The 137,300-nt window shown below is 43.3% G+C and overlaps 2 long non-coding RNA genes across 2 annotated transcripts; one reads left to right on the forward strand and one right to left on the reverse strand.

Moving 5' to 3' along the window:
- Positions 1 to 979: 979 nt before the first annotated feature.
- Positions 980 to 4,092, reverse strand: LOC116530792. The gene is made up of 3 exons (XR_004260130.1): positions 3,806 to 4,092; positions 2,990 to 3,105; positions 980 to 1,342 (listed from the first exon to the last, which is right to left on the reverse strand). It is a non-coding gene; the product is annotated as an uncharacterized LOC116530792 (long non-coding RNA).
- Positions 4,093 to 41,567: 37,475 nt separating this feature from the next.
- Positions 41,568 to 121,218, forward strand: LOC116530794. The gene is made up of 5 exons (XR_004260131.1): positions 41,568 to 41,792; positions 53,836 to 53,955; positions 99,853 to 101,109; positions 118,574 to 118,653; positions 119,595 to 121,218. It is a non-coding gene; the product is annotated as an uncharacterized LOC116530794 (long non-coding RNA).
- Positions 121,219 to 137,300: the final 16,082 nt, after the last annotated feature.

A 137,300-nucleotide genomic window follows, 5' to 3' on the forward strand; every position in this document is an offset into this window, starting at 1 on the left:
TATAATAAAAATGTACTTTTTAATAACTAGTTATGTCACTTTGCAAATAGCTTTGATGTAGCATTCCTGCCTGCATAAAGTTGAAGCTACATCTGTGTCAGCCATACCTGCGTTTATGATACCTTCCCTGAGAGAGCAATTAGGGGCTGGTGAGGGCTGGAGTTCTAGCTAATATTTGAAACTACATGTGCGTCTGCAAGCTAAAGGGGAAAAAAGGGCTGTGATCATCTGTGAATAGAGAAAAGGATTCTAACAGCTCCTACCTTTTAGACACTTGATAAAAAAATGCGGCAGGGGGTGCCTGGAGAGTCTCAAGGGAGTGGCTTTTCCGCTGAGAAATGAAGACTGCCACATAGCCGCCAGCCGGGCTTGCTGTAGGAAGCTTACAATTCGACTCTCTATGGTGGAGTTTGAAGTTAAATGGTCCTGTCTGCTTCTTCTCTTGTTTGTGTCACTTGTTAAAGATCTCTTGAAATGCACCATTACAGTTTCCTTTTAGTTGATTACAACAGAATTACACTAGTCATCTTGCATTTTGGCTACCCCTAATTTCCTATAAGAGCCCACGGAATAGATCTTTTCTGTTTTTTTTTTTTAATTACCCAGATATAAAAACATTTGACTTGCTATTACTCTTAATGTAACTGTAGATCTTGTAATAAAAGGTGAAGTGAAATTGAGCATCCATAAATCAAGCAAATGAATGCACAGAAAAGAACCAACGATACGTATAGTCAAAAATATGTGTAGCCTTAAAGGAGGTCCTTGGCATGGTGTGTGTGTGTTTTAACATTATGCTTTTCATTAGGCTGGACTCTGTTTTGCAGGGAAGACAAATATTTCCGCATTAGAATTTTTCTTTCTCTCTTCCAATCCAAAAGAGAATTTCTTTTGTTGTTGTTAGTTTCTTTCTAAAAGGGAAGTAAATTAACATTGCTTTTCCCCCCATGAATATATGTGGTGAAAAGCTTGCAGAGTGTTTTGACTAAGCATGCAAAATGTTTTATTAATCAGAGGAACAGAGTAGAAATGAAGGCAGTACGTCTTTAAAAGTGCCTGGGTGTCCAGGTACACGGGGAGTTCCGTAAAACCGTTGACCAAGCACAATGTACGTAGACAAATGTCTTCTCATTGTGTGATGCGTGAAGGCCATGATAGATGGCTTCTAACAACAAAGCGTGGCCACAGAGACAAAATTAGTGTTGTTTTAATTACCAGTGTCTGTAATGTTATCTATCCATAACTGCCTGAAATAGACCGTCACAGAGGGTCAGAAGGCGACCTGACCTCATACTTCCACACACAGCTCTCTTATCGGTTCCGGAGTCGTTACAGCAGTGTGCTTAAAAAAAAAAAAAAAAAAAAAAAAAGAAAAGGAAAGAAAAAGTTTAATGCTTCACTTGAAACATTTATTTATAACAAAAAAAATTGTTTCTTGTTTAAGGGAAGTGCCTTTATCTTTTTCTTTCAAAGCAGATCTTATTAAATGCTATTTGGAGATCAGAGTAATGGGTAGAAAATGGGACCGGCCTTGACATTCTTCAACAAAAGTTTACACTCTCGGAGTGGTGTTTTTTGTCAGTCACAAATAGCATGATGACACTAATGGGAAAGAAGGTTCTTTATTTTTGAAACCTCCTTGAGCTGAGATGGGCTGCTCTTCAGACATTAGTAAGTGTGTATATTGTGAAGATGAAGTATCCCTTACTTTCTGAGCTTGCGGGAGATGAAAGATAGCCCAGTTTTTGAAAATGGCCTGCGTGGCACATGCTATAAATGAGCACGGAAAGCAATCGAGCTAATAGATTACAGTAATTATCCAATCTTTGGCTAGTTTGTATTGGCAAACTATAAATACAGTACACATTAGAACAAGGTGCTTACAGAATGTACATGAAAGGTCATTGTAATTTGCAAGTCGCTAGTCATTAGAATATGCTAAAAACCATTGCTTCAGGGCTCAGATTTTAATGATGAATACATTGATTATTAAGTAGCAGAGGAAAAATGTACAAGAGCGGCTGTGGTGTAATGATAGGTCGCTTTATTTTGGGAAGGAAATCAACTCAGCTTCAGAATGCAGGCATTGAGGAATATAATTGCAGTGAGGAAAATTCCTCAGAGGAGCTTGGCACATATTAAAAGCAAAAACTTGAGACATGTTTGTGATAAGATTACTAATAAATCTCTGGTAAGTCTTAGACTCCTGACAATAATACAGCAACAGAGTACTTCATCTTCTCCAAGCTTTAGAATTTAAGATCAGTCACAAACAATCTAAATTACGACTGATACTAGGCAGATGCAGTACTGGACGATGTTGCTTGTCATAAATCTCTCGTTCCTTATATGCAAATTAAGCTCCATTTTAAAAGATAATTTTTCACATGGTGATCGCCTTTATTTGCGAAACGCTGGTGATTTTTAATGGGGAGAGAGAAAAAGCCAGGCTCTACATCCGGGAATGATTTCATGCAAGATGGGAGGCAGGAGCCTGTCATCTTGATGCTTTAGGTGGGGCACCTTGACGGGTTTTAGAAAGAAGTTAGGGACCAAGTTGGGCTTAGACACAGCCACGCTGTGCCTAGAAACTGTCTTGGCTGCTGGCTGTAAGGAAGTCCCTGGGTTGCATGTATGTTTCAAGGCTTTCTGACTTTTAGATTTCACAGTGGTGTGCCTGATTCTGCTTGTTCTGGGACGGAAGCATTTTCTCTGACAGTCACCTGCCTCCTGCTCTCCTCCTGCCCCACTCAGTCTTTGCTGGGGAGCTTGCCCTCTGCCTCTTGGACCTCAGTTCTCCTACCTGGCTAGGGGGCTGAAACCCACTCCTCACATAGCTGTCCTAGGTATCTTTTCCAAAAAGAACTCAACATAGAAATGACCTGTAGTCCCGAGTCAACCGTGTGCCAACCGTTATCACTTTTTTCTTTCTTTCTTTCTTTCTTTATTTTTTTTGTATGTGTGTTTTAAGAGCAAAGCAGCAGCTTACCTCTGGGTCCTGATAGATAGAGAGGGAATGGCTTGTTTTTCCTCATCACAGTCTGTTCTCATGAAATGTTTGTCTCTGAAGCCCTGAATTTTTACTGCAGGGCTGCTGATGGGAAACTTGGAAAGAATTAAAAAAAATTTAAAGAGTGGGAAGCATCTGCCTTTTCTGAAATCCATCATTCCTCTACGTCATCCCTGGACCTCGAGGTTTATAGGAGATGCTTGGCCTCTTTGTTGAAGCCACAGGGCAGTGAGGCCAGGTGTGTTGAAGGCCTCTCCAGGGCCCCAGAGACAGGGATCCTGGCTGGCATTTATCTGACGAAAGAGTAAATTAAGGGGGTTTTCACACCATACTGGGTTCACCAGGGTAGCTTGGCAGCAGGGTGCTTAGAATAGTTTTATTCTATATACACCTCCAAAGAAATATCAGGACCAAGGGGCAGGTAGCCAAGTGTTTTTTAATGGGTAGCAGCATCACCCAGGAAATCACCCTGGGTCCAACCAGAGATTGGGCAAATTCTTCTTTTCCCCTGGTGCTATCAAGATGGAACTCCTCCTATTTTTCCACTGTTTTCTTGGGAATACATTGGCAGGTCCCAGGGAAGTGTTGAGAAGTCTGCATTTGTACTTCTCTTTGTCTTTCTGTCATTCTAACCCCACACCCTGCACATGCACAGCCACACACACACAGATACACACACGCACACACACACTCGCTCTCTTTCTCTCTCCCCCTCTCTCCCTGTTTCGCTGTGCCCTCTCCAAATTAACGAACTTAAAACAAAAACCAAGCGCTTGTTGATCAGTGCTGACAAACCTGTTCCAGGAGGAAGGGACTAGTGGCTCCTCGGGGGCAGATGCGCAGGGACCAGGTGGAACGGCACATCCCTCTGGGTCCCCTGTAGCTAGTCATTTTATCAGCCTGTGCATTAAGGGGCAACACCACGCAAGGGTAAGAGTATAAACATGCTTTACAATTCTCAGCTCCCTAGCGTAAGAATACTTCCCGCGTGGATGTAAATTTACAACACGTGCTTATCAAATGTGAAAATGCTTGCAAATCAGAAACAAACTTAAGGGTGAGCATATTTCAGTGATGGCTTTTGCAAGGGCTGTGCTTGATGTTGGGCTATAATCTTGTTCCTCTTTAGTTTCTACATGAAGTGTCTTTCCACGGTTTGCCACAGGGAGAATTACGATGGCTGAGCCTCAGACACTGGTGTGAAGATGCAGATTTGTTTAATGAAATCCGTATTTACCATTGGGTTGCAAACACAGCTAATACGCCCTACATTCAAAAAAGAGATCTGCACTCTCAGAACTAATATTTTCATTAATTGTGTATTTCTACCAGAAGGCAGACATCATCTAACCATCTTTGCAGCGTAACTGCACCTGTGATAGAAACGTTTTTCAACCGTCCCGTTCTCGATGAGTAGAATGTGTTGTATTTGTAACATAAGGCAATAACTTCCTTTCCTGGATTTGCCTGTCCTAAGTGGTGAATTCTCCAGTATAATCGGGCTGTGTGTGTTCTTTTCTGATTTGCACTTTTTGTTTTGCAGTTTTAAAACCGTCCCCACCCCTTTGTCCCCCAAATCTTTAAGATTTGCTTGTAAGATATACTTGTGCAGGAAGTAATTAGCCTGTTACAGAGATATTAATTAACATGTTGAAAATGCTTTCTTTATTAATGAGAAATTCACACATTCTATTGAAATTAATTTGTAGAGTTTAAAATTAATTTATCGCGGCCTTTGATGACCTCAGATCTACGAAGACAAAACTGGAGTATTGTACTAACTGTTAAACCATTCATTAAACATTTTATGCAAATAGTGTTTGTTTATAAACAAATTAACTGCAAGGATTTTCAAAACAGGTGCTGTGTTGTGAATGCGTACTAAATGATGTGGTACTGAAAGAATTAATTAGACCTTCAAATGTAATTAGTTGCAATAATTTGCGTGATTAGCGGCTTGGTTAAGAAGTAAGACACACACATTGTAATGCATGGGAGAGTCACTGCAGTAGCTTTGTTTTTCATATGGTGAGGATGAGTCTTCTCCATGTTTCGGAAATTTTTCAAAAAATTGCTGACATAGCTGCAGTTAATTGCCAAGTATCCTGTGGGGGGTAATGTTGTTGTTGTCGTCTTTTTTCCCTCTTTCTCCGTTGGCTTCTTGCAATGCGGAGCCACTGGATGCAATGCTGTTTATTTGCACCTTTATGAATTTTTAAAAGAGAAAGTTGTTAACCCCAGATCTTTTCCTCCCCAGAGGATATGACAATACTTAACACTTTGAGGGTTAAAAGACAGTACACAATTATTATAAGCCAAATGAAACATGTCCTGTATTTCAAGAGCGGCTGTGATCGCTCAGGGAATAACGGCAGTCATTTTTTTCTTGACATTGCAGTGGAAGTGTCTCTTCTGTTCTTTGGGAAGATGGGCCGCCGCTCTGCAGTTTAGTCTGATGGGCCACAGAAACTGGTACTTGTCACTGCTGATGGTTTGTTGACATGAGGCCTGTGTTCTAGAGGCAAGACCATTGAGATCCCTGGGACCGCAGCATTCAGCTGGATTTATTCTCTAGGGCCATGTTGCTGTGAGATGGCATTCAATGTTTTAGGGACCCTCGGACCTCTAAGCTCTGTGCTGAGACCTTACATAGTACAGCCCTGCTTTGAAGGATCCTGGTGAAAACTAGACCAGAGTGATTTCATTTCTTCATTTGTTCAGATGCATCTAAGTACGCATGAGAATCAAAAGACTGTAAGGAGCTTCTCCTGTTTGCTGATGTTGTAATTTCTCTTTCTCTGGTTGATGAAATGCTAGGGAAAAGGGATAGCCAGTTGGACTAGAGTGAAGTTATTGGGACTAGTGCTGCTCTAATTATTGGACTGGAGTACAAGTGCTGCTCCAGCAAAGGTCCTCTGCATCACCACCATGCATCCGCTCGGGGATGAGTAAAGGCAGACTGATGAGCCAGCTCTCCGAAGTGCCCGACTTCACTGCATCCTGTTAACTTTCCAAGAACACTAAGTTCTCTCATGAGAGACATGAGGTGAACTTCGCCTTGGGAGATGGAGGCTGTATGGCCCTCGGGAGCTGACCTGCAGGGTGTTGAACCTCAGGAAATACCAGCAAAAGAACTTGGCACAATTCATTATTCCAGGCATTGGAATCCTGAGAAAGAGCTACGATGCATTCCATGTCCTCTTGATTTGGGGACTATCCAAGTGGAAAGGGGACACTCTGGGCTTCTGGCCTACGGTGTGCACAAGCATAACAGTGGCATTTATTTAAGGTGCAAACAGAGTATTTAATCCATTCTAACCAGGAGGCACCAAGGCCCTGTCGTAGGCTCCAGGGGAATGCAGTAGTGACTTGTACAGATGATGTCCTTTGCTCATGGAGCTTCATTGAATGCAAAGGCAAACAAGCAGATGCCAAATCTCAGACAATTTCAGCTATGGAGAAATATGAACTTGGCTGATTTCTCCTTATTCAAGTGCACAATTCCTGTTGAAGTGCCTCTGAACAACTGTTGCTCTTCAGCCCTCACTGGGCCATGGCGACATTTTATACTGGAGGAGACAGGATAGAGGGAGTGGTAGTTGGTTAAGAGGTGAGCCAGGATTCTAAAATAAGCCTATTGTGGGCCTGTGTGTGTGTGTGATGCATGTTCCCGAAACCTACTAAATGACAGAAAGGCTTGAAACGCATGGCTTCACATTTTATGAAGGCTCCTTTGCTCAGGGAGAGTTGAATTATTTCATCTCTTTCCTACCACACTGAATGACCTTGGGCAGGGCTGGGGTGAAATCTGATTTCCCTTCCAGCTATAGACATCAAGGACTCTACTGTTGGCCTGGGAGAGGTTGAGGATCTAGAGACGAAAACTTGTGAGTTTCCGTAAGACCACAGCTTTCCCTCCTTTGAATTTCTTGGCGGTGTTTGATTCGATTCATCCTCATTTTCAGCTGGTGTTTGCAAAGCAGTCTTTAAAATAGGGCCTTTTGCGATGATGTTTGAACTTGAACAAAATTAACATTTGCGTGTCATCAGTAGCTGCAGTGCATCCTTCTGGGCAGTGAAGGATGAAAAGTCAAGAATGTGGGCCGCTTGATTAAAATGAACAATCCAGGAAAGTTCAGAAAGATGGATACGTAGAGCTGGCCTGCTAATTTATGTGACTCGATTCCAATTGCAAAGGAACATTTTTTTTTCCCCTCTGAAACTTTTAAGAAATTAGGTTTTAAAGCTGAACGGGTGCACCACTCAACTTAAAATAGAAGAGAATTTGATTTTATGTGGTGCCTTTCACATTCCTGCACGCTATATAATACCACACATCAAAGCTCCTGGCTGCAGGGCGGCTGGGAGGCAGGGCTGGGTTGAATGATTCCTAAGAAGGGGATGAACAACCATCCCCTTTGCAAAACACTTGGAAGGAGCTTCCCGTGGGGTTTTAAAGCCTCTCTCTTCGAGGCCTTTGCACATTTTCTCCCTCCTTGGACTGTGAACATGAAGCAAATATTTACTGGGGTCTCAGGAGCTCTGCACACAAATTGTCCTCTGTGTGCAAATACCATCCTAAATATTTACTGGGACCTTAGCACCTCTGCCCACAAATTGTCCTCTGCATGCAAATACCATCCCGTCCTAGAAGATTCAACTAGAATGTTGTCTCCTGCTCCCCAAGGTAACATTCATAGTTTTTTCCTCTGCAGTAACCTCTGCGGTAGTATTATCAATTCTTGGGCTATGTGGTGTGTGTCCTTGGGAAAAGAACTGCCCTAGACGGAGCTTCACCTGCACATTGGAGCCACACATAGGATTGCCTGAAGGTAGGGGCAGAGAGCTCAAACTAAATGCCCAGCATGCAGGCCCTTGATAAAAGTCAACATGCCCTCTTGCTTCCTCTACCCTTGCATGGGGAGGAGTGCTGACGAGCAGACAACAGGCAAATGAAACCTATCTCCCTCCCCACAGGCTAGAAGACGACTAACAAGAAGTCACGGATGGTCCCACATGTCAGGTATTCTTGAATCCCCACCTGATGGCAATCAGTTGGAACTGATTTGAGAACAGACACATCGTTCACATGCTACCGTGCAAGTCCCAAAGACAGACCTAGCTGTTTTCCTTCCTGGTGTATGTATGACATACAGAATGCTATTTAAATATGTGTTCCGGTGATTTCTGCTTAAGCATGCATTGGGTAAAAAAGTTAAAAATGGGGAGATTCCCCTAGACTGAGGGAGCTGGAGCTGGAGCTAAGTTGCAAAAAAGGAGGAAGTGACTATCCAGAGGAATCTAGGGGATTTCTTAGGGTCTCACTGCCCGGGACACAGAATTGGGGGCTCTGTGGTAGGAGGGCTTGGGCAATGTTAAAAAATGAGGAAATAATCTGAAGAACCACAATGATTAATACTAACACTCGTCTTCAAAGAGCCATGAGATCTTTAGTATCTGCAAAATATATGAGGCTTCAGTTGAAGTTTTTATCAGAGAGATGCAGCTGGGGTTTTATTTCATCTTCACTCAGCTGAAGGCAACCTTGAGGGCTGGATGGAAGGGGATTGAGGTGGGTGGAGCAAGGTCTGAGGATAGAGAAGCAATATCCCAGCGTGGGCACCTTGGGAAGCTTGGCATTCTGCGTTGGTGTACAGAAAAGTACAACAGGGGGCTTGTTTGGTATCAGATACTGCTGGCTTGAATAAGAGCAGCCTTGGGTGTGACTTACTCGACTAGGTGACTTCTCCCGGCCTCAGTTTCCTCCTTTTTCCTTTTTTGAGATACAGTCTCCCTCTGTCACACAGGCTGGAATGTAGTGGCATGATCTTGGCTCACTGCAACCTCCGCCTCCTGGGTTCAAGCAATTCTCCTGCCTCAGCCTCCCAAGTAGCTGGAATTACAGGCACGTGCCACAAAGCCCGACTAATTTTTGCATTTTTAGTAAAGATGGGGTTTCACCATGTAGGTCAGGCTGGTCTCGAACTCCTGACCTCAGGTGATCTGTCTACCTTGGCCTCCAAAAGTGTTGGGATAACAGGCATGAGCCACTGCACCTGGCCAATTTCCTCTTTTGCATACCGGTAATGTATGAGCTCTACTATGCAGGGTTTTTCTAAGGACTAAAGAGAACCTAAGATAGGGTCCTATGTGTAAGCAGAAATCACCTGAACACATATTTGAACAGCATTCTGTCCTGATAGCATTCTGCCCTAGATAGTGCTTGCAGAGAACACTCAACAAGTACATGTGAATATGCATAGTAATGTTATTTCCTCTGATTTTCAAGTGCAGATTTCAGTTTGGGGCCTGTCCCTTCCCCACTTCCTCTCTCCACTCTGTTTTGAAGAGCTAGTTGCTTTTCAAGGGAGCTGTTGATGGACTGTGTTATGTTGTAGGTTCTAGCCTGGACATCTCCAAGGATCAATTTTGGAAGCACACACATACACAAAGAAGTTTGAGGTGTGAGAGCACTAACACTGGGGAGAGGCTCAAAGAAGAGGCGACGTCATCTGATTCGAGTAGGAATCCATTGATCTTGGCTCCAGGAGGGACTCATCGTCAGCATTCGTTGGTTTGGTCAGTTTCCCTGGAAGGTAAGGGGTGAACCCATCCAGGCCAGTGGCATTGCCAAGCAGAGTGTTTTTACTTGGAAATTCCTTTCCACATTTGAGGCATAGCAATGACTCGTCTGACTCTCACTTTTCATCTCGTTTCCTCTGGGGCAATTCCCTCTGGAGCCAGTGCCCAGATGTGTGTGTGTGTGTGTGTGTGTGTGTGTGTGTTTTCCATTGGCAAGATGGAAGAGATGTTGCAGAAAAAGTTTCTCTGCTTCCCAAGCATCAGCAAATTCAAGTGAGCGTCCAAAGGTAATTGTATTAGGCAACATGCTAGTCTTACTCTAATGGCCTTACAAGCTCCAATGATAAAGTGTGTATGTTCCAATGATTATAGGAATTTTATTTTCATCTGGTTTTTATATTGCTATAAATATTTTGCATTTACCAAATAAAGTGGTTGCTATGTAGAGATCATAACTTCTGGGACCTAAATTTGCTTCAGATGATAGGCAAATTATAGAGTACAATATGTGATCAAACAGCAGTATGGAAAACTTAAATAGAGTGAGCCCTGAGGACGAAGCCTGCTTAAAACTATGGGGGATGGAATAAATGGGAGTTTTAGCAAAGCTATCGCTGATTCCAGCAGATAAATTATGCTCTGCCTTTTTGTATCTCTTTGGGACTGTACTACATAAATTATGACCAAATATAATTTAGGCTATCAGCCTATATTTCTGAACATCCATCTTGTACATTTTAAGTACAAAATTACCATTTTGCAGAAGTATAAAATTGAGACAAATTTTTTTCCATCTGTGCATTTAACTTCTGCATACTTTATAGCAGCTAACGGGTTCGAGAGGACCTCATTACCATCCGGAGGGGACGTTAGCCCCGCGACTATATAACTGTATTAAGATCTACATAAACGGGAATAAAGTTCGAGGGACAGTGGAATGTGGAATTATATATTCTTTCTTAAATGGAGATGTAACTTTTATATAAAACTGCTCATCGCTGCTTTTCTGAATAAGAGTCACTGTTTATACAGTGAAACTTGCTGATGGAGGAGGCTGTGTTTAGGAAAACTCCTTTCAAAACATGAGGAAAAAGGCAGGCTCTTGGTGACAAAGGGGACCTTCCAGAGATCCCTTGGCCATGGGAGCTAAAGTCCGGTCTTGAACTCCGGTGTGGCTCACAGAGATGACAGTGGTTTCTAGGAGCCTCATTCTATTGCCCCCCAAGCACCGCCTCCTCAGATTTCTGAGTGATGTGAGTGGGAAAGTCAGACAGTCCCTGTGTTCACCCGTCAGGGATGAGGCTCCCTCACTGGCTTCTTGGGAGGCCTGGGTCTGGGTGGGGGACTGCACTGGACTATGGAGTAATGAGAACAGGCAGGGATTTTTTCGGGGAAGAACCAAGTCCACTTCCCCTGACAATTGCAGGTCTTCTGAGGGCAAATCTCTGGCCAGGGACCAGGGCAGCCCTGGTTTCTTCCATACAGACCTGGATTTCTTCACAATTTAGGGTAGCATTGCTCTGACAGCTGTGGTTGCATCTTAGGACAAGTTTCCCTGTCCTCAGGGGGAACCCAAGACAGTGACAAGCCTTAGAGCTCACTGTAGGCTTGATGCTGTCTTGGATTCCCCAAATTCAGGGAAAATGCATCCAGCAGGGGAACTTCGGCTCTTTGCATCACTGAGGAAGTGGCTGGTAAAGGAGGTGACAAGAGGCAGAACCCACTGAGACCTGGGAACCAGGATCTATCAAGCCTGGGTGTCCCAGCCTGGGGCAGGGGATGTCACTCAATCATCCTCTCATTAACTATTCAGCTAATGCTTATTGAGGACCTACTATGGGGCAGGCAGGTTCCACTTCAGTGACGAAGATACTTTTGGGCTTGCCGGGTTGTCTGAGCCTCCTGCAGTTCACAGCAGGGCTCAGTGGCAGGTGCGGGGTGATGTTGAGACTTTGGACTCTTCGTGCCAAGTGGACAGCACCGTATAATCTTCACCTCATGTCCTGTCCTTCCTTTATAGACACTCGTTAGTGTTTTCTGAAAGATCTTAGAGAATTTCTCCCCTTAATCTTCCTTTGCTTCTGTATATGATTTCATTTCCCCTCTCCCTTAAACGAGCTTTTCGTTTTTCTTTTTCCCATGTCTTTTCTCTGCTCCTGGGTGTGTGTCTTTTCTTTTTCATTTCATCTGTGTTTTGGCCTCTGTTCTTTGGCCTTCCCCCCACCCCCGTGACCGAATTGCAGAATGAGCATATATTTCAGCCAAACAAGGTGGCTCGTTGGTCTGCTTGAGGTGAGGTGTCGCAAGCTTAGTCCCTTGAGGGGCTGTAGTCCAAGTGGAGAGAGGCTGACCAGGTGCACAGGGAATGGACAGTCAGGGCTCCTGTCCAGCTGGAGGTCTGGGCATCAGTCCTTGCTGTGGAACATTCAGAGATGGGAACAATGATACCAGACACGGAGAGGAGTCATCGCATAGGTCAAATAACACACCAGATCCCTGGTTCCTCCCCATGTTAGGGAAAATCAAATGAGACTGCAGAGAAAAAAGAGCTTATGAAGAGACGGATGCCTATCTCTGCTCTATAGGAGTGGCATTGGAAGGACAGAAGTCCCAGCTCTGTTTGGTTGTTGAGCACACTGCTGTAAGAAAGCATCAATAGAAACTTCTTTCATGGATAAGCTCTGGTCATGTTTACAATGCAAGATTTCTTTCTTTCTTTCTTTCTTTTTTTTTAGACAGAGTTTTGCTCTGTCACCCAGGCTGGAGTGTAGTGGCTGCAGAGGTGCGATTTCAGCTCACTGCAACTTCTGCCTCCCGAGTTCAAGCAATTCTTACGTCTCCACCTCCTGACTAGCTGGGATTATAGGCATGTGCCACCATGTCCGGCGAATTCTTGTATTTTTAGTACAGACGCGGTTTTGCCATCTTGGCCAGGCTAATCTTAAGCTCCTGGCCTCAAGTGATCCACCCACCTCAGCCTCTAAAAGTGCTTGGATTACAGATATAAGCCACTGCACCTGGCTACAGATTTTTCATTTTTCAGAGGGGAACAACTCACAGGGGTGCCTGGGGGGCTGTAACCAGGGTTGGCTCTCCTGAAGGGGCTCAGAGCTCGCTATAGGCTTGACACTGTCTTGGGTTCCCCAAATTTGGGGAAAATGCATCCAGCAGGGAAAACTCGGCTCTTTCCATCATTGAGGAAGTGGCTGGCAAAGGAGGCACTACGAGGCAGAACCCACTGAGACCTGGAAACCAGGATCTACCAAACCTTGGTGTCACAGCCTTGGACAGGGGATGTTCACTCAATCATCCCCTCATTAGCTAGTCAGCTAATGTTTACTGAGGACGTACTATGAGCTCCGCAGGTTCTACTTCAGTGATGAAGATACACCTATATCTTGCAGACCACCAGATAATAAGCAAGTGATGTAACGCATAAATTTTAAAAATTCCAGTTTGTGATAACTGCTGTTGAGACTTTCTTCAAAAGAAGATCGGACGTATCATTTAGAAAGTGCCTCTAGTTGGTGGTTACACTGGGGTGAGTGGTGGGAAGTCCACTCTGAGGTGGTGACTCCTGGGCTGAAGCCTGTTGGATGAGAAGGAGCCGGCCGTGGATGGCGGAGCAGTAGAGGGGACCACATGGGGATGGCTGACTAAGACAGCACCTCTGTTGGCTCCGTCATCCTCTGTCCCTGGGCTTACTCATGACAGCTCTGAGGGTAACCACAGGAGATCCTGGAATCAACCTGGCGAGGAGGCAGGGTAGGATTGTGGTAGGTTCAGAGGAGTTGGTCACTGTCCCAAGGTCACACAGTGAGTGAGTGACAGAGGGGGCATCTGAATGGTGGCTTCCTGGTTAGACTTCCTCCCACTGTTCCTTCTGTGTTTTCAGGTTCAGATGGAGATGCAAACCATGGAGGCTGCCATGAGAGGCACGGGCTGTGTGTCATTTCCTGTTCATGACCTTATAAGCCATGGGCAGCAGTTTTGAGAGTTGTAGCAACATCAGACCCTCTTGAGGAGGGTGCTTTTTCCCAGGGGCTGCCTACTGACACTCCCCCAGGCTGTGACATTGTGCACCATAAAGGCTGCCTCATTTCTAGCGGGGTGAATGTGGATGGGGACCCTGCCCTGTTCACTGGAGTGCAACCACCCTGTGGCTCAAGCATGGCCATAAGTCCCCTGCAAATAGTGAGCCCAGAAGAGCTGGGGGCTGTCTCTGTCCATTAACACTCAACTTCTCTCTTAATCCAGAGCTTGGGTGCAGAACAGGTGCAGGCAGGGATCAGCTTTGAGCAAGGACAGATGGATACCACCACACAGCATCAATGACTCTATTTTTTTCCCCCAAAGCCCAAGGTCGGATCTTTGGCAGAACCTGGGTTATTAGAGCTGAGACCAGCTCTCACCACCTGCAGGTGCTGGGGAAACTACTCATTCATTTGCCAAGAGAAACACAACCCCCCTGACCTGGAAATGCACCCATTGGCTTTATCAGCACTCTTTCTTCTTGTGATGGATCACGCCAGGAAGCCAGGCTGTAATCCGAAACCACCCTATCAAATCCCCTTGGGAAACAAGACAGTGGGTCCTTGTCATGAGCATATTCTTTTGCTGAAGGAGATGTCCAGCCAGTTTGGAGTGAAACCTGAGATGTGTGTGAAGAGCTTGAACTGGTACCTGGGATGGCAGGGGGAAACGGGGCAGGTTGTCAGTGGAAGCCTGGGACCACCACCATCCAGGGACAGGTCAAGAACGAGGAAGCCATGGGTGGAACTGAGCTGGAGTGGTCACAGAAGAAGGAAGAAAACCCGAGGCCAAGGGGGTAGACAGTTTTAAGATGGCAGGAGTGGTCAGTGGTGATGAACACAGCAGAGATGTCCAACTACATAAGCACTGCGGAGTGGGTGCCCATGAGATCTGCCTATGGGAAGGTCACTGATGACTGGACCTAGTGAGGGGGAGGAGGTCATCATGTTAAGGGTGGTTAGTTTGTTGGTTTAGGGTAGGAGTGCTTTAGCCAGCGGTGATGGAGAGAATAGAGTGGTGTAGACAGAGGACCATGGGTGACAGGGAAGAGCAGAGAGGTTGGTCTTCAGTGGTGGGCGAGACTGGCAGGAAGGTGTCACCATGAATGTTGCTAAGTTTGAAGGTGGAAGGATGAAGTCACAAGAGCCATTGGGAGGAATGAAATAGGAAGCTGAAAACAGGCAGAAAGCCCTAATGGAGGGACCCAGGGCTCCGTGGAGATGGGGGCCCACGTGTAGTGCTACCCAGTGGTGAGATTCTTACCATTAGCACCCAGCCATGTGGGTGCAGAGTGAGAGGAGGAGGGTTGAGCAGGGTGCAATCTCAGCAGGTGTAAGGACAAAAAAGAGATGCAGGAGAACTGAGTGCTCAGCTGAGAGCAATGCAGTCAGATGAACCAGTGTGGGTTCTGGGCTGTGCGGCAGGAAGAAGGACTGATGCAAGGGGCAGGGGGCTGGCATCACTTCCCTGCAGGTCTCTGGGAAGAAAACCAGGTGTCTGAAGCCTGGGAGGAAAGGCGGCTGTGGTCAAGGGGTGGACATGGGGATGTTGGAGTTCACTACTCCCTCCACCCTGTGGTGATGACACTATTCTGGGACAATGCTCAGTGAAGGTGGCTGAAGTGGAAGAGCTCACAGGTTGGAATCCTCGCTTTCTTGCTTGAGATTGAGAAAGATACTCCACCTCTCTGGGCTTCCTCTTCAAATGGCAGTAACGATGATGCTTCCACGATAGAGTTGTGTTACCGTATGGCAAAGCCGAAGCAAGTCGGAGCCTGGATGAAATGACCCATATGGGACCTTAGAACAGGGCAATGCTTAATAAATGATCAGCGCTATCATCATCATCATCATGATGTCATGGAACCAGGGCTCTAGAAGGCTCTGTGGCAGGGAGTGGGAGGGTGACTGACAGGGGAAGAACCAGGAAAGAGGACACAGTAAGAGATGGAAACAGGAGCAGGTTTAAGGGCCAGGTGTGAGGAGGAAGCATTGCAGGTCCCCCTGACTGCGTGTGTTACCGAGATGGGAGCTTGTCTGGCTCTGGGTTTCTGATCTAGGCCCAGCCGAGGGTCTGTGGTAGAGCCTGGCCAGCTGTGAGGAAGACGGTGAGTGCCCCTGCAGGTGGGACCTGCCCTTGCATGTCTGGGGCATGGGTGGACTGCATGCCTCGATGTGCTGCAAGGCAGGGCCGTGGGAGTTTACGATGTGTAAACCCAAGTGCTGCTTTCTTCGTTGCCCTGTGCCTCAGTTTCCCCACATGTGCCATTAAAAAATTGGAGAAGGTCACGTTTTAGTTCCTTTCTGTACTGCCATCCTCTGATTCCAAGTCTTCCTTTGCTGATGTTTTTTTTCTGAAATGCCGCTCCACCCAGGCCCCCTCCGTGTGGTGAGAAGCTCAGGTGGATGAAGTCACATGGCTCTATGGGCATCAGGTGGTTCCCTTAACAAAAGGATGGTGATTCATACACGGCCGTGAGCAAACCATCTGCGTAGCTCAGGGCTGCTGGAATACAGAGTGGAAACATATTGGGGCAAAATAAGCCCAGTCCTCAAAGAGAGAAGGCTCCAAGATGAATTGTACCCGTAGGACAGTGGGGAATGTCCCATAGGTTTTCTGTGACCTCCTTGAGCACTGTCTGTGGGTGGTCTTACCTGACAGAACCAAGGGGTGAATAAAAATGGATGTGGGTCTGGGGAGGGAAGGAGAGGAAGTCCAAGGCATGGCCTCACTGTTCCAGCTTTCTGTATCGGTGCTGAAGACCTTGACCTCTGCTTCAGATGGCAAGTTCAATCTTGCAAATTGGTTAGCAAGTGGGATTTGTTGTCCTCTCCAGTAGGTTTGGGGGCAATGGGAAGCATGTCTCATATCATCGACTTATTTGTGGAGTCCCAGGAGGTCTTGGCAACTGGCTCTAACATCACTGAGAGGAAGCGAAACCCTTCTAGCTGCCCCCCATCATGTACACCCATGCGTGGGCGTGCGCAGCCCGGATGCTGAGGACATGAACTTGGAGACACAAGGAGGCCTGTTTTGGAACAGCAGGACAAGGAGCAGGGAAGTGAAATGCAAATTGGAAATACCAGTGGCCTCAGTGAGATATCTGACACCAGTCAGAATGCCTATCACTAAGAAGTAAAAACACAACAGATGTTGGCATGGATGCGGGGAAAAGGGAATGCCTGTATGTTGTTCATGGGAATGTAAATTAGTTCAGCCTCTATGGAAACAGTATGGAGATTTCTCAAAGAAATAATAGCAGAACTACCATTTAATCTGCAGTCTCACTACTGGATATCTACCCCCCCCAAAAGAAATCATTATATTATTCCTCAAGTATATATTAATCATTATAATGTATATTCATATTCATTACAGCACTGTATATATTATTATATAATATATTCACTGCAGCACCATTTACAATAGCAAAGTCATGGAACCAGCCTTAATGCCCATCAACAGTTGACTGGATAAGGAAAATGTGGGACATACACACCACGGAATATTACACAGCCACGAAAAAGAATAAGGTTGTCCTTTGCAGCAACATGGGTGCTGCTGGAGGCCATTATCCTATGTGAATTAACGTAGGAACAGAGAACCAAAAACCATGTGTTCTCACTTATAAGTGGGAGCTAATCGGTGGGAACACGCGGACATAAAATGGGGATAACAGACACGGGGGACTTCAAAAGGGAGGAGAGTGTGCGTAAGGAAGGGATTGAAAATTTCCCATCAGGGATCATGTTCACTATTCGGGTAATGGATACACTAGAAGCCCAATTCTCATCAGTATGCAATATACTCATGTAACAAGCACAGGCACCCCCCGAATCTAAAATTAAAAAATAAATCTCGCACACACACACACACACACACACACACACACACACACACACAAGATAATACCAATTTCCAAAGCCAAATTCTTCCAGAGCAGCATTGCCTGTCCCCGAGTCCCATCTCTGCCTAGTACAAAGGCCCCACGGATGCATGGAGGGTCAGCACATCCTGCTGCTTCCAGAAACCAAAGCCTTTGGATGACAATGGGGAGCCCCTGCCTCTTCCTTGAGCCACATGACTTCCTATTTTTCTTTCCCATCCTTTGCTTTGCTCCAGGAGCAGGGCTTACTGACAAGGAACGGGGACCCATAGAGAAATGCAATTGCGCCCTTGTTTGCCTGGCGCCCTGTTTGTTCCCCGTGCAGAACAATGACCTCTTGTAAGCCAGGGCTTTCCAACCTCACCGAGTGTTACTGTGCAGCCACGATTCCTCCCCTGATTATCTTGACGCCTGTCAGGCTGTGAGGTTCTCCCTCCCCTCTCTGCTCTTTCTTCCTAATAGACATGAAACAGTCCAGTCAATAATATTTTACTTGTCTTCCCACTGCGTGTCTCTTCTTCTGATCAGTTTAGGCGGGTTTGACTGCAGAAAGTCAGAAGGGAGGTTAAGATCTGAAAAGTTCAGCCAAATGTTATCAGCCTCAGAGATGTTGCTAAGGGAAAGGCCCCCGAGCCCTTGGTGACCGGAGCCAATAATAGCTGCGATTCACTGATAGCATCAACGCCTGTCAAAGATCCAGGCGTTTGTGGTTGGTCTGTAAACGCAAACACCTGTATCCAGTCAAGCTATGATGGTTATCCTCTCTTTCCCTGTCATTCTGATCCGTTCCTTGAAGGGGCTGCCAGGATGTTCTAAGCTGTGAGTTGATTTATAAAGTGAAGGGTCTCTCCAAAACTTTGGCACGATGGGGAAATTGACGAAGGGGGTGCCTCTCTTTTAGGGGATGATGTGGCGTTTTGACAATGATGAAGTTGACCGTTTTCTTTTAATTACATTTTTGAACGCATTTCACCCGTGGCCCGAGCCGTGGGAAACATGGGCTTAGGCAGACTTTAACTACCTTCACACGTCTCCCTGAAAGGACGCTTGGTGCTTGAGATTTTTGCATGTGATGAATTAGATCAAAGTGACTAATAAATAGTGTCCGGTAAGCTCTTCAGAACACAGTATATGCATAGTTGCGATATTTTCAAGATTCAACAGGCAAAGTCCAAACTGTTAAATAAACTTCAATCGCCTGAACCCAGGAGGCAGAGGTTGCGGTGAGCCGAGATCACGCCATTGCACTCCAGCCTGGGTAACAAGAGTGAAACTCTGTCTCAAAAAAAAAAATAAAAATGAAAAAAAAAAAACTTCAATCAGTGCAAGAAGACAAAGCCTATGCCGACTCTCCTGGTTGGGCGAGATTGGGCGGGGCATCACTGAAAGTCTCTCTCACTGAAAGACTTATTGACTTGGATGCTTGGGTGGTCAGCTATGGTGGCCTGGAAAACAGAGAGGGAATGCGGTCACATGGCATCCTTCCCAGGCTGCATCCTCAGCCCCTCCACGTGGGTGCTTGCGTGAGGGCTCCCACATGGGTGCTTTCGTGATTCCCTGGAAGCTCTGCCCTCCTCTGCTGGGAATGTCCACATGTACTTGCATTCAATAAGCTCCAGCTTCCCATCCCAGCAGTGTGAAGGTACAACTGTCCTGGCCCCTCAACCCACGCCGTCCCCTTGCCCACGTGACTCTGCCTTTGGTACCATCTTGTCCATCTTGTTTGTTTGTCCTCTGTCATCAGCAGCGTGCAGCTCAGAGTGGAGGCTGGGGAAGAAGGGAAAAGAAAAAAATACTGGAACACTGGGTTAGGGCGGGGCACTCAAGGATATCAGCTGACAGCAGGGTCTCTGGAGTCAGAGCTGGGACAAGCTGGACTCAACCGTATGCTTGGACCATACTCTTCTCTAGCTTCAGTGTACTCATGTGTAAAAAGAGGGTGATGACACTGTTGGTTCAATTGCTGTGAGGATGATAGGGGACAACCTAGTGGGTCAAACAATATAAAAATGGGACCCAGGAAAATGGCAGTTTCACAGGGTACCATGTAACACAGGAAGCACTCAGCAAAATCCCAGGCACTTAGCAAAACCACGCAGTATCAGCAATTTCTCTTCTTCTTTCTTATACTTGTTATTTTTATTTTCCATCTTCCCAACACTTCTGGATGAGAAAAGTCTACTATAGACCTGAGATTAGTGAAAAAAAAAAAAAAACAAACCCTCAGGTATTCAGCTAATATCAATTTAAAGCATAGAGTAAAAAAAAAAAAAATCACAGTGATTTAATCAAGAGCAACTCAGTGTAATTCGCACGTAGGATTCATAGGCTCCCTTTGAAAGCCTAGGAGGAGGCAAGGGAGATGTGGGCCCACCCTGTGGCCAGTCTCCATGAGTGAAGCTCACTGGATCTGGCTGGAGATGTTCATTATACGCTGGGTATTTGAAAGCTCACTAGCCAGATGATTCTCAGTGCTGTCAGGATAACAAGCGCCTAATTTGGATTTTTTTTGCCTATAAAGAGAATGTCTAGATGCATTGGTTCCACCCTCCTTAATTGTTCCTGTATATTTTACTCAAAATAAAAGGACTACAGTGAGATGATGCTCTGGCCACCTGTGCCAGGGAGAAGGTGGCATCCCGTGTTGGATCCTCAGGTGAAATATTGCTTTTGATGGGGCCTGGGGATAACTGGCGAAGACTGTAAAAATGACTGGATTGGATCAATTTGCAAGGCCTCCCTGGAGAAGGGTCTGCCCACCCTGCCTCTTGTTTTCCATTCCCCTCACTCAGGCTCTTATTGTTTTGTGTTTTGAATGGTGCAATCGCCTCTGAAAGCCTTCAGTCTTCTTCCTGCTGTATGAGGTGGAAATCACTCCAGCAATGATTGTCATGGTCTCACCTCTGCTCAGAAAGCCAATAGGGCCAGTCTCCCACAGCCTGGTGAATGTAATTTTGTATCTGCCACCACAAAACTGTGAAACTGTGTGATATGGCTTGGTTCTTTGTCCCCACCCAAATCTCATCTCAAATTATAATCCCATGTCGAGGGAGGGACCCATTGGAAGGTGGTTGGATCATGGGAGGGTTTCCTCCATGCTGTTCTCGTGATACTGAGTGAGTTCTCATGAGAGCTGATGGCTGTAAAGTGTGGCACTTCCTCATTCTCATTCTTTCTCCCTCCTGCTGCCTTGTAGGATGCGCCAGCTTCCCCTTCGCCTCCCACCATCATTGTAAGTTTCCTGAGGTCTCTCCAGTCATGTGGAACTGTGAGTCACCTCTTTTGTTTATGTCACCCAGTCTCGGGCAGTATCTTTATAGCAGTGTGAGAAAGGACTAAGATACTGTGTTTCATTGATCGTGATCATTGATCATGGTTTGGTAGGCCCAAGCTAAGATTTACATGTTTACTTAAAGAAGGCAAATGACTCTATGGTTTGCCTGGGACTGGTTTTAGCACTGAAAGTCCCATGTCCTGGGAAACCCCTCAGTCCCAGGAAAACCAGGATGGCTGGTCACTCTAGGTTAAAGAGAAAAGCGTCTAGCTGGGCATGGTGACTCACACCAGTAATATCAGCACTTTGGGAGACTGAAGTGGGCAGCTCGCCTGAGGTCAGTTTGAGACCAGCATGGCCAACAAGGTAAAACCCCATCTCTACTAAAAATACAAAAATCAGCTAGGCATGGTGGCACACGCCTGTAATCCGCTACTTGGGAGGCTGTGGCAGGAAGATCACTTGAACCCAGGCGATGGAGGTTGCAGTGAGCTGAGGGGGTGCCACTGCACTCTAGCCTGGGTGATAGGGTGAGACTCCATCTCAAAAAACAACAACAACAAAAGAATATTACACCTTTAAATTTGAAGTGGGAGAAAAAACAGTAAAAAAAAGTGAGATTTAAAAAACATGGTCAGGTGCAGAGCATTCTACAGAATCAGGTACAACTGATTATTTTTGGACAGTCTTTACAGGATATATCAAAATTCCAACAGCAAGTGAATTGTTCTAGTGTGAACTAGAATGAAATTTCGTTTTGATTGTGAAATAAGTGATAAGAGAAATTGTGTTGTCTCTCCTCCCTGTCACTCCCTCTAACTAGATTTTCTTTCTTTTTTTAAGAAACTGGGTCTTGCTCTGTTGCCCAGGCGGGAGTGCAGTGTCATGACTACAGCTCCTTGAAGTCTCCAACTCCTGGGTTCAAGTGATCCTCCCGCCTCAGCATCTCGAATACCTGGAACCACAGGTGTGCACTACCATACCGGCTAATTTTTTTCCTTTTTTCTTTTTTTTTATTTGGAGAGACAGGGTCTTACTATGTTGTTCAGGCTGGTCTGGAACTCCTCAGCTCAAGCAATCTTTCCACCTCAGCCTCCCAAGGTGTTAGGATTACAGGCGTGAGCCACTATTCTTTCTTTTTCTTTTTTTGTAAAGCTGTGGGCTTGCCCTGCAAGGTGCATTCCCTTTGATAGCAGCTCTGAAAGTCAGGTCTTAGGGATGGGCAGAGGAGTCTTTTGACCAAGGTTGGTGTCCCCACTTGGGCACCCAAAGCAAGCCAGTTTCTGGATGAGCGGCTGCATCTACATGGCAGGTTCCCCCTCGTCATCCCCTGAGGGCATCTCAGCCTTGGGTCATCTAACTGGGGGCAACTGAATACAGAGAGAAACAGCTCAGTTCATGCCTAGGCTTTTCCTTTTCAGATCTTTCAATTAATACTGTCTTCTAAAGTTAACATGTAGATATAAGTCATTCATGCATCATGAATATGTATTCCATTGTTGATAAAGCATTCTATCTTTCTCTCTCTTTGTGGAAACTGAATCTTTGGGGAATTTGAGCCCATGAAGATTTGCAGTGCAGGTGAGGGAGTGTGCAGCGGTGGCCGTCTCCAGCTTCAAGCCCCATGGCTGCCACGGCTGCTGCTCCCAGGGGCTCGTCCGGAAGATGCAATCTTTCACATCAAAGTAGAATTCACAGTCGCTGCACACCAGCCCCTCGTTCTAACAGTGAAACTCCAGCCACCTCAAGAGTTCCTCCAAAGCTGTAGAAAGTGTGCGTCTTCCCTCCCCAGCACTGGCCTCCTTAAGAACTGACCTTTGAGACTGCGTGTTCAGTAATGTCTCCAGTTTTGCTTGGTTAAACATGGAAAAATGTTCCTCTAGATAGAAGCAGCTCCCCATTTATTTCAGAGCACCCTGTCTCTGACGTAATGCCGCCTGGTTATGGCCTCGCTGCTCTGCGTTTCGAGTTGAGTAATGCCTGCTGGTGCAGGAGGCACCACCTACGTAACCACAGGAAGGGGCATCATCCAGGCAAGGCTTCCAGGCATCTGTTGGGAAATCGCTTCCTTTGTGCCAGACAAATGAATGTTTTTCATATTTCTCACAAAAGGAAAAGGGTTGTATGGCGGAGGTTAACATAACAATCTTCTCTTATTACAGTGATTTATGTGTGCATAACTTCAGCAGCAGAATGTCATCGAGGAGGTCTTTAATTGGCAGACTTCAGGGACCACAGAGGGAGATGACAGAGTGAGCTCTGGAGAAATGGGAGTGTCGGCTGCCATTCCCAGCTCATCCCCGCAGAGGAGGTCTAAATAAATCTCCGGGGGAAGGCAGTCAACTTTTAAACTTTTTATTAACCTGATCTCGGCTAATGAAATACAAAAAGGGGGAGATGATCTTCAACTTCAGATGATTTGGATCTTGTGATGCAGCAAATGACTGCCTAGGTTTCTTGAGAGGACAAAACACAAGTCCTCTGGCAATTTTCATTCAAAGACAACAATACTGCAATTTACAGCCTTTATGACTTCAATGAGTCACTTGGTCTCGGCTTGCCACAAAGGATATAATCACGTATTTTTAGGCATGTCAAAAATGTATTTTCTTTTGTGAACAGATTCTGAGCCCTTGGATAGAGGTGTTGTTTTTAAATGAAATCGTTGCTGCTTTGGTGACGTGGTGGGTTTCGGATAAGAGTCTTTCCCCTCTCAGAACATTGCTAACTGCCTGGGAGGTCGGGCACGCAATGGAATAGAGGGACTTCTTTCACAGTACTGGCCTTCTAATATCTGTGTCACTCTTAGGAATGCTGTGGCCTTTCCAAAATCATGATCAACGACTTCGGAAACATCTGTGTTTACATGGCCTCAGAGACGATGTGGGCCTTTCTAGGCATTAAACTCCAGCACCTGTGACGCAGTGGATCTCAAACTGTGGGCTAAGAACTCCCATAGGTCACTAGGTTTTTGAAAGAGGACTGAGCATTTTCTATGCTTGCATTTATTTTCCAAGTCACAGTATACTAAAAATACAACGTTTTTAAGTTAGCTACCCCCAGAAGCAGACCCTATTACAAGAACTGGAGTGCAACTTGTTTCTTTCAGTGGTGGTTGCAGGATGCACTGGTAGGGGATGGGGAATGGAGGTGCGATGGTTAATTTTATGTGTCAACTTGCCTGGGCCATGGTGCCTAGATACTTGGTCAAAATTGTTATGGATGTTTTTGGATGAGAGTAACATTTACATCGGTAGACTCCGAGTAAAGCTAATTGCCCTCCATAAGGTGGGCATCCAATTATTTGAAAGGCTGAATAGAACAAAAGACTGACCTCCCCTGGGCAAGAGACAATTCTTCAGCAGACAACCTTCCATCTGGAATGGCAACATTGGCTCTTTCTTGGGGTGTGGGGATGTCTCCAGCCTGTAGGCCTAACTGGAAGATTTTGGACTTGTCAGCCTCCATAATCACATGAACCAATTCCTTTAAGTGAATTTGGGTCTCCATATACAATCCTGCATTGTTTAACCATGGGGATACTTCCTGAGAAATGGATCCTTAGGTGATGTCATCATTGTGAGAACCTTGTAGTGTACATACACAAACCTACATGTTATGGCCTACTATATACCTAGGCTATATGGTGTAGCCTACTGCTCTTAGGCTACAAACTTGTGAGCATATTACTGTACTGAATACTACAGGCAGCTGTAATGCAGTGGTTAGTACTTGTGTTATCTAAACAAATGTAAACAAAATGCATTCTGCTATGATGTTGTATTAATCCGTTTTCATGCTTCTGATGAAGACATACCACAGACTAGGTAATTTATAAAGAAAAAGAGGTTTAATGCATTCACAGTTCCATGTGACTGAGGAGGCCTCACAGTCATGGCAGAAGGCGAAAGGAACGTCTTACATGGTGGCAGGCAAGAGAGAACATTTGCAGGGGAACTCCCCTTTGTAAAACTATCAGATCTCCTGAGACCTATTTACTATATAAGAACAGCATGGGAAAGACCTGCCCCCATGATTCAATTACCTCCCACTGGGTTCCCTCCGATGACACAGGGAATTATAGGAGCTACAATTCTAGATTTGGGTGGGGACACAGCCAAACCATACCAGATGTTATTGACAGTCATGATGGCTAAGACATCACTGCACAATAAAGAATTTTCAGTTACATTATAATCTTATGGGAGCACCATGGTATATGTGGCCCAACATTGACCCAAATGTTGTTATGCAGTGTATGTATACACATCCCACTGGCTCTGTTCCTCTGGAGAACTCTGGCTAATGTGGGTGGTCTTTGGGCCCTTATCTCACCTAGCCCGAGACGGGAAGAGAAGGAAAGGAGCCTGATACAGAACACATTGAATGAGCAGTTCCTTTTCTTGGCAGCTGGGAACTCTGGGAATGTAAAACAATCCTGAGTTCCAACTAAGGGAGGAAATGGCTGGGTATGAATCTACCAACTCCTGTCTGCTGCTGGTGGAGTAGAGGGCTGTCCTGGGGCATTAGCCCTCTGGTGCATGCTTGCAGCAGACACCCTTGATGCCTGTACTAGAACTCTGAGTGCTAGTGCAAGGCATGGAGGTGATGTACGAATACTACCATGTTAGGGTCTAAACAACTTCATGCTTAAGGAACCACTCTAAGCATACTATACATTTAGGGGATGGGGACTCTGGAATGCAGGGTTGCAAGAATATATTACAGGTTTTGTCTTTATGATATGGGATATTCTATGTATGACTTCACACGGCTTAGTGTTATCTTGGTTTGGTGTGGTCCAGCATAAGTAGGGTGGTCAGTACATCCCTGATGTAAGCCAGTAGGTGGAAAGATTGCTACAGTCTACTAATGGTCCATCCACATGTCTGACAGGTATATGAATGCAGAGAAGAGTTGAATCTAGTGTTGGTCACATCTAGAAGCACTGGGGGTACATGTCTTGAAGGATACAATTCATTGGTTAAAGTGGGTGTTTGGTTTCTTCATTGTAGGCAAACGCTTTATTTTCATCTTGACGTCATACTTCCAGCTAAACGAACTCACCATCTAAGTCTTTCAGATAGACTCTGCCTCTAGCCGTGTGTTTCTATCAGAGCCTCTTCTGCCCTTCCCTTCTCCCAGCCAGGGGACTGAACAGATGCAGCCCTGCCCCTTTCCTGCTACTGCCTCAGTCAAGTAATTCTAATACCCCATTCGTTTTTCCTTTGAAGAGCCTCTCCATCCTTACAGTCTTTTACATTTTATTATTTTCCCAGGTTTCTATATGGAGCATTGATTTTCTGTTTTATTTTTTTCAAGATTATTTTGGTCTTATTTTATTAATTTTTTCAGTCAGGGTCTCACTCTGTTGCCTGGGATGGAGTACAGTGACACCATCCCAGCTCACTGCAGCCTTGAACTTTCGCACTCAAGTGATCCTCCTGCCCCAGCCTCCCAAATGGTTGGGACTACAGGCATACACCACCATGTCTGGCTAATTTTGTTGTTGTTGCTGAGACAGCGTCTTCCTCTGTTGCCTAGGCTGGTGTCGAACCCTTGGCCTCAAGCAGTCCTCCTGCCTCGTCCTCCCAAAGTGTTGAGATTACAGGCATCAGCCACTGAACCCAGACCGTCCTTCTGATCTTGAATTTTGTTATTATTGGAGAAGAAGATGCTTGTGCTACCCTCCATTTTACATTAAAAAATTATTTTGCTTATAACCAGAAGCTCAGATGTTTTGGAGGTCTACCAGGTAGAAGTATGATCTGTTTTCAGGTCTGCCTCTCTGGGAAAATGGCTGCACCATACTTATCTGTAAATACTTGGAACAGCCCATGTATAATAAGTGGTAAAATACACCCAGAATAATAATTCCATACGTTTAATAACCAATGTGCCAATGAGATTGCTGCTGCCTGCCTCTGCAAGCTCCAAAGGGTGCCATTGTTTTATAATCCTGTGGGCTGGGAGAACAGGCCCTTTAAAACTCAAAGTGGTTGGGGTGTTCTAATGGCTCTCACTTTCATTTTGTAAAAACCTGTGTGTCTGTGGGGCTTGGGTGCCACTACTCACAAGGTGACAGCGGTGATCAGAAATGTAATTTTCAATATTTATGATTGAAAATGTAATTTAGAAATGAAAGAAAGGGCACTCGTTCCTCCTTAGCTTGAAGTAAAATCATTGTTTTGAGACGTGTTCTTTGTACAGTTAATCTGGACAGTGTAATTTACCACACCATGGCTGAATTTTAAGTCTGGTACTCTATGCATCAAATAAGAATTATATGTGTAAAATGCATATGAATTAGTGGGTGCTGTGTGGTGCAGTGGTGACTTGATTTCAGAAATCTGGCAAAAGCAGTTCAGTGAGCTAAACCTACAGTGTCACCTCCAGGGCACTGGTTCCACAAAAGGGTCAACAGTTGAGGTTGGCCATGTGTGGAAGCTGTCAGGTCAGAGTTTTGGGTTCTTATCCCATTTTGCCTGTGAGGCACAGGTGTCATTAGACTACTTGTATGTGACCAAGGGGTGTCAACAAACTTAAAAGAGAAAACCTATGGGTTGTTGAGCTATGTAGCTTGGTATACACTCGTGTTTGTGTGCGTGTGTGTGTGTGTGTGTGAGTGTGTTTAACTTTCCAATCTGAAATAATTTAAGACACAAAAAAAGTTGCAAGGATAGCACCAAGAGTTCTTGCGTATTCTTCCCCTGCCTTCCCCCAGTGGTAACATCTTACGTGACCATAGTACATTGTCAAAACCAGGAAACTGGCATTGGTACAATATGATTAACTGAACTATAGACCTTATTTGAATGACATGTGAATGTTTTAAAAATTGAATTGATGGCCAGCATTTCACTGTAGGGGGAGGTCATGTGGAAGTGAGAAGATTTATACATACTGAGCCTGTGTTCTGCAGGGAAACAGCAGTGAGGGCTGAGTCACAGCAGCCCCTCCTGGAGAGGGACATGCTCCCCAATTTGCTCTGCTCCTCTCCACCCTGTCGGGGCCTACGCCTTACTTGCTTCGGTCATTTACTTTGCCTGCTGTGTCCTTGTAGGGATTTAAGTCTGCAATGCCTATAATTATAGCTGCAAGTTCCCCAGTGGGAGCTGGGGTCTGAGAACCGTGCCCTTGCAGAAGAACCTCTACTTCAAGGAGTGACCACCCTAGGGCCCAGGTGCTCAGCAGAGGAATTCCCTTTGGAGAGCAGTGGGCTTTCTCTGCACAATACACAGACATAGTGGACAATGGAACCATCACCACTCACCACCGATAGCGAGATGTTCATGAGATGTGGTGTGCGCTCATGGCCAAACTGCAGATGCATAGATGCAGCTGTGTTACCAAAAGCCGCTGGGATTGCTGGGGCTGAAGCACATGTTTCAGGCTGTAGCAGTGCCCCTCGGAGCTCCTGCTAGCCCTCTGGCTGAACTGTGTGTCATTTTATGGTCACTAGTTATCGTTTTGCAAAGCCATGGAATAGAGCTGGAGGCAGATATGCCCTTTCACGCTCCTCCTGTGATGGCGTTTAATTCATAAGCAAGATGGGCATTGGGTCCTGGTTCTAGCAGTCTTCTGTCTTTTCAAAGTCAGGGGAGTTGGAGGATGGATGCAGGTGCTGTTGAACTGAAGCCCCTGAGACAGTCCCTGGAGAGGTGTCAGTGCAGCAGAGGGCTTTGTAAACATAGAACCCTTGGCGGGGGCCACTGTCTCTTCCCCCAGTTCAGTTCAGCAAATACTAATGCCAGTATGCACCAGGCACAGTGCTCGGTGCTGGAGCATCACAGATTAGTAAGTCATAGCCCCTGTCTTTGACGAGCTCTCGGGGTTCTGGGAAAGAACCATCAACAACACGAAGTAGATGAAAGGCCGGGTGCCATTTCCCCAGAGCGCACTGGGGAAGGAAGTGACACAACGCATGCTTCCAGGACATCTGAGGTGCAGGCTGTGTGTATCCGACCAGCACGCTCCCATGCATGCAGCAGGCGTGCTCCAAAGAGCAAAACTCCCAGTGGCAAGTACTTTTTTTCTTTCTAGAAGGCTATGAGGGAAAGCAGGTGGGTGAGTGGTGATGGGAGTGGGGAAGGCCGCAAAACGAACATCTGGAAAGAGAGACAAACAGAAACTCCCTTGCTCTGCAGAGCGGCTGTTCCTCCTCGGTCTCACAGTGCTAGAGAATTAGTTCTGGATTCTCTTAGTAATTAATAGCATTTAAGTTCCAGGGTAGTCAGTTTTGATTAAGCAAACATTAAATTAATCCAATCTGCAAACACTTACTCTCTAAGCACTACTGGGGGGAGAGGCTGCTGGATGGACAGATGGATGTGTTCTCATTGGATTGCGGGCCACCTCCGAGTAGTTACAGCTGGATCAATACGGCTCCTAGAGCTATAATAGAATGGCTTCGACATGCTCATCTGTGGCTGAGAACACAGTATACACATTGATTTCCTGGCCTGATATAACCCATTTACCTATTCAGCTACTCCGTTCAGGAAGGTGGAGGGGTCCCCAGGCCCAGGGGAGCAATGATGCCTGTAAGTAGGTTAGCAAATGCTTGGGAAACGTCTTAATCGGCAGCATGGTTCCTTCTTTAGGAAGGCACGTTTCTTTGTAAAGAAAAGGCCTCCTTAGAATCATATTATCTTTGTCTGGGGAAGCAGGGAAGCTCGGGGTATCACCATTCCCACTCATCAGGATTTGCCCTTCTCATCATTGAAACCTTTGATGTTGAACAACTGTCTTATTTCATGGAGCATAAAGGGCGTCACTTTGGAGTGCATTCCAGGTGTGTCTTTGACTCTGACTCGGGTGGGTTTGGGGAGCGCATAGAGAATGCACCAGGATCACTCAGACAGGAAGCATGCTTTCCTATATCTATTTTTGCTTTCCAATATAATTTATTTTATTTATTTTTTGAGACACAGTCTTGCACTGTCACTCAGGCTGCAGTGCAGTGGACTGATCTCGGCTTACTGCAATCTCCACCTCCCAGATTCAAGTGATTCTCCTGCTTCTGCCTCCTGAGTAGCTGGGATTACAGGCATGAGACACCATACCTGGCTAATTTTTGTGTATTTAGTAGAGATGGGATTTTGCCATGTTGGGCAGGCTGGTCTTGAACTCCTGACCTCAGGTAGTCTGCCTGCCTTGGCCTCCCAAAAGTTCTGGGATTACAGGCATGAGTCACTGCACCTGGTCCACTTTCCAATAAAATTTAAAAAGAAATAGCTAGACTTGGTGGCTCACGTCTGCAATCCCAGTGCTTTGGGAGGCTGAGGTGGGAGGATCACTTGAGGCCAGGAGTTTGAGACCAGCCTGGGCAACATAGCAAGACTCTGTCTCTACAAAAAGATAAAATAAAAAAATTAGCCAGGCACAGTGGTGAGCATCTGTATTCCCAGCTACTTGGGAGCCTGTGGCAGAAGGATCATTGGGCCTAGCAGTTGGAGGCTACGGTGAACCTACTGCACCACCAGACTCCAGCCTGGGTGGCAGAGTGAGACACTCTCTCTAAAAAAAAAAAAAAAAAAAAAAAAGAAACAAAGCTCTTTTACAGAAATTAAGGAGATGTCATGGCATATCCCATTTAGGGATCATTGCAGTTTTGTGAAATGAAGAGGCTGATTTTTTTTTTTTTTTTTTTTTTTGAGACAGAGTTTGGCTCTTGTTATCCAGGCTGGAGTGCAATGGCACGATCTCGGCTCACCGCAACCTCCGCCTCCTGGGTTCAGGCAATTCTCCTGCCTCAGCCTCCTGAGTAGCTGGGATTACAGGCACGCGCCACCATGCCCAGTTAATTTTTTGTATTTTTAGTAGAGACGGGGTTTCACCGTGTTGACCAGGATGGTCTCGATCTCTTGACCTCGTGATCCACCCGCCTTGGCCTCCCAAAGTGCTGGGATTACAGGCGTGAGCCACCGAGCCCGGCCTGAGGCTGATATTTTAAAACCAGCCAATGAGAATTGGCTCCCACCCCCTGTCAAATAGTCATCTTATCCATATACTTAGCACATGAAGCTATTATTGCCTTAAGAATTTTTGTTGTGACTTTTCTTCTGTGTTCTACCTTTAGGAATATCCCTGCTTTCCAGTGGATGACTTTGACTGCTACGATTTCATTCTCTGAAAGTGTTAACCAGGGTTCCACATGACCAGAAACCACTCTGAGCCTCGTGAGGTGAGCAAGTCAGGTTTGGTTATTTTTGGTAAGAAACCACTTCCCAGAGAAGCGAAGCAATGGAGCTGTGGGCTGAAGTGCTTTCCTTTTACCTGCCAAAGAATTCGGACAGTGTTCTAGGATTTCTCATGAAAATCTGGCTGATGTTGATGCCCCGAGGGTCAGGGGAAGAATTTCAATCATTGAGCTAAAGAGGATTTCCATTTAGGGTTTTGTGGGAGGTCTCTTGAGTCTCAGAAGTTACCATGGGAATGACATTTAGGATAGGGGGACCCAACTATTTTTGAACCAGGGACTGGTTTTGTGGAAGACATTTTTTTCCATGGACCAAGGTGGGGGATGGTTTCAGGATGATTCAAGTGCATTACATTTACTGTGTACTTTATTTCTATGATTACATTGTTATATATAAGTAAATAATTATACAACTCGCCATCATGTAGAATCAGTGGGAGCCCTGAGCTTGTTTTCCTGCATTAGACAGTTTCATCTTGGGGTGATGGGAGACAGTGACAGATCATCAGGCCTTAGATTCTCATAAGGAGCAGGCAACCTAGATTCCCTCCCATGTGCAGTTTACCGTAGAGTATGCGCTTCTACGAGCACCCAGTGCTGGTGCTGATTGGATAGGAGGAGGTGGGCCTCAGGCAGTCACACAAGAGATGGGCAGTGACTATAAATACAGAGGAAGCCTATTCCAGGCCTGCTTGCTGCTCATCTTCTGCTGTGCAGCCCAGTTTTTTTTTTTCCACCTGAGGCAGAGTTTCGCTCTTGTTGCCCATGCTGGAGGGCAATGGCTCGGTCTCGGCTCACCACAATCTCCGCTTCCCGGGTTGAAGCAATTCCCCTGCCTCAGCCTCCTAAATAGCTTGGATTAGAGGCATGTGCCATCATGCCCGCCTAATTTTGTATTTTTAGCAGAGACGGGGTTTCTCCATGTTGATCAGGCAGGTCTCAAACTCCTGGCCTCAGGTGATCCACCTGCCTCGGCCTCCCAAAGTGCTGGGATTCCAGGTGTGAGCCATCGCGCCCTGCAGTGGCTGAGTTCTTAACAGGCCAGAGACCACTTGGTTTAGGAGGTGGACCTTAGTTTCAGAGCCATATTGGAAAATCCATGATTTTTGTTTTTTTTAAAATCATGATTGGCTACTATTTCCTTCAAATCAGGCTTTCCTTGCGAGATCAAAACAAATGTCAAGTTTTCACCATCTCCATTTCCCTCTTGACCTCTTTAGCAGTCTTTAAAGATATTTTCCTTGTACTCATTTTTTTTGAGTTTGTTACTTCATCTAAACAGAACCCTGCACATTCCTACTGTTCCTTCAGAATTTGGAGGTGCCATCCTGAACATCTTCCTGGCCTGCTTCTGTTTTGGCCTTGTGCTACAGAGGTCTGCCCTTAGAAACTTCTTGAATGTGCTGGACTTTTCATTTGGGGAGCTCGTAGAGAATGCATCGGGATCGCTCAGACAGGAAACATGCTTTCCTCTGTCTAGTTTTGCTTCCAATATAATTTAAAAAGAAATAGCTGGACTCCGTGGCTCATGCCTACAATCCCAGTGCTTTGGGAGGCTGAGGTAGGAGGATTGCTTGAGGCTAGGAGTTTAAGAACAGTTTGGGCAGCACAGACTGTCTCTACAAAAAAATGAAATAAAAAGATTAGCCAGGTACAGTGATGAGCACCTGTATTCTCAGCTATTTGGGAGGCTGTGGCAGAAGAATCACTTGAGCCCGGGAGTTTGAGGCTGCAGTGAATCTATGTCATCACTTTTTACCGCTATATTCCAGCCTGGTGACAGAGTGAGACACTGTCTCTAAAAAAAACCAAAAACCAAAAAACAAAACAAAAAAAACTTATAAAAACATTTTGCAGTTTTGTTTAGCTGATCATTTCCAAGTGGAGTTCAGAGATATTCACAAACTCTTTAACCTGTTAACATTATAGAGAACTAATGACCAGGTCAACCAGGGACCCATGACATCCCTCCCCTAACTGATGATTAGTTAAGGGTCAGTTAACTGGTCACTTAACTAGTCAGTTAACTTTCTTTTTTCTTGTTTTTTTGAGACAGGGTCTCACTCTGTCACCCAGGGTGGAATGCAATCGTGTAATCACTGCTCACTGCAGCCTCGAACTCCCAGGCTCAAGTGATCCCCCTGTCTTGTCTTCCCAAAGTGCTGGGGGTATGGGAAGTTCATCATTGCATGCATTTGTTCACACTTTTGGAAACAGCTAGGGGCACATGGTGACAAAGTGTAATGTGCTATCGGATGGGCTGTGGGCATTGTGGCCCCGTCATCTTTCTGTGGCTGTTTAGCTTTGCCCTTGTGGATAGAAATAGTAAGTGAACAAAGTTTAGTGGCATCAATCCTTTGCCAGCTCCTTCATTCTAATCTCTTAAATGATTCTCCTGCATGTTTGATGTTAACTCTGCCTTTTGATGTGGCATCCTCTTTATTAGGCGGTATATAATATAGCTTTTAATATCAGTGGCGTCTTATACGTCTGTTCAGAGAACACATTACATTAGAAGGTGCTGGGAAGGAAAAAGAGGCTCGTGATCTTAAATGCATTCAAGTGCCTTTATGAGATGCAATCAACCATGTCTTAATTCCCTCTATCCATCATTAGTTGAGTGGTGAAAAATATATTCAAAAGAAAATGAAAGTCGGGCAGTAAGGTGGTGAAGAGGTTTTACAAATTAAATTATTTGAGTATATGATTCCTCAGATAGAAGGATATTGTCCAAAGGACTCTTTAATTATTATTCACTTCCTTTGGTGCACAAGAGAATACCGCCAGGGCTACAAGAGCACTTCACTGCAGTCGAATTAAAAGGATAACTATCAGACATAGGGCTGTGTCTACACTGGATGAAATACACTAAAGGCAGGGCTTCTCTAGGAAAGAGCTCGCTGCTGATGCGGTGATCTTGGTCAGTCACGGGCATCAATCAGGACATTTTGGACCTTCTTGAACTTCATTAGATTGACTATTAAGATTTTAGGTTTTTTTGTTTTGAGACATTGTCTCACTCTGTAGCCCAGACTGGAGTGCGGTAGCACGATTTCAACTCATTGTAACCTCTGCATCTGGGGTTCAAGCAATTCTCCTGCCTCAGCCTCCAGAGTAGTTGGGATTAAAGGCACGCACCACCAAGCCTGGCTAATTTTGGTATTTTTACTAGAGATGGGGTTTCACCATGTTGACCAGGCTGGTCTCAAACTCCTGACCTCAAGTGATTCACTCACCTTGACCTCCCGAAGTGCTGGGATTACAGGCATGAACTACGTGCCCAGCCTACTATTAAGATTTTAAAGTATGCACTGTTGGAGAGGGCACCAGGGAGCCCTGTAGTCTTTCAGATCATCTTTCTGGGGCTCAGCCTCCTCTGGGGTGAATCTGTTATTGGGAGAGACCCACAGCCCCCCACACCCCACCCCATTCCTCCTGCTCTTCTCTTCTACTCCTGGCTTCCATTTTCAGTGACTCCCAGGGCACAGGTGGGTAGCTCATACTGCCATTGGGAAAGAGACTGAGAGAGTGAGAAAATTGCTGATAGGTGGTTATTAGCTGCACGTAAACTGTAATCTTGACTCACCTTATGGGTGTAATAATTACCCAGGCGCCCCTCTACGGAGCAATGTGGCTTTGTGAAGGAATTAAGTGATGGCTTTTATTAACCCTGCAAGACAGGGTCAGGTGGGTTTGTAAAGCTGCCATTATCCACGCCTGCAAGGGGTGCTCATTTGTTGGAGGCTTTAGATGTGTTCTTCTACCTTTTAGGTGGCTTCAAGCACAGTCCTCATTCACCTCATGAGTCCTCTGGTGCTTATTTTAACTCTAACACAGAATTAAAATTAAAAATCTGATCAATGGCAAAAGAGCAACAAGAAGAAGAAATAGTTGGAGATTTTTAATTTGCATTTTAGGTTTTGGGGTACATGTGAAGAACATGCAAGATTGTCGCATAGGTACACACATGGCAGTGTGATGTGCTGCCTTCCTCCCCTTCACCTATATCTGGCATTTCTCCCCATGCTATCTGTCCCCAACTCCCCACCCACCACTGTCCCTCCCTTGTTTCCCCCGATAGACCCCAGTGTGTGATGCTCCCCTCCCTGTGTCCATGTGTTCTCATTGTTCAACACCCGCCTATGACTGAGAACATGTGGTGTTTGATCTTCTGCTCTTCTGCCAGTTTGCTGAGAATGATGGTTTCCAGGTTCATCCATGTCCCTACAAAGGACACAAACTCATGCTTTTTGATGGCTGCATAGTATTCCATGGTATATATGTGCCACATTTTCCCTGTCCAGTCTATCATTGATGGGCATTTGGGTTGGTTCCAGGTCTTTGCTATTGTAAACAGTGCTGCAATGAACATTCGTGTGCACGTGTCCTTATAGTAGAACAATTTGTAATCCTTTGGATATATACCCAGTAATGGGATTGCTGGGTCAAATGGAATTTCTATTTCTAGGTTCTTGAGGAATCACCACACTGCCTTCCACAATGGTTGAACTTATTTACACTCCCACCAACAGTGTAAAAGTGTTCCCATTTCTCCACATCTTCTCCAGCATCTGTTGTTTCCAGATTTTTTAATGATCGCCATTCTAACTGGCGTGAGATGGTACCTCAATGTAGTTTTGATTTGCATTTCTCTGATGACCAGTGATGATGAGCATTTTTTTCTATGTTTGTTGGCCTGATGTATGTCTTCTTTTGTAAAGTGTCTATTCATGTCCTTTGCCCACTTTTGAATGGGCTTGTTTTTTTCTTGTAAATCTGTTTTGGTTCTTTGTAGATTCTGGTTATTAGCCCTTTGTCTGATGGATAGATTGCAAAAATTTTTTCCCATTCTGTTGGTTGCCGATTCACTCTAATGACTGTTTCATTTGCTGTGCAGGAGCTGTGGAGTTTGATTAGGTCCCATTTGTCTATTTTGGCTTTTGTTGCCGATGCTTTTGGTGTTTTCGTCATAAGGTCCTTGCCTACACCTATGTCCTGAATGGTTTTGCATAGATTTTCTTCTAGGGTTTTTATGGTGTTAGGTCTTATGTTTAAGTCTTTAATCCATCTGGAGTTAATTTTAGTGTAAGGTGTCAGGAAGGGGTCCAGTTTCTGCTTTCTGCACATGGTTAGCCAGTTTTCCCAACACCATTTATTAAACAGGGACTCCTTTCCCCATTGCTTGTTTTTGTCAGGTTTGTCAAAGATCGGATGGTTGCAGATGGGTGGTGTTGCCTCCGAGGCCTGTGTTCTGTTCTGTTCCATTGGTCTGTATCTGTGTTTTTGTACCAGTACCATGCTGTTTTGATTATTGTAGCCTTGTAGTATAGTTTGAAGTCCAGTAGTGTGATGCCCCCTGCTTTGTTTTTTTTTTGCTCAGAATTGACTTGGCTATGCAGGCTCTCTTTTGGTTCCATATGAAGTTTAAGGTGGTTTTTTCCAGTTCTGTGAAGAATGTCATTGGTAGCCTGTTGGGGTTAGCGTTGAATCTGTAAATTACTTTGGACAGTATGGCCATTTTCACAATATTGATTATTCCTAACCATGAACATGGAATATTTCTCCATCCTTTTGTGTCCTCTCTTATTTCGTTGAGCAGTGGTTTGTAGTTCTCTTTGAAGAGGTCCTTTACATCCTTTGTTAGTTGTATTCCCAGGTATTTTATTCTCTTTGTAGCAATTGTGAATGGCAGTTCGTTCTTGATGTGGCTCTCTTTAAGTCTGTTATTGGTGTATAGGAATGCTTGTGATTTTTGCACATTGATTTTGCATCCTGAGACTTTGCTGAAGTTGCTTATTAGTTTCAGGAGATTTTGGGCTGAGATGATGGGGTCTTCTAGATATACAATCATGTTGTCTGCAAATAGAAACAATTTGACTTCCTCCTTTCCTAATTGAATATGCTTTATTTCTTTTTCTTGCCTGTTTGTTCTGGCTAGAACTTCCAATACTATATTGAATAGGAGTGGTGAGAGAGGGCATCCCTGTCTAGTGCCAGATTTCAAAGGGAATGCTTCCAGTTTTTGCCCATTCAGTATGATATTGGCTATTGGTTTGTCATAAATAGCTTTTATTATTTTAAGATAAGTTCCATCAATACCTAGTTTATTGAGGGTTTTTAGCATAAAAGGCTGTTGAATTTTGTCAAAGGCCTTCTCTGCATCAATTGTGATAATCATGTGGTTTTTGTCTTTGGTTCTGTTTATGTGGTGAATTACATTTATAGACTTGCTTATGTTGAACCAGCCTTGCGTCCCCAGTATGAAGCCTACTTGATGATGGTGGATAAGCTTTTTGATGTGCTGTTGCAATCGGTTTGCCAGTATTTTATTGAAGATTTTTGCATCTATGTTCATCATGGATATTGGCCTGAAGTTTCCTTTTCTTGCTGAGTCTCTGCTGGGTTTTGGTATCAGGATGATGTTGGTCTCATAAAATGATTTGGGAAGGATCCCCTCTTTTTGGATTGTTTGGAATAGTTTCATAAGAAATGGTACCAGCTCCTCTTTGTATGTCTGGTAGAATTCGGCTGTGAATCCATCTGGACCTGGGCTTTTTTTGGGTGGTAGGCTCTTAATTGCTGCCTCAACTTCAGACCTTGTTATTGGTCTATTCAGGGTTTCGGCTTCTTTCTGGTTTAGGCTTGGGAGGATGCAAGTGTCCAGGAATTTATCAATTTCCTCCAGGTTTACTAGTTTATGTGCATAGAGATGTTTGTAATAATCTCTGATGATGGTTTGAATTTCTGTGGAATCTGTGGCGATATCCCCTTTATCATTTTTTATTGCATCTATTTGATTATTCTCTCTTTTCTTTTTTATTAACCTGGCTAGTGATCTATTTTGTTGATCTTTTCGAAAAACCAGCTCCTGGATTTATTGATTTTTTGAAGGGTTTTTTTGTGTCTCTGTCTCCTTCAGTTCTGCTTTGATCTTAGTTATTTCCTGTCTTCTGCTAGGTTTTTTTGATCTTGCTCCTCTAGCTCTTTCAATTTTGATGATAGGGTGTCAATTGTAGATCTCTCCTTCTCATGTGGGCACTCATTGCTATATATTTTCCTCTAGACACTGCTTTAAATGTGTCCCAGAGATTCTGGTATGTTGTGTCTTCATTTTCGTTGGTTTCGAAGAACGTTTTTATTTCTGCCTTCATTTCATTGTTTATCCAGTCAACATTCAAGAGCAAGTTGTTCAGTTTCCATGAAGCTGTGCAGTCCTGAGTTAGTTTCTGAATTCTGAGTTCTAACTTGATTGCACTGTGGTCCGAGAGACTGTTTGTTGTGATTTCCGTTCTTTTGTATTTGCTGAGGAGTGACTTGCTTCCAATTATGTAGTCAATTTTAGAGTAGGTGTGATGTGGTGCTGTGAAGAATGCATATTCTGTGGATTTGGGGTGGAGAGTTCTGTAAATGTCTATTAGGTTTGCTTTTTCCAGGTCTGAGTTCAAGTCCTGGATATCCTTGTTAATTTTCTGTCTGGTTGATCTGTCTAATATTAATAATGGGGTGTTAAAGTCTCCCACTATTATTGTGTGAAAGTCTAAGTCTCTTTGTAAGTCACTAAGAACTTGCCTTATGTATCTGGGTGCTCCTGTATTGGGTGTGTATACATTTAGGATTGTTAGCTCTTCTTGTTGCATTGATCCTTTTACTGTTATGTAGTGTCCTTCTTTGTCTCTTTTGATCTTTGTTGTTTTAAAGTCTATTTTATCAGAGACAAGAATTGCAACTCCTGCTTTTTTCTGCTCTTCATTTGCTTGGTAAATCTTCCTCCATCCCTTTACTTTGAGCCTTTGTGTATCCTTGCATGTGAGATGGGTTTCCTGGATACAGCACATTGATGGGTTTTGGCTTTTTATCCAATTTGCCAGTCTGTGTCTTTTGATTGGGGCATTTAGTCCATTTACATTTAGGGTTAATATTGTTATGTGTGAATTTGATCCTGCCATTTTGATGCTAGCCGGCTGTTTTGTCCATTAGTTGATGCAGTTTCTTCATTGTGTTGATGCTCTTTACCATTTGGTATGTTTTTGGAGTGGCCTGTACTGGTTTTCCTTTATATGTTTAGTGCCCCTTTCAGGAGCTCTTGTAAAGGAGGCCTGGTGGTGATGAAATCTCTGAGTACTTGCTTGTTCAAAAAGGATTTTATTTTTCCTTCACTTATGAAGCTTAGTTTGGCTGGATATGAAATTCTGGGTTGAAAGTTCTTTTCTTAAGGATGTTGAATATTGGCCTCCACTCTCTTCTGGCTTGTAGGGTTTCTGCTGAGAGATCTGCTGTGAGTCTGATGGGCTTCCCTTTGTGGGTAACCCAACCTTTCTCTCTGGCTGCCCTTCGTATTTTCTCCTTCATTTCAACCCTCGTGAATCTGACGATTACGTGCCTTGGGGTTGCTCTTCTTGAGGAATATCTTTGTGGTGTTCTCTGTATTTCCTGGACTTGAATATTGGCCTGCCTTGCTAGGTTGGGGAAGTTTTCCTGGATAATATCCTGAAGAGTATTTTCCAGCTTGGATTCATTCTCTCCATCATATTCAGGTACACCTATCAAATGTAGAATAGGTCTTTTCACATAGTCCCATATTTCTTGGAGACTTTGTTCATTCCTTTTTACCTGTTTTTCTCTAATCTTGCCTTCTCGTTATATTTCATTGGTTGATCTTTGACCTCTGATATCCTTTCTTCTGCTTGGTCAATTTGGCTGTTAAAATTTGTGTATGCCTCATGAAGTTCTTGTGTTGTGTTTTTCAGCTCCATCAATTCACTTATATTCCTCTCTAAGTTGTTTATTCTCTTTAGCATTTCGTCAAACCTTTTTTCAAGATTCTTAGTTTCTTTGCATTGGGTTAGAACATGCTCTTTTAGCTCACAGAAGTTTCTTATTACCCACCTTCTGAAGCCTGATTCTGTCAATTCATCAAATTCATTCTCCATCCAGCCTTGTTCCCTTGTTGGTGAGGAGTTGTGATCCCTTGTAGGAGGGGAGGCGTTCTGGTTTTGGGTGTTTTCATCCTTTTTGCGCTGGTTTCTTCCCATCTTTGTGGATTTATCCACCTGTCGTCTTTGTAGTTGTTGACTTTCAGATTGGGTCTCTGAGTGGACATCCAGTTTGTTGATGATGAAGTTATTTCTTTCTGTTTCTTAGTTTTCCTTCTACCAGTCAGGCCCCTCTGCTGTAGGACTGCTGAGGTCCGCTCCAGGCCCTGCTTGCCTGGGGATCACCTGCAGCAGCTGCAGAACAGTAAGGGTTGCTACCAGTTTCTTCTTCTGCTATCTTTGTCCCAGGAGGATACCTGCTAAATGCCAGTCTGAGCTCTCCTTTATGAGGTGACTCTTTGGATACACGGGGGTCAGGGAGCTGCTTGAGGAGACAGTCTGTCCTTTATAGGAGCTCAAGTGCTGAGCTGTGAGCTCTGTTGTTCATTCAGAGCTGCTTGGCAGGTATGTTTAAGTCTGCTGCAGCAAAAGTCATAAAGCCCCCTTTTTTTTCCCAGGTGCTCTGTCCCAGGGAGTTAGGGCTTTATTTATGAGTTTCTGTTGTGCTGCTGGCTTTTTTCAGGGCTGCCCTGCCAGCAAGGAGGCAGCCTAATCACTGTCTGCAGAGGCTTTGCTGAGATGCTGTGGGCTCCACCCAGCTGCCATGTGAACTTCCCTGTGGTCCCTGTTTATACGGATGTAGTTAGAACTGCCTTGGCAATGGCAGACCACCTCTGTAGTGGCAGACTCACTCTGTAATGGCAGGCTGCCTCGGCAACAGTGGGCTGCCTCTGTAGTGGTGGACTGCCTCGGTAATGGCGGATGCCCCTCCCCCGCAGAGCCAGACCATCCTGAGTTCAGCTGTGCTTGCTGTGAAACTCTCAATCCAGGGCGTTTCCAATTGCTTTTTTTTTTTTTTTTTTTTTTTTTGTGGGGGTGGGACCAGCTAAGCCTGATCACCTGGCTCCCTGCCTCAGAGCTTTTTTTTTTTTTTAAGTTGAATGGTCGACTCTCTCCCAGGTGTTCCAGTCGCCTGGGATCTGCGTGACTTCCCCTGCGGCGACCCACTGCGCCTGCGCCGGCCGAAACAGCTGCGCTGAGATTCATGGCGCTTTTTTGCCTGGGAATCTCCTGGCCTGGCTCCCTGTTTCGGTCCCCATTTTATCAGTTGAATGGGCGACTGTCTTCCCGAAGCTCCAATCGCCAGCTAAAACGGTGCCTGGACCTGGCCGTGTATTTTGTCTGGAGAACTGCTGCACCAGGGCGCCAGCCGAAACAGCCGCGCTGGGCCCAAACAAACAGCCGCTCCCGGCCGAACAGTGGAGCTGGGCCCAAACAGTTGTGGGGCCGAAATAGCCGCGGGGCCGAAATAGCCGCGGGGCCGAAATAGCCGTGGGGCCCGCGGGGCCGAAATAGCCGTGGGGCCGAAATAGCCGCGGGGGTGAAACAGCCGTGCTGGCGACCCATGGGGCTCCTCTGCCTGGGAGTCTCCTGGTCTGTGGGCAATAAAAATCCATCTGGAAATGCGGTGTCCACTCACCCTCCGTGCTTTCGCTGGGAGCTACAATCCCGAGGTGCCCTAATCAGCCATCTTGGATCCGTCCTCCTGGAGATTTTATTTCTCTGAAATGAGGTGCCTCCACACCATGTTTGCTATTGACGCTCAGCTGCCGAATTTCCTGGCCCTTTGCATAGGGAAATGAACATTTTTGCATTTGAAAATCTTCACCTTCCTCCAGATTGGCTTCGATAGTGGCTCCATCTGAGATTTTTCCTATTTACCATTTGCCTGAGCACTGATTTGGAGGAAGAATCGTCTCTCCGCTGCCAGACAGGTTAGGTCTTGATCTATTTTCTTTATTTTTAAAAAATCATCCCTACTGACATTTAGGGTAAACGGGTGGTGGATGATGGGGGGACAGGAGAAAATACCCACTCTTTTCCCACTTTTATGTCCCCACAGCTTTCCCTGGGCTGATGACTTTCTAGGATTCTTATCACAAAAAAAGAACAATCTTTTTTCCACATTCATAACCAATAAATGCTCACTGAGAAAAATTTAGAACATGCATAAAGAAAATTATAAAATTAAAATAATCTGTAACCTCAGTACTCAGAGATGGTCAAGGAACCTTTTGAAATACATCATCCTGGCCGGACACGGTGGCTCATGCCTATAATCCCGGCACTTTGGGAGACTAAGTGGATCATCTGAGGTCAGGAGTTTGAGACCAGCCTCGTCTTTTAGTAAAGACGTGGTGAAACCCTGTTTTTACTAAACCTACAAAAATTAGCTGGGTGTGGTGGCAGGTGGTTTTAATCCCAGCTACTTGAGAGGCTGAGGCATGAGAATCACTTGAGCCTCGGAGGCAAAGGTTGCAGTAAGCAGAGATCATACCATTGCATTCCAGCCTGGGTGAGAGAGGAAGACTCTGTCTCAAAACAACAACAAAAACATCATCCTGTTTTTTCCTATGCATATATATAAATATATATCTACATATAGATTTATTTTAAAAAATAGATCACAATTATATTAAGTTTTACAACATGGGCATTTTAAAAATACTAAGCAAGGGTCTCTCTCCCTCATATTCAATAGTTTGATAACCCATAATATTCACTTACTATATCATGACTGTGATTTCATATCATCAATATTATTTATAACATTACTTTTCATGGCTAATCATTGTCTGTTGCATAGAAATTCCCTTGTTATACATTTCTATTGTATAAACTGCCTTTCTTCGATTTCTGAGATTGGCTACTTAAAAGTGTTTATCGGACACTTGTATTTGTAGTTTTTGAATTTTCTGTTTTTCCATTTGACACTTGTTTGCCCATTTGATTCGGAAAAGCTGATTACATATTAAAGATACAAAATTTTTATCATATATGTTGCAATAGATTTTTAGTTTATGGTTTTAAAATCTTTTTCATGAAATATGCCACATAGAGAAAAGTGCACAAAAGCATACAGCTCAGTAGTAATCTTGAACACCCGTGCAACTGTCATCTCCAAGCCAGCAATCCAAAACCTCCTGTACTTAGCAATTACTGTTCGCTTGTCCTCAGCAAAATCCAAACCCAACCCAAACAGAATGCTAGCTTTTATGATATGCACTTCCTTGCTTTGCTTTATAGTTTACCATGTAAGCACGCATCCCTAAATACTATAACATAGTTTTACTAATTTTCTGAACTTTATGTAGATGGGAACATGCAGTGTGTTCTTATATGTTGCCTGTAGCTGCGGTTCATTCCTTGTCATTCTTGAAGTTCGTTCCCGCAGTCTTCCATCTTATGACTGTAGCACAATGTATTTTTCCATTATTCTGTTGATGGACATTTAGGTCATTTCCAGTTTTGGGGGCAATTGATAAGGCAGCCATGAATATTCTTGTATGTGTCTCCTGGTGCATATACACGTGTAGTTCTTTTGCATATATAACTAAAATTGTGTTAAAGTATGTATAAGTTCAGCTTTGGCATACACTCACAAACGTTTTTCCAAAGTACTTGTACAATTTACACCCCACGTGGAGTGTCTGACTGTTTCTGTTGCTCCACGTCCTTGCCAAAACGTAGTGCTGTTAGCTTTTCATTTTGTTTTTATTTTTAAATTCCAGCCATTCAGGTGGGTGGGTTGTGGTATCTCATTGCGGCTTTAACCAGGAATTCCTAGGTGACTAATGAGGTGGGACACTTCTGGTCTGTTTATTTGCCATTTGGAGATCCTGGCTTGTAAGTGCCTGGTCATGTCTTTTTGCCATCTGTCTGTTCTGGCTTACCTGTCTTTCTTCCAATAGCTTTGCGGTTTTGGTGAAAGCCTCTGTTAGTTTCACGTGTCACAGATGCGTTCCCGTGATCTGTGACTTTTTCACTCTTCCGTTGGAGTGTCTTGATGAACAGAAGTTCTTAGTTTTAATGTAGTAAAGTCTACGCTAAAGTCGTGAATATACTCTCGTGTATTACTTTTCAGTGGCTTTATTAATTTGTCTTTTACATTCAGGTCTAAAATCCCCTGGGTGTTGATTTTTGAGTATTGTGTAAGGTAGGGTCAGTTTTATTTCCTGATAGATACCTAGTTGTCCCATTGCCATTTCCTTATAACTCTCAAGTATGACTTTTTCCCCATAAAGCAAATGCATACATATATATATGTACATATATATACACACACATATGTACATACATATATATAAACTCATTCTTGTTATCATTCAGTCCTACTGGCTTTGAAGAAGCAAGCTGCCATGGTGTAAACTGACTCTGGAGAAGGCCATGTGGTAGGGAATTGGATGTAGCCTCTAGGAACTGAGGTCTCAATCCTACAACCGCAAAGGGACTAGAGTCTATCAACAACCACGTGGGCTTGGAAGAGGACCCCAATCTTCAGATGAGAACGCAGCCTGACCAACATCTTGAGTGCCTGCCACCTTGTGAGGCTCTGAGCAAAGACCCAGCTAAGCCACACCTAGACTCCTGACCCACAGAAAATGTGAGATAAGAAACGTGTGCTTTTTAAAGCTGCTGGTATTATGATACTCTGTTTCTTGGCAATAGAACTTTGATACAATAAGCTTGTCAACTTCTAAAAAAAAATACTGTTGCAATTTTTATTGTGATTGTATTGAATAGATCATATTGGGGAAAATACAGTATTTTACAAAATCAAGCTTCCAGTTCCTGAACATAAAATATTTCTCTCTTTATATTCTTTTATATTTTTCTCAATGATATATTACAATCTTGGATGTGGAGATCTTCCAGTTTTTTGTTCAGCTTGTTACTAGGCTTTTGAAATATAATTTTATTTTATGTTTGTTATAATGGTTTTAATTATGTTTGTAGATGGTATATAAAAATACATTTTAAATATACTGCTCTTACATTCAGCAACCATGCTAAACTCTCTTATTGTATTAATTTGTACTTTATTTATTTTTTTTTTTGGTACTTTAATATTCACAACTTGTTACTTCACTTCCAAATCCTCTTTTATTTATTCTCTTGACTGAATTCTTAATTTCAAAAGCAAACTTTCTGATATTTTATCTTTGAGATCCATTTCTCCTACCACACCTTGTTGAAACTTGAGTAGCAATCTTCAATACTTTATTTCTGGTGAGTCTATTAAAAGCATTTCTCAGCCTTCCTAACTGGAATTGGTATATATAACCAGGTGAAAAAGGTAACCCCAAATCTAACCCCTCTTGGGCCTCCATTTCTCAATGATTATGAGTTGTTAATTCTGTATTTTGTTAGCTCTGTATTTCCTTAAAGTATTTTTTTTTTTCCCATTTATTTATTTTATTGCATTTTAGGTTTTGGGGTACATGTGAAGAACATGCAAAATTGTTGCATAGGAACACACGTGGCAGTGTGATTTGCTGCCTTCCTCCCCATCACCTACATCTGGCATTTCTCCCCTTGCTATCTCTCCCCAGCTTCCCACCCCCCACCGTCCCTCCCCTATTTCCCCCCAACTGACCCCAGTGTGTAGTGCTCCCCTCCCTGTGTTTTTTTTTTAACTTCTGTTTGTATTATCTAGTTTTTCTAGTTGTCATGGGGAAATGGCAGCTCTAATAATCTATCATACCCTTAACAAAAGTGGAAATGCTACAATAAGTTTTTAGCCATTTTGTGGAGGTGTAATTTGCATAATTTACAAACCAAAACATCCGATGATTATAAACGTACAATTCAATGAATTTTAGTTAATGTGTAGAGTCATGTAACTGTGACCACAATCCAGGTTTAGAACATTTCCATCATTCCTAAAGGTTTCTTCATGACTTGTAGTGGGTTTCCATTCTCAGTACTCAGTCCCAGGCAGCTACTGATCTGCTGTCTATCATTATAGATTGGCATTTTCTATAAAGTACACATAAATGGAATCATACAATCTGTGGTCTTTTGTGTTTAGTTTTTTAAAGCTTAGCATAATGTGGTCAGGTTCATCTGTGTAATTCCATGTAATGATTTATAGTTTTCAGTGTATGAGTTTTTAGTTGTAATTTTGTAATTTCAGTATATAAATCTTTTGTTTATTCCTATTTGTTTTGATACTATTTTTTTTTAAATTTTATTTTTTGGATTGTCTATTGCTAGTCTATAGACATACAATTGGCTTTTGTGTATTTATCTTGTTATCTGTGCCTTTGGTGAATTCTCTCAGTAGTTCTAGTAGATTTTTACGTTCTGTAGAAAAGAAAAAAATTTACTTTTTCAATATACATCTGACCTTTGAACAATGTGGGAATCAGGGGCACTGACTTCATAGTTGAAAATATGTGTAGAACTTTTGACTTCTCCAAAACTTAACCACTAATATCCTACTGTTGACTGGAAACCTTACCAATAACATAAATAGTTGATTAACTCATCTTTATGTATTATTTACTGCATTCTTACAAGAAAATATGTTAGAGAAAACAGAATGTGTTATTGAGAAAATCATAGGAAAGAGAAAATATATTTACTATTCATTAAATGGAAGTAGATTCATCATTTCATCATGACGGTTTTTATCCTTGTCTTCACATGAAGTAGGTGGAAGAGGAGGAGGAAGAGGAGAGGCTGTTTCTCTCAGGGGTAGCAGATGTGGAAGAAAATTCACGTATAAGTAGATTCATGCAGGTCAAGCTTGTGCTGTTCAAGGGTCAACTATGTACTGGATGCCTTTGATTTTTTTTTCTTAGTGTTTTTGCATTGGCTTGGTCCTCCACTGCAATGGTGAATGGAAAAGGTAAGAGCAGATATCCTTGCCTTATTCCCGATCTTAAAGGGAAATAATGCAGTTTTAAAAATCAGTCATATTGATACGTTTTTCATAGGTTTCCCCAACTTCATCAGGTTGGGGAAGTTTTCTTCTAGTCGTGGTTTGCAGAAACTTATTATTTTAAATGGATGTGGATTTTGAAAATTGAGAAAATCATGTGAGCTTTTTGTCTTTTATCTATTATTAATAATAATAATATTATTTATATTCTTCATTCTTCATGAGGAATATTTTTAGTTTTCTTGTGTTGTGATGCCTTTTTCTGGCTTTGACATCCGGCTAATGCCAGCCTTATAGAATGACTTGAGAAATGTTTCCTTCTCCTCTGTTTTCTGAAATAATTTGTGTAGGATTAATATTATTTCATTAATATTGATAGAATTCATTAGTGTAGCTATCTGGGCCTGGGCTTTTCTTGTGAGAACATTTTAACTATTAAATCTGTTTATTTACTTTTAGTTTTATTCATGTTTCCCTTTGTGTCAGTTTTGGTGATTTAGGTCTTTCATTTTATCTAAGTTGTTTAACTTTGTTGGCCTAAAGTTAATCACAGTCTCTCCTTATGATCCTTTTAATTTTTGTGGGTTTGGTGGTGACACCTTCTTCATTCCTAATTTTGGTAATTTTTATATTCTTTCTTTTTAGGCCCACCCATTGAGCTAAAAGTTTATCAATTTTGCTACTCTTTTCAAAAACCTAAATTTTAATTTTATTTATTTTTTTATACTGTTTCCTTATTTTCATTTCCATTGATTTCTATTCTGATATCTCTTTTTGCTTCTACTTGATTTTGGTTTAATTTGCTCTTCTTTTCTAGTTTTGTTTTTTTTTTAAAGTGGAAGCTTAGCGTGTTGAGAATTTTATTATTTTCTAATGTGAGCTTTCAGTGCTATAAATTTACCACAAGGTGCATATTTTCCTAACTTTATTAAAGTCTAATTGTCATACAATTAGCTGTACATTTTTAGAATGTACAAGTTAATATTTAATACATTTTGACATATGTATATGTGCAAGAAATTACACTGAAAATAATATACCGATCTGTCTTCTCCAAAGGTTTCTTTGTGCCCTGTGTAATCGTCTGCAGTCCTTCCTTGATGCCCTGATAATTTTTATGTTTTGTTTTCATTCTCATTCTGCTGAAAATATTTTCTAATTACTTTTGTAATTTCCTTTTTTTAGCCTTTGGTTGTTTAGAAGTATGTTGTTAAATTTCCAAATTTTCAAAATTCTTTGTTTTTAATTTCTAATTTAAGTCTATTGGGGGCAGAGAATATGCTTTAAATGATTTGAATCATTTTCAATTCATCAAGGCTTCTTCGTGGCTTATAGATCATTCATTCTGGAGAATGTTCTTCATACACTTGAGAAGACTATATTCTTCTGTTGGAGTGTTCTATAGGTGTCAGTTAGGTCAGTAGGGTTGATAGTGGTTCATAACTTTATACCTTTACTAATATCGTTATACATGTAAAGTTTATATCTTTATATTTTTACTAATTTCATCTATTGTTTACAGTGGCTTATTGAAATCTTCAGCTATAATCATTGACTTATCTATTTCTCTTTTAATTCTGCCAGATTTTGCTTATTGAATTTTGAGGTTTATGATTACATTCATAATATACATATTATTATACAGATTATTAGATTATTAATATACATTTACAACAATCATTCTATCTTGATGTATTAAGACTTTTATCATTATGAAATATTTCTCTTTATCGCTAGAAATGTTTCCTGTCTCAAAACCAGTTTTGCTTGATATTAATGTAGCCACTCTAGTTACCTTATTGTTAATGCCTGTATGTGATATCTACCTAAATACATCTACTTTCACTTTGTCTTTGAGTCTACAGTGTGTCTCTTATTGATAAAATATAATTTGAATTTGCTTTTTTTTTATCCAATCAGATAATCTTCGCCTTTTGTTTAAAGAGGTTAGTTCTTCCATACTTAATATAATTACTGATATGGTTACATCTGCCATTTTGCTACTTGTTTTCAATATGTCTTACTTTTTTTGTTTCCTCTGTCCCTCTTTTTTTTTTTGCCTTTTCTGTGTTAAACAAACATTTTTAATGTACCATTTTAATCTGTTTTTCTAATGATGTATTAAAATTTTTTTTCAAATACTATTTGCTCTGTAGGTTTAAAATATATATGTTGAGGTATCACAAAATACTTCACATCAGTACTGACCTAATCCTAGTAAAATGAGTCACTTTGCTATAATATAGCTCAATTTCTTTCCTTTCTTTTGTGTCATTATTGTCATATATATTTTAGCTATGTGTGATATAAGCTAAACAATGCAGTGTTATAATTCCTCTTTGAAATCATATTTTTCAAGAAATTAAGAGTAGGAAAAAGCAGAATATATATTTAATCATTATTTTATATTTAATTATATATTTACCATTTATAACTGCTCATTTCTTCCTGTGGATTTAAGTTACTATCTGGTGACATTTCCTTTCAACCTGAAAAATGTCCTATAGCATTCCTTGTAAGAATGGTTGGGTACTAACGAACTTTCTCAATGTTTACCTAGGAGTATCTTTACTTTCATTTTTGAATAATTTTTTTTGATACAGAATTCTTGGTTAACAGTTTTATATGCATCACACCCCCAGCACACTGAATATGTTATTCTACTGCCTTCTGGACTCCGTTGTTTCTGATGCAGAGTCTGCTGTTAATTGTTGTTGTTACTCTACACAACGAATTGTTTTACTCTTGCTACTTGCAAGGTTTTCTGATTGTTGTTGTTAGCTCTCAACAGGCTGATTATTCTATATTTATTCTACATTTGGTTTGAGCTTCTTGGATCAGTAAATTGTTGTTTTCATCAAATTTGGGAAGTTTTTGTCTACTACGTATTCCTTTGAATATTCAATTTACACACCTTTCTCCCTCTTCTCAAGTCATAGACCCCCCAGTTTACATGTGTTGGCATTCTCCATGTTGTCTCATTTGATGTCTCTGTTTATTTCTTTTAAAAATCTTTTCTCTGTTCTTCATGTTAGGTAAGTTTTATTTATGATTTCTCAGTTTACTGATTCTTTATTCTGTCATCTTAAATCCGATGATGAACTCATCTAGTGAATTTTCCTTTCTGTCATTGTATTTTTCATCTAGAGTTTTTATTTATTTTTATATTTTATATTTCTCTATTTTGGTGCTTGGTATGAGTCATTGTTATTATATTTTCCTTTCATTCTTTTTTTGATTTTTATAATTGCGGTGAAATTCACTGTTTTAAAATGTACATGTAATTCACTATTTTAAAGTGTACAATGCAGTGGCATTTAGGACATTCACAATGTTTTTCTAAAACATTTTCATCACTCCATAAAGAAACCTTATGCCCGTTAGGCAGTTGCACCCTATTTCTCCCTTCACTCAGTCCCTAGCAACCACCAATTTGCGTTCTTTATCTCTGGATTTACCTTTTGTGGATATTTCATGTAAATGGTATCCTATGATATTTTGTGTCTGGCTTCTTTCACTGAGCATAATGCTTTTGAGGTTTATCTACATGGTAGCATATATCAATGCTTCATTTATTTTCATGGCTGGATAATATTTCATTGTATGTATATACCATGATATCTTCATTCATCTGTTGATAAACACTTGACTGTCTCCACCTATTTGCTATCATGAATAGTGCTACTATAACTATGCATGTACATGTATTTGTCTGAGTACCTATTTTTAATTCTTTTGACGATATATGGGTAAGTGGAATTGCTAGGTAATATGATAATTCCATGTTTAGCTTTTGAGGAAATGACAAACTGTTTTCTGCAATGTCTGCACCATGTCACGTTGTACCAGTGATGTAGAAGACTTTTGATTTCTCCACGTCCTCGCCATGTTATTTTCTGTATGAAGTATAAAGTGTTACCTCTTTGTGGTTTTAATTTTCATCTTCCTAGTGACTAATACTGTTGAGCATTTTTTTTTTTTATGTACTTGTTGGCCATTTGCATATCATTTTGGAGAAAGGCCTATTCAAGTACCTTGTCCACTTTTTAATTGGGTGTTTATTTTTTCTTGTTGAGTTGTAAGAATTCTTCATGTATTCTGAATGCTAGATTCTCATTAGATATGTGCTTTGCAAATATTTTCTCCCATTCTGTAGGTTGTCCTTTTGTCGTTAAGGATACCCTCCTTTGATATAAAAAGTTTTTATTTTAATAAAGTCTAATTTATCTATTTGTCTTTCATTGCTCATGCTTTTGGTGTCCTATCTAAGAATTGGATTGCCAAATCCAAGATTGTGGAGATTAACCCTAAGGTTTCTTCTAAGAGTTTTATGGTTTCAGCTCTACATTTAGGTTGCTCATCCATTTTGAGTTCATTTTTTGATAGAATGTGAAGCAGTAATTTCTCTTTAATTTTTAAAACATAGTGTTCTTTAATTCTTTGAGTGTATTTCTGGATTCAGAGTCTAGAGTGCTCACCATTACACCATGGAACCATGAATGCATTTCTAATAGCTGCTTTGAACTCTCTGTCTGCTAAATCCAAATCTAACATCTGGGCCCAGTCAACATCAGTTTATATTGATTCTCTTTTTTTCTTCCTGAGTATAATTTATACTTTACCATTTCTTATCATTTTTTTGTTGAAAACTGGGCATTTAAAATAATATTTTGTAGCAACTCTGGATTATAAATTTTTCTGTAAGTATTAAAAAAAAGTAACTTGCCTGGACTTCATATATGAAATCGGACTTCTAATCATGCGTGGTTGATACAACTGTTTAGTTTCTTAAATTCTTATTTTTATCTTTAGCTTGATTTCCTAAGAGTTGCTCCTGTGTCTGCACAGATTAGTAGTCGGTCAGTCATTGGAAGATGCTCAGTGCTTCCATACTCTGCTGACTGATTTGCAGATGGGTTGTAGCTTGTACCCCACGTTCAGGCAGTTTTCAAATCTGCCTTTAGATTTAGTTCTACTTTCTGTTGAGCTCTCTTGAGTATTCCTGGCACATGCTAGAGGCTCTCTAGGTAGCCAAAGATGTGTGTATAGCTTAGTTATTTCTTCAAGGATATTCTCATTAAATTTCTGGTTGTCCTACCATTCACCCCAACTGGGACTGCAGTTTTAGCAGGGCTGTGGGTTTTCCTCCTTAATTTTCTTCTGAGTTTGCAACTTTTACTGACAATACAACCAAGTACTTCACTCCCAAACAGATCAGCCCTGTTTGGCAGTGAAAATGCTGTTTTCCCAGCCAGCCTTGTCCTGAAAAAAATACCATGCCAAGTTAGCTGGGGAAGGAAATGGAGCAGCCCTAGGCAAGAAAGTCACTAGATCCTACTGTTCTTACTCAAAATTCTTGCAGTCTTCATGAATACATGCTCCCAGTTTGTTGTTTGCTTTGGGTCAATGTTATGGATAAAGTTTGTGTCTCCCCAAAATTAATATGTTCAAACCCTAATCCCAGTATGATGATATTTAAAGCTGAAGACTTTGAGAGGTGGAGCCCTCATGAATGGGATTAGATCCCTTATAAATAGGCCCCCAGAAAGCTCTGTCACTCTCTTTCTGCCATGTGAGGATACAAAGAGAAGTTGGCAGTCTACACCCTGGAAGCCAGCCCTCACCAGAACTCAACCCCTCTGATCACAGATTCTCAATTTCCAGAACTGTGAGATATAAATTAGGTTGTGTTATAAGCCGCTTAGTCTGTGTTACTTTGTTATAGCAGTCCAAATGGACAGAGGCAGTCAATTTCCAGAGCTCTTAGTGTTTGTTTTTGATAGTTTTGTCCAGTTTTTACTTGTTTTATGGGGAGAAGTTTACTGAAGTTTTCTCCACCATGGCTAGAAATCCTGCTACCTCAATAACTGTTTTTTAAGTTTGAGTTTTTCATTTTTACCTAGTTGAAGAGATCATAGTCTTCTCTATGGCTCTGCCCTTAGTTTCATGTTTTGGATTTCTTCATTCTAAGATTACACTGTAATTAACAGAAATTTTATATTATAATGTAATGGTTTCATTTTTCCATTCAAATATTTAGTCATTTCACATTTATGTATTTCATTGTATTGAGGCAGGATTGTAGCTCATTTTTTCTTCTTGTTGTTGGCTAGCTGTCCATACCAATTTTTGAATAATTTATTTTCTGGTTGATTTGGAAAGCAAGATTTTTAATGTTTGAGTGATATATTTTCTTACTTGGATCTTTTTTCTGTTCTGTTGATTAATTTTTTTATTCACACTTTCTTTTATTTTTATTCACTCATTTATTTGAGATGGAGTTTCATTCTGTTGCAGAGGCTAGAGTGCAATGGTGCAATCCTGGTTCACTGCAACCTCTGCTTCCCAGGTTCAAGCAATTCTCATGCCTTGGCCTCCCAAGTAGCTAGGACTACAGGTATGTACCACCATACCATATAATGGCTAATTTTTGAATTTTTGGAGAGATGGGATTTCACCATGTTGGTCAGGCTGGTCTCAAACTCCTGACCTCAGGTGATCTTCTCTCCTCAGCCTCTCAAATTGCTGGGATTACAGGCATGAGCTACTGTGCCTGGCCTTGTATTCGCTCTTTCTTAGAAATGCCACATTGTTTTAATTATTATACTTTCAGAATGCCTTCTAATAGAGAGTATGACAAGATCCTACCCCCTGCCCTTGCACATTTTGAACCATACAATGGGCTCCCATTGTCCACACTGCAGAGTTAGCGTTCATTGATTCACTAATTCCTGCATCCTACAGATGTTTATTGAGCTTGTATCTTACGTCAGGCAATGTGATGCTTAGGGATTCAACGGTGAGCCACACTGGCCTAGTTTTTGCCTTGCTGAGATTTGCAGGTTGGCATGCAGACAGGAAAAAAGGTAAACAGACAAACTCATCAAATGCCTGAAAATTCTAACAAGCAACATCAGACAAAGAATCGATATGGGAGATTTCTGTTTCAGAAATTAATGTGTAAGTCAAAGCCTGCAGGATAGGTAGGAGCCAGGTAGGAACTAAACATTGTTTTTGTTGTTTTTTTTTTCCCAAATGCTTGTTCATTTGTCCCAACGCCACTAGTTACAGAATTTCTCCTTTTTCCATAGGTGTGGGAGGGAGCAGACCATGTGAACGGAACAGCACATGCTCATACGCTGACATGGAAAGGAGCCAGAGGACCTGAAAAACAACCTGCATTAACTCACTTAGGAGAGTGGCCTGACCTGGTGTGTATGAGGGGTTGAGATGGTCAGGGAGGGGGCAGTGGGCAGATCATGCTGGGCGTTGTAGACCATGGAGGGGAAGTTGGATTGCATCCTTAGGGCAGCAGGAAGCCCCTTATCGGGTGGCTCCAGGGCAGCGGTGCACTATGGTTTAAGACCACTGTGCTGTGTGTGGTCTGGATAAAGGCTGAGTGCCTGCAGGGGTGAGTGAGAGGGGGTGGAGTCCAGACTGAGGGAGGGGAGACAGGGTGGGTGGCCAGATGATGGACAGCAGGTCCTACTGATGGGCCAGACATGAGGCAGATGGAAAGGAGGGCAATTCTCTCCCCCTGCAGCTTCTGGCAACCGGCCTTTTTGGTTATTAACTGGGGCAGGCAGAGAAGAAATCCCTGGTTAGGTTCCTGTGGGTGAACAGAGCCCCCAACAAACTGCCTTTCTGTAGCCAGCATCTACCCTGAGACAGGAGCATCCTCTGTGAGTGCCTTGGGAGATGATTGGTGTGGGGATATAGCACACTTCTTTGGAAATCCAGTGGTGTGGATGGCGAGGGGGTGACACCCGGCCTCTTGCTAAACAGCACGCACCAGGCTGGGGAGGGCTGAGAGCGTGGCAGGAAAGGCGATCCGTGCAAAAGCAAGACGTAAACAATTGACAGAATGTTATGGGCTGAACAGAAATGTCAGGGTATTAAAGTGGGTGTCTGAGAAAACAGACAGTTGCTATCTGAGATGATGTATAAGCCAGTGCCAGTTGTCACAAATGTGTGAGGTGCCTCTGTGAGCAGAGAGGAGGCTGAGCTGCATTTTAGGAAGGCAGGCGGTAGGGGCTCTGAACTGGGCCAGGCCCTACCGCAGTGGGGATGGAGCCAGATGCCCTCCCACACTGCCCGCTGTTCTGCGCCTGGCTGCCGCCCTTCCGGTTACACGCAGAGTGCATCTCCCTGGCTGGAATGGGAGTTTCATCAGGACAGTGTGTGACGTGGTCCCCAAGAGTCCTGCTCCCTGGTGGACATGCCCAACCTGACGTTCTCCCCGGGTGTGGGTGAGCCCTGTGTATGTGATGTGGTGCATGGCAGAGGTGAAAGGATTTTTAAAAATTTGATTTATTTATTTTGTATTTTAGATTCAGGGTCCATGTGCAGGTTTGTTCCATAGCATATTGCATGATGCTGAAGTTTGAGCTTCTGCTGAGCCCCTCACCCAAATACTGAACATAGTACCTGATAAGAAGCTTTTCAGTCCTTGCCCCCTCTCTCCTTCCCCACTTCGGAGTCCCCAGTGTCTCCAGTGTGAATCATGGACTTCTCCTTCTCACTGCTGGGTGCCCAGCATCTTCACCCATTGTGCTTGGTGTACTTTAGTGCCCAGATGCCTCTCTGGGGATTTGAGCTGTTTTATCTTTGGTCCTTATTTCTCTACATTCAAACAGCTTGGCTTATTCCTGATGGTCTTAAAGACAGAATCCCCCCGTTTTTATAAAATGCACTGTGGCCGTTATTGAAAAGAAGAGGACAAAGTGAAAATCCGATGAAAGTAGAAAAATGGTGTGTTCAGCATCAAGGCCAGAGAGCAGGTGGCATAGGATATTCTGGAGGGTACTGGGTGCCAGCCTTGGCCGTAGCTCCCTAGCACTCTCTGGGACGCCACGGGGAAACCAACTCAAACCACTTATCGTGGCTACTATCAGATTAGATGATCTCTTAAACACAAGCTTTCAGATTCTCTGAGGGTTAAACGTGTTTGCCAGCAATATTTAAAGCTACAAAGTTATAAGACAACCAATGGTTTAGCTAGTTACTTGGAAATTATTACAGAGGGATTTAATTTACACAAGAAGAAAAGAGATTGTTCTCTGCCCTCCAAGGGCCACGCAATGTAATGGGTGATTGGGACAGCACTGACTGGGTGCAGTAGCTCATGCCTATAATCCCAGCACTTTGGGAGGCTGAGGCGGGGTATCACGAGGTCAAGAGATTGAGGCCATCCTGGACAACATGGTAAAGCCCCTAAAATACAAAAATACAAAAATTAGCTGAGCATGGTGGCGCGTGCCTGTAGTCGCAGCTACTTGAGAAGCTGAGGCAGGAGAATCACTTGAACTCGGGAGGCAGAGGTTGCAGTGAGCTGAGATCACGCTACTGCACTCCAGCCTGGCAACAGAGGGAGACTCCATCTCAAAAAAAAAATAATAATAATAATAAAGAAAATAAAAAAAAAAAAAGAAATGGGACAGCATTGAAACATACATTTTTCGGAAAGCTCGTTATTGAAAATACTGAGGCCTTCTGCTAACCCTGTCATTCCCTCACAGAGCTAAGAGTCCTCCATTGACAGCAATACCTTGTTTTATGCCAATGTCCTTGGATATTTCCATGTAAGCCCACATTTCAGACATCGAGTTAAATATGCAACCGATGCTTGGTGCTTTTTCAGGACTAGATGTATCAGAGAGGAAGACACAAATGCACATACAGAAGCACAGGATGTGCCTATCTCAAGTAGAAAGGGATTTCACGTTGGCAATGTAACGCTTCCAAAGCCGTTTGAAAGGTCAGAGGAGAGAAGGTCGAACTGGCTGAGGTTCTCTGACATGCTGCTGGCTTTCAGAGACTCCAGACTTTGCTAGCAAGCACCAGCAATGGCTACAGTTGCCTCCTGCGCATAGCTGGGACTTTGCAGGCTGTCATCCAAGTTCATCCAGCAGAACCTGTGCATCTGCCACTGCTGTCCCAGGAAAAATGATATGGCTCCTGCCCATTAAATACTGGGCAACTGTTTCCCTCGTTGGCCCATTTCATGAGATTCCAGAAAATATAGTTTCCAGGTTTCTAGCCCCTGTGGTGGGGGAAGAATGGAGGAGAGGGGTGCTGCCTCAGATTCAGCAACAGACAGCATGGAGCCCAGAAAGCTGCAGGAACACGGTATTGAGCCAGCATGTGGCTTGCCACAGATAATGCAGCTGACTCCAGTGATCTTTAGGTTCATGGATGACAAAGTGCCCCTTAACTCTTCCAATCTCCTAGGGAAATGGATGGCAGGAAAACCAATGTCAAGTCCACGGAGGCAGCAGGGAGACAAGTGCAAGGAGGGTGTGTGATTCCTCATCAGTGCTGGCGCTGGAAGCAGAGGCCGGGTCTCCTGGATGGTCATCCCCTCTTCCCCTGGCCCTGTAGGGCCATCCCTGTCATGACAGTAGGAGAGAAAGCAGAGCCACAGAAGGAGAGAAGAGATGATAGAGGGAAGAGAAGGTGGGGGTGGGAATGCAACCTGCAGGTGCACATGAAAGTGACCACATAGCTCCGTATGGTAATTGGAGAGTTCCTGAGAAGGCAGTTCTCCGGTGAACCAGGCTTGGGCAACCCTGGAAAATTTTGGAGGCATGATGTAGAGCTGTGCTTGCACATGTGTGCTTGCGTGTGTGTGCATGTGTGTATGCAGTGAAACAAGCAAGGTAAAATAGAGGCATGTCATGGTGGCCCATCCTCCAGCCAATAAAGAGATCTGTGCCTGTGAATCAGCCTCTCGTGCTTCCTTCCCCCTGATTGAGATCCTGCCTGGCTCCTGAAGAGTATAGATGGATGGATGGATACATAGATAGATAGATAAATAGATGGATGGATGGATAGGTGGATGGATGGATGGATAGCTAGCTAGCTAGCTAGGTAGATAGATGGACAGATAGTTAGATGCATGGCTGGATCCTGCAGAGCACAAGGACCAACCTAACAAAAACCTCAGGAAGGGTGTGAAATACTTAGCCTTTGAGACCAGAGTGGTTCAACTATGGGAGCTGCCTTTCCTTTGCCTAGATGAACAAGCTTGAGTTTCTGCTTTGTGTTCAGAGGCTGAGGCCAGGTGAGGTGCAAGGAGGCTCTATGTTCTGCCTGGAACCATGGGTGGATTCCACACGGAAAGGCTGAAGTAAGAAGGGGAAATCCCGGACGCCTCCCCTTAAGGTCCAGATGGGCTTTCCAGATCTGTTTCATTGAGATGTCCTCTCTGGAGGAAAGCTGTGGTTATTGAGCACTGGGATGGGTGAGGACAGGCCATTTGTCACAAGCAGGGCAGAGGAGGGGACTTTGAAGTTTAGAGGTCAAGTTCGTGCCCCAGGTTTTGGTCCCCCAACATGTGAATTTGACTCAGGATGTGAAACGTGGTCGAGGAGACAGCCAACCCATGAAGCCCCTGGTGGCCCTGCGCTCTTCCTCTGATGGTCAGATATTTTCCCTTGGATAGGAAATAAGAAACAAGCAACTGCTCCAAGTCACTGCAGGGGAAAAGGAATCTTGAAGGCAGAGCCCACAGCCTACTGCAATTGCGAAGTTTCTCTATCATCTCATGATTTGTTTTTAAGTCATGAACGTTTGTATTCTATTTATTACTATCTATCTGCTTTAATGAAAAAAGTTAATGATTGAGCTTCATTATGTCATCAAAGTGATCTATAGGAGGACCTGTCCCCCTTTCCCTGTGGCTTCATCCTGTGCCTCTCCCCTGGCTCCACGTGCCATACCCCCACCCTGCCTCGCATGGATGAGAGTCCTCTGGTTTGAAAGACTTTGTTGAGAGGATAGTGTTTTGGGAATTCCTGGATCTCAGCCTCCCTCCATCCCTCTGGCAAGGTAGCAGCACACTGGTACTCAGGTTCAGGCTGTGATTTTTCAGGGCAGCAGTTGTATTAGTCAGGGTTCTCCCGAAAATCAGAACCTATCAGATGAATGGGTAGATAGATAAGTAATAGATATAGATAGATAATAGGTAGAGAAATAGATGACATAGATAGATGATAGATATAGATAAATGATAGATATAGATATATATCAATAGATGAATGATGTAGATAAATAGTTAATAGATAGATGATAGGTGGATGATAGATTAAATAAATACATGAATGGATAGATGGATGGAGGCATAGACAGATAAATGGATGGATGAATGGATAGATACATGGAAGGATGGATACATATATGTATATATGTATAGATAGATGTATGTATGTATAGATAGATGTATGTATGCATGTATGTATAGATAGATAGATAGACAGACAGATAGACAGATTTCTTATAAGGAATTGACTCATGTGATTGTGGAGGCTGACAAGCCCAAAACCTACAGAATCAACATCTCAGTTTGAGTGTGAAGGCCATCAGGCTGTTGTGAAACCACAAAGAGCTGATATTCGAGTTTCAAGGCTGGCAGGTAGGAAGAGTCTTCTCTTACTGAGGGGAGGTCAGGCTTTGTTTTTAATGCTGGTCTTCAATAGATTGGGTGAGGCCACCCACACTGGGGAGGGCCATCTGCTTTACTCAGTCTACCTTTTAAAATGATAATCTCATCCAGAAACACCCCTTGGAAGCACCTAGAATAATGTTTGACCAAATATCTGGGCACCCTGGGGCCCAGTCAAGTTGGACATAAAATTAACCATCACAGCAGTATTTAGAGCAAGAATTAGTGTCATCAAGAATTTTCTTTGGATGGCCATTGGGTTTTTCTTTGTCTGGGCACCAGAGCCCTAAAAGGGAAGTACTTTTTGGTTTCTTCTCTGTCCAGGAGGATCAAGCCTGGCCTGTACCTTGATGTGAGTCAGGATCACAAGCCAGTGGCCAATGCAGAGCCTGAAGGCAACTGCTCTGTACACGCTGAGGAATTTCCATTCTCAGCTCTAATAGCAAGCCAACCTAGTCTGACCCTGACGGAGCCCTGAGCCCCATCTTCTTCCACCTCGGTTAGCCCCGATGGCTCTGGGGGCTTTCCCTGCACTCATACTTCCAGCTGCACCTTTTGACAGTGGCCAGGTCTACAGCAGCTGTGGGGGAAAAACACTGTGTTAGCTGTTCCTATGAACACAGGAAAGAACTGGGATTGGGAGCTTAGCCTGGCAGTCAGACTTAAGTAGGCAATCCCCTGAGCAATGCAGCAATAAGCAAAACATAATCAAACCGGGTTCCCTTTCCTCTTTCCTCCACCCCTTCCCATCCCCTCTTTTTCTCATTGTTCTCTCTCTCTTTTTTTCTTCTCTTCCTTGCTTTGTCTGCTTTTCTTTCCTACAAAGGGGAAAAGATGTCTTTTTTAACTCCAACTGAGAGAGTTTCAGCTACGTGGAGCTAGATTTCCAGTTGTACCTCACACTTCGTGTAGCAGCTGATTGGGAAATAAAACGTCTTACATTTAGATAAATAAGCAACAACAACAAAAAAATCAGAAAATTAATAACCAGAAAGATACACTCATTTTACTACAGTATTTCTGAAACAAAACAAAATGCAGGCTCCATCAAAGCCAGGTCTGTGGGTAGAAACATAAAGTCCTGTGGTAGGGAGCTGGGGGGAACTGGGAGGTCTGCTGGGGCTGTCATGGCAGGGCGTGGGCTGATTCCTGGGGTCCCCTGCCTTACCAGCACCCCATCGATGGCTCTGCCGTTAGCCCTGCGTGTAGCTTAAGTGTGTGATAATATGGTGGGAGCTGAGCCTTCCCTGCAGAGCCAGCCCCTGGGACCTCTGTGACCTAATCCCACCCTCCAGAGATGCAGCCCCCATGTGATCAGTTGCTCCTACTTGGAGACTCCTGAGGCTCTCTGCTACGTGCATATCACTCTACCTCTGCCCACTGCTTCTGGAAGTGTTTCCCACGCCCATCTCCTACCTGGAGTGCTTCCCTAACATTCATGAGTGTTTGCCATGTACCTGGGTCTATGGGCAATTTATGCTTATTGAGTCATTGAACTTCACAACACCCCTGTGAGGTGGACACTATTATGATCCCCACTTTACACATAAGGGCAGTGAGGTACAGTGGGCGTCCAGCACGCACAGATAAGGACAAAGCTGAGCTTCAAACACCAGCATTTGGTCTCTGGCTAGAGGTGGCCTTCTACTGGGTTAGGATCAGAGGCTTCATGTAAGTTTAAATATTAATAATCATTTTAAAACAGGGGACTATCAAAATACAAATACTGAGGCGTTACTGAGATGATTGCTTTTTCAAAAATGGACATCTTTATGAGGACAGCATCTGGCTCTGTTGCTCAAACTGGAGTGTGGTGGTGTAATCACAGCTCACTGCAGCCTCAAACTCCTGGGTTCAAGCAATGCTTCTGCTTCAGCCGCCCACAAAGTAGCTGGACTACAGGCATGCACTACCATGTCTGGCTAATTTAAAAAACATTTTTATGTAGACACGGGGTCTCACTATGTTGCCCAGGCTGGTCCCAACTCCTGGACTCAAGCGATCCTCCTACCATGGCCTCCTGAATCACTGAGATTATAGGCATGAGCCACTTCACTTGGTTCTGAAAAATGGACATTTTTGATGCATAAAACTGCCATGCGTGAATGGTGCCAGTCACAGGACAACAACAGGGTTTATGAGATTGATGTGACTCCGTGGCGCACTTGCTCACAGGGGTGTGGGCCAGGGATATCCTGAGTCAGTGGTTTCTCGATGAACACTTTTCCCTTCCAGGGCTGTCGGTGTGCTTCCACAACTCTTTTTCCTCCTAGGAGGAAGCCGGGGAACTTCTAACTTGTAGCTCATACTCCTGCCACCACCACTCTCCCCAGTGCCCAGCTTGTCCCGAGCTGCCATCACACAGGACGGAAATCCACTCCATGAACACACCACTGCCCTTTTCTGCCCTCACGCCTTCCTTATGTAGAGCGCACTCTCCCACCCCTTTTCCCCTTTCCTCCTCTCTCCTCCATTGCCATCTGTGTCTTATGAAGTCCTTATCTCCCCCAAGAACTGCTGAGATTCTAGCCCCTCGCCTGACTCCACCCTTGGGTGCTGCCCCAGGTGATCTTTTCCTACAATGACCTGCCCTGTGTTGTGGGTGCTGTTCACTCCGGCAGATTCATCACCTCCAGGCTTGTCTTCCACGTCCATGCTATGTACAGTGTCCGCCAGAGGGTCACACACACACAGACTAGCACACGGCCAGGGTGCATGGCTGGGGGAGAAACCTCAGACCTGCCCAGTGGGGACTTATCAGTCAGCAAAAGTCCTCAGAGTTGAGTCCCTGTGCTCAGCCTTGGCGGGGGGCTTTGGGCAAGGCGTGCTCCCGTCCTCAGAGGGGAAGGTATGATACATGTATAAATACATCAATCCCTCTGCTAGAAGAACACCACACATGTTTGTGAGGAGGAAGAGAGCCAAACCACAGGCATACAGAATACAAGGTCACACCTGGCAGGGAAGGGAGAGGTTCGAGAAGGCCTGAGAGCTGGCCATCGGAGGACAGGACTCTGTCTTCTTGGGCTCAGATGCTCTTAGCATGAGTTTCTTGCAAATATAAGGCTGCAGGTGGCCTTTCCTTTGGGGAGCAGCAAAGGAGGGAACATGCATGCTTTCTCTCCCAACGTCGGGAATCTTGCAGGGACATGAGAGGGCCTGCAGGATGTTGGCCATTCCCAGCTCTGCAGAAGGGCTGTGAGGGTGCCCAGTGCAACTGGAGCTGGAAGCATGAGAGGCTCTGTAGGTAGAGATATGGTGAGGGCATTGTGTGTTGAGACCACAGGGCTCAGACTGGCTGGTGGAAGGATCTCAGCAGTTCTGAGCTGAGCAACCAGAGGGATGAATTACCTGTAACTGAGATAAAGAAGACTGAGGGATGAGAGAATGTGGAAGAAGAAGATGTGGAGGAGGAAGGTGGCAGGAATTAAGCTTTACAGATTCAAGTGTGCAATGCTCATTACTTTGGTAAGAAGTGGGATAAGAATCTGCAGTCCAGAGGAATGGTCCTGAGTGAAGATCCACCCAAGATACCCTCAGCATGTAGACTGACTCTTCCCTGCAGAGAGAGATATATTATATACAATCTGCACATGGGGAGAGCAAGCCCCAGAGAGGGTACGCAACTCACAGTGATGAAGGGTCTCACAGCTAGTGAACGGTGATGTTAGGATTCAAACCAGGGGCTGGGTGACTCCTCATCGGGTCCTCTTAACCACTGGACTGCCTGCATGGCAAAGCAGTACTACTGCCTATTGGAGCAGGCCAAACCACTCCCCTCCCGGAGACTTCAGCATGCATTGATGGCTTTTGCTGTATTGAGGCACTCCGTGGAAACAATAAGAACTAGATATTAATATATTGGGCAAGGATTCCATTGTGTACAGCAGTGGCTCTGCAAGTGCTACCCCAGGACAGTGGCTCAGCATCACCCGGAAAGAGTAGGAAGCACAAATTCCTGGGCTTCACCCCGAACCATCTGAATGAGAGACTCTGGAGGTGAGGTTTTAAGACCTCCAGATGAGAATTTGAAAACCATCAGCAACATCTCCCTCTGCCCTTCCCCAGATGCCTGCCCCTGCCTTTCTCCAGGGGCCCTAGCAGTTCTGCTCCCAGGCAGGTGCAGTGGGAGAGCCTGGCTCAGCTGGGGCTGTGCAGCCTGGTGGCTGTGGAGCCTGCCACTGAGAGCAAGAGCTGTCGCAGGGTCAATGACACTGCTGCTGAGCAGATGTGGTGCTCAATGTCCTTCCCTCTTGTCAGTGGTGGGTATGGGAAATAGAGCTCCAGAAAACAGGACGTTTCCTGACTTGATCCTTTTCCCCCTCCCATCACATAGACCCCAAATCAAGGCAAGGGAGTAGGCTTGATTGTGATGGCCAGAGATCCCCATGGCAGAAATACAGATATAATATCACTTGGGGTGTTTGCAGATACTTGATCTTGCACAGGGAGAGAGAGAAGTCCTAAATTCAAATGTCTCCGGGCGCCAGGCACCAAAAGCAATGGTGAAGTGGCGCGTGTCTAAGAAGCACACATTCCTTTTGGTTTAGAACTTCTCACTTTCTTAAAAAAATAAATGTTTTATTTTGGAGTAATTTTAGATTTACAGAGAAGTTGCAAAGAGAATACAGAATGTTCCAAAGAGAATACAGAATGTTCACCTCTCGCTGAATTCCCCTAACATTAGCAACTTCTATTCCCGGGGTACATTTGTCAAAACTAAGAAACAACATTGTTCTATTATTATTGTTACTGAACTCCAGATCTCATGTGGGTTTCGCTTGTTTTCCACTCATGCCCCCTTTCTGTCCCAGGATCCAGTTTGAGGAATTCCTCCTGGTTCCCATGACTTTGATAATATCCATGTGTACTGGCCAGGTAGAAAGAATGTCCTTCACACTTCTGATAGAAGTAGGAGGTAGGCCGACAAAAATCCTGGGATTTTTGTTTTTATAGGACAGTATATTTTCCTGTTGCATTTCCTAATTTTAGATGTTGGTTACTAGTTTATAAATACTGGTTGATATCAGGCAGTGCCTCACGGCTCTAGAAGAAGCCACTTAAATAAAGTCTACAGAAATGTTGCCTTGTGCCGGGCGTGTGGTGGCTCACGCCTGTCATCCCAGCACTTTGGGAGGCTGAGGTGGGAGGATCACCTGAGGTTAGGAGTTCGAGACCAGCCTGGCCAACATGGTGAAACCCCGTCACTACTAAAAATACAAAAAATTAGCTAGGTGTGGTGGCGCATGCCTGTAGTCCCAGCTACTCAGGAGGCTGAGGCAGGAGAATCGCTTGAATCTGGGAAGTGAAGGTTGCAGTGAGTCGAGATCGCGCCAGTGCACTCCAGCCTGAGCAACATGAGAGGAACTCTGTCTCAAAAAAACCCCAAAACAAACAAACAAACAAAAAACAAAAAAAGAAGTTCTGCTTGTTAAGGCTGGGCACAGTGGTCAAGGAAGGCTCTGTAACGACAATGAATGGAACATTTAAAAGAAGATGGGTACTCTGTTCCTGTCAGATGGAAGACGTCCACGAGCCCTACTCAGCCATGTAACTTTGGCTGTATGGCTCAGAGGTGGAGGACATTCATTGGACATACTGGACGACGCGTTGGATAGAGACAGCCTTGCAGGTTTTGTGTACTTCTTCCTCTGCCCTGGCACTGGTCCCTGTTTAATCACGTCATTTAGTCTGCCACCATTTTCCTGGCTTTATGTGACCCTGGTAGCTTTAATCAGGAAACGTCTGCTAAGATTATTCTCCCCAGCATGGACTGAGCAGCTGAGTATCTGCCAGGTTTATAATGAATTTCAGTTCCAAAGGGCAGGAGGCTACTTGGTAAACAATCCTGTCTATAACTGGCCTAAGAGAGACTGACTTATAGAAAATACCAGTGGAGCGTTAGTGACGTTTCAGAGCAGCCTGTATGTGAGGTCGAGTCTGCCCTCAGCAGCAAGAGTTGAAACTGACATTCCCTGAACACCACCCACATGCCAACCCCTGAGAGGAAGGCATCGGGGTGCTGCCCTGGCAGATCTGCACTTCAGCCATTCATCCTCTCCCTCTTACTGCTCAGCACCCAGTGGCACAGGGAGATGAAGTCACCTGCCCAAGGTCATGTAGTCACCCAGCATTGGACCAAAGATTTGTTCCTGGCTGTCTAGGTTAGGACTTGGCCTGACAGCCTCCATGCTATGCTGAGGGTCTCTGCCATCCTAATGGGACAATGATGGATTTGTGTAGGGGAACACGTGTGGTCTGCAAGGAGGTGGCATGTGAATGGACGCCTGGGGAAGATGTGACAGGATATGTGGGTCACTGCCCAGGGTGTACCCAGGTTCAACTGCATGAACCCCTTCCACAGAAGGGCATGTGGAGACCTTGGAGTGTGAATCTCTGCCTCTAGGGTTGGCCGTATTATCCAAAGTACAGAGAGAACAGCAAGACTCATAAACAAACAACTGCTCGAACAAGCTTGTCCAGTCCGAGGCCTGCACGTCTCATGGCCACGTGTGCGGCCCAACACACATTTTTAAACTTCCTTAACACATTATGAGATTGTTTTGTGATTTTTAAACTTTTTTCGCTCATCAGCTATCGTTAGTGTTAGTGTACTTTATGTGTGGCCCAAGACAATTCTTTTTCTTCCTGTGTGACTCAGGAAGCCACGAGATTGGACACCCCTGTAAAGGGTCTCTCTCTACCGTTGGGTTTCTGTGCTCCCCATTGCAACTTAATGGGGGCTAAAGCTGAGATGAGACTTTTGGTACCTGTAGAGTTACCAGGCGACACATCCTAGCAGGGCTCTGCAGCCGTTTGAAAGCCCTCAGCTGCTCCTCAGATAGAGGGTGCACCACACACTGTTTTGTCTGAAACCCTAAGGGTGGCTTTTTGTTGGTTACGTGGCACTCTGTGTTGCTTGGAGATACTTCACATTTGAAGCTACATTTCCAGCCCTCATGGCATGCTGTAGAAATGTTACAGTTGTTTTTCCCCTTATCTACATAAACAACATAACTTTGTCAGAAAATTGAAAATGTGCACTTTGTCCCATCAGCTAAAATGGGCTGTCAGATAAGGCTTTTTTTCTCCATTGCATCCGATGAATGATGTAAATGGTTTTTGGCTTTGGGGTTTTTTTTTTGCAAGGCACTAGAGTAAATGATCAGAGTAGTAACATTTTTAACCTTATCTATCATACTGAAACATTTTTTCTGCCTCCAATAAAACATGTCAGAGTCGATTAAGGACATTTTTCAATGAGGTATAATTCACAGATTTTAGTAGCGAATCCAAGAGCACTGAAGTATTAAAGAGGCTGTGAATACTTAATTAAGGCTTTGCTACCATCCTACCTTTGCCTGAATTCACTTAATGCTTTGGAGCTCTGCTCTGAAAACGCGCGTTTTGTCTGATGGCGGGGTCGGAGGAGTAGCAGGTAGGATGGCCGGGGATGTGTCACATTGTATCTGGTGACAGGGCCGTGAAAGATACGGCGGCTCAGTACGTTTGGCGGTGCTTATCTGGTACATGAGTGCACATTACTTCCCAAAGACCGGGATCACTTTGGACAGTATCATTAAATGCTACGTCATTACCTGTTATAGAGCAGTGCTTTAGCTTCAAGGGCCTCTTGGGAAGCATGCAACAGTCGGAAGAATGATGGGCGAAGATGGAGCCGGCATTAAATTTTCAATGGAAGCAGTATTGGCTTTGACTTTTCAGAAGCCTTATCTGTTAGATGGTGTTTGTCACTGGGCCGCAGAGCTGTGGATGTTCGTCAGTTGGAAGTTGCAGGCAGTTGAACGATATGGACAGGTGAAGGCTCCGTGGGGACTGGCCCAGCTCGCGGAGAGCTGGAGGGGGTAAATTGCAGGTTTATTTATCCTATTCGCTGTCAAGGTCAGCTTGCTAGAGAGCTGTCCTATGGATGCTTACAAATGCCAAAATCCTGGCAAATTGTCGAAAAGAGCCTCCAAATCACTGACCTTTGTACAGCTCCCATCAACGTGCCCGTGTCTCTGAACGGCGTCCTTAGAGAGAGTTAAATGGTTGGTAAAATGAGGCTTATGCTGTTGCTGTAATGTCAACAGAGCTGCTATGTATTTTTTATTTTTGTGCTTTCAGCAACAAGGATGAAGTTAAAGATATGACTGATGAAAAGAAGGAGGTTGGGGCCGGCGGGGAACTGAGCACAACAATTATGCTGGTGTGGGTTTTGGCAAACGAGCTGGCCTGGATTTGTACATTTGGGCATATTTCCAGCCTGGAGTCTAAGGCATCTCTCTGTCTCCATTGTTACGTTCCTTGTTGAAAAGGGGCATTTCATTTCTTTTTGTCATCCCTCCTCTCTACTCAGGGTGCCTGATGCAGCCACAGGCTCTCCCGAGGTTGGCTGTTCTGAGTGATGTGTTCTCTTGCTGTGACTTCTGGTCTGACTTTGCCATGACAGCTAATTTAAGGAAGCATGACAGAGCCAGCCATATTGTCTTCCGTTCCTTTTGTCGGCGGTGGAGAATTTACTGAGCAACACTGCAATACAGTTAACCAAACGTAGAGGGCATTACCCAGCAATTGAGGAGCACTCACACCATGGAATATTATGCATCCATTAAAAAGAAGGCACTGGGGCTCTTCCTGTTGACCGGAAAAGACAGCTATGGGATCCCAAGAGAGAATGTGTGCATACTATGATCAAATTTTACAAAACAAAGCCACCTTCTGCCCAGGGTTGTCAAATAAAATACAAGACACTCAATACATTTGAATTTCAGATAAACAAGAAATAATCTAGAAATAACTTAAAAGCCATGTGTTGTTTATCTGAAATTCAAACGTAACTGAATGTCCTGTGTTTTTATTTGCCAAATCTGTCAACTCTCTCCCCACCCCCATAGGTAATGTGTATGGACATGATATATATGTGTGTCCACGTGTATGCATGCAGGTATGATTAAATATGTGTATTTTTATGTGGTTATGTAGGCACAGAGTAAATAAAGAAGGATGAATCCTGGATAATTAACATAGATTTTCTGGGAGAGGCTGCATAGGGGTTGATATGAGAGTATGTGGTGGAAAAAGCAGGTGGAGCGGTGGGAAGGGTGAGGGAAATAGAAAAGGCAAAAGGGGAAGCCCATAGGTGGTAGGTCATTCATTCTCTTGTTCACTCCACAAAGGATTGTCTAGATTTCCTTTATCGGGGCCTGGGGAAGGCACCCAGGATTCTGAGAGGAGTTGGCCAGGGCCCTTGGCCCTTGGGAGTTCAGCTGATAGGAAAGCAGGCCATCCCATCACCACTCGCCGTTCTGGAGAGGATTGCCTTGAGCCCTGTGGAGCTTGTGGGAGGGGGCTGGGGGCTGGACAGTCAGCAGTTTATCTTGCGTTGCTGATTTGGAAGAGAAGATAAAAGGTTGCATCTCAGCATCTTATCAGTCCCGTTTTTACTCTCTGGGCCCAAATTTGGGCTTCCTGGTCTCAATATTTTCCTTAGCACCCACAAGCTCAGCTGAGGAATGATCATGTGGGGACCCTGTGGAGGGTAAGAAATGGCTGGCCTTGGGGGACCCCCTGTCTCGTCTCTCTCTGTTTAATGTTGAAGACAGTTGCTGCAGAGGCCAGCGCATCCACTATTTATAAGACCATTCTAAACCCTCTTCTTATTTCCAAATTCAATTAAAGAGCTGTTAATACGTCCCAGGTTTGTTGTAATGAGCCCATAACTGAAACTGACATCATTATCAATTCAAACAAAACACAAACGCTTCATCTTTTGCTTCCTCAGGGAAACACCCAACTTCCCCAAGCCTCAGCCTCTCCCTGGCTGGGAGGATGCAGGGAGGCTTGCCTGGTGGTTTCTTCTTTGCAAATACAAAGAGCTCTGCAGAGGACCTTCCCTTCCCACTGCACCTTGTGCCCTTCAGTCCAATGAGATTTTGATCATCGTGGTTCTGGAATGCTCTTTCAATAGCTGACTTCCCTTTGCAAATTATTTTCAGGAGAGGAGCAGCTGCAGGAAGCCTGGTGGGTGGGAATTTTCTGTGTTGTCATGTGGGCCAAACCGTGACATTCTGTGACCCTGAATATTGATTTCTCATAGTGCAAACTTTGCAAAGCTCCAAAATCCACTCTTCTGGGATGAAGAAGAAATAGGCGAAGAATTCCATTGGGGTAGAAATGCATAGAGAGGAGGAGAAAATTCACAGGGTGGTGGTGGTCAGAGGGGAGCAGGGCCAGAGGTCAGAGGATGAGTGGTGGTGACAGGCAGTGGCTTCGACTTTCAGCTAGTGTGGGTCCTGAGGGTACCTGAGGATGTTCAGTTGAGCTCAGCCATTGGACACAAGGGCTCACTGGGTTTTTGTTGGACAGGGCATTGCAAGAGAGGCACAGGAGACATCGGGAGAAGGGACATGAGTAGTCAGTGAGCACAAACTGAGAGTCAGGCATTTCCGAGCTCCTGGTGTAGGTGCACACTGACCTCATTCATTCTCTCAACAGTCCGAAGACATCAAAGAGTGATAGGCTCAGTATTTTCAGATTAAGGCAGTAGGTCACTGGGAGGTTATGTCTTACCCAACATTGCAAAAAAGCTTGAAAACTTAAAGTTTTAAACACAAGTTAAACTCAAACTCAAAGTTCTTGTGTTTAAAACTTTCTCAGAGTGGCTGAGGAGTGTGAATAATTGCAGACTCTTTACCCAACAGGTATTCCTGTGAGCTGTGAACTCATCCACAGGTGGCCTGAACATTCTCACTCCTAAGGCACGAAGGAAACTCTCTCTGGCCCCCTGGGCCCTCAGTGGCTTGAACACAGACCTGTAGCTTCTCTCCCTGTATCCTCCTCTGCATCCTTGACATCGTCCTTCTCTGGAGGGCCCAGACTTTCCAGAGTCTTCTGGAAGCTCTCATGTGAACTGGGAAATCTCTCACTGGGTTCTCACATGGATTTGGGGCGTGTGCCAGTTCTGATGGGGCTGTGAGTCTGAGCTGGGCCACGTTGGGAACTAGCACTTCCCACGCGCAGTGCGGTTGGTGCCGTGGCTGGGCTGGGCTGCAGCCTGCTCTGGGAAGCCAATACAGCCTCTTTCCAAAGCCTGTTTTCCAGAAGGATCTGCCACCTGGAGGAGACTCCTATAGGAATGTGAGGCAGAGCATCCCACAGCAATTGCGTTGGAGTGAGGTTGATATGGTTTGGATGTTTGTCCCCTCCAAATCTCATGTTGAAGTGTGATCTCCAATGTTGGAGGTGGGAGCTGGTGGGGGTGTTTAGGTCATAGGGGTGGATTCCTCATGAATGGCTTGGTGCCCACGCTGCAGTAATGAGTTCATGGGAGATCTGGTTGTTAAAGAAATTGGCACCTCCTCCTCACTGTCTTGCTCCCTGTCTCCTCACGTGACACACCAGCTCCCGCTTTGCCTTCTGTCACAAGGAAAAGCTTCCTGAGGCCTCGCCTCCCCAGAAGAAGCTGAGTAGATGCTGGTGCCATGTTTGTGCAGCCTGCAGAACCATTAGCCAAATCAATCTCTTTTCTTTGTAAATTACCCAGCCTCAGGTATTCCTTTTTAGCAATGCAAAATGTACAGACGCAGAGAGCAAATTTCTTTTCAATTCCATCAGCTGTCGGCTCCAGAATCTCAGTGGCCTCTCTGCATAGGTCAGGAAGCCTCAGCTACTGTGGTTTACCCTATCCCAAAGTGGAAAATGATTAGAGATTTCTTTTCTTTTTTTTTTTTTCCAGCTGAAGTTTTGCTCTATTGCCCAGGCTGGAGTGCAGTGGCGTGATCTTGGCTCATGCAACCTCTGCCTCCAGGTCAAATGATTCTCCTGCCTCAGCCTCTCAGGTAGCTGGGATTACAGGCGCACACCACCACACTTGGCTAATTTTTGTGTTTTTCGTGGAGATGGGGTTTTGCCATGTTGGCCAGTCTGGTCTCAAACTGCTGACCTTAAGTGATCTGCCCTCCTTGCCCTCCCAAAGTGTTGGGATTACAGGCGTGAACCACCACGCCCAGCTGATCAGCGATTTCTGCACAGAGCCCATCAGCTTTGCCCTGGCCAGCTTCCACCCACATGATTTACATTTCTCAGGCTGCTTTTACAATCTCCCAGCGAGGCCATGCAGATACAAATTCTAGGACCCAGCACCCAGTCTAAAAAGAGGCTAATTGTGCCTTTCCATCTGTTTTCCCTCCCTACCCTTTGATGGACCTTATGTTAGCCATTCCTTCCTTCCCTCCTTTCCTCCCACCATCTAAGTGCCTGGCGAGTATGTGAGGGAAGGAAGGAATGGCTTCCTTCCCTCACATACTCGCCAGGCACTTAGGTGGCTACCGAGGGTTTCCTGTGAGCAGACATTGTCCCAGCCTCTGAAGATTCTGAACAAAACAGGCAAAGTATCTGCTTTCATGGAGGTTATATACTTTAGGGAAGAAGATGCTGACCATGCAAACAAACCCATATGATTATTTCGGAGAGCAGGAAGTGCTGTGAAGAAAATCCCTCAGATGAATATGATGGTCAGCTCTACTGAGGTCTTTGAGTTGAAACTTGGAAGTCTGGGGGAGCTGACCAAGGGAAGGCCCAGAGGAGGAGGATTACTGAGAGTGGGAGCATCTGCAAAGGCCCTGGGGTCAGAGGAGGAAGCTTGAGAGAAGCTTAGAGAACACCAGGCCCATGGTTGAAAACAAGTCTGGGGAGCCAGCAGAGCTGGCTGGGGCAGGTCCTTCCACCTGGAGCTGTGTTGAATTTTATTCTCAGCCCGGTCTCTCGTGGGGAGTTCACAGACTGCAGCTTCCTTCTGTCCCTGCAGCTTGGCTTGCACCGCTCCCCTCTCTGGGAAACCCTCTTTGTTCTTCATTTTGCTCATCTGAAATACCTCCTCTTCCATGAAGCCTTCTTAGTTTTCCTGGCAGGATCCATTTCTCTCCCATGTGACTCTGTTGGACACAACACCCTCTTTGCAGCACTTCCGTGGCTTTGCACAATGTTTCTGAGTCCTGAGGCCATGTTGTGTCCATCTCTGCAGCCCCACAGTACTTGGTGCATGACATGTGCTCAGGTGTCTTCCTCTAAGCCAGCTACAGGTGCCCTGTTTAGGGATGAGGCTGGTGGAGTGCTCTCAGGAGATGGAGGCCAAACTGGGTTTCCTACGTTTCTTCTAGATCTTAGGAGGGGTCCTGGGTTAGGGTGGGAGCTGTTAGGCATTTGCCTAGTTATTTTTAGTTTTGGGTGTGCAGCTGGGTAAGAGATGACTCAGACTGGTGAGCAAAGGGAGAAGGCTAGAGGCAGGAGTAATATCCCTGGCTGTGGGCACCACATCTTTGAGGACCACAGCAGGGCTGTGGGACCACATCCGTCATTAGAAGAGCCAATGGTGGGGTGTGTCTTTATCAGTACGGGAGGTAAAAATGAATTAATGCTTGAGCAGGAGCTGCTGTGCAGGCAGCTTCTTACAGGTTGATACTGTATGAAGCCCTCTGTCCCCACTGACACATGCCTGACTCCCTGAGCAGGCCCTTGGACTTGGTGGGATTTCAGCAGGGTAGCGGTTTCATTTGAATGATGTTCATCTGTATCTTCCCTAATCCCACATAAGAGCTACTCCTATTTACCAGGTGGTTGTCTGGCTGGGATTTCCCCTAAGCTGAGCTTGTCCTCAGCAAGGACCCCCCAATGCCAGCTCCAGCCCTTCAAGAGGTGGCACAGGGGTCCACTATGCAGCCTTTATTCTGCTGACCCCACTTGCTCTGAGCACACGGCCTGCTCTGACCACCCAGGTCTGCGGAGAGCTGGGAGGCAGCACCTTTAGCAACCCTTGAAGCCTGAAAACACTGTGTCCTCCTCGTACCTGCCTTGCCTCTGCTGGGTTCGGGGGTCAGCCTTTTCCTCTGCCCACTCCCTCCTGCTGGCTCACTGTCCTCTGGGCAGGGTCCATGATCAATGGGGACCCCCTCTCTAACCTGTCTTACTATTTCCCATAGCTCTTTATTTCCTCAAAAGACAAGGTGACCTGGCTTCCTTCTCCCTGTCCTTATTTTGATGGCAGCAGTGGTTAAATCAAATGACAGAGAACACATTATGGTTGCAACTGTATGCCTTTAACTCATCTTCAACCAAGAGCTAATAACAAACTGCCCTTCAGCTTGATGGCTTCTCACTGGCCCATGGCGAGGGGCAGGGAAGTGGGGAGTTGTCCCCGTTCTGGGAATAGAGTCATCACACTCTGTCATCTCCTGCCACCAACACGGATGTTTCATGGTGTTTGACCATCAGGACCGGTTTCCAGCAAGCTCCAGCTGGCTCTGAAACCCCCAGCCCAGCACAGAGCTTGGCATGAGTATTGCTGAAAGACACACGAATCTGTAGCTTTTGAGAGGAAATGCTCCCAATGAGTAGCTGACTTTGCTAAAGGAGGTGACGTCCTGACCTTGACCTTGACCTTGAGGCAGTGCTGCTATTGTCAATGGAGCTGTAAGGCTGTGCTCTGGGCTGCCTACCTAAGTCACACCGACTTGCAAAAAGTCCCAGGAATATTTACAGTTGGTCTTTAAACGGCAGTGGATACGAATAAAAGAGCCATATCTCACATCATTAGTCCATAAATATGCAGTTTAGTTTTATTTGTCAAATAAAATAACCTGAGATTGAGCTGCCTAGCTGAAAGACACAGACATACATACGCCTGTCTCCTTGCCCTGCTGCCTCTCTCTGATGTTTGCAGCCCTGTAGGAACGTTCTTTTCCTAAGTGTGTTCTGCTCTCTCCCTTTCCTGGGGAGAATCATTCAATCAGGTTTGCTTTCCTCTCCCTCCAGGGTGAAGCCAACTGAATGCCTAGGCTGTATGGGAGGCCATAGGTCTCCAGCCCCTTGGGGAAGGGAGAGCTGGAACCCACTCCCTTGCTTCCCTTATTTAAGGGAGGCTCATTTTGATTTTATAAAAGGCTTGGCGCCTGTGCAGGGCTGGAGGCTGGCTCTGCTCATTGTGGGGGTCTATGCCGTGCTCCCCTGCAGGAACAGAGTAGTGAGGACTCTGCCGTACCCCAGCCTGAATTTTCTGTCCTCACTGCGTCCTGTAAACTGCCAGGGGTCCTGAAATGTGAGCAAGAAGGCTGGAGGGACGCACTCACCCAGGAATACAGAACTTCCCAGTGTAAGGTGAAGGCCAGCTCCGTGTCCATCTGGTGATGAGTGGGAGAGGCCTGGGCGCAGAGGTGCACCTAGGTTTTTCCCGGTTTAGTGGGCTGTGTGTCCCGAGTTAGGTGCTGCAGTGGAATGGGGAGGATGGGCTGGTGGGAGCCAGGGCTCCTGATTAGTGGGCGTGGTTGGGTAACAGAGCCCTGCCTCTCCACAAAGCTGCCTGTACTTCCTGAATCTCTAAGACTTGAACTTTTATCTATTTTGGGTATAGCTCAGCCAGAGCAGAACATGGCCTGATCTGAACTTTAACAGTTGTTTGAATTTTTTTAAAACTTAATTTTATTTCAATTTTTAATTTTTGTGGATGCACAGTAGGTGTATATATTTTGTGGTACATGAAATATTTTGACACCGGCATGCCGTGTGTAATACTGACATCAAGATAAACACGGTATCCATCCCTCAAGCATTTATTCTTTGTGTTTCAGAGAATTCGATTAAATTCTTAGTTATTTTTAAATGAATAATTAACTATTTTTTTTCTTCTATCGTCACCCTGTTGTGCTAGCAAATACTAGGTCTTATTTATTTAAGTTGTTGGACGTATATATGTGTGCATATATATATATATGTGTATGTGTGTGTTTGTGTGTATATATATACATATATATATATTTTTTGAGATAGGGTCTCACTCTGTTACCCAGGCTGGACTGCATTGTCACAATCTTGGCTCACTGTAGCCTCAACCTCTCAGGCTCAAGTGATCCTCCCATCTCAGCCTCCTGAAGTAGCTCCGACTACAGGTGCATGCCACTGTGCCTGTCTAATTTTTTTTTTTTTTCTATTTATGGTAGAGGTGGGGTTTCTCCATGTTGCTCAGGCCAGTCTCAAACTCCATGTCCCCACACCTGGCCTGTTGGTAATATTTTAATATTTGTATTTTAAGCAGAGATATTAAAGACAGTGTATCCTGTCAGCAGACACCACCACCAAGACTCAGTATATTCAGTCTGAACTTTATCTCAGAATGTCTGTTCTTTTGCAAATAGGGTCTTGACTTTCAAATTAACATTCTCCTTGTAAGGCTCAGAAACAGTTCCATCAGGGGAGACAGAGGGATGTGATGGTGAATGGAGAGGGTCTTAGGTGAACCCAGCAACACCCTCATGTTCACCCCTCAAAACCCAAGGGCTTTCTGGGTCAGGTGCTGGCGTGAGGATTTTGCTTGTGCTCTCCTTACAGGTTTAGCTTTCACTTTCTCTTGGATCCTTGTAGTGACTATGATATAATCATCACAGATTTTAGACTGGTAAGTCCCCAGCACCCTCTAAAATGCAAAGGTCAGGAACAAAGCAGGGAGGGCTGTGCTAAACCCAGGCCTGGATTTCATGTCGGCACTGGCTCCGGATGGGCGTGTGTAAACCGGCAGGGGTGCTGGAATGTAAGCAGGTAGGCAGGAGGGACACATTGTCCCAGGGAAAAGAACTTCCCAGTGTAGGGCGAAGGCCAGCCCCATTTTCCCCATTTCTATCTGACCATGAGGTGGAGAGGCCTTGGGTGCAGGTGTACCTCATATCCTCTAATACATAAATAAGCCATAGTTTCCAGTTAATGCAATTGTTCCTTATTGCACCTCTGCACGATATGCATGTCCATAGATGCCATGTTTTGTAAAACTAACTGATGTTATATTTTCGAAAAGAAAGTTGGCAATGTTATGAAATTCAAAGCTGTATCTTTCCCATCACAATATTCTCTCTACAACATCCTTCAGAGGCGTAAGGCCTTTGTGTTACAAATGGAGAGAAGAGATGCCTTGAACTGAGAAATCAGTTCTCTTTCTTTCTTTCTTTTGCTTTTTTTTTTGATCGGAGTTTTGCTCTTGTTGCCCAGGCTGAAGTGCAATGGTGTGGTCTCGGTTCACTGCAACCACTGCCTCCCAGGCTTAAGGAATTCTCCTGCCTCAGCCTCTCGACTAGTTGGGATTACAGGCATGCACCACCACACCTGGCTAATTTTTTGTATTTCTAGTAGACACAGGGTTTCACCATTTTGGCCAGGCTGGTCTCCAACTCCTGACCTTAGGTGATCTACCTACCTCAGCCTCTCGAAGTGCTGGGATTTCAGGCATGAGCCACTGCACCTGGCTGATAAATCAGTCTTTTAATGGACTTAGAAGAAAAACAAGGAATTAGAATACAGCTAGTGCTCGACTTACGACCACGGTTGGGACCGCGGACCGGTCGTAACACGATTTGGCCGTAAGTTGAGTAGGCTATATGTACAGTTGAAATGGTGCACGCGGAGATGGTAGTGCTGCCGGAAGCTGGTCCGCACTGTCGTACACCCAGCTGGGCAACGTTTGCGCTGCCAGACGCGGAGCAGTCATGGCTAGCGATTGTGGTCGTAAAGTCGAATGGTCATAAGTTGCATAGGTGGTAAATCGATCAATACCTGTAATTATAAAAAGTGGATTAAAGAACAGGGTTGTATCTAGTCAGGCTTTCCCAATAAGCTAACCATGAGATGCGTAGAAGTGTTAAACGTCAATTCTGGGCCATGTGGTTGGTTTCAATCAGGGAAGTTTTGCAGCAGTGGCTGCCTTGAAGTTTGCTAAGAACAGAATGATTCTGACATGATTTGTAGGGATGGTCTTTGGGACATGGGAGGAGCTGGCTTTCCTATTGCATATCTCCCATGAAATCTTACCCTTTTGGTGTCCTTGGGAGTTTCATCTTTTTAAGTGATGGTCATTTTCTTGGTGCCAAGACACTGTTTTTGTGCTCAAGCACTTGTCAGAAATTGTGACATAAGACAGAAACTTACATGACTCTCCATGAACAAAAAGGAATGTGTCTTGTTAGCAGCACAGGCAGGATACACAGCCCAGACCGGTAGCTTTTATTGCTTTTGCAAAGGAGAAGAAAATACCATCCAGTTCGATGATGCTATATCCTTGAAGAAATAGGCAAGATTTAACCTCAAGCACCAGAACAATGGGTTTCTGATGGCCCACCTCCTGCCCGCCTCCGGACATGGATGGTCCCAGGGCATGCTCACCCTTTTGGGGTGGTGTCTGGGCAGACTGTCTGCACGCAGGTGAAATAAACAGCCCCCAGCACTTCGCCTGGTCACAGGAAACATGCTGGGTATCAGAGCCACAGCCAAGAGTTGTCCAAGGTACAGACACAGCCCCGGCGTAGCCCCACTCAATGAAACCCCTTTCAAAGCTGAGTCTGCCCCTGTGAGTTCTTTCCTCTTGGCTTGAACAGGCCTCGTACATATTAAGCGTTCAAGAGATGGGGCTGTCGGTGTCGGTCAGACAGACGGGCTGTACTAAAATGATCTAGCGTTCATCTTATCATTTCTCTGTCGACAAGACTGAGAACGTTTTTTCCTCAAATGCTCCGTTCAGATTCGGCTGTAGCACAGTGGGTTTGCCTGTCATGAAAACAGCTAGATAGGAGTTCCGTGCAAAGTATTTTAAAAGACAGGTGCGGACAATGAGGAAAAGTGCAGTGAAAGGTTTAAAATGTAGAAACTCTCTGGCTTGGGTTTGTGTTCTTACAGCTCCTTCAGCCATCAGAGCCCTGTTCCTCTTCCCTGAGTTGACAGAGTGCCTTTTCCCGGGTGTGGGTGTGAGAAGACATCACCAGCCCTGCTGTCCCTGGAGGTCACAGCTCAGGTCTGACATCAGCAGAGAGAACAGAAGGGTCACCTCCCCGGAGAAGGAAGGAGCTTTGCCTTTGAACGATGCATTTAAAACACTTATAAAACATCCCTCAACTTCTTCCAGGAACAAAAGTTTTAAATGAAGGAAAGAGCCTCAGCTATTTCAAGGTCTTGGATTCTTTCCCTTTCTGGCATTTGTGAGCAGCCGTGCAGATTTTTTCCTCCAGAAATGGAGGAAGACTGATTTAGCAAGTTTGCAAAGAGCCCACTTGTGTGAAACACCTTCCCTCCTGCTTTAAGGTGAAACTCCTCTTTCTAGGAGGAAAGCAGATAGAGGTCTAGGTCTGGATTGCATTGGTCCTAGCATTTGTCAAAGCATTCTACTGAATTAGTGGCTCAGTACAGCACTCACTTCAAAAAGAGACCCGGTTAAAATAGAGGGGCCCAACTCTTTGCTGCCTTTGCTTGTGATTCTCACGGGGTCCTTGTCAATTTCTATTAACCTGTGGCAGGTCCAGGAGGAACACTCGGTTAATGGTTTGTTTAGGTGGCTCTCTCTTGGTCACACGGAGAACTTCTTGAAGGCAGAATAGCATCTTATTTTAGCATTTCCAGCCAATAGCTAGAGTGCTGGGCAACAAAAGGTGCCCAGTCAATGTTGATTGATTATTTGATCCACATTTAATCGGCTACCTCACCCCCATGTCTCCACTCACACAGTAAGACCATGCAAAGGTGTGATAGGAAATGTTCTGATGGTCAAGATTTGGGAACATGAAGTGTAGTCTCCATAAGAGCGTCGGTGGGTGTTTTACGGTTTCTGAACAAGCTTCCTGTGACTGCCCTGCTGTACACGCCTTAATTCAGATTTTGAATCTAAGGACCACCTGCTTTATGAAGTCCTCCCTGTGTCCCGCAGGTTGGACGTGTATTCACAGGACACACAGACCTTAGAGGTGTGATAGTCTTGGCAGCATCCGTAGGAAGAAGACTGGGAGGAAGGACTGGCAGGAACTGCCACGCACCTCTAACCGGAGTCATGAGGGCTGGTCTGAAAACAGAGGTGCGGATGGCTGGAGGAAGTGGATGGCAGCAGCTTGCGCCTGCTGCAGAGGGAAGGAGAGGGGTGCTTCCTTTTGGAAAGATAACTGGTGTGATACAGGCAGAGGTGAAGCCAACAGAACAATGCCACAAAACCTACTTGATGACTGAATTCGAGTATCACAGCCCCAGCCTCCCATGACAGGGCCAACCAAGGCTGTGGTCTTGTGTAGCATCCATCAATTAAAGCAGGAGGGAAGCTTCAAAGCAGTCATTCCAGTAAAAATTTAACAAGCTCTGGGCTGACTTTAAGGATGCATGTGAAATCGCCATGAAACAAGGATTTTATTTTATTGTATTTTTTTTCCCCATGGGCTATATTATTTCAGTTATTGGTGCATAAGTATCTGGAGGTACCATTGCATTTTTTTTCCCCCTAAAGATAAATCCTGGAGGCACAGAGGGCCTCTCTTGAAGAGGAAGGCTCAGATCAATCAGGAGAAGCCAGGTGGGAGGAGATCCTGAGAGGGAGGGCCTTGCCTGGAACTCTGCAGCAGGGTTAGGGTAAGGCGTGTGAGCCACCCATTGCATTTCTGCCTGGGGTTTTCATCAAGGTTCCCTTTCTGTGACAGGTAATGTCATTGCATGTACACAATTTAAGACAGAGCATCTGGTGCTTCTCAGACCTTCAAGCAGGGGTCACATCTCAGGTGAACCTTGGCAGTTTTTAGATGAGCAAAGTAATCAATGCAAAAATGTCAAATAATATAATAATAATGATATCAGAAGAATGCCCAAGCTGCGGTTGGATTCCCAGAGGGCAGCATCTTCTCATGCCATCAACAACATGGTGCCATTTCAATCATTCTCTTTTTGTCCCAAAGACAGAAAAAAAGAAAAGAAAAAGACACCATGAACTAACTGTCAATCCTCCTGGTAATACAAGTACACCTGTAAATAAACATGTCAATGTCTACACACAATGCACATTTATGCAGAATCCATCCTCCTGGTGCTTGTGCAGTTATCAAGTAAAAGTCCTCCTGAGCCTAAGAAATGACAATATTAATTCAGTCTTGGGGTGTGGGGGGAAAGGTGGACTCTCTTCAAATAAAAAGGTGAAGCTAATTAAGTGACATCCACTGGGGATTGGGAAAAGAAGAGGCTTCTTGTGGGAAGGTAATTATATCTTCATTGACCCTCACGGGGTATCCCAGTGGCGGGGACTCTGCCTTTTGGTGTGACATCTCCTTTCGGGATGAGCTGCCCATCACCTCGAGAAGCCCCCCTCTCCACGGATGCGTTTTCTAATCAGTTCACATGATTGAGCCTCCAGCAAGTGATGCTTTACTTAATTCCTTTCCGCCTGTAGGGTGTGAGGTTTGGAGGGCCTCTCGTCAAAACTTTGGAGGGCTCTGTCAGTTTGAAAAGAACATGACCTTTAAATTGTATCAGTATGTTTGCTGGTGCATAAGGGAGAGGAAAAGGTTCGTCCTGATGGAAAACCAGTCAGAAGCCAAGGAGTAATTCAGAGGGAACCAGCCCAGGAAGGTAATTTGTTTATACATAATCTGCTAAGTGGGGCAAGAATGGGGCCATGTACCTGCTGGGAGAGAAAGGCCTTCAGGTTTGGGTCTGGGGACGTTTAGCCCGTCTTATGGTCTTTTTCTTTCCATTGCTTCTCACCTCTAAACTGCAGATACTGCTCCACTGTTCTTAGAACAGGTAAACCAGTTTACTCCCGTGACTGCAGTTGAGGGGCAGATTTTCAGAAAGATTCTAGTTATACAACTGTCAGCCCTGGAGTTGAATCATGGACTCCTCCAGAGAAATTAACAAGGTCTGGTCTGATACTGTGTGACGCAAGTAGGAACATGAGGACTGATTTTGAGGTTTATCAAAAAACTGCTTTTTAGAGATAAAGCGTCTATTCTGATTTTATTTCATAAGTCTTATTAGAATAAAGAGAATTTGAGAAGCCCATCTGTTTCATGCACGCCCCCGTGCACACACACACCCCCACCCCCACACTTTTTATTTGTGTATTGTGTATAGTTTTTATTGTGTTTATTTGTGTAATATTTTAAAAGTTGTATAACTTTGCATTTAGAAGACCTTTAATGATGACCCTTTGTGTCAGAGTTTGTTACTACCCACCCCCTTTTTCCTAGTTAAAATATTTGGGTTTATAAATGCAGAAGAACATAGAGGCTAAGATACCCAACATTTCCTGGTTTAAGGAGGGGACCAAAAATAGCAACTTGAGCTTGGAGCAGACGTATACTTATTTTATTTTATTTTTTTTTAAATTTGTAGCATCTTTATCTTTCAGAATCAAGAAAGCTGCCCACAGTGTCATTCTTCAGCTGAGAAAAGAGTTGACTAACTCCACGGGTTGGAGTGAGGACTCAGGGAGATGGTAGGACACTAACCAGCTATGTCTCCATTTCCTGAGCTGTAACACTGGGGTAGACCGTCTCACTCTCCCCTGGAGGATTGTGTTATTTTTGGAGATTAATAATTTTGGAGGAAGAAGCGTGGCTTCTTCAAAAGGAAGTCACACGAAGAAGCAACTTACATGGTGGTCTCTTTATATAAACATACTGTGACTAGACAATGTATTTGTTCTTTGTAGCAGGAAAGAGCAATGAGCAGGTTCCTGACTCTAAGTCCCGTTCATCCTTGTGTTGTGAAGCATAATCATTTGTCAGTTTAGGTGAAGCTCCTGTGCCCGGCTGCAAGCCACGGTGCTGTGAAGTATTGACTGAGTCCGGGTGCCTAATGCAAAATGCAAAATAGGAATTGAAACATACTTGATGGAATTAAAACATTAGTATTGGCTTTCGGCTCTCGGTTTTCTAGCTCCTGTAATAAATGCAGGACATCTTAAAACCAAAAGCCAACAAAGCAGCAGAAAACAGCCAGACGCCTTTGCAAGGCAGGAGAGGCATAGAACCTCGCTGCAAGATTTGTGAATTGATTTTTTCCAGTGTGGACTCAGGCAACTGTTTCATCTCCAACTTTGACGTAAACTTTTCATTTATTTTAAGTAGAATGCTCTTATTTTTACCACGGGTAGAGGAAGACACTGTGACATGTTAGGTAAATGAAATAATCCTGATTACCACATTAAGCCATACACAGGGAATCTTAAAAAGAAAGTGGTATAAAAATCTAACATGAGTACACTTACTCGAACATGAGTGTTTATCAGCATGTGCATAAACTAGGACTTCTCTGAACCAGAGGCCGTGACAGTATGGGGATTTGGGGTCTGACCTTTACTAAGGAAATCCATAGGGTATTTCATATGAGATATCTTCCTATAGAAATGAATCTGGTTTTGGTCCCCAACAGGAATCCTGTCTTTCATCAAAAAAGTTTAATATTCATTAATATGGCAGAAATCAATATGTATGGTTTGCCTCTGTGCTCCTAGAGGTCTCCATTTTATGCTGAGTCTTGGGAATCTGAATAAACTGTGATGACCAGGCCCTTATGCCCCATGGGACCCAGGGACAGTGCTTTAGTTCTGTTTCCTCAAGGGCCTGCGGAGATCTGTGTTGGGGTTATAACCCTGTTGCTCTCCAAGGGTTAGGCCAGGGAAGAAAAATGGTGCCCAAGGGTGTCCATGTTTGGGTTCCAGACATATCCCCTCATTTAAACATATGAAATTTCTAGCAATCTCCATTGAAAGCAAAGACAGCCACAGACATATTTTCTAATGGGTTCTTTAGACTGTTCAGGCACCACAATATTTCCTTCTCCTATCCTGGAGTTTCAGACATCTGCCTGATATGGAGGCACTGTTCCAATAAATCCTCCATCCTTGGGAGGTCAGAGGTGAGATGGGATTGGGAAGAGGGTCAGGGGACAGTGAGAACCTTCACCTAGCCCAAATCAATCCACTCAGGCAGTAGTCCTTGATAGCAGAGTCCAAGGGAAGCCTACCTCGCGCACGCTCACTGGCTTCTGTCATCTGGGGCTGGCCCACAGGCAGCCACAGGATGCCTTACTGGACTTCAGGAAGCCTTATCCTGATGTAGCCCAAAGGTTTCTAGTTCTCTTTTATGTCATAAGTCCCTGTGGCTTTTGTAGGCTTCCCCTCTGAGGAGTCTTAGGACTATGCTGCTCGATTTGCTCTTTTGCAGGGACAGGATTTGCTTGGTCTTGGAGGTTCCTTTCCTTGCATGCTTGAATTCCCGAGTTCCTGGGATTGCATCTGGCACCAAGCTCTCTCTCCCCAGAGTTTAGCTCCAGGGTTATTGTGGGTGAGGCAGGCAGTGCCAGGAGGGAGGCCCTTTGAGCTAAGTCTGCAGAGTTATCACCAGTTCCTGTAGTCTGTAGAGCTCAGAATAATTTCAGATGATTTCCTCCAAGGGGTGGGGGTGGTGTGGTTAATAATATTGCAGCAGGCACAGCAGGCTTTGGGTGGAGAGAAAGCAGCTGGGTCTACTGAGTAGGGAATTTTATTCTGGGGTCTGAAACTTTCCTGAAGCTTGGGCCTGGTTGGGCGAGGTAACTCCACGACTCTCCCGACACATTTTGAGTGAACTGGTTTCAGCTTTCACAGAATGCTAATGTTGGTATTGTTTATGTCTGGTCGCATTGTTTTTCACTTTAAAATTACAGCTTTAGTACATTAAGCTAATTTCATAATACTGTATTAACTTAATATTCCATAAATCACACATGTCAGATTGCATTGTTACGGATGCGCAAAACCCAAATTTACTATTCAGACTCTCCAAACACATGTATTCATAATTTGCTCCAGCAAACCCCGTGCTGCCATATAGGGTTAAGGAATTATACTTTCCAATGCCAGGCACAGATCACGCCGTGCGCTCTCTCTCCCCGCAATTGTTCTCCATACAAATTGAAACAATATATTTCCAGCCATTTTCATAGTTGTAATTACTAGCAAAAATTGTAATACCGTGAACATATTTTAAACACCTGCACTTTTGGTCCAATTCATTTTTTTATAAGCCGAGTGTTCTCATTTGAATAAGGCTGAGGAAGCTCACTAGTGGTAGCAACGGCAGGGTATCTTTTTTTTTTTTTTCTTGGGGAAGATGATAACTTTTGGCTTGGAAGGAGAGGTAAAGAGACTGGCAAGAGGAACTCAGCTCGTGCCTTCTCCTCTCCCTTCATTCCTCGTCTCTCCTCTCATCTTCCCTTTTCCTCCCCTCTCTCTCTGTCCCGGTCTCCCACCCCCCCCCAGCTCTGTCTCTTTTTCTTTTTTCACCTTGGCAAGAAGGATTTAATTGTAGCCTGTTTAGTTTTTACGTGCTCCCTGGTCCTCTTGCAAGGGTGCAAAGTCTCTGTTTAGCCCGGCTGGCTGGTTCCGGGGAACAAAGGCATGCTGTCCGTGGGGGAAATGGTGGTGGGCTGGGGCATGGAGGAGCCTCTGTAGGTTTTTAAGCACACACTGTCTAATCGGGCTCTGACAAGTCCATTGTAAATCAAAGGTCTGGTAAGTGGGGATGCCAGAAATGTTTGATCTCCTTCCAAGCCTTGAAACAACTTGCTTATTTTTTCTGCAGTTTGGCTTCTCACTAAAATAAAACATTGTGAGATGAATGTTCTGACGGGTCATTGTGTGTCAAGCTGTCACTCTGTAATGGTTACATATTTCAGCTGGATTGAGGTGGTGCGGGTTGGGGGAGGTTTGGGGGAAAGAGAGAGGGAGAGAGGGAGGCTAAGAAAGGAGACAAAGAATAACAAGATTTCTGCTTTCTCCTTGTGGCTGATCTTCATTTAAACCAAACACTTGTCATGTTCAGGGAAAGTTTTATAAATTTTTAATGATATTGGGTACAACTGGTGCTTTGAAATTTGCTGTACTTTAATTTTTTCTTCGTTAGCAAAGGTTCACTAATGCATTGAAGTGCTAAGAGCGTATCCTGGGGATGCCACGATAATTGTGTTGTTAATAATATTGTGGCACTAGTAATGTTCTCCTGGTAATCAAGGCATGAGATTTTTTTTTAATATATTCAGTTATTACACTGCATCTCGTACAAATCATGTCAATTACAATTGCCAGCCTGTGACAGTTAAAATAATTGTATACGTTTTCTAGAATTTTCCATTGGCTTGGCTAATCAAGCTAAAAAAAAAATCAACACATTATTTGCATTAATTTTGTTTCTAGTCTATTTCCACTCCTAAATCATTTGTCCATCTACTTCAAAAGGCAGAACAGTAAGTATTTTAATAATAAATATACAAACACATTCACACCAACCTAATTTAGGAATACTCCTATAGGTCTGGCAAGACAGAATCATCTGGTTGGAATGTTTTGTGTGACTGGGTTTATGACTTTAACTAGTGTGCATGCAGGCTGATATTGGGTTCACATTGCATTCACTTGGGGATATGTGGATTCTATGTTTATGTAGACAAATCTTATAAGAACGTTCACTTTAGCATTTGCTATTTCTGTATTCTGTCCGTAGTTCCGTCTAGGTCAGGAAAATTGCATGATTTTGGTCTTTCCTTTTTGGCTTCACTGAAATAGCTCAATATTCCTCTGCACCAGGAAATGATGTATGTAATACTTTGCAGAAAGGCACTGCAAATTTGCAGCTCAAACACTAGTCTTCTACTTCTGTGAGCTCTACCTCCTGACCAGCACTGAAGGTTTCTTTATTTAGAACTAAAATAGCTAAACACTCAAAAAGTACTGAACATGTGAAGCCGGCTGCACACGGAATCCCCTGTGGTGTCTCAGCAAATTTCCCCATAGCCTGGGCTCTCTCTGTCTCCTTCACCCAGCGTCCCTCTCCCCATCACCCCTGAGGACAGGGAGGGGTTTTGGTTACAGGGAGGCTTGTTGAATGAGGACTCCAGGGTACACAGGAGAAGGGGAGGAGGGGCTGGAAGGGTCTCTGGGGAGCCTTGCCCTGCCTGGCTGCCATGGTACACAGGGACAGCGGGTCGGGGTGCCTCTCAGGCAAACCTTGAAGAGTGAGATGCCTGGCTTGTTTTAGCCGTGAAAAAGAGAGCCTTGGAAAGCAAGCAGGAAATGCAACAGTTTCTCAAGGGGCCATTGAACAAGAAGGAGCAACATTCTTGCAAAAAACCAGTAGCAGAGGGTCAGAGCAATGACAAGTGGACATGCTAGGATTATAGGAGAAATTATCCGGCATCTTGGTGATATTATTTGGAGAACAATAAATAAGCACCCCCGTTCCTGAGGCCCTCTTCACCCCCTCTGCCACTATCCTCCCTCTACACTGTGCTGTCTGTGGCATCTAGAGTTTACACGAGGATCAGTGACTACAGGTTATGGGGGTCAGGGCAACAAAATATTTTTTCCCCTTTTTAATGCAATCATATTCTCTTAAACATGGCTTGAACAAATCATCTCTCAAAACGTAGAATTTATTTCTCAACTTTGCCTGGAGGTACAGCGGCAAGAACAGATTTTTTCCCTCTCTCTGGCCCTTGGAGTCCTGACCACACAGAATGGATGGCTTTAGAACTATACACGGACAGAAAAATCAATGCGTCATACCAGGAGGCTTCAGGGGTTAGGTTCCCATGTCCATGTCAACAAGGCTATTGGTTTTTTTAATGCTCCAAAGTTATCACTTCCCGGCTGCTAGAGCCATCGCTGTGACTTGTGTGGTCAAACCTTAACAAAAGAATTTCCCTTTGCCCACCACTCGGTGGCATGGAATTTAATTACTGCACAGAGAGAATTTTTCCAAGTATGACAATCTAAAACAAACAAGCAGGCCCCCAACCGCAGATGTTCCCAGGGCAACTGACTGGTGTGTTACAGCTGGGATCAGGGATCTTGCTAGGGGCCAGGGCGCCAAACATTTGTACCAAGCCTCAGCTCTGCGGCAGGATGGCAGGTGACTGGCGAGGTCTCTGCTAGCTCTGGATGCTCTGGGGATGCAGCTTGCTCGAAGAAAAGGACAACATGGTCTTCTTTAGGGGGGTCACCTTGCAGTCAGTCGGAATTGGGGGTGGCGGACAGCTAGGACCATGAGCATCTCTCCTGCTTTGAGCTCACTGATCTATTTAGGGTTTGATTTGTCAGTAGAATTACGAGCTATCATGTGAAGACCACGTTGCTTCCATTAACACTTACTGTTGTTAGATTTTAAGGGGACTATTTGAAAATGAGGACTTGTCTAAATCTTTGTTGATGTAATCATCCCAACAACGCATTTGTTTTACCAGGAGTCCTTGTACCTTGACAGTAGCCCTATAGGAAGACCTAGAATTTCTCGGATTGACCGACTTTGCAGCCACTCTGGATCCAGACCCATCCCGAGCTGCCTGGCCAGGAAGAGACCCTGTACCCTCCTAACTGGGCCCTTGGCTCTGGTTTTCATCCTCAGCACCCCTCCCCCAGCTGCCTTTCCCTGGGCTGTCCTGTCGTCGGCGGTGACACAGTGCCAGCGCCACAGTGCCGGAGACCGCAGTGAGCATTGCTCACTTGCAGCGGGCGGATGAAAAGGCAGTGCAGATGTAATTTGTTTTCAATGGCTGTTTCAAAAGAATAATTGTGGTGACATTGCGGGATCAATATTATAGATTTTTGTTTTCAAGTACACTGTATGTGTGGTGCTAAGGGGAGGCAGGAAATACAACGCTGCAGCCTGAATACGATAAAAATGGATCGAGGTCTGCGGGTATTTGTCGGCTGCTAGCCATCACGGGTTTGGGACATCATTGGTGGGATTACCGAGTTTGTCCTTTGGGTGGGTATTTCATGGTGAGTGGTGTGCACATTTCCTGTAGTTTTCCTTTTTGGCTTCTTTCTGGACTTGTTTCCTGAATCCGCATGAAAGCGATCTGAGATGAGCTTCCAAAATCAGAGCCTTGGCTTTGTCCGCTAACAAGTGGAGGTGGCCGGGGGTGGTGTGGTGGAGAAGGTGTGTGACTATCTGTGGAAGGGGCTGGATGGTTTCAGGAGAAAACGATGGCTTCCAGTCCAGATTTGGGGTAGGATGACTCTGGAAGCCTTCTGTTTCCTCCAGCTCCTCCTGTGCAGCCTCTAAAACGCAGGTCACCCCAGGAGTGTCTGTGGGTCCCGGATTGACACAGGGACTTGGTGACGGTGGGAGCAAGTCCCCAGGCATCTGTCAGACCACCTTAGACGGCAGCCTCATCCTTGGGCAGGACAGCATGCTCTTGAGAAAAACATTCTGCTCAGAAAGCTTGTCTGAACACAAAGATTGCCACTTTAAAATCCGAAGAACACCAGAGGAGGTGATGAAGACCTCTGGAGTTAAGGTGGGTTCCCTGACTCAGGGTAACTGCACAAAAGTGTAGATCCCAGGGTGAAAATTATATGAACAAAGAATTAGTAATAAAGCTGAATAAACGTAATGAGATGTGAAAGAGAGCATGGTGGGTGCCTTCCCCCCTGTCTTTTGTAATGAGCCCTTGAAAGAAATGGAAATCCTGGCAAAATACCTTTCTAGTCTCTGGCTTCAAATTGTAAATGAAAATGATTTGTTTTGGGGTGAGAGAATTGCCAGGAAGGGAGCAGGATTTCTACCTGACATCCAGAAGGATACCCAAAAGGTGAGAGCTGGAACATCTGCCCCAAATGAGTCAGTTGACAGATAGAGAAACTGAGGCATACCACTCCTAGGACTGAGGCCCTGCCTGGCCTTGCAGTGAGTTTGAAGAGAGTGCGTATTATGACTTTCAACCCAAAGCTTCCCATGGGCTTGGCTCTGGTTTGGGTGTATTTTGTTTGGAAAGCACAATGTCTTTTGTTGTTTGCTTTTCCTTTTTTTCTTTGTCTTTGTCTTTTTTTTTTTTTTTTTTAATGGAGGACAAATATAAAGTTGGGCAAGTTCCATAGCAATCCAGTTCTGGATTCTCTTGAAAAATCAGAATATCTAGCAACACAGGGCTCCCATCTTGCACGGCAGCATCTAGCCCGTGTGAAGTCCCCCCTGCCTGCTTTGGGTGAGATTCTCCCTCCCTTGTTCACCTTCTGCCTCAGAAGCATGTGAGCTTGTCAGCCCTGTTCTAGAATGCCCTGTGGTGTGTGTGCGACTAGACAGCTTTCCTGCTTGTGAATTTAGCCCAGTGGTGAATATCAGGGGCACACTTCCCTCAGAGCTACTCTTTCCTTCGTTCTATGGAGCATAGGCTATGATTAGTAAATATGAGCTGATTGGCACCCTACGACCTCTAACACCCTATGTTAGCAATGTGTGTGCCTGTGTGATGCAAACTCTCTGGAAGAAATAAAAACCAAGCCACCTACACATTTCAAAATAGCCAGATGTTTACATTCACACTTCCTGAAGATTTAAAGCCATAAACATTCGCTGAGCTCCTGGCTCGAGGTTTAGGCAGGAGAGAACGGCTTCTCTCAAGGAGCTCACAGTCTAATGGGAGAAAACATAGATGCGTTAATTACCTAAGATGTAAACTCAGGGCTTGTTCACTGAGGTCCTGCTGTGTCCTAGCCCCTGCTACTACCTTTTAAGTTACTAGGCAGGAAACTACCCATAAAAGACAGAACATGATGAAAAAGGCTATATTTATGTGCTGAGGGGTTTAAGTCTGGATTACAGAAATTAACATCTGAGTTACTAATTTAACAGCTATTTATCAGCTATGAGTGAGACATGGTACAAGGGCTAACACTGTAATGGTGAACAAACTAGACATTGATCAAACAGCTGCACAGACAAATAATTCCAACTCACAAGTGCTATGAAGGAACAGTACACAGTGATATAAGTCCATATAACAGAGAATCTGACCAAATCTAGGGAAGATCAAAGGCTTCTCTGAAGAACACATTTGGTCTGAAGGTTGGATAAAGAATAGAGAACACGAGAGCTTTCTACACAGAGGAATCAGGATGTTCAAAGGCCCTGGGGCAGGAGAAAATCTGTCATACCCAGAGAACTCAAAGAAGGCCAGTGCAAGCTGGGACAGGGAGCATGGAAGGAAGTGGTGTGGGGAGAGGAGCTGCAGAGATAGACTGGTGGATGCCAGACCGAACAGGACTCTAAGGTCCAGGGTAAAACATTTGGACTTTGTCCTCAGAGGAATGGAACACAGGAAGGGTTTTGAGATGTATATGTGTGTGTGTGTGTACATGTGGTGACACGAACAGATCTGTCTTTTAAAAGAAGTATTTATCCTAAGTCAGATTTCCAAGAAATCAGATGCTGAGCCTCAGAGATTTGTGTAGAGTGTTCCCTGGGGAATGCTTTTAGGAGCAACAGCTGTGAAGAGTAAGGAAAACAAGACTGGGCATAAGAAGAAGTTGCACCATCATAAAGTTGCAGAAGAGGACTCGGCAAATTCTACGGTGCCTGTTGGAGCTAGCATGACTCTGCAGAAATGTTCTGCCATGGAGTTTGGGGCCTTAAACCACTAGACCTCCACGGTACCAACCAGTCATTGGATGTGAACCTTCCCTGGGGAGGAGATGTGATCTTGAATAAGGCCATTCTCTTCAGCTAAGGCCGGTTTTCCAGGAGGAACTAACTCAGTTAAGAGCTGTCAGCTACCAAGACTCTCAGGAGCTGTAATGGGTGGCACACAGTGTGTGCCACCGTCTGCCCCTTGCATGATGTAGAGCTACTTGCTTCATATAATAAGTTTTATAAGCAGATTTCCCAGGATCTTCGTTGGTCTTTTTTCCAGGGGAGACTTATAAAAGGGGATAGTCACTGGGACAAACCACAATCTCACACCTCCAGCTGGTCCTTGGGACACATCTATTACTCATCATCTCTGTCCTTTGTCCCACCGAGCCATTTGCTACTGCCCACGATTCTCTATATATTCTTATGTCATTATTTGCTCCTTATCCTTGCCTGGCACTTCCTTTGGTCTGAGCTGCTCACCTGCTGCAGAGACCAAGCCCTCATCTCTAAAGGGTATGGCCCCCGGGTCGCCACACCCTTCTCAACATAGCTGTTGCCATTGTTCTGTTTTCATGACAGGGCCCTGGTGACAAGGGGTGCCGTAGTGAATCAGCTGGCTGCCTCCATTATGTAACAATGACTCTATCTCCTCCTTTCCTTTCTTGCTAGACTCTCAGCGTAAGAATCGTAAGTGAACAGGTGACAGCTGTCACTAAACATATAATGGGACTCTTGCCAAGCTCTCCACTGAAAGAGGCTTTATCTGGGACTCAGAACCTCTAGATGCAGAAAGCCTGGAGTTACTAGGATGCCAGGCACTAATTCTGTAAATGGATCAGTGGGAAGGATGGAAAACAGGGCCACTCCCGCTTCTACCCTTTGGAGCCTGACTTCATGTACTGCACCTGTTGGGGATGCACAAACATACAATTTTCATTGCCTTGGAGTTTACACTGAGTCCTGGAGAAGAATTTCCTATTCTTCCAGGACACCAACTCCAAGTTGGTGCTTGAGTTGAATCTCCAAAGGGCCATTCTATTGCCCTACCCTACTGGCAGTTTCCTTTGTGTTGTAAGTGACAGAGCCAGTGTGTCTCCTGGCCATATTTCCACTCTCACACCTTCCCTTGCTACAGTGCAACATAGTGTGGGGTCTAGTCGTGCTGTAAACTCTTGGATAGTAGTGCTAGCTAAGACTTGTGGCCAGGAAAGGGAAACTCAAATCCAGAGGATGTGAATTCCTATCCATTTGAATCCATACCTTTTCCAAGGTGGAAGGGATCCAATGTGATGGAGTTGCCCCCAAGTGGATGGTTAGCCTTCTTTTGGTAAGAAGTCACATTAGGGCTTAACACATTGGTCTCTGTTGCTGGTGAGTTAGATATTTGGTAGTGCTAGGAGCTAGATAAGACTTAGGGAATAGGGATTCATGGTACTGGGCCCATGCCTAATGTTTATGTTATCATGTCTTTGCTGCATTCATGGGGCCATTGGCCCGATGGCCACTGACAGAGGCTGGCCCATATCAATGGGTCAAGTCATTCTTTCTACTTGACTGTTTACTGCTTCTTCCATGATGAATGCTCCTTAATGGGTATTATTATGTAATGAAAGGGCCGTCCCACTTGTGCCTTCTTGTAGACCCTCTCATAATCCTCTCCTTCCCAGGTCCCTTGGTCTTCAGACTTCCAACCGTTCTTTTCCAGTGCTCTTGACCAACCAGCTGAGCCATTTGCTACTTGCCCATGACTCAGCATGTGTTCTCATGTCAGCCTACCTATTTTTTCATACAGAGTAAATTACCAGATTCACCACCTGAAGTTCAGCTATGGGGAAGAGTTTTTCCCTAACTACTGTCTTTCAAAGCCATGACTATGTGAGACTGTTTAGCCTAGCAGGGGTCTGTTTGCAGCTTGTATTCACATACTGAGCTGAGAACCAAGATTAGCCTTTTTCCTTCTCTGCCGGCTGATTTGAAGGGTCCCCATGGTCCTGCAGGTGTTAGCTGAGGAAGGAGGTGCTGCTGCTTCAGCAGTGGGTGTCACAGGGGTCTGGGTTACCAGCTCATGCAGCTTACCTGTGCCCTGTGGTCCTGTTCTAGATAAAATTCTTCCATATTACAAGGTCAGGTAGATAAGTTCTGGATCTACCTGACCTTATGCCTTGGTGGCTCTGACAAAAACCAGTTCATGATGGGAAGCTCTTACTGGGTGGTAACTGGGCATTCCGTGGGCAGGAAATCGGTCTCTACCAGGGCCCATAAGTAAATCATGAATTGTTGTTGTTTTGCTTATTTTTGTATTGTGCATAATTTCTTAATGCATAAATTCTGTATAGTTGCTTCCCACCTTAGTGTCTCTGTGTCTGCTGGGTCATGAGGAGTTCCCCAGATCCTGGTCCACTTGCAGAGACCTCTTCTGATTGGTGCCCCTTTCAGTGGAAGACATTCTTGTCACTCAGAACACGGACAGTAGCAATATTCTGAAATGTAGGATAGCTGCCTCCAGAACTCATGGGGGTGCCGCTGACAGAGTGAAATGTGAGATGCAATGTGAAATGTGAGGTATTCTTCCCTTCGGAAGGGATGTCCTGGTATGTCTTTTTTTTGTTTGTTTTTCTTTTTTGAGGCAGAGTCTCTCTCTATCACCCAGGCTGGAGTGTAGTGGTGTGATATTGGCTCACTGCAGCCTCCACCTCCCAGGCTCAAGCAATTCTCATGCCTCAGCCTCTTGACTATCTGGGATTACAGGCTATATGTCTTACCTGGCTAATTTTGTTGTTGTTGTTGTTGAGATGGGGTTTCAGTGTGCTGGTCAGGCTGGTCTCAAACTCCTGGCCTCGAATAATCTGCCCACCTTGGCCTCCCATAGTGCTGGGGTTACAGGGCTATGTGAGGCACCCCATTGGTCTCTGGTATGTCTTTGACCATTGGACCCTCAAAAATTTTATTGACTTGGTGGGTCTCTGAAATTTCTTAGGGCTTATCTCCCACCCTCGGGAGGCCATGTATCTCACCAAGGTTGTCTACTGCCATCCTTCATGATCTATTTTGTTTTTGTAGGAATCAGACCGGTGAATTAATGGGGTATGATGGAACCTTCCACCCTTCAATCATATACATATTTTCTATGCTAGATGGTGCAGGAGCGACTTGAGAGGCTTCCACTTGACCTGCTGTGCCATGACGGTTCTTACCCAAAGGTCCAAGGAGCCATTCTGGAGATCTGCCAAGTTCCATGGGTGTCTATTTTGATGATACATTTTGGGGACTGGGAAATTGCCATGAGGAGGACTTTCTCAGAGCTGGGTCTGGGCCTGGATTCTATATTTTCCCCACCCTCTACATGTGTACACTTAGGCCATTTTGCTAGGAAGCAGAAGAGGGTGAGTATTGGGGAAAAGTTGGAGATCTTGAAGAGGAGAGGTTCAATTTGGGCCCCAGTCTGAGAAAGCTGCAGCAGGTTTGATAAAGTAGCCTTGGGTTTCCCAACATGGAAGATGTGCAGATGGTATTAAATAATATAGGGATATTATATTTATACATTAAATCATAGTGAGTTACAAGGTAGGACAATTATTCCTTTTCCAATTCAACATGTTTGAATATTTGCTGTGGTTCCAAAATGGACAGGCTGAGGCCTGTTGCATGGGAGTTGGGACAAAAATAAGTTTCCCATACAAATATGGCCTGGAAATTGATGGATTTTTATAGTATTGCCTTCCTCAACGTCTGAAGGTGGAATTATTCTGTTGTCCTGATTCAAGAAATGTAGAAGGACAGCTTTCTGCAGAGGAATTAATGGGCTTTGCCTGCAAGCTTATTTCTCCAGCCCAGTCCCCACCTTAGATACGACGTTTCCACCTTCTTCGACTCAAGCAACACATGTGGCTGTGTGGGCTGTGCACGCAGGGGAGTCACTGGAATCTCACCAATCTAAAAAGGGGGAAACAGGGTGGCCCTAGTTTGCCTCCTTGTTCTGAAAAATTTAATTTGTAAATTTAAATTTTAACATTTAATTCTATGGAAGAACATACTTTCTAGGTTTGAAATTGAATACTGAACTCCCCTGGGTCAGAACTCCCCCTCTAAAACTTGACATGGCATCTTACGGTCGCTTCAGTTACTTTGCTCAGCTTAGGGTAAGACCAGCCTTCATGGAACTCATTTATATCGGGTTGGAGGTCAAAAGCAGAATACCCTTGGGATGTGGAATTTTCTGATAAACAATGTTGCCTTATGTGGGGGAGGAAATTGTAAGACTGTGTATCAGCTTTCCATTGCTGCTGTAACAAATTCCCACAAAGTTAGAGGCTGAAACAATATGTTTATCATCTTGCAGTTCTATTGGTTGAAATCCAACACAGGTCCCACTGGACTAAAATCAAACTGCCAGCAGGGCTTTGTTTCATTTGGAGGCTGTACTAGCCTGTTCTCACGCTGCTGATAAAGACATATCCAAGACTGGGTAATGGCGAGGGAGGCCACACAATCGTGGCGGAAGATTAAGGAAGAGCAAAGGGATATCTTACATGGTGGCAGGCAAGAGAGAAAACATGTGCAGGGGAACTGCCCCTTATAAAACCATCAGATCTCCTGAGTCTTATTCACTATCAAGAGAACAACATGGGAAAGACCTTGCTCCCATGGTTCAATTACTTCCCACTGGGGTCCTCTCATGGAAGCTACGTGGAAATCATGGGAGCTACAATTCAAGATTTGGGTGGGGACACAGCTAAACCATATCAGAGGCTCAAGGACAGAATTCATTTCCTTCCATTTTCCAGCTTCTAGGGGCCACCCTTGTGCCTTGACTCATAGTCTTTTGTCCACCTTTAAAGCTGACAATGTTGGATCACTCTGACACGTCATATCTTTCACTCTGATCAAAGCCAGGAAGAATGTTTTTTTTAAAGAATTTACATGGTAAGTTGGGGCCTCTTGGATAATTCAGGGTAAACTCCCATCTCAAAGATTTACATCTTTAATCACAGTGGTGAAGTCCCTTTTGCCACGTGAGTTAACAGAGTCCTAGGACCAGGCTTAGGGTGTGAACATTTTGATGGATCCATTATTCTGCCTACCACAGACTGTAATATAACAAAGTTATAAGGAACCTTAGATTCTAATTTATGACCTCTCACTCATTTTCATTCTGGAGTTCCTTCCAAGGCACTCTTTTTATTTGTTTTTTGAGATGGAGTCTCGCTCTGTCACCCAGGCTGAAGTACAGTGATCTCGGCTCACTGCAACTTCTGAATCCCAGGTTTAAGCAATTCTCCTGCCTCAGCCTCCTGAGTAGCTGGGATTACAGGTGTCTGCCACCATGCCTGGCTAATTTTTGTATTTTTAATGGAGATGGAGTTTCGCCATGTTGATTGACCAGGCTGGTCTCGAACTCCTGACCTCAGATAATCCACCCCCCCTTGGCCTCCCAAAGTGCTAGAAGGCCACCAGTGCAGTGAGCCGCTGCCCCAGCCACAAGGCATTCCTAATAGATGTGCATCCAGCCTCAGATATGTGGTAGGTATCAGTACCTAAAATTCTGGATAATGCTCAGGACAGAAATCTCTTGCTGAAGGCTCCAAAACCAGAATACGTCGTAGGTAGGACTCTGATGCTGTCTCTTTCTTGTCCCAAATCCATGATCCTTGATTCCAGCATGCCTTAACTTTCCCCTAAATACGTGTCTGCAGGGAGTTTTGTTCCCAGCCTTGGGTCCTGGGGGACTCCATGTGTCCCAGGTGCCTTAATAGAAATATCGGGGTTGATTTGAGACCCTGGATTGGTCTCATTAGTTATCTCATCACCTAGAAAATGCCTCTGAGATATTTCCTTTGGGCTGGTTAGTTTCAAACACGAAGGAGCTCATTGAATAGGAAACAGCTGAATGTTTCCAGTTTGGCATGTTCCCCCTGACTAGCCCAGGAACTGGGAGCTATGAGGACTCTGTCCCCAGGATCCCCTCCCTGCTGGCTCTACCAGTCTTGCTTGCCTTGCTCCTTTGGTGTGAGGACCGTGATGCCTACTGCAAGCTGAGACAATCCTAGGTTGAGTGCTTGTGTATTTGCATAATGGTCAGGGCAGTGCAAGACTTCGCTTCGAGGAGAAATCTGTAATATAACTGGCCAAGCCTGGGAAAGCCTGCTGCAAACCTCTCTAATAAGGATCGAATCCCAGCGTGGCCGTCAAAACAGCTGGAAAAGCTGCAACCCCAGTCAAATGAAAAATTGGGCAAATATCTTGACACAGAAAAACTGCACATGTACCCTGGTAGAAATTATACTTTTATAGTTATTTTTACATCCAAACATTACTCTTTGAGTGCCGTCATATTTTATGAAAACTTTTATTAACATTTCAAAATGACCTTACCCTCATGGTGAGACTGTCAGTCCCAGGAGCCATAACCTATTTAAAACATTTTTATCTTTACAAACACAATAAAGTAAGCTGTCTTCAACAGATTTGTAGATCTCATTAGAGATACTTTTTAAGAAGGTAGTGTGTCTCTGGGGAAGATAATGACAGGTTGTAATCTTTGCATGCAAAGTTTTCAAACATGCACATTTTGCGCAAACGGATTATTTCATCTTTTTAGCCTTGTTGTCACCAGATCTGCTTTGTAATTGCTCTGATATTCAGTGGGGATGGTTAGGGCTCTGGCTGCCCTGAACAGGGCAAGACACCTTGGATGGGATGAACCTGGTGTTCCCCATATAGTAGTTCTCGACTCGGCTTGGCCATCGGAGGTGAGCTGAGGGCTTCAGTAGGACAGGAACACAGGAAATCTCATGCAGAGACCAGAGACAAATGACCCTTTCCTTTGACTAAAGCACGCTCGGTCTTCTAGGTTGTAAATGAGGCTTTTCCTTTGGGGAGTGACTAGCTTAGGTGGCAGTCGAGGTGGGTAATATTTCAGAACTGCTGCTCCAAAGGGCCAGTGTTCTAAAGACTTCCCTGCTTAAATGGTCTTTTTATGCAGCGAGATAATGCAGCTGGTGCATTGCTAAATCAGGCCTATTTTCTGAGGAATGGTTGCATTCAGGGCACTTCTAATTTGTCAGGAGAAATGCAGACCATCTCTCCAGGGGTCTGCTTAAGAGGACATCATTTCTGCACGAGCTCTGCCTTGGGTCAATGTGCCGCACGGCTGGCACACCAGCCCCTGTTGCTTCCACTCCCCCGGGGTTGCTCTGATTTATTAGGATTAAACAAGCCATGTCCTCCGCCCAACTCAATCCGCAGGGTGATCATCCCGTCTTCCTTCCCCTGCTCTCTCCCCCCTTTCTTCTAGAGCCAAAAGGCAGAAGAAGGGTCACTTTACAAATGTGCCCCCTGTCTTATGGGAAATGTTGCTGATGAAGTTTTACTCCGCTGGCCTGTGATGGCAACGTAGGGGCGCACAGGTGGTCCCAGAGGAGGCCAGGGTGCTGGGCAGGCAGGCTCTGGGAGTGGCGAGTGGCTGTCGTTCTTGTTTTCTGATTATGAGATGACAGTGAGACCACAGGGTTTTGGAATGCCAGAGATAAAGCCAAAGCCATTGGTAATTGACTGCTGTTACTTTCAGTCAGTGTCAGAACGGGGGATAAAGCCCAGGTGAGTCACACGGCTGAATGCCCCCAAGTGCTTATCTTACAACTATTTCAATTGCATTTCTGTTTGAGCCTTCCTTTTCTATGGATCTCACTTAATGAAGCTCAGCTCTGGCTTGGCCTCCATATTAAAGCTTTCTGTTGGGTGTGGCTTTATGGTAGTATTATTATTTACCTTATGAATCATATAAATATGATCTGGTTCCTATCTTGGGCCCATGATCTGCCACGTTACCTCATCATGGAGGGCCCTTGTTCCTGAGCCCCCCGGAGACCTCCTTCTGCAAAGTGCATGGACTCCACACCTGACTGCAGGGACAAGACCTGATTTTGTCCCTCAGCAATTTGTGACTGGAGCCAAGTTACTCATCTTCCCCGTGGGCTAATAATGGGCTCTACCTCCCAGGGCCATTGTGAAGACTGATCAAGTTAAACACACACAACACCAGGAATAGTGCTTGGTACATGGAAAGCCTGCAGGAAGCAGAAGCTTTGTTTCTGTTGTGAATTGCCTGGACTCCCTTCGGGGGAACTCTACTGACTGTTTTGTCTGGGTGACCGTGCCTTGCTCCCTGGCCTCTAGAAGGCCTCCTAGCCTGGCCATCAAAACCGCGGGAAAAGCTGCAACCCCAGTCAGCGTTTCCAGCTGGGACCCTAGGAGTTTTCTCACCACTTAGGCTATTTCACAGAAGCCCCTGTGCATGTGAGCCCGGCCACAGGAGCAGGTCCCATGAGGACTGTGGAGCTAGGACGCAGGACGTAGGACTTGTGAAGGCTTTGGCTCCCCTGAATTGAGAGCCACACCTGGCCGTGTCAAGCGTGCTTTCCTGAGAGGACCCGTCTGGCTGAGGAATGAGTTTGGAGTCATACTGCCCAGCAGCTGTGTGAGCTGTTGGCCTTGGCACTAGGGGCAATTAAGGGTCTGGCTGCCTCAGATTCAGTGCTTGGTGTGCAGAGCAATGCAGCATTCCTAGAGGAAAGGCTGTGGCTTGATGTGCTCTGAGGATCATTTCTGCCTCAGTCCCTCCATTTGAATGATGCTTTTTTATCTCTCTTTTTTTTTTTTCTTAGAGTCGGGGTATCTCTCTGTTGCCCAGGCTGGAGTGCAGTGGCATGATCATAGCTCACTGTAGCCTCCAACTCCTGGGCTCAAGCGATCCTCTTGCCTCAGCTTCCTAAGTAGCTGGGACTATAGGCATGTGCCACTGTGCCCGGCTAATTTTTAAACTTTTTTTTGTAGAGACGGGGTTCTGCCATGTTGCCCAGGCTGGTCTCTAACTCCTAGGCTTAAGCGATTCCCACCGCCTAGGCCTCCCAACGTGCTGGGATTATAGGCGTGAGTCACCGTGTCTGACCTCTTTACCTTTTCTTGAGTGTAAGTCCAACTCAAATGGCTTCACAGTTCATCCACCATGTGTTGTTGGCATATCTGACCTACACATGCATGTTGAGGGCCTGCTGTGTATACAAAGATATGGAAAGCCATGTACTCTCTTCCACTGTTTTTTTTTTAGATTGACGTCTGGCTAAGAACACAGATTTAGTCATGAAATATCATTTCCTCTGGCTTTATTCATTCTGAGTAAGTAATGAATTTGGCTGAAGCTTCAGTCTTGTTAAAAAAGATTGTTCTAGCGGCCAAAGGCATGAGGCGCAATCTCTAGGTTAAGCTCATTGGGCATAATATTAGAAAAAAAATTAGCTTTTTGTCTGACACCATTTACAATGGGAGAAGCTGGATTGAAAAGTTTTCAACTTGGCTGTGTAATCCAGCATCAGGAAAACTGCTGCCCTCTTCAACCCACGTACATTTTAATCTCCCACATACTGGATTCTGCTCCACAGATCAGCCCTAACGCTTACACAGGCACAGTGCGGTCAGGGATGGTGGTGTCGCAGGTTGAAGACAAGAAAGACAGATGCGTGCCTGCAACCAGCTGTGAGAGCGCAGAGGCAATGATGATGGAACAGAAGGCAAGAGGCTGTCATCATTCACATCACAAGGACCAGAGACACCTTTCCTGGGAAGAGAGCTGACAAACCTTCCCTGGTGAGGGGTGAACATCCTTGGGAAGCCACAGAGAGCATGGCACAGTTTTTCATTGATCACCACCGTCAAGATGCTGCCAGAATCGTGCTGTCTAGGAAACCATTTAAACTAGTGAGAAGAGGATACAGCATTTGACAACGGTTGTTTTGTTTCAAGACACACGCATTAAAAATACATCTGAAATCCGGGACACAAGGAATCCAAATAATGTTATTAAATTTCTTGTCGAAGAGGGTCTCCGGGGACAGCTGGCTCCGCTCTTTACAAAAAACACGCAGAACTCGACTTGCCTGAACAGTGTCTTTGTATCTCTTCTCTTCTCCCTCTCTCTTCCTGCTTTTTTCATTTTCCACTTTCCTGTTTCTCCCGAGGAGACAAACAAATCTCTAAAGGACTATTAAGTTGCAAATATATTGGAGCCAAAAATAGAAGATGGAGCCTTATAAACATTTTGCATATTTTGGTGTAATTTGTTGAAAATAGTGCAAAATATGCTCGCAGTTGGCATCTAGAATGCAAATATTAGGAATCCAGTCCCCTGATACATTATGGTTTTTCAGCAGTATAGTGTGGGCTCGTCCAATTGCTATTGTGTGACTTTGTAGTTTGTTGGAGTGTGAAAAATATCAGTGACTTGTTTGTACAGTATATTAGGGAGATACATGTCGCCAAGTGTTATTAGCTATTCTAGAGACCTCAAGGGACAAAAAAGCCCAGAGTGGAACTCAGGGAGAAACAGATGCATGTATTTTTAACGTGGTTGATGCCAGTTGCTTTTCTGAGCAGTTTCCTTAAAATAAAAACCAGGCCAGGGATCAAAGTGTGCAGGGGGTTTCCGTGTTCCAGAACACGGGGGTTAAGTGGAGAGACTTTCAATGGGGAGATCTGTAGTACCTGTTTGAGCTGATGGAACAGTCTCCCACCCAGGGCTTCAGTGAGCCTGAATGGTTTTACTGCTGACAGTAAATCTGTCTTTCCTTTCCCCTGACAGGTGAGAAGCCATCCTCTCTCGAATGGGGGCTCCCACTGTACATCTGGCACCCACTTCGCAGGTGAGCCTTTCCGCTCCTAAATGATGACTGGTAAGAAAAACAAGATGTCTTTCTTGGTTATAAATTTAACTCTTCTATGATTAGTCTGAGCAATTAGGACACCCCTGGGGTTCCGTCTAGGGCTGAGGCACAAGCTGGAAGTCTGATTAGCTCAGGTCTCTTGATGCTTGTTCCTGGTAGTAAATGCCTGGCACATATAGTATTGATTTTCATTTAGATATCTTAATGTTTCCAGACAATCCCGGCAGATGTGGGCTGAACTCAGATCTGCGGGAGCGCAGGTCTGCAATCTGCAAACATTTTTCTTGCCACTTTGTTTCATTTTTCCTAAACTTAACTGATTTGGAATCTGGAGATATAAATGAAAAATGCCGAGTCGGCCTATCAATCACGGCATGCACAAACATCGCCACTGCCCTTCCTAACATCCTATTACCACTGGGTAGTTGGCTAGTCAAACAGGAATAAAAATTACACTGCAAACATCATAAGTTAGGCTTGATTTGTTGAGCAAGTAGCCTGACAATTCGGTAAGAGTTATATACCTCAGCTTCGCTGAAAATCAGGCTTGTTATGGCTCTGGTACGTCTATAAAGATTGTTCATTTCATATAAAACAGCTACCTGCACTGAACGCCCTGAAAGGAAGAATGATGCCGGTTATAAATATAGAGGAAAATCTATTTGTCTGCCCCTTCATGCTGTTAGCAAGTCACACGGAGGGTGTTTCTCGGCAGCAGGGGGAGTTTTCTGCGGCCACCTTTCCCTCTGCCGGGCTGGCCTGGATTGAAGCGTATCATCGCTCTTTGTCATATGAGATAAAGCAGTGAAGTGTGACCAGTGCCACCGCCTTGCTCTCTGCCCACCAGGAGGACGTTAATGGTATTGAAAAACTAGACGGCATTGCATTTAAACCAAATGCGAGGGGAAGGCTGTCTGTTGGCCGGCTGGGCCGGATCACAGTTAACGTCAGAAAAGATAAATAGAAATTATTAGAATGGGTTTGGAAGGGATTTTTTATAGGGCAGGGTGGTATTCGTTTAAAGATACATTATTGGACTGTTATATCTGATTTCAAGCTGCTGGGTAATTAAAATGATTAACATCCCTTACTCATAGAGTTCAATTCATTAAAGTTTTAAGCACCCTTTGTGCTTGGAATGGGAGGATGGGGCATCCATGTTGACTCATGCCAGGAGTCACTCAATTCGGTCCTGTGTTTATTTTCCCTGGTTTTTCAAGCCATGATTTCCGTTTCTAAGCTGGAGGAGCACACTGGGTAGAAAACTTCAGCCTTCAACACTCACCCTGTAGGATCCCTCATTCAAGGAGGAAAAATGGAAGGGAAATAGAGAAACCCAGAAAATTCTGCTAACCCAGTGGCTGGGACCCAGAAAATTCTGCTAAGGATGTCACCGAGGTTTTTCCCAGGGTGTCCCCCCAGTTGCTGGTGCCTGGGGAACCTTTGCTCTTTGGGGCTCAGCAGGCATGATCAGAACGTGTGTCTAGCCATCAGGTGTGCAGGGTCCACAGAGGGCTTAGGCAGAGCACCTGCATCTTGCAAACCTGCTGGAGCGTGTTGTGGACACAATTCTCATATTGTTTCCATTAAAAGGCACTAAAAGTATATTGTTCCTGTGCTATCTATTTTGGTTTTGCATTTTGACATATCCAGCACCATGTTGGTGAGTAAATGGAATATTTTGAAGAGCACACTCATTTGATGGCAGAATTAAAATGCTGTGCTCTTTAGGGTTCGTGGTCTTTTACCAACTCACTCTCCAATGTTCAGGGACAGAGAAAGACATAACCTTGTTTTCTTGTTTTCTAGTCTCCTGCATAAACTCTAGTCACCAATGGCAGTGATCTGTAAGGCTACTTGGGAGGCAAACTTATTCTTAAAGGCAAATATATGGCTTGGAATTTCTCACATTTGGCAGATTCTGAGGGAAGTGGACGCCAGCTCTACCTAGCTGTGTGACCTTGAGCAAGACGGTTAACCTCTCTGAGCCTCAGTATCCTTCTCTGTAGGCTGGAGATGGATATATTTTCATTATCAGGATAAGAGAGTGCTATAAGGAAGTGCCTGGTACAATGTTTGCCCCGCATGGGTGCTTCATGCATAATAGTTGTTATTGTTAGCATCCATTATGATGTAAATAACAGTGTTACTATTTTGCACATAGTTGAGCATTGTAGACACTGAGAACCAATGGGAGGTGTGCAAAATGGAGCCAGGCGTTCCTAGCCGAGGGCCCCAGGAATGTGGCCCACATGGTAAACTGGCATTTTCTCTTGTTGGTGAAGTTATCCAGTCATCTCTTTACCTAGATCATGCGTCTTACACTTCATTTAATTGATGTCCAAAAGCAAGGTTGTGAGGGGAGAGAGAGAGAGAGATAAAGAGAGAGAGAGAGAGATAAAGGAGAGAGAGAAGATGCTCATAAATATTGTTGCAAAAGTGGGTTTTGGGTCGGTGTTTAGGGAAACTGACCCAGTGATGAACGCCAGAGACTATGGGCGGGTCTTCCCCCGTGTGGGGCGTCCCAGGCACAGTCTCTGGAACTCTGCAATTGCTTTGCTTTCCCTGGAGTAGTGGGGAGACCTGAGGCTACTGCGGGACCACGCACAACACCACTCCCTGCCCTTTTTCCTCTATTGTCACCCTGGATAAAGAGGTGTCCCCCAGCTTGGTAGAAATACACACACTGCTGATGTTTTCATCCTTTTTTCAGGTGGAATGGCGGGACACACTGATTGGTCCTGGCCAGTCAAGGTAAATGCTTGTTTACCTGGCATAACAACACCCCCTCCATCTGCCAGGTGGCCTGGTTGGCACAGTAAATTATATGATCACCCCAAGTGGCAGGCATTTTACACATTGCCTCAGGGGACTTGGAAACCCTACTTACACTTACAAACTGGGAGGAGTGACATCAAAGAGTCTGTTTCAGGGTTATCTGTGCGAAGCCGAGGCCATGACCAGCACATGTTCAGAGGACAGTAACAGTGATGCATTTGCTCCTAGGTATGAAATCTATGCTCATCATAAGGAAAAAAAAGGAACGCTACAGAAAATGTCACTTAAAATGTGTACAAGTGTTTACTTCTAGGAGAAAAAAAGCTCATTTTTAACTCTTGAGGCCTAGTTTATTGGTAAATAAAAAAAAAAAAGCCAAGTCTCACATCTATTTTCTGAGTTGTTGCTCAAGTTGTTCCAGTCTGAAATTCTTCAGAATGGCTTTGGTGAGTGTCAGATCAAAGTCTACATTTGTTACATCAGAAGAGCTGTTCCTACACGGACTTGGCAGTTGTCTAAAAGAATATCAGAAATTAAGAAGAATGGAGCATAAGTAAACAATGATTCTCTTTCACGCTTTGTTTGGAGAGAGTTGCTTTTTTTTTTTTTTTTTTTTTTTTTTTGCCCTGGGAAAAAATGTAGCTGTCTCGTATCCATGTCATTCTAATCAAAATCACAGTCTCACATGTTGTGTTTCCAAAGTCAGGTTTCCAAGCTGGGATGCAGTTGGGTGGAGGCGGTGTGGGCAGATTGGCCACGGGAATGCTGCCTTTCCCCTGCTTGGATGCCCCACATCCCTGACCACGTATTTCCACTGCCGCAAGCTCACGTGATGTGGCCTCATCATGAAACAGAATTGCTGAGGACCTTATCCAGCCTTACAGGGGCCATGCACGAACACCAGATGGAGGACTTCTTTCCTCTGCCCCTTTTATTTTATTTTTATGTTTGGAGACAGTTTCTCACTCTGTCACCCAGGCTGAAGTGTCTGTACCCAGTGCCTGACATGGCGGTGGGTATGCAGCCTGGGCTCAGGGAAGTTGTGTTGAGCGACGGAGCAGTCATGATATGACCTTAGTTTTTTTGTTATTTTAGAGGGAAAGGGTAGCCTGAGTCATCTTAACATTCTTCTTGGTAATCCCATTGATTGTGGGATTCTGGTGAAGCCATGGACAGATTCTTTGCAACTTGTGTGCCTGGCCCTTCAGGTAGGGTGGTCATACACACTGAGGGGTCTGGACCAGCCAAGGTAAATCCTTGTTTTCTTGGGATAAACACACCCCTCTCCATCTGCAAAGTATTCCAGTTGACCCAACAAATTATATGATTACCCCAGGTGGCAGGCAATCACAGCTCACCGTAAGCCTCAACCTCCCTGGATCAAGCTATCCTCCTGCCTCAGCCTCCCTGGTAACCGAGACTACAAGGCATATACCACTAGGCTTGGCTAATTTTTAGGTTTTTTTTTGTTGTTGTTGTTGAGACAAGGATCTTGCTGTGTTGCCCAGGCTGGTCTTAAACTCCTGGGCTCGAGTGATCCTTCCTCCTCGGCCTCCCAAAGCAGTTTGATTAGAGTGATGAGTGGCTGCACCAGGCCCTCTTTCCTCTCTTAAGATGTTCACTCTGATGTGAACACGGTCACTTTTATTCCAGGGCCCTGAGCTGTGTGTCTGGGCAGTGTGCTAGCGTGTACACAGCTCTCAAGCTGTGCTTTGCTGCTTATTAGCTGAGCTCACTCAGGCGCATCCCTTTGCTTTCTGTTCCCATTCTCTCACCTTCCGACGGGCACAACTAGGCCTGGACTCTGTGCGAGGTTTGTTACTAAAAGGGTGGGGAATGGTTTCCCATGATGCCATATGGGTTTGGGAACCCTTGCTGAACGTAGTAGCTGGTGAATGAGTGCTTACCAAATGAATGAACGCATGGATTGAGGAGGAAATACAAGAATAACACAAGGCAGTGTCTGGTTGGTGGTGCTCCCTTGTGCTTGGTACAGATGCTGGAGCCTGGGTTGGCTCGCCCATTCGGAATGCAACACAGCTGATGCCAGCTGCAGGGCTTCACATGTGAAGGGTCAGGGATACGTGTTGCAAAGAATCTGTTCATGGCTCCACCGGAATCCCCCAACCCCCAATCCCACAGAATTCACAATCCCAGAAGATGACTCCGGCCACCCTTCTCCACCTCTAGAATAATAAGACACATGAGGAAGTCATATCATGACTGCTTTCTCACTCAACACAACTTTACCTAACTCAGGCTGCACACCTGCTGCTATGCTAGACACTGGGGTACTGAAAGGCAGAACGTTGTGCCCACCCTCATGAGCTGGAGGGAAAGTTAAGATGCAAATGATTACCATGAACAATGCAAGTGGTAGAGTCTGTAGCTGATATCGTCCTTTGCCCATCAGCACTCACTCCTTTCCTTTCTCTACCCTGTTCTCAGCCCTTGGTGGCTGATGTGCATGAATTATATGTAGGGGCCTGGGCCACATGGCCTCTGGTTGGTTTCTGACAAAGGGGAACCCTGGCAAGAGCCTGGAGGGAGGCAGAGAGGGATTAAGCTGAGAGTATTTCATCTGCCGGGTCTCTCCCCCTCTGTGGTGGCCTTGGGGTAGTTGCTTCCTGGACCAAAAGTCTCTGCTGTTCTCAAAATAATGTGGGATTCTTTCCTTCCAGGCCCTGGAGGTTTCTCTCTTTCTGCTAGGTCCAGATAACAGACACTTATCACTTTGTAGTCCACCTCTTTGTGCATACACTCTCCCTGGATTATCCTCGGTGGGCTGCACCATCTGTCTGGTGCTGGGATCCTGATTGAGAGCAGGCCACCAGGGAGCTAGAGGTTCCTATGGGACATCTGAGGAAGGAGAGGACATGGGACGGGGTGAAGGAATCCTTCAAGGGCCAGCTGGCATTTGAACTGCCCATGGAAGGTTGATAAGGATTGTCAATGTGCAGTGAGGGATGAAGAGGGAAAGGGCGTTTCACTTGGACAAGGCAGTGTAGTGCTGGGTTGTGGGGCAAGGCCACAGTGAATGCGTTATAGCACTATATGGGTCAATTTCTTGCAAAACCAAAGAGGATAAATGTGAGCAATAGGGAATATGAATGGAAGGTCTTGCTGGCTTGCATTTTGGTAGAGGAGATAAAGATACCTCTAAACGTACATTTAGCATGAAGTTTTCCATGGAAATATCCACGGGAATGTATATAGGTGAAAATCTGTGTCCTTACTGGAAATCAGGGAAGGTAGCCAGCTGCATCACAGCAATTCAACAACATTTCTGTGAAATATAGAGCTCAAAGCAGCAGACCAAGGGTGTGCCTGTCCATGGCTGGCAGCACTCAAATGAACAATTTATCCGGAAAGAAGTTAAGTAGGAGCCCACTTAGAAGGGATGGGGGGCAATGGGGCTCTGTGGGGCTAATCCAGGTTCCCAGTAGTGCAGAGCGTGAAGAGGAGCCTGGGTTTGAATCCCAGTCTGAGTACTTATTAGCCATGTGATTGGGCAAGTTATGTGTCCCCTAGGTATCTTAGTTTCATTGTCTGTAAAATGGGTTTAGTGAGAATCCACGCCTAATAGGTTTGATGTGATGGCTGATTGAGGTGATCCTTGTAGAGGGTGTAGACTAGAACCTGATTCAGGGGAGAGAACTCAATGGATGCTGCTTGGGGTTGCTAATACCCGTGCCCCTAAGTCATGTGCTGACACCGAGAATCCCACCCTGTGTTCATTCCCAAATCCATGAGCTAGAGGATGCTTTCTTATAACTAAGATAAAAGAGATGAAAATGAATGAAAGAATAGGAAGGAGACAAGTTCAGGAGGCAAGTCCAGGAAATTCCAATCACACATGCTAGAAATTTCAGAAGGAAATAGCATAGGAGACCAGAAAACAAAACGTCTTTGAGCTCAGTAAAAACTTTAACTTTTAGATGAAAGCACACTGAGTACCTGAGAACCAGTCATAATGAATGAACAGCTCCCCGTGGAGATCGTGTGCCATGACATTTTTGAATTTCAAGAGTGGATAATACAAGTCAGGAAGTGGGGGCAGAAACTAAGTTGCTATCTGAATTTGCTTCTGTGATGCTAAATGACAGGAGTCCAGGCAGAAATGTTTATAGAGATTTGCAGAAAGATGATTGTTTCTCAATAACAGTACAGAAAGAGGTGGGTAGAAAAATCTAGAAGATGGGCATTTGTCCAGCTCTGTTCAGCAGCCATCATCATGAAAAAGGGCTTGTTCTAGATCAGACATAAAATAAGGGAATAGCCACCCAGTTTGCATCTACTTTGGGCAAACTACCTGTAAAAGACAATTGGGGAAATTTGGGTACAGTTTGGGCATTTAATGGTTGTATTAGTCCGTTCCAATGCTGCTGATAAAGACACATCCAAGACTGGGTAATTTATTAAAAAAAAAGAGGTCTAATGTACTCACAGTTCCATGTGGCTTGGGAAGTCTTACAATCATGACAGAATGCAAAGGCACATCTTACATGGCAGCAGGCAAGAAAGAATGGGAACCAAGTGAAAAAGGAAACCTTTCATAAAACCATCAGATCTCTTGAGACTTATTTACTACCACGAGAGCAGTATGGGGGAGACCACCTCCAAGATTCCATTTTCTCCCACTGGGTCCCTCCCACAGTATGTGGGAATTATGGGAGCTACAATTCAAGATGAGATTTGGGTCAGACACAGCCAAGCCACATCAATGATATTACAGTTAAATGCCATGGAATTTATTGAATAAAAGCACGTTGCAAAACAACATACACAGTATAATCTTACTTTGATAAAATACTCATCTATGTGCATAGCAATAGATCTCAAAGGATATCATCCAGGGTGTTAACCGTGTTAATCTCTGAGTAGTGGAAATACGGTGGTTTTATTATCTTAGTTTTACTTATCTATATTTTCTAATTTTCTACTGTGTACATGTATTGCCTTTGTAATAATAAAAGGTTATTTTTAATTGAAAACACAATTTTACATTCTCTCAAACTATCATTCCCGAGACAACCTTGCAGATTTTGAAATATGAAAGTACTTAGGAAGTATACCACCCATGTGCCCTTCATTAAAAAAATACTCAAAGAAGTGCTCCAGCTGAATGAAGGGCATATCAATAATACAGAACTCAAGAAATAGGAAGATGGAGTGTAAATGAAGTGACACAAAGCACTAAAAAGGAAAAAATATTTATTCAGAATAATTGTGTTAAATATGACTATGGAGTTTATGGCAAAGGAGAAAATAAGTTATTTAATGGAAATATTTAAATTCCATATATATCAACTAAGATTGGGAGATACAGAGTATATTATATTAAGAGGGAGTACACAGAATTTATGATTTTACATCAGGGTAAATAGAGAGATATTGTACATTTTCAATGTTGATAAATAGAGAAAAATATATTTTCTCAAAATTTTAGTCCAACTATGTGAGTATAACAATAAGATGCTTAATTTCCATATCACTAATTATTTTGTAAAGAGCAAATAAAACTAGGTCTACAAACAAAAGATTAAAATAAAAACCCACAAGTAATCAGAAAACAAAGTATTAAATCAGGAGACAGAAGAAAGACCAAACCTATCAAATATGACAAAAATCATGAATCAGCTATTCTTTCTATAAGAGCCTCTCAAAAGATGTTTCCTGGTTAAACAGGAGGTGAGTCAAAATCCGTAAGTCAGGAATAGAGAGTATGAGCTATAAAAATTCTAAAATAAGAACTGAAATCCAGTGAAATATTTAGGTCTATATAATTGGGTCAACGTGGCTATTATACAAAATGCAAAATAACGCTCGACACATAAAATAACAGTTGCTAAAAATGACGATAGTTTGGGCTTAAATATTTCTAATGAAGAAAGCCAGAAAGGGTGGAGAAGAACAATATTCATATTCTCATTTTACAAAGATGATCTAAACATAGTAGTTCCTGTGTTCAGTTCATGTAGAACCAACAATTATAAAAATGAAGTGAAGTTGGCCAGGTGTGGTGGTTTATGCCTGTAATCCCAGTATTTTGGGAAGCTGAGTCAGGCAGATCACCAGAGGTCGGGAGTTCAAGACCAGCCTGGCCAACATGGTCAAAAACAGTCTCTACCAAAAGTTCAAAAATTAGGCAGGTGTGGTGGTGGCACCTGTAATCCCATCTACTCAGGAGGCTGAGGCAGGAGAATTGCCTCAACCCAGGAGGTGGAGGTTGCAGTGAGCCAAGATCACGCTAGACCTGGGAGACACAGCGAGACTCTGTCTAAAATAAAACAAATAAAGATAAGTTGTCTTTTATTTATTTTTGTTTAATGTTATGAAAGTGTAACACACACAGAAAAGGGGTATATGATCAGCTCAGTGAATTTGCTCATGATGAACTCAGCTGTATAATAAGCACTGTAGATCAGTAGGAAGAGCCTGACTAAAACCTAGAGGGGACTTCTTGCTTCCTTCCCGAGAAGCAAGTTTCTGCCCTTGCCAAGAGTAATCACTATCCAGACTCTTGCTAAACATAAATTGAGTCATAGAGTATGCATTTGTTCTTCCAGATTCTCTCAACATTATGTTTGTAGGATTTCTTTGGAGAACGCGGTTGTCGATTTTCTGTGTTCTCTGCTGGAGTGCATCCCGTTGTATGATGACTCACGATTTCCTTATCCATTGGACTGTTGATTGCATTTCAGGAGTTTCCAGTTCTTGATTATGGCACTGCCATGGATCTACTAATACATGTTTTTTTTTTTTTTGTTAAAAATATCTGTGCATTTTTGTTGGGTATGGACTTAGGAGTAGAATGGCTGAGGCAAAGATCCACACAGGGTCACGTTCAGTAGATACTGCCAAATACTTTTCCAAAATATTGCAATTTATACCACCAAGAAGGGTGTGTGAGAGATCCAGTTTGTCTATATACATTGGCATTTTCCACCCTTTCAATTTTAGCAACTCTGATGATTAGAGCACTGTATTTTAATTTTAATTTAAACTCTGGTGACATTTTACATTTCCTTGTCTAGTATTAAATGTTTTTTTATGTGTTTGTTGGTAAGTTAGAAGTCTTTTTGTAAAGTATCATGTCTTTGGACCATTTATCTATTTTAAAAATCTTTTTTTTCTAATTAAACAATAAGAGTTCCAAATATGTATTTCAATAAGAGACCTTTGCTGGTGAGGGGTGTGTGTGTGTGTGTGTGTGTTTCTTCTAGCATGGTTGGTTGGCCTTTTTATTCCTTGTGTTTGTGGTGTGTGTGTGTCCTTATTAAGAATTTGTATGGGGCTGGGCACGGTGGCTCACTCCTTTAATCCCAGCACTTTGGGAGGCCGAGGCGGGTGGATCACCCGAGGTCAGGAGTTCAAGATCAGCCTGACCAACATGGAGAAACCCCATCTCTACTAAAAATGCAAAATTAGCTGGGTGTGGTGGTGCATGCCTGTAATCCCAGCTACTCAGGAGGCCGAGGCAGGAGAATAGCTTGAACCTGGGAGGCAGAGGTTGCAGTGAGCTGAGATTGCGGTGAGCTGAGATTGCGCCATTGCACTCCAGCCAGCCTGGGAAACAAGAGCAAAACTTCAATTTGTGTGTACTCACATTTACAAGATGTTTACCTCTTAAAGTTTTACTGCTTAACATTTCACATGTAGAGCTGCAGCCCATCTGGAATTGATTTTTGTGTATGATGTGAGATAGGGTTCAAGATATATTTTTTTCTAGAACTTCTAGCAGAATCTTCAGTTGGGGATCTTGCCTTGCAGGAAGCTCACCCACCTACCTCACCCTCTTATCTATGAGTAGACAACCAAGGATCATCAGGGATGTGTGTGTGTGTGTGTGTGTGTGTGTGTGTGTGTGTGTGTGTGTCTGTGTCTGTGTCTGTGTGTCTGTGTAGCAGGTAAAAGAGAAAGGCCAATATAAAATCAAGATAAAGCAAACGTTCCAAAAGGACATTCGGTGTCTTTCAGGAAGAGGTTACATTCAAGAACAAGAACAGTAGCCTAGGGAGAAGGGTTGCTCAGAGAACAGAAAATATCTTAGAGATTAAAATCATGATTGCCAAAATAAAAGAGGCAATAAAAGGTCTGGAAAGAGGAGAAATTACAAGATAAGAGATAAGAGAAATAAGGGATCAATCCCAAGAGGTCTAATCCCTATTACTGAATATACTAGCAGCAGAGAAGAGAAGATGCTGAGACAGAAAAAGTGGTCAGGAAACAATAGAAGAAACCACCCCCAAAGGATAGTAGTCTTTATATTGGAGAAGTTCTCTGAGTTCTCAGAACAGCAATGAAAAAGACATTATGGCTGGATTTATCACGGAGCAATCCCAAGGCGCTGGGAGTAGGGTGTGAAGAACAGACCTGGGAACGCTGCAGCTCTTGGTGAGGGTTTGTTAATATCATTATCATAAAAAATTAAAGCAAGAGAAATAAGTCACCCCATGAGAATCAGACTGGGATTTGAGTTTTCAAAAGTAACACTTGGATGCTAGAAGACAATGCTTTCAACATTTGGGGGAGAAGAAATAATGGAACCTAAAATCCCATGTGCAGAGTTTAACCATCACTCAAAAGTGGAGGTTGGTCCAAAGGCAAAGACTCAGTGAAGACTCAGAAAGCTGATCCACTAAGCACCCTCTTAATCAATCAGCTTTATGGGAGTAAGATTTACATAGAATCAAAGTTTCCATAGTTAATCTTGTAATTTGAAGAGATTTGATGCATGCTTGATTATGACAGAACAGTTCCATCGCTCCAAAAAGCTTTCTTTCACTGTTTTTCATTCTTGAGAATTTCATATAAATGGAATAGTGGAAAATGTTGTCTTCTGTGGCTTCTTTCCCTTGGTATAACACTTTTGAGATTCATCCATATTGTTTAGTGGTTGAGTAACTCATTCCTTTTTCTTGCTATGTGGTAGTCTATTGTAAGCCCATAGGAGAATGTCTTTTTCTACCACCAGAAGAGGTGTGTTTGGGTTGCTTTCAGTTTTGGGATATTATGCCCTGATTGTCTGTATACTAGTCTTTGTGTGAATGAATGTTTTATTGCATTTAAGTAAATATCTAGGCATGCAATGGCTGCACTGCATAGTAAACATATGCCTCACTTTATAAAAAACGATCACACTCTTTTCCAAAGTGGCTGTTCCGCTTTGTATTCCCAATGGATGAGGATTCCAGTTGCTTCACATTTTTGGCAGAATTTGGCATCTAACAATTTTTTTATTTCAATAGTTTCAGGGGTACAAGTGATTTTGGGTTACATGGATGAATTGTATGGTGGTGAAATCTGGGCTTTTAGTGTACCCATCACCTAAATAGTGGACATTGCACTAGGTAACATTTCATCTCTCATTCCTCTCGCATTCTCCCATCTTCTAAGTCTCCAATGTCCAATATGCCAGTTTACATGCCTTTGGGTATCCATAGCTTAGCATCCACTCATAAGTGAGAACATGCAGTGTTTGTTTTTTCGTTCCTGAGTTACTTCAGTTAGGATAATGGCCTCCAGTTTTGTCCAAGTTGCTGCCAAATAGATTATTTCATTCTCTTTTATGGCTGAGTAGTGTTCCATGATGTATATATACCACGTTTTCTTTATCCACTCATTGGTTGATGGGCACTTAGGTTGATTCTATATCTTTGCAGTTGTGAATTGTGTAGCAGTAAACATGCATACAGGCGTCTTTTTGATACAGTGACTGCTTTTCCTTGGGGTAGATGTCCAGTAGTGAAATTGCTGGATCAAATGGTAGTTCTACTTTTAGTTATTTGAGAAATCTTCATACTGTTTTTCATAAAGGTTGTGCTAATCTACATTCCCACCAACAACGTGTAAGTGTTCCCTTTTCATGGCCTCCACGCCAATATTTATTGGCTTTTGACTTTATATTAATGGCCATTCTGGTTGGGCTCTTGGGATTTTTTACACCATTCTAATAGGTATGTGATGGTTTCTCATTTTGATTTTAATTTACATTTCCCTAATGTCTAATGATGTTGAACATTTTTTCTCATGTTGATTTGCCATCCATACATTCTTTTGTAAAATGACAAAATCTTTTGCTAATTTTTATTTTTTATTGCACTGTGTAAGTTCTTTGTATACTCTGGTTACAAGTCTTTCTATGATGTACTGTTTTGTGAAAATTTTTCCCCAGTCTTGGCTTGCGTTTTCATTTTCATAATGGTGTCTTTTGAAGCACAAGTGTTTTAAATTATAACAAAATACAATTGATCATTTCTTTTTTCTGTGTCTTTTCTTTGTGTATCTAAGAAATCTTTGCCTAATCTAAGGTCACAATAACTTTCTTTTATATTTTATTCCAGAATATACAAAATCACTTCCTACATTTAGGGCTATGATTCATCTTGAGTTAATGTTTGTATCTGGTGTGATGTCAAGTTCCTTTATTTATTTATTGCACATGGATGTTCGATTTTTCCAGCACATTTGTTAAAGAGGCTATCCTTTCTTCACTGGATTTTCTTAGGAGTTTTGTCAAAAATCAGTTGACCATGTTTGAGTGGGTGTATTTCTGACCTCTTTATTTCATTCTGTTAAGCAATAAGTGTATCCTTTAACTAATACACACTTTTTTCACTACTGCAGCTTCATAGTAAGCTTGAAATCAAGTAATATGAGTTATTTAACTTTCTTCTTTTCCAAATTTCTTTAGCTAATCTAGATCATTGCAATTCCATATAAATACACATGTACACACAGATATACATATATAGAACTATATATATTTATATATAAATAACACACATATATGTATATTTTTATACACACACATACACACACCTCAATTTAGGTATATATATACATGCACACATATATGTGTGTGTGTGTATATATATATATGTGTATATATGTATACACACACATAGATATGTATATATGCATATATCCAGCATATGTATGTATATGTGTGTGTTATTTATATATAAATATATATATTATATTATAGTTTATATTATACAGAAATATAGTCATTTATATATAAAGATACTATAGTTTATATTTTATATACATATATGCTTGCCAATTTCTACAAAACTGCTATTGGGATTTTGGTTAACATTGCAATGAATCTATAGGTTGATTTGGAGAGAACTGACGACTTAATACAGTGACTCTTCTGATCCAAGGACATGTAATCTCTCTCCACGTGTGGAGCTTTCGTTTTCTTTCTTGCAGCCATGCTGGGGAGCTTTTTAGTTTATAGGCCTTGCACCTATCTTGTTAAATTTATCCCCCAGTAGTTTCTATTTTTGAGGCTATTGTGCAGGCATACCTGGTTTTATTGTGCTTTGCTTTATTGTGCTTCGGAGATATTGTGTTTTTTACAAATTGAAGGTCTGTGGCAACTCTGTGTCGAGGAAGTCTATCAGCATCATTTTTCCAATAGCATGTGCTCACTTCAGGTTTTGGTGTCACATTTTGGTCATTTTTGCAATATTCCAAACTTTTTCATTATTATTGTATCTGCTATGATGATTGGTGATCAGTGATCTTTGATATGATTATTGTAATTGTTCTAGGGCACCAATGAACTGCACCCATATAAGACAGTGAACTTAATGAATGTGTGTGTTCTGACTGCTCCATCGGTTAGCCATTTCTCCTTCTCTCTCCCTTTCCTTGGGCTTCTATATTGTCTGAGACACAGCAACATTGAAATTAGGACAATTAGTAACCCTACAGTGGCTCCTAAGTGTTCAAGTCTCTCATTTTAAATCAAAAGTTAGAAATGATTAAGCTCAGTGAGGAAGACATGTCAAAACAGAGATAGATAGGCTGAAAGCTAGGCCCTTTACACCACAAAGCCAAGTTGTGAATGCAAAGAAAAAGTTTTTGAAGGAAATTAAAAGTGGTACTCCAGTGAACACATGAATGTTAAGAAAGCTAAACAGACCTGTTGCTGATATGAAGAAAGTTTTAGTGGTCAGGTTAGAAGATCAAACCAGCCACAACATTCCCTTAAGCCAAAACCTAATCCAGAGCAAGCCCCTAACTCTCTTTAATACTGTGAAGGCTGAGAGAGATGGAGAAGTTGCAGAAGAAAAGCTGGAAGCTAGCAGAGGTTGGTTCATGAGGCTTAAGGAAAGAAACCATCTCTATAACATAAAAGTACAAGGTGAAGCAGTGAGTGCTGATGAAGAAGCTGCAACAAGTTACCCAGAAGATTTAGCTAAGATTATTAATGAAGGTGGCAACATTAAACCAAAGATTTTCAATGGAGACAAAACAGACTTTTATTGAAAAAAGATGCCATCTAAGACATTCACTGCTGGAGAAGAGAAGTCAATGCCTGACTTCAAAACTTCAAGCACAGACTAACCCTCTCATTAGGGGCTAATGTAGCTGGTGACAATAATTACAACCAATGCTCACCAGATATTCTGAAAATTCTAGGACCCATAAGAGTTATGCTAAATTTATTCTGCTTGTCCTCTATAAATGAAACAACGAAGTATGAATGACAGCTGCTTTGTTTACAGCATGGTTTACCAAATATTTTAAATCCATTGTTGAGAACTACTACTCAGAAAAAAAAAGATTTTTTTGTTTTCAAAATATTGTTGCTCATTAACAAAGTACTGGGTTTACCTGAGAACTCTGATGGAGACGTACAAAGAAATTAATGTTGTTTTCACAGCTGTTTAATACAACATCAGTGTTACAGCCTATAGATCAAAGTGTAATTTCAAATTTCAAATCTTATTATTTAAGAAATACATTTTGTAAGGCAATAGCTGCCATTGATAATAATTCCTCTGACAGATCTGGACGATATAAATTGAAAACCTTCTGGAAGGGATTCACCTTCTTGGATGCCATTAAGAGCATTTGTAATTCATGGGAGGAAGTAAAAAAATGAACAGTAAAAGTTTAGAAAAAGTTGATTTTGAGGATTTCAAGATTTCAGTGGGGGAAGTAACTGGAGATGTGGTAGAGATAGCAAGAGAACTATAATTAGAAGTAGAGCCTGAAGATGGGACTGAATTGCTTGCAATCTCATGATCAGGCTTGAATAGATGAGGAATTGCTTCCTTATGGTTGAACTAAGAAAGTGGTTTCTTGAGATAGAATCTATTCCTGGTGAAAATGCTGTGAATATTGTTGAAATGAAACAAAGAATTTAGAACAGTACGTAAACTTAGTTGATAAAGTAGTGGCAGGGTCTGAGACGATTTACTCTAGTTTTGAAAGAGTTCTACTGTGGATAGATGCTATAAAACAGTATCACATGCTACAGAGAAATCTTTTGTGTAAGAAAAAGTCAATTGACACGGAACACTTAACTGTTGTCTTATTTTAAGAAATTGCCAGAACTACTCCAATCACCCACCACCCCAATCAGTCAGCAGTTGTCAACACAGACCACCACTGGCAAAGGGATTCACATGTTAGTTGTAGCTTATTTTGGTAGATTCTTTAATATTTTATACACAGATAATCATATTACCTGCAAATAAGACAATTATCTTTCTTCCTTTTCACTAGATAGGAAGGACCATTTTTCTTTTCTTTCCTTGCTGTGTGTTACTGCCTAGACAAGTGTTTATTATAAATGTGGTAATATTTGATGCCCTTGCCATTTAATTGTCCTAGTAGAAAAATGTTCAGTGTTTTGCCATTAAGTGTTTCACCATTGAGAAGTTGAGAAAGTTCCCTTCTGTTCTAGTTTGCCAAGAGATTTTTATTGTTGTTGTTGTTTTTGTTTATTTGTTTTTACCAAGAATAGGTGTTAGAATTTGTCATTTTGTGCATCTATTGAGATCATGCATCTAATGATGATCTCACTGTGAAATTGATACATGATTTGACACTGAAATACATTGATTTTTGATAATTAGGCAATCTTGAATTTCTAGGATAAATTCCACTTGTGCATTATATATACATACACCCATTCATATATATACACAAAATATATATGTATTCCCATGCATACAAATATATATACACAAATATATATATATATGTGTGTGTGTGTGTGTATGTGTGTATGCATATATTACTAGATTCTGTTTGTTAAAGCACTATCATGTTTTTGAGAAAAATTGGCCTGTAGCTTTCTTGTGATGTTGTAATGTTTAAGTAAGCCCCTCCTTAGAAAGGGGTATGTTCTCTAGGAGTATGAGGAACTAAAACAAGAAGAGAAAACAGGAAGACACTGATCTGAGGTCCCAGCATGACAACCATGCAGTAGTTGAAGTAGGCAAGTGGTTTACCATAGGGGTTAGAGAAGAGGGATTTCGAAGGAAAATGTCAGGATATCATAGAATAGAAAATATCTTAGGAGTTTTTAAAAAATAAATATGATAAAAGCAAAAAATGCCACAAAAATAAATGCAATTATAAACTCCAGGAGAAAAACAAAACAGAAATAAAACAACAAAACAAAAAACTGCAAGAATGTCATATATTCAACAGGAAGCTAACAAAATTCCTCCATTAAACACTTGATGCAAAAAATTAGACTCCACTTCATTTTTGTGCAGGAATGTTCTTCTCTGAATCTCCAGGATCTATGGCCTTGAGGTTCCGAGAAGAAGGTAGAATTCTGGCACATATTTTTGGCCTGCACTAAACAGTTTCATTGTGATAATACTGATTCATGGTTTTCATGTTTTAGAATCACCCTAAGAAGGATGTACGGAAGACTTGACTGATTGGAGGATCAAAATATGTTGGGGGGAAAATGTACAAGGAGGAGTAAGGACACAGATGTCCTGACTTTACACTGTGGGGGATTAGAAGCCACCATCAAACATCATGAAACAGGAATAAGAGTTGTAGTACATTGCTTAAGCTTTAAAAGGTAACCAAAGGAAAAACCAACATAACACGCCGTAATTGTAAGACATGGGGAAGGGAATATAAAAGCAGAGGGTATATATTTTAGTTCCATTTTGAGATGTTTATCCAGTATTATTCAGCTGGTCAGCTGCAAGTGTACAGGAAGCTTGATCAAAGAACAGACTGAGAAGAAAAGACATTTGCCAGGTTTAAGGAAAGAAACTGAGGGGAAAATAACACCAGTGCAGAATGTAAAAAATAGAAGTAGCAAAGAAAAGAATTAATACTGCAGAAACCTGAGTCAGGGGGCTGGGAGTATGAACAGGCTTTAGACAGTCTTGGAAGATGCAAAGGAAAATGAAAAATAAATAACAACCACGAGAGAAAGGAAGGCATATATGGAAGGCTATTGGGGCACGCTTGCCATAGCAACACGTGGGCTGACCGACCTAGAGCATACAACAAGTGGAAACCAAAATAGCATGCAGTTACACAACAAAAATCATCTTGAAATGAAGAGAAAACTAAATTGACAGAAATGACTGGGCTTACTGTGTTCTGAATAATATATACAATAAGGCCTGGTGAAAATTATTAAAATTCAAGGATGAATCCAACAAACATCCAGGCCTGAAAAGCAAATTGCAAAGAAAATTTAAAATACCGTGGTTTGGTCAGAATTTCCTCAGCAACATCAGATTCCAGAAAGTCTGAGAAAATAGGTCAAGAAGATTTGTGATGGAAAAACATGTGATCTGAGAATACTATATTCAGTCCACTTGTTTGTCTTTAGTAAAAGCTGTAGGAACAAGTCTCCAACGTACAAGGACTCACACCCATTTGCTTTTTTATTTTAGCAAACCAAAAGATCCACAAAAGAAGAGGCTGTCTTATGAAAGGACTGATCATAGAACCAAGCCAAATAGTACTGATAATTAACATTACAAGACTGCATCAAAATATTCTTATTCTAGGGAGAAGAGCTGCACAATATAGAAATAATTACAGCTAAAATTAGTAGGGTCAGAAATATCAGAGCACACAAATTTAGAGAAAAGTGTGTGATGAGGATGGAACCAGAGATAATGATAGTATGTAGAATCTTCATCTTTTGTAGAAAATACTAAAACATCTTGCTTCATATCTGAAACTGATAATTGATAAATACATGTTTAAAGATTTTATATAAAGTTAAAACATAGCCACCACCAGAAATATAATCTAACTGTACTACATCCAAATTACCAGATGGGAAAAAAATAAAACAGACCTTATATAGAGCAAAAGAGAAAGAGGAAGAAAACATTAAAAAGACAAAGTATAAAATACAGCAAAGTAAGAGTAAATATGTCTACTGTAGCAACAAATACTCAGTTTAATAGTTAAATGATCTTATAGTTGTCCAAAACCCACAAGTTTTGCAGGTGTTGTATTAAAGAGAGGTATTTAAGAATGGCCCAGTCTGAAGGTAAAAGTTTGGAGATGTCATACAAATACAAGCAGAAATAAAGTAGGGGTAAACACAATGATATATCAACGAGTTAAAAATCACATTAAATGCTGATTAGTAATACATTAAAGCCCTTGACAGCACAGATTCTGCTTCATACATTGCTGGTGGAAATATAAAATAGTGCAGCCACTCTGGAAAACAGTTTGGCAGTTCCTCAAGAAGTTAAAGATAGTCTTACCATATGACCCAGCAATTTTACTCCAAAGTGCATATCCAAGAGAATTGAAAACATATGTTCACCCAAAAACGAGTATATGAATGTTCATAAAGGTATTATTCATATTAGCCCCAAAGTGGAAACAATCCAAATGTCTATCAACTGATGAAGGGATAAATAAAATGTGGTATATCTATACAATGGAATATTATTCAGCTATGACAAGGAGTGAAGTAATAACACTTGCTAAAATATGGATGAACCTTAAAAGCATTATGGTAGGTGAAAGAAGTCTGGCACAAAAAGCCATATATTGTATGATTCCATTTATATGAAATGTCCAGAATAGGCAAATCTATATATAGAGAAAGCAGATGAGTGATTGATAGGGGCGTGTGGGTGAGTGAGATTAGTATTGATTGCTAATGGTACAAGATTTCTATTTTGGGTAATGAAAACGTTCTGTAATTAGATAGCAGTGATGGCTACACAACACAGTGAATATGCTAAAACTCACTGAAATGTATTATATACTAAAACTCACTGAAATGTATTATATACTAAAACTCACTGAGTTGTATTATATTTAAAGTGGCAAATTTTATAAGTGAATTCTATCTCAAAGCAAATAATTTTAAAAAGAGCAAGGAATCTAGAACCAGGGTTGAAGAACACTTCTGACCCTCTCTTTATGGTGCCTAGAGCTTGGTATTAAATGTCCTTGTACCTCAGTTCCTAATCTGTATAATGAGAATAATAATATCTACCTCATTTGTTGTTGCAGGAATTAAATGACTTAATATTTTTGAGATTCCTGGTGTATCAGACCATTCTCATGCTGCTACTAAAGATATACTCAAGACCGGGTAATTTATAAAGGAAAGAGGTTGAATTGACTCACAATTCAGTATGGTTGGAGAGGCCTCAGGAAACTTACAATTATGGTGGCAGGGGAAGCAAACATGTCCTTCTTCACATGGCAGCAACAAGGAGAAGTGCCTAGCAAAAGGGGGGAAAAGCCCCTTATAAAACCATCGAATCTCATGAGAACTCACTCAGTATCACAAGAACACCATGAGGGTAACTGCCCCATGATTCAATTATCTCCCCCTAAGCCCCTCCCACAAAACATGGAAATCATGGGAACTAAAATTCTAGATGAGATTTGGGTGGGGACACAGTCAAGTCATATTACCTGGCATAGCTAACGCTATATAAGAGTTGTTACATAAAATGTAAAAAGTAAGTAGGTCTAAGAGCATGTCAGAGTGATGTAATAATTCAGAACAAAAGAGCAACTGTCTTGGATGGTTTTGAACAAAATCACAAAATATTCACTTCGATAAAGGATGAAAAAGAAATGACAAACTCTACAGCTATAACGGTGGTGCCTCATGCATCTCTCAGCCCTTGACTCACCAAGCTGACTGAAGAAGTCTCAGCCATGGACCTCACACCAATGAACATCCTTTTCACAGAACACAAATTAGGCCATCAAAATGTTGGTAGGTTCAAAAACTAGATATACTACAAGTTATATTCATTGACCAATTTAGGAATAGTATCAGATAACAACAGAAAAATGCCCATTTGTTATTCTAACCATTTATCAATTAAAACAATAACACTAGTGTTCAAAAACCAGAACAAAACCAAACCTTTAGGCTGAAGACTAAAGCAAAACTGTAATTATAGAATAGCTTGTACTCAGTACAGTACCAAGAGGAAAAATTCATATTCTTTACCCTTTAAGAGTCAAAACAAAAAAGACATTAAATTAAGTAATTCAGGATTAAGAATTACAAGAATTAAACTAAAAAAGTGGATTAAAAAGCAACACATTAGAGCCAAGTAATGATAAAAGCTGAAATGTGATGAGCTAGGAACCACATAAATAAATAAATAAAATAAAACTAAGAGCTGGATTAAACTATGGTAAAATAAATCAATGATAAAGCCTAAAAAATATAAAAGTATACTGGTAATAAGGAGAAAGTGAAAGAACCACAAACAGAATTAAAAGACAGAAGAGACCACTTTGTAAAGTTCCGGTGTAAAAACTTTGACCACATGGATGAAATGGATAATTTTAAAAAGAATGATGAAGATGAGTCTTGATTGAAGAAGGAGAAAAGCTAAATAGACAAATACCATGGTACAGGTCTGTGAAAGAGCCACTCTCAAATAGTTGTAGGCGTAGGCATTCTCCTTTCTTTTATTAAACTTTCAAAGCACGTCTATGAAAAATCAAGAGAATTCTAGAATTCTCATAACACAAGGAACATAAATATATCTTTCAAAAACAATACCTACCATTAGGCTTAATGGCAAAAAAAAAAAAAAAAACATTTACAACAAAATGAATATGAAGACACAGGTGTCTTCTATTACTACGATTATTTAACTTTTAATGAAATTTTAAAAGCTTCTCCAAAATTTTCGCAGTAAAATAGATATAGAAGTATCCTTCTCTAACTTGATTAACAAATACGTCTATCTCAAATGACAGATAGCACCAGCTGAGACACTAAAGAAATCCTTTAGGCCAGGCACGGTGGCTGATGTCTGTAATCCCAGCAGTTAGGGAGGATGAGATGGACTGATCACCTGAGGTTAGGGGTTTGAGACCAGTCTGGCCAACATGGTGAAATTATGTCTCTACTAAAAATTACAAAAACTGGTCAACATGGTGAAACCCCGTCTCTACTAAAATTACAAAAAAATTAGCTGGGCATGGTGGTGTGTGCCTGTAATCCCAGCGACTCAGGAGGCTGAGGCAGGAGAATTGCCTGAACCCAGGAGGCGGAGGTTGCGGTGAGCCGAGATCGCGCCATTGCACTCCAGCCTGGGTAACATGAGTGAAACTCCGTCTCAAAAAAAAAAAAAAAAAAAAAAAAAATTACAAAAACTAGCCAGGCATGGTGGTGCATGCCTGTAATCCCAGCTACTCCTGAGACAGAGGCAGGAGAATCGCTGGAACCCAGGAGGCAGAGGTTGTAGTGAGCTGAGATTGCGCCACCACACTCCAGCCTGGGTGACAGAGCCAGACTCTGTCTCGAAAGTAAATAAATATAAAATAAAAAATCTTTTAAAGCCAATAATAAAAGTATGTGCTTAATCACTGCTTTTATTTAATAGAATTCTGGAATTGTGAGGCACTGTAATTAGATAGGAAAGTGACGTAAGAATATATATTGAAAAAGAAGAGGCATACATCACTATTTTTGGATGATATAATTATGTATCTGAAAAGCCTAAAAAAATCAACTAAAAAACTATGAGTCTCAGCGCTTGATTGAGAAATATCGGAGAGTACAGACTTAGTTTGTGGCACTGAAGATACAGGAGTGAGTTGGAGAGAGTCCTGCCCTCCTGGAGTTTGTATTTCAGCTGGGGAGATGGGAAGTGGCATAGAAAAAAAAACAATAAGTGTATAATGTAATTGTCAGAGGCGTGTGAACCAGAGCAACTCCATCTCGAATAGGAGCTGGGTAAAATGAGGCTGAAACCAACTGGGCTACATTCCCAGACGGTTAAGGCATTCTGAGTCACAGGATGAGATACGAGGTTGGCACAAGATACAGGTCATAAAGACTTTGCTGATGAAACAGGTTGCAGTAAGGAGACGACTGAAACCCACCAAAACCAAGATGGCCACAAGAGTGACCTCTGGTTGTCCTCACTGCTACACTCCCACCAGTGCCATGACAATTTACAAATGCCATGGCAATGTCAGAAAGTTACCGTATATGGTCTAAAGAGGGGAAGCATGAATAATCCACTTTTCATTTAGCATATCATCAAGAAATAACCATAAAAATGGGCAACCAGCAGCCCTTGGGGTTATTCTGTCTATGGAGTAACCATTCTTTATTCCTTTATTTTCTTTCTTTCTTTTTCCTTTTTCCTTTCTTTTTATTTTTTTTTTTTTGAGACAGAGTTTTGCTCTTGTCTAGGCTGGAGTGCAATGGGGCAACCTTGGCTCACTGCAACCTCCACCTCCTGGGTTCAAGTGATTCTCCTGCCTCAGCCTCCCAAGTAACTGGGACTACAGGTGTGCACCACCATGACTGGCTAATTTTTTGTATTTAGTAGAGACTGGGTTTTATCATGTGGGTCAGCCAGCTCCCGAGCTCCCAACCTCAAGTGATTCATCCGCCTCGGGCTCCCAACGTGCTGGGATTACAGGTGTGAGCTACCTCACCGGGCCGATTCCTTTACTTTCTTAATAAACTTGCTTTCCGTTACTCTGTGAACTCGCCCTGAATTCTTTCTTGTATGAGATCCAAGAACCCTCTCTGGTGGTCTGGATCGGGTCTCCTTGCCTGTAACATAATGTCAGGTATTGGTAGAGACTACAAAGAAAGACCAACTAGGGGAAGAGCCTGGAGAACAATGAGAATGTTGTGTTAGGCAAGGAGGCAAGGGACTGCAACTCCCCTAAATATCTTCCAACCTGAGCACAATGCCAGTCAAAACCCTGATGCAACTTTAGGAGGCCAAGGTGGGTGGATCTCCTGAGGTCAGGAGTGTAAGACCAGCCTGGCAAACATGGCAGAACCCCATCTTTACTAAAAATGCAAAAATTAGTGGGACATGGTGGCACCTGTAGTCCCAACTCTGAAGGCTGAGGCAGGAGAATAGCTTGAACCTGGGAAGTGGAGGTTGCAGGGAGCTGAGATCTTGCCACTGCACTCCAGCCTGGGCAACAGAGTAAGACTCCGCCTCAAAAACAAATCAAATCAAAACAATACAAAACAAAACTCCCTGATGTAATCCCTTCCGTTCCCACCTCTTCTCTCCTTACTGAGTTTGTTTTTTTTTTTGGAAATTGACAAAATAATCTTAAAGTTTATCTGGAAAAATAAAAGTGGAAGAATAGAACTAACACTCTTGAATAAAGAGTGATGGGGATGGGAGTGGGGGGGAAGTAAAAGTATTATATTGAGATATTTAACAAATTATATTACTAAGCAACTAGTATCAAAATAATGTGGTACTTTCTCCTTAAATACACCGTGAGATCCATGAAATTGAATGCAAAGACTGAGCACATACTTAATTGCCGATTTTAAAGAGTTTCTTTAGTGTTTCACCGGGTGCTGTCTATCAATTTGAGACAGGGATATTTGTTAATCAGGCTAGGGAAAGATACATCTATATCTATTTTACTGAAAAAATTAGGAGAAGCTTTTAACATTTTATTAAATGTTAAAAAATGGTAGTGAATGAAGACACCTGTGTTTTCTGACTCATTTTAATCTAAATGTTTTGTTTTTGCCATTAAGCTTAGTGTTAGCTATTGTTTTTGACAGATGTAAATGAGTTGAGTGTATAAGAAACTTGGTGTCCTAGCTATAACAGGTATAACATATTCAATGCCATTTCAGCAGACATAAAAATGTTAATACAAATTAACACATTTTATTTATTCACATACTGCATTTTAAGTGTGATTGGGAATTTCATATTCCTCTGGTTCCACACTCAATAAATCCAGCAATCACATTCTTGCATTCTTTCGATTTAAATATAAAATTACACTGGTTGCTCCCAACTGTAATCCCAGCACTTTGGGGGGCTGAAGCAGGCAGATCACCTGAGGAGAGGAGTTCGAGACTAGCCTGGCCAACATGGCGAAACCCCATCTCTACTAAAAATACGAAAATTAACCTGACATGGTGGTGCATGCCTGTAGTCCCAGCTTGGGAGGCTGAGGCAGGAGAATTGCTTGAACCTGGGAGGCAGAGGTTGCAGTGAGCTGAGACTGCGCCACTCCACTCCAGCCTGGGTGACAGAGTGAGACTCTGTCTCAAAAAAAAAAAAAATAAATTAACTACAGTGAAATAAATTATTTTCAAATAAATTAGAAAATGCATTAATTGGTTGATTTTAAGAAAACTCAAGACTACAAAACTCTTGAACAGATAAATAAGAACTGTTCAAAGTTATTGAATGTTTACTTTCAACAACAACAAAAGAAACCACAGGTGCTTTTATGGGAGGTGCATTTTTTATACAAATAGTTTGAGAGCATAGATACCATCGATACCCCTAAAAATGAAATAAGAGATGGGACTCAACTCCATAGGTTAGGCTTGGACACTGGACCAAATTGAGGACTAGCTAAAACAGGGGAAAGGTGGAAGCAGCTTTCCATAAGACACACCCACCAGTGCACCATGTCAATTTACCATTGCCATGGCAACACCCAGGAGTTACCACCCCTTTCCATGGTAATGACCGAAAGACCCAAAGCTACTACCCTTCCTCTAGAAACTTCTGCATTAATTGCCCCTTACTCTACCTGTAATTAAAAGTAGATATAAATCTGACTGCGGAACTGCACTGAGCTGCTGCTCTCAGCATACTGCCTGTGGGGTAGCCCTGCTCTGCAGGGGCGATCACAGAGCTGTAACACCACTGCTCCAATAAAGCTGCTTTCTTCTACCCTACCCCCAGCTTGCCCTTGAATTCTTTTCTGGGCAAAGCCAAGAACCCTCGCAGGCTAAGCCTCACTTTGGGGATCACCTGACCTGCATCAAAAACACTACTTAATTCTTTTTATGAAGTGGTGACTCTAATATTAAAGCCATACAAAGGCAGTTCAAAAAAGGAAACTGTGAAAATACTATGTGAAAATGTGAATGCTAATTGGAAAAATACTAAATAATATATGAAAACTATCTGACAGTAGAATAAAAGAATAATATCTTCTGGCTCAGTTTTTTTCCATTAAGTAATTCAAGAGTAATTTAATATTAGGAAATCCACCAATATGTTTAAATATACTAGTATATTTAATAATAGACTAATTATAACAAAACTAATTATAATAATACTAATTATAATGTAATACTAATTATAATTATAATATATTTAAATATATTGGTATGTTAAGAGAGAAAATTTACACACATCTCCTATTGAAATGGCTTATAATAAAATTCAACACTCATTCCCAAGAAACAAAACCTAAAACTTAGTATGATAGAAATTGAACCTTCTTTATTAAGAAAGAGGCTCTCACCCCCAAGTCAGCAGCTTAATTATATTTTAGAATGAAAAACTAGAGCCATTTCTATTTAAATAAGAAAGAATTGTTACCATCCATGCCATATTTAACACAGTTTAAAAATTCTGACCAACTGAATAAAACAAGAATATGAAATAGAAGGTTTACTCTTTGAAGGTAGATGCCGATACAGTTATTGACACATGAGGTTGAATTGTCTGCCTGGAGAACTCAAAGGAACAAACCGAAAAATCTCTACACTATCAAGCAAGTTTAAAAATAAAGTTTGGTCAATATGCTTACATAGGTAAAAAGTTAGTTTTTCTGTACACCAATAGTAAGATGATTTTTATAGTGCCATTTACATTAGCAAAAAGAAACAATGAAATATCTAGGAAAAAGTTCACAAAAATATGTAGAAGTGTGATGAAATAAAAATAAGGAATATGAATTAAAAATATGCCATGTTATCGAATTAGAATTAAAATAATATAAAGTTACCGGTTCTCTCTACATGATCTAGACGTTTAATGGGATCCAAATAAAAATACCAGTGGGCCTTTGGAGGAGTGGTGCTTTATAAAATGATTGTGAAATTCGTCTGGCACTTTAGAATTGCTGAGAACGTTTTGAAAAAATAGAAGGGTGAGGAGGGACTTGCACTACTGGGTAAGCAATGTGCAATGACGTCCTTGTGGCTTCGTATATATTTAAACAGTCTGGTTTAATTGCAGGAATAGACAGATAAATCAATGGAACAGTACGAGGAGAGCTGAAGCAGGCCCACGTAAATATGAATTTCATATAAGATAAATGTGGCATTTCAAATCAGCGGGGAAAAGATGAAGAATTCAGGAAGTCAAATTAGGTCAATTTGCTGACCATGTGGAAAAAAAAAATAGATCTTTACAGCACCACGTGCACTAACAAATTTCAGATTGATAAAATATTTAATGTAAAATTTAAAACCATAGAAAGATGTTAAGGAAAACACATGAATATTTATCTGATGCCACGGTATGCAAGTACTCAGAGTATATGTAAAGGCGTAATCCATGAAATAAGAGACCAACACATTTGACAACTCCAAAATAACAAAATTCTTTATGTCTAAATGATCATAAACAAAACTAAATGTTAAACCACAACCTGGGGGAAAGCATTTTTGCAACACAAGCGTATAGTATCCTTATTATATCAGACTGCTTACAAACCTATAATTAAATGCTAAACTCACAAAAAACTAGGCCAAGAAAATTGCAGGAAATTTTATAACAAAGAGTCGCAGCGGCCAATAAGTAAGGGAAAAAAGTTCACCCTCACTAGAAAGTAAAAAGGAACAACACGTTTAAAATATGTCAGTCAGTATCAGGAACACAGAGGGTTCTAGGTAAGCCTTAACTTTTTTAACAGGAGAGCGATTAGGGTTACTCTACAGATGCTGTTGCTATGTTAGTAGCATATGCAATTGTGTTGTAGGGGTTGTTCTGTTGGTAGAGGAATACATTGATACATTTCTAAAGTGATTTTACAACGCATAGCCAAAGTGTTAAAAAAAAAAAAAAAAGCAAATTTCTTTGGTAGGTTATTTTTCCATCATATATTTATTCTAATGAAGTCTAATGAACTCTTTTCTAAGGATTTAATTCCAGGATGCTCATTACCGTATTGATTATAATAGCACGACATTGGGTACAATAGAAGATGGGTTGAAGTATAGGACAGTCACATGGCAGAAAGCTGTGTAGCGATTAACAATTTACTGACATGAACTTAGTCCCTGAATATCAGGATTAAATGTGTGTATGTGTGCATGGAAGCAATATGCATAAGAATTTAAAAGTTATCATCATTTACCTCTGAATAGGGGGATCATGAGTGATTTTTATTTTTTTCTGAGTATGTTTGTGTGTGTGTGCATTTCTTAGCATTTGCTATAATGAGCAAGTGGTAATTTTGTAAACAGAAAGATAAAAAAACCCGCTGGTAAATCTGACTTTTCAGTTTTCAGGGTAAGACTCCTGGGAATTTGGAAGCTGAGATTTGGGGCAAGTATTTAGGATTTGCTGTCACCTCCCTGCTATGACAATCCTTAATTAATGGAGATGATGGAGAACAGCTTGCTGGGCCGAATGGCAGGAGCCATGCAGCTGCCGGGTGCTGGAGAGGGTCAGGAAGCTTCATCAATCTGCGACACATGACGTGCTTGGTGGTGGCGGGGCCCGACGCATCCCTCTTCATTGACATTGTGTCAATAGGAGCAGAGGCATTTAGCTGTGTAAACACAGGGCTTGAGTGGCAGCACCCTAAATGCTTGGCTGATAGATCCGGAATTAAATACAGACTCAGAGACTGGAGTTGGAAGACTTTCTGGGAGCACCCCTTCCCTGCCATCCTGGTGATCCCCTTCCGGATGGAGGGTATGGAGTTCAACATTCTCTTCTGCAGTTGGGAGTTGCTATCTCAGAGGGCAGCTCTCCCGGTCTTCCTCCATCATTGCCCCCTCTCCACAATTAATTTTTATGAACTGCTTTAACACCTATTTATTCTTCCTGCAGGAAGATTTCCTTGGTTTCTTAAGACTCGATTAGGTCTCACTGCCACATAAAATGGCACCTTATCATGGTCTATTACAATCCCAAGGTTTTACTTTGCAATTTCTCATTTAGTTGGACTCTTGTTCCCAGGATGTTGTGTCTATCTTGTATGGTTCATACTCTATTTATTAAACAAATGATTCATTAATCATTATTCATTCTTTAATGACTGAACTTAAAATGAGAAAAACACAGCCTCTCTTTGGAAGAAGCTTAAAGGAAAGATAGACATGTGGATATGGATTGAAGGGATGGTCTTGGATAGGTGTGCACTGAAGACTCAGCCATAGGAGAAGAGAGGTGATTGATTAATTTTGTCTGAAGACAGATGATTCTGGGTGGTTTTCAGAGAGGAGGAACCAGTCAGCAAGACCTGGGAGGAGTGACCAGAGGGTGATCTGTTAGCAAGGGCCTCCCATGGAAGGCCCAGGACTTCAAACACATTGCCAGCAGCAGTGAGCTCTGGAATGTGTTGCTGCCATTCCAGACGGTGCTGGCAAGGGTGGAGCGCCCACTGTGCCTGGCCCTGGGGACCATTAAAGCCTGGGTACCAGAAAGACTCACTCCAGTTCTTCTTTCCTTTCCACCTGCTCACTGGGTTTACTGGGGACCTCTTTCATGGCCTCCTGACAGTCAGGCCCAAGGATGCAGCTGAACTTGGGCAACAGAGGAGGGAGGGGTGGGCTGGCCTTGCCCACCAGCAGTGCCATATGCCCAAATCTTAGTCTATTCCAGTCATGTCCCCTGGCTGCCCAGCTGTCACAGCCATAATTACAGCAGCCACAGCCGCGGGAAGTGTGTGGTTGTGGGGACCCTGTGGTCTCCTTAGAACTTTACTACTGTTGTTATAGCTTATCAAGACACGGCCCGCCTTCTGTTGGTCTCTTGAAAATGGCTGTAATTCTCATCTATCATGGGGGTGAGCCAGCTGCTGCAGGGGCAGCTGTCAGGGAGAGAGCTCTGCGTGTGTCCCAACACGCTGGCCCTGACCTTGGGGATGTGGAGGCTCCAAGCCAAGTGCCTTTCTTGGGATGGCATTGGGGCCATCTCTTTTGTCTTGACCTGGGGGTGAGTGCTTTCTGCTTTTCTCTGTAGATCCGACCTGCTTGTTTTTTGCCTTATTCTCTTTCCTGGACTGTGAACTTCCCAAGTGAAGGAGCATTGTATCTGCTACAGACAAACTTCTGTTATTAAAAGCTTTATCGCAGATTTAGAAATACAGTTCTTTCCCACATTACGAAAGAAACATACAATGATAATTGCAACACGAATAGATATTATTGACTGTTTACTATGTTCCAAGCATGATACTTATAATTCGACAGGGATTATTTAATTCATTATTCAAACAACGTCATGATTTCCACTTAACGAGTGGGGAACCCTGTCCAGAGAACTTATGTAGGTTGTCTGGGGTCACACAGCTGAGAGGTGGAGGCCTAGGCTTCAAAACTAGAGAAGTCTCCTTTCAGGGTCCAACACATGTGCCTCATTTTAGGAAATCTGAAAAATGGAGAAGTAGAAAAAAAAAACCCAATAATTTTATGTTTCAAACACAACTCATTATGATCTTGATATATTTCTGCTCATTATGTTTCTATTCATTATTTTTCCATAATTGTGATTATATTGTGTAATCCATTTTGTCTTATGACTTTAAAATTAATATTATCACATAAACATTTTCCATCTTGTGGGTTTACCATCCTTTATTAGCCCCTTTTTGTTGCTAATTGGATTGCATCCAAGTTTTCTCATGGGACTAAGAAAGTAACATGGCAATGTGTTAGTGTGTGCATGTGTTTGTGTGATACTAGTCACACAGCTAGCCTCTTGTTAAGGTTTGTACATGCAGCATCGAATTTATTCTTACAGTAACACCATTTGGTAAAGAAATATGTCCCCCATCTTACGGATAAAGAAACTAAGGTTTAGAAAGTTAAACAACTCATCCAAGGCTACATAAGTGGTAAGGGGCAATTCCAGAACTCAAATGGAGAGCAGTTTGACAAAGGCCATGCTTTTTTGTTGGTTTGTTTTTGAGATGGAGTCTCACTCTGTCGCCCAGGCAGGAGTGCAGTGGTGCGATCTCGGCTCACCGCAACCTCCTCCGCCTGGGTTCAAGTAATTCTCCTGCCTCAGCCTTCTGAGTAGCTGGGATTACAGGCACCTGCCACCATGTCCAGCTAATTTTTATATTTTTAGTATAGACAGGGTTTTGCAATGTTGGCCCGGCTGGTCTTGAACACCTGACTTCAGGTGATCTGCCTGCCTCAGTCTCCCAAAGTGCTGGTATTACAGGTGTTAGCCACTGTGCCCAGCCTTAAAGCCCATGCTTTTAGTCATTAGTCTATCCCTTCGCTATGAAGCTTTCTTCGTATTATGTTTGCATTTTTACATTTTTGGATCTATCCCCATAAGTGGAATTTTTGGGTCAAAGGGGGTAACAATTTTTAACATGAGTTAGAGGAATGCACATTCTGTTCCCGTTGTATTTCCCCTTGCCAGCATTGAGCCTTGCTATTGAATGAGTTGGTAGGGTTATTAACAACCCCAATTCTTAATGGCTTGTGACAGCTCAAGTTCACCCTCTGCTCAAGCTCCATGTCCATCCTGCGTCAGCTGGGCTCCACTCCAGGTGTCCTCACCTTGGGACCCCTGCCTGAGCAGCCACCATCTGGAATGTTGCTTGGTCACTGTTGCAGAAGGAAAGAAAGCTCTGGGCATCTCCAACTGGCAACTACGCCATCTAACCCAGAAGTGACACATGTCACTTCTGCTCAGACTTCATTGGCCAAAATGAATCACATGGCCCCATCCACCCAGGAGCCAGGAAGCACAGCCCTTTGTGTGTCCTTAAGGGAAAGCTGGAATCGCTGGTGAAGGCCCTAATAACTAACGCAGTCATAGAAGTTGCTCATTTGATAGTTGAAAATGGTAACACATTGTTGCTTTATTTGACATGAATTTTTTTGGTGAGCCTTAGTATTTCTTCATATTTTCTTGGCGAGTTGTATCTCCTCTTGTAACTTGTTTGTCCTGTTCTTAACCCATTTTTCTGTGATATCTTAATGCTTTTCGCAAATGCTTTCTGGATGTGGTCATGTCCCTAAGTAGGTCTTTGATGAGTGAAAACACATGGTGTCTCAGAAGCCAATTTCCCTTAGATATTTTTTAAACATATAGATGTAAATAACTCTATGCATTTACTTTCATTTTCCCAAAGACGTGACCCAAGGTTTATGTTTACTTCAGGTTGAGTTAATTTATGTTAAGTTCTGCTTTTCAGTTAATAACGAAAACTGAAGGAAGTTCCTGAGTTTCAAGGGGTTTCAGCATCTGGGTTTCAAAATTCTGGGCTCCTTCCTATCTTCCTGGCCCCACACTTCACTGCTAGGCAACCAGCCCTGAGTGTCTGTTCTATAGCCCTGTTGCATCTTCAGTTCACTTCTCCTCCTCATCACCGCTCCTCTGTCCACAGGTTAGGCAGAGACCCCTGGGTGCCATTGAAATAACCTCCTAAATGGTAGATTTTATATGGGCTACCAGAAAAGACATGCTAATTACATCATTCTTTCCCTCCAAACCCTTCCCAGTGGCTCCCTTGCCCTGTGGGGCCCATTTACTATGGTTAAACACAACAGGATTTTCAGTGGGATACAAAGGAACACTTTACAGTTATAAATTAATTTTTGGCTAGGTGCAGTGGCTCATGCCTGTAATCCCAGCACTTTGGGGGTCCAAGGTAGGTGGATCACTTGAGGTCAGGAGTTGGAGACCAGCCTGACCAACATGGTGAAACCCCATCTTAACTAAAAATACAAAAATTAGTTGGACGTGGTGCTGGGTGCCTGTAATCCCAGCTACTCAGGATTATTAATTAATTTTCATGTGTGTTAGAAAAGTGTTTACCTAGCACATTAAACGTGTACATTGACAGATATTACTGTTGTGATATGAGCACAAGTGAGTCCATGTAAAAATTTAAAGAGAGCTATGAAGTTGATAATATGATGAGGAATGCATGAGTTTGGTAAAGATGATGGAGTCGTGTCTAAATGACAGAAGTTTGGGAAAGACAAGTCAACACCCAAAGTTTATAGAGTCCTTAAACCTGTCTGTTGCCCGAACCCAGCCTGTGAGTCCTATTCTAACCCCCAACCCTACAGCCTGTTATGCCAAAATATGTATATATTGATCATGCCACAGGGCCCCTTTAACATAACATCTTCCCCCTTTGTGCTGGGCAAAGGTGGAACTCTTCTGTTTGTTCTTTTTGGGTCCTGGCTCACTTTTAAAAAATATTAATTTAATTTAATTTTAAGTTTTGGGATACATGAGCAGGATGTGCAGGTTTGTGGCACAGGTAAACATGCGCCATGATGGTTTGCTGCACCTATCAACTCATCACCTAGGTATTAAGCCCCGCGTGCATTAGCTATTTATCCTGATGCTCTCCCTCCTCCCTCCCACCCCTGCCCCGACAGACCCCAGTGTGTGCTGTTTCATTCCCTGTGTCTATGTGTTCTCATTGTTCAGCTCCTACTTATAAGTGAGAACATGCAGTGTTTGGTTTTCTGTTCCCAACAATCCCATTATTGGGTATATACCCAAAGGAGTTAAATCATTCTGTTTTAAAGATACATGCACATATATGCTCATTGCAGCACTATCCACAATAGCAAAGACATGGAATCAACCCAGATACCCATCAGTGTTAGACTGGATAAAGAAAATGTGGTACATATACACAGTGGAATACTATGCAGCCATAAAAATGAGTAAGATCATGTCCTTTGCAGGGACATGGATGGAACTGGAAGCCAGTATCCTGGTTTTCTTTTTACAGTGCATTTTCCTTAATTGTTGAATGTCTTAGTTTCTCTTCTAGACAGGTATTTATTTGGAAGCACAACCTGGGCTTTCTTTCAGTAGCCAGTGTTAACCTACAGAAAGTGCTTTACTTCACTGAAAGTGCCTTTGTATTTATGATCTAATTGGCTCCTACAAGGGCCCCTTGAGGCAAGCATCCCCATTTTGCAGACAAATTGACCAAGGCTTGGACATTGTCAGATGCCATTTATTTATTTATTTATTATTATTGTTTTGAGACAGTCTTACTTTGTCTCCCAGGCTGGAGTGCAGTGGCACGATCTCAACTCACTGCAACCTCCACCCCGCCTGGTTCAAGCAGTTCTCCTGCCTCAGCCTCCTGAGTAGCTGAGATTACAAGTGCCTGCCACTTCGCCAGGCTAACTTTTGTATTTTTAGTAGAGATGGCATTTCATCATCTTGGCTAGGCTGATCTTGAACTCCTGGTCTCGTGACCCACCCGCCTCAGATGTCATTCAGAGAGTCCCGGCAGGGATTCAGATTCAGGATTGTGACCCGACAACCCCTACTTCTCCTGCTGGATTAAAGGGCTGCATCACTCCTGTTTTTCCACAGTCCCCGAAGTAGGTTCTGTGCGTAAGAAGTGCTCAATAAAGGCTCCAGGGGTGAAAGAAGGATGAGCACATTCTTGTTTCTAGGGCTTTTGTTCATTAACACATAACTAATTGTTTGAGATGTTTCATGTACTGAGGATTGGGAAGTCCTGGACTTTTACCTAAAGGCTGAAAATCCATGCATTTTCTGGGGTCTTCTCCAGGGAAGCTGGTGTTACAACTCAGTAGTGATGGTCTTTCCTTCTTTCTAAGTACGTTTTGGGAGTGACTCTTTGAAGAAAAAAAAAGCATCCTTGTCAAAGTAAGCATGGCTTGATTCGAAATGTAGGTGGGAGTAGAATAGTGCTTTAAAAACAGTATTCTGAACTAAGGTTTGAAAGCATTTTGAGTGAGTTCAGCTATGTCCTTAGAGATACCCAGGAGGACTTTTATACTTATGTGGAAGATGGAACGTTGAAGAATAAACTACATTTTTTTCTGTGAATATGATTGCCACTGATGCCTTCCAAACCAACAGAGGCATGCTTAATGCATAGGGTTAGGGCATATTATTTTTTGCTGGGCACAGTGATGTACCAGGAAGATCAGGGAATGCAGGCGAACTGGATTCTTCTCTGGGCTTTGTTACTCATTTTGGTGAGCTCTTGCATAAGTAACTCAGCTGGAGATATGCTGACTTGATAGAGGAGGAAGGGACAATATACCTCCACCCTAGGCAGTGTGTACTCACAGAAGCTGGAGGAGAATGGCAGGGCTTGTATTCAGAAAGAGGCTGTTCAAGAGAAACAGATTAGATTAGTAGGTTGGGTAAGGGGGATCTTTTTCCAATACTGGAGCACTCTCCCAGGCATGGGAAATGTGTCTTTCCCTGAGAAAGACCCCAGGAGATTTTTTTAAAAAAGCAATAGTACACACTAAGGTTAAAATGCCAGTATTTTTGCAAAAAGTAAGAGTAGAAAATCTTTAAGAATTTAGAGAGGGGGACATGCTGAGGGCATGCACCATTTAAGACAGATAAACCCTCCAGAGAATGATGTCCCATGGGAGGACCCAGAAGGCACCCAATTTCCCAAAGCCATTAGGAATGCACTGGTGGCAAGGGCACTAGTGTCACTGAGGAGTTTGCTGGTGGCATGCCTCAGCAGGCCAGGACAGACTTTAGGAGAGGTGCTGCAGAACAAGGCTCACTGAGAGCAATGGGGATATTAGGATTCCTCAAAACAATAGAGTCCAGATGGTGATGCTTACACACCAGAAGCCAAGCAGTTGCAATTATCTTAATGAGTAGCCATGGTGGCAGGGCAGCCAGGTTGGCCTGTCCTACAGAGAGATATGGAGATGGTTAATAGAACAAGATTGTCCTTGAAGGCAGCCAATACAGATATTACTCAATTGCTACTATTCAGTTTTTCTTGATTTCAAAAGAAATCAAGAATGATTGGTCAAGGAGGCTGAGGAATTGCCAAAATCAAATGACCCAATGCCGTGTCCAGTTTTTGGACCGAGCTATATTTTGGATCTGGAGCTCTTCAGTTCAAGGATTATGGTCCAGTATAAAAAAATATATGGTCCAGTATATTATTTATATTGGACCATAACCCAATATAAAAATATTTTTTTGTTTTAACCCTTTAGTCTAAGGGTTCCCCGTCCAAAATATAAATATATATATTTATATTAAATATATTCATATAATTTATTAAATTATATGAATATAATATAATATATTAATTTAATATAATATATTTAATTAATATATTAAATATATTAAATATAAATATATATATTTATATATATATATATATATTTTGGACGGGGAACCCTTAGATACTAA

The sequence above is a fragment of the Sapajus apella genome, unplaced genomic scaffold (genome assembly GCF_009761245.1).
Source record: "Sapajus apella isolate SASKATOON/1434 unplaced genomic scaffold, GSC_monkey_1.0 scaffold68, whole genome shotgun sequence".
In the NCBI taxonomy this organism is placed as follows: Eukaryota; Metazoa; Chordata; class Mammalia; order Primates; family Cebidae; genus Sapajus; species Sapajus apella.